The 139,330-nt window shown below is 48.5% G+C and overlaps 5 protein-coding genes, 1 long non-coding RNA gene, 1 other non-coding gene and 2 pseudogenes across 12 annotated transcripts; 2 read left to right on the forward strand and 7 right to left on the reverse strand.

Annotated features, from left to right (window-relative positions):
- Positions 1-754: 754 nt before the first annotated feature.
- PCK2 (phosphoenolpyruvate carboxykinase 2, mitochondrial) lies at positions 755-9,016 on the reverse strand. The gene is made up of 10 exons (XM_015096868.3): positions 8,892-9,016; positions 6,622-6,867; positions 5,803-5,987; positions 5,513-5,716; positions 4,979-5,166; positions 4,504-4,666; positions 4,019-4,237; positions 2,027-2,164; positions 1,639-1,734; positions 755-1,401 (listed from the first exon to the last, which is right to left on the reverse strand). Exons 1-10 carry the CDS (start codon positions 8,918-8,920, stop codon positions 947-949), a joined length of 1,923 nt encoding a protein of 640 aa, XP_014952354.1. The 5' UTR covers positions 8,921-9,016; the 3' UTR covers positions 755-946.
- A 285-nt stretch (positions 9,017-9,301) lies between these two features.
- NRL (neural retina leucine zipper) lies at positions 9,302-23,483 on the forward strand. Its single transcript, XM_042252945.1, has 6 exons — positions 9,302-9,720; positions 9,911-10,664; positions 15,508-15,705; positions 20,741-21,148; positions 22,073-22,203; positions 23,277-23,483. Exons 4-6 carry the CDS (start codon positions 20,768-20,770, stop codon positions 23,293-23,295), a joined length of 531 nt encoding a protein of 176 aa, XP_042108879.1. The 5' UTR covers positions 9,302-9,720; positions 9,911-10,664; positions 15,508-15,705; positions 20,741-20,767; the 3' UTR covers positions 23,296-23,483.
- A 1,943-nt stretch (positions 23,484-25,426) lies between these two features.
- Positions 25,427-31,803, reverse strand: CPNE6 (copine 6). 3 transcript variants are annotated; one of them, XM_027971613.2, is made up of 17 exons: positions 31,725-31,803; positions 30,280-30,451; positions 29,671-29,850; positions 29,252-29,326; positions 29,018-29,092; positions 28,816-28,899; positions 28,636-28,725; positions 28,179-28,283; positions 27,866-27,952; positions 27,563-27,622; positions 27,168-27,301; positions 27,038-27,092; positions 26,896-26,947; positions 26,432-26,565; positions 26,108-26,344; positions 25,730-25,904; positions 25,427-25,629 (listed from the first exon to the last, which is right to left on the reverse strand). In XM_027971613.2, the coding sequence occupies exons 2-16, from the start codon at positions 30,445-30,447 to the stop codon at positions 25,767-25,769; spliced, it is 1,674 nt and encodes a 557-aa protein (XP_027827414.1). In that variant the 5' UTR covers positions 30,448-30,451; positions 31,725-31,803; the 3' UTR covers positions 25,427-25,629; positions 25,730-25,766. The 3 variants fall into 3 exon arrangements, with proteins under 3 accessions (XP_027827414.1, XP_027827413.1, XP_042108880.1); XM_027971612.2 differs by having other exon boundaries at positions 27,563-27,952; XM_042252946.2 differs by having other exon boundaries at positions 27,563-27,952; positions 30,763-31,803.
- A 1,815-nt stretch (positions 31,804-33,618) lies between these two features.
- On the reverse strand, positions 33,619-50,712 carry CARMIL3 (capping protein regulator and myosin 1 linker 3). 3 transcript variants are annotated; one of them, XM_027971614.3, is made up of 40 exons: positions 50,487-50,712; positions 48,929-49,023; positions 48,568-48,618; positions 48,404-48,463; positions 48,203-48,318; positions 47,893-47,990; positions 47,592-47,662; positions 47,412-47,485; positions 47,124-47,199; positions 46,957-47,045; positions 46,401-46,495; positions 46,085-46,171; positions 45,758-45,867; positions 45,547-45,624; positions 44,880-44,956; positions 44,696-44,800; positions 44,534-44,603; positions 44,032-44,113; positions 43,808-43,904; positions 43,603-43,657; positions 43,350-43,522; positions 43,040-43,108; positions 42,729-42,822; positions 42,545-42,643; positions 41,988-42,116; positions 41,699-41,812; positions 41,111-41,286; positions 40,112-40,199; positions 39,817-39,954; positions 39,474-39,537; positions 39,148-39,356; positions 38,660-38,763; positions 37,777-38,092; positions 37,356-37,484; positions 36,366-36,432; positions 36,172-36,261; positions 34,588-34,706; positions 34,322-34,502; positions 34,036-34,146; positions 33,619-33,916 (listed from the first exon to the last, which is right to left on the reverse strand). In XM_027971614.3, exons 1-40 carry the CDS (start codon positions 50,524-50,526, stop codon positions 33,888-33,890), a joined length of 4,125 nt encoding a protein of 1,374 aa, XP_027827415.1. In that variant the 5' UTR covers positions 50,527-50,712; the 3' UTR covers positions 33,619-33,887. The 3 variants fall into 3 exon arrangements, with proteins under 3 accessions (XP_027827415.1, XP_027827417.1, XP_027827416.1); XM_027971616.3 differs by having other exon boundaries at positions 33,776-33,913; positions 38,660-38,760; XM_027971615.3 differs by having other exon boundaries at positions 33,776-33,913.
- A 686-nt stretch (positions 50,713-51,398) lies between these two features.
- On the reverse strand, positions 51,399-63,069 carry LOC101119050 (dehydrogenase/reductase SDR family member 4). 2 transcript variants are annotated; one of them, XM_004010321.6, is made up of 8 exons: positions 62,924-63,069; positions 61,109-61,286; positions 56,604-56,705; positions 54,483-54,553; positions 54,340-54,391; positions 53,908-54,042; positions 53,408-53,463; positions 51,399-51,946 (listed from the first exon to the last, which is right to left on the reverse strand). In XM_004010321.6, the coding sequence occupies exons 1-8, from the start codon at positions 63,052-63,054 to the stop codon at positions 51,832-51,834; spliced, it is 840 nt and encodes a 279-aa protein (XP_004010370.1). In that variant the 5' UTR covers positions 63,055-63,069; the 3' UTR covers positions 51,399-51,831. The 2 variants fall into 2 exon arrangements, with proteins under 2 accessions (XP_004010370.1, XP_060274926.1); XM_060418943.1 differs by having other exon boundaries at positions 51,399-54,042.
- Positions 63,070-65,095: 2,026 nt separating this feature from the next.
- Positions 65,096-81,143, forward strand: LOC132660161 (uncharacterized). Its single transcript, XR_009601431.1, has 2 exons — positions 65,096-75,585; positions 76,196-81,143. It is a non-coding gene; the product is annotated as an uncharacterized LOC132660161 (long non-coding RNA).
- A 12,344-nt stretch (positions 81,144-93,487) lies between these two features.
- Positions 93,488-112,439, reverse strand: LOC101121175 (WASH complex subunit 3-like; annotated as a pseudogene).
- Positions 112,440-123,591: 11,152 nt separating this feature from the next.
- Positions 123,592-123,717, reverse strand: LOC114115929 (small nucleolar RNA SNORD22). Its single transcript, XR_003590034.1, has one exon. It is a non-coding gene; the product is annotated as a small nucleolar RNA SNORD22 (small nucleolar RNA).
- A 3,489-nt stretch (positions 123,718-127,206) lies between these two features.
- On the reverse strand, positions 127,207-128,276 carry LOC101121426 (voltage-dependent anion-selective channel protein 3-like; annotated as a pseudogene).
- Between the last annotated feature and the right edge of the window lie 11,054 nt (positions 128,277-139,330).

A 139,330-nucleotide genomic window follows, 5' to 3' on the forward strand; every position in this document is an offset into this window, starting at 1 on the left:
ATCTGTTAGTGCAGTTTAAAATCTATTTTAGTGCCATGGACTCCACTGCTGTGTTTTAGCATGTAATCCACTCTGACTTTAGATTCCTTTTTGCTCTTTATACATTATAACTGGTTATTGGCTGTTTTCTATAAAAAACATTTGTTGTTTCCTCCTCCTGAAGGTTTTCTTCTGAGGAATTTTCAGTTATTTTGTGAATATTTATCCTCATTTTGTGGGTACAAACTTCCATCGTACCCATCTCAGTTTATACATTCACTCAGGCAGATCCAGATCACGGGTGAAGTTACTCTCAGCCGTCACTCCTGAACAGTGCCTGTCACACAGAAGGTACTATGGAAGCGTTAGCTGCCTCAGTATTGAATCAGCTCTCATGAATACTTTGTGAGTCAAACTTCAGGGTAATGCAGGAGGAAAAACAGGCCTGAGAACTGACAGTGGAGCCGCGTCACTGGAGTGGGGTCATAGAGGCTTCTGCTTCTCTGATGGGAGATTAGGAATTTTAGGCCTGGAGGCTATTCTGAGCTGCTCACAGAGGTCCCTCCTTTTTAATTCCTCAGGACACCAGTAGATACTGTCTTCTCCCAGCAGTTTCTACTTATCTGGCTCGGTGGTTGAGCTGCCTGTGAGAGAGATCCTTATACCACTGGGCCATGCCAGGGCAGGCTGCACTGGGACACCAGCTGCTTGGAAGAAGATTGTGAAATTAGTGTTAAAGGGAAGCCTGAGGCAGGAAATGAAAACAGCACAAATGTTATATAAATGAGCATCTCATTGTTAGGCAGCATGTGGGGAAAGCTCTGGGGCTTGATCTCACAGCACCCAGAGGATGCGAGTGTTGTTAAGTTGCTCATAGTTTCTGCAAGCCTGGTGGCTTGCTTATTCCAGGGGAGTTGAAGGTGGGGGTAGGGGGGTGCTGTGCCCCCTTGCTAGCTGAAGGCTCAGATCACATTCTGCGCACACGTCCCTCCAGGGCCTCCAGCTCAGCCAGCACTTCCTTGGGCAGATCCTGGTTGACCTGCTCTGTCAGATAGCTCCGAATGTCATGAACCTCCTGTTGCCAAAAGTCCTTGGGAAGGGAGAACAGCTGGGTGGTGTCTATGGCTCCCAGGCTGCTGAGATCCAAGGCGCCTTCCTTAGGCACCAGCCCGATGGGTGTCTCCCGGGCACTGTCCTCCCCGTCGAGCCGTCGGCAGATCCAGTCTAGCACCCGGGCATTCTCTCCAAAGCCTGGCCACAGGAAGCGGCCTGCCTCGTCGCGCCGGAACCAGTTGACATGGAAGATGCGGGGCAGCCGGACCCCCTTGCGCCCCTCCATGCTCAGCCAGTGTTCAAGGTAGCGCCCAAAGTTGTAGCCGAAAAATGGCCGCATGGCAAATGGGTCATGCATGATGACCTTCCCTGGGGAGGGGAGCAGGATGGGTAAGGAATCTCCTTTCTTACTGGAGAAGAGTATTCTGCCTCCAGCTGGAGGAAGCTTTGAAATATTGGTGGTACTGGAATATCCTTAAGGCAGGGCTAGGGGAAGGGAGTAGGGAAAAGATACACCTGGGAAGGGGTGGGCAGGAGGAAGGCCTGGCTCATGGAGGGAGAGAAGAGGCAAGGTGGGCACAGGAGTGAAGCAGGGAGGGCACTCACCTTTGTGTTCAGCCGCTGCAGTGGCCTCGGAGCGCATGGCACTGCCCACAAACACCCCATGGCGCCAGTTGAAGGCCTCATATACAAGGGGGACTCCTGGGACACCAGGGCACATGGTCAAAGGCAGCCCTTATCTTTGCACCATCACTCTATCCCTTCTGGTGATCTCGACTCCTACTCTCTCCTAGGACCTCCACTGTGGATTTTCAAACCCTATGCCGCCCCCCCTCCACCTTGATTCTCCAGGTAGGGGGGCGCTCTACAGGCAGACAGCTGTAGTTAGCAATCCAGGTTGAGGCCCTCTGAGCTTTAAGTACAAGAGGGAGGTGTGTCCTGATAGAGAGCCTGACTCTTAACCCAGAAGGCACGGAGCCTGCATGATGTTTACCTTTGGGTCTACGGCCTCCAAAGATGATGGCGTCAATGGGGACTCCCTCTGGGGCCTCCCAGGCGGGGTCTATGATGGGGCACTGGCCAGCCGGGGCACAAAAGCGAGAGTTGGGATGCGCACAGGGCTCCTTGTCACCTGGCAGAGCAAATACAAATACTATCACTTCCAAGGGCATGTCCACTCCCAACACACATACCTTTGCAGGCACTCTTGCACAATTTCTTTTTGCCTCATCAGCTCCCTGCAACCTTGAGTTGGAGGTTAGTAGGGAGAAGGGAGCCAGAACATCTCCCCTGAAGATCCAGTTATTTATCCATGATGGTGCTGCCAACTGAGTTACGGGAGAAAAGAATGGGAGAGGAACTGGGGTTTAGCAGGATATTAATGTTTATACTAAGTTACAGAACTTGGCCCAGTGCCCAAGGGAATGGGGTTAAATACTGTCATAGAGTTATAATAGAAATTTTGCCCCAGAAACTCTTATTTTATGAGATTATTATTTAAATAAACACTTAAACCTAAAGCAAAAACTGAGACTGTCAGGTCAGTATTTCAGATAACTGACTTTCCATCAGCAAATGGTGGAAGACAGAATTTCCTGAGTTATCAAAATGCAAACAGGAACTAATTTTAAAGTAGGCAGTATTTTGGTAATTTCCCTGAGTCTGCTTAGACCCTGCTGGAGTGACAGGGCTTGAAGAACTCAGTTGAGGACGTAACCTGGACAGTTGTAACCTGAGGTCATTTTAGGCCCCTTCAGATGCCTGGAGAGGAGATGGGACCGAGTCAGTGGCATATGTATAAAGCCCCATCATGGGGGCCCTGAATGGGCACAGTACTTTCTCTGCTAGAAGTTGCTGCTCAGACCTGGGGGGCAAGGGAGTCACAGAGCCAGTGTACCCTGCCCTGCTCCAGCCCCGGCTCCTGCCTCCACTCTCATATAAGAACCATCCCTTACGCTTCTCTCTGGCACTTTCATCCTCAGTTCAGGACCTAGCTCAGGGTATTATTCTGAGAACTGAAGCTGGTACAACACGCCCTAGTAATACCCCTGAATCCAGAGATGATGAAAGGGTTGGGCAACTAGCCTGTGGGGAAACATGAAAGTTTCTTGGATTTCGAAGTTGGGTGGGGAGGCTGAGGAGGGCTTAATGATGGTGTTAGAGAAAATGAAGGATGATTAGATGAAGAGGGTGACTGCTAAGCCAGCCTGGAAAACTTGAATGTAGGCTTCAGTGACCACAGGCCACCCTCCCCTGCTAAGCTCTTCTTTGCTCCCAACCCTAGATCTCGGCTGTCTAAATGCCAAAGGCCACTAAAAGCTGAAGGTCCAGAGTGCAGGACTGGGGGAAGGGGAGGGCGGCAGGGCACTGGAGAGTAATGACATGGTTGAGAAACTAGCTTCCAGGAGAGGCTAAAGAGCTGGTCTAACTTCGTTTGAAAGGACCGGGGTGAATATGTTGGAAGAGCAGGGGAAAGTTAACAATACTGACCTTTAGCCAATGGTTATTTTAGCGGGGTGGCGGTGGGGACCCAGGGGAGGGGAGGGGCAGGCTTCCTCCTTCCTAATGGGTCCAACTTTATGGATTGTGCTTTGAGTCCCATTCTTTCTGTAAAAATTTCCAAGACAGCCCATCCCCTTTAAAAACATTCAGCTTATATTAATTGAGAATTTACTATGTATTTGGCACTATGTTGAACCTTTTACATGCATTCTTAAATTTAATCCTCCAACACCTTATGAGCTAGGTACTGTAATAACTACCCCCATTCAAGTGCTGGGGACCCTGAAGCTCAGGAGGTTTTAGCAACTCAGTCAGGCCACAGAGCCAATACTTGGTGGAGCTGGGATGTGACTTGAGATCTTGCTTAGGGTTAGGAAACAGAACATTCATAAATCCCTGGGCCTCCCAGAGGTCCTGGGAGGTGGCTGCAGGTTCCTTTACATCAACAAGGTACTGAGCCCCGGGTCTGACTAACTCCTCATACCAGGTTTCCAGGGTTTGCCTAGCCAGGAGGTCACGGTGACGCCAGGTGGAAGAGGCTGATCGATGCCCTCCCAGTACACGCCGCCATCGCTGGTCTCAGCCACATTGGTGAAAATGGTGTTACTCTGGATTGTGGCCATAGCATTGGGATTGGTGGTGGCAGAGGTGCCAGGGGCCACCCCAAAGAAGCCATTCTCAGGGTTGATGGCCCGGAGTCGACCTGTTGGGAGGAGAAGTGAAAAAAAGGAAGGACTAACCAGGAAAAGTTGAGAGGCTCAGTCTTGGAAGGTCTTGCTCAGCTCCTCCCTGCCCTGAGCTAGACCCTAGATCTGAGGGGAAAGGCTCTGCATCTCCAGGGTAGGGGGCTGCCAGGAGGCAGGGGGGTGGGGCGGTTGTTCAGGAAGAGGTTCTCACTGACAAAGTTCATCCTGAGCAGTGAGGGGAACGTCGAACCAGAACCCAGAGTATGATCTGAGGGCCTCTCACCATCACTGTCAAACCTCATCCAGGCAATGTCATCCCCCACACACTCCACTTTCCAGCCTGGCAGTGCCGGCCGCATCATGGCCAGGTTTGTCTTGCCACAAGCACTGGGGAAGGCGGCTGCCACATAGCGCTTCTTCCCCGCAGGATTGGTGATACCCAGGATCTGCGAGTTGGGGAGAGAGAGGACAAGGAAGAGAGCACCAGACAGAGGTCAGGAATTGTCTGCTTGGGAAGGACAGCTAGGGGTCGACAGGGAGGAACAAGGTTTATTCACTAATTGGGTACACCGCCTGGCCATGGGGCCTGGGGTGGCAGCAAGGGGAAGCCCCCCAACAGTCAGCAGCCTCAGGCCAAAGCTTCGGGCATTTGGGCTGAGTCCTTGGCCTTCAGTCTGGCAGTGGAGAGGCGAGGCTGAGGCTGACTGGTCAGGCCCCAACCCTGGCCTGCCCCCCTCAGACCCTCACCAGGCCCTCACCAGCATGTGCTCCGCCAGCCAGCCCTCATCCCGGGCCAGCCGAGAGGCGATGCGAAGGGCAAAGCACTTCTTGCCCAGCAGGGAGTTGCCACCATAGCCGCTGCCGAAGGAGATGATCTCCCGCTGGTCGGGCACGTGGCCAATCAGGGTTTTCTCTGGATTGCATGGCCACTGGCACACCGGCTCCCCTGGGGACAATGGATTCATGGGGGTGCTGGCAGGGGCATCAGGCATCAGGGTGTCAGGGGCTGGAGGGATTGGGGTTGGCAGGAAAGACACTGGGAGCAGTGGTGGTGTCAATGGGTGGCTAAAACCTCCTACCTCATGACACCTGTCAGCTCCCGTGCCCCTATTCTTGGATAATTCTTCTCAATCTTGTGCAAACGACTTTGTCAACACAGACTCACTCCCAGCCCACTCCTGCTCTAGAACATGGGACTTCACTATCTCACTAATCAGGATGGCTAGGCTGTGGGGTTCCCTCTGAGTACAAGCGGGCCTCTGTGTCCTCCCCTGGGCAGAGCAGGTGCTCACCTTGCCCAGTAAAGGGTTGGCCCACAGAGTGAAGACACTTGACAAAGTCGCCATCTCCCAGGGCCTGAAGCACAGGCGTCCCCAGCCGGGTCATAATCCGCATGCTTGCCACCACGTAGGCAGAGTCTGTGAGCTGCACTCCGATGCGGGACAGTGGGGAGCCTACGGGACCCATGCTGAACGGAAGCACGTACATGGTTCGGCCTACGGAGGAAAATGCCACCTGGATGAAGGGTTCCAACCTGTTGATACCTTCAGTGCCCCTGCCTCTGTGTCCCTGCCCTGATTACCCTGCATGCAGCCTGGAAACCTCTCATCCACAGCTTGCTGGAACTCAGCTGGGGACATCCAGTTGCCCAGCTGCCCACGGGCCCCACCAGCCGGGAGGGGCACCGTGTCCCGTTGAGAAGCAGTTACAATCACCGTCTTGCTCTCTACTCGTGCCACATCCTTGGGGTCTGTGCGGGCCAGCCAGCTGGGGGAGAGCGGATATCAAGAAGATAGTGGCCAGCAGACCGCCCTCACCCCAGACCCATTCTTTCATGTCCAGCTTTGTCTCCAGGTCTTCTGTTGGCCTTATTTTTTCCCATCCGTTTGCATCTCAGTTCTTCCCCCAGATTTTTTTTTTTTAATTTTTGGGTCTTAGTTTGCGGCATGCCAAGCACATGGGCTCAGTAATTGCAGTGTGTGGGCTTAGTTGCTCTGCACCATGTGGGATCTTAGTTCCTGGACCAGGGATCAAACTCACGTCCTCTGCTTTGCAAGGCAGATTCTTAACCACTGGACCACCAGGGAAGTTCTCTCCCCCAGATTTTGTCCCAATCTAAGGGGTAGTTCCCTTGGCCCCCAGCCATCTAATGGCCTCTGCCCTGGCAGAAACTCCCTGAATTTGTAAGTAAAAAAAAAAAAAGTAAAGGCTTTTATTTGTATCAACTTAACATAAAAGTATAGACCAACCACAATAATTTCTGATGGTTTCCCTCAAAGCTCCATTCTGCTTATTCCATTGGCATGGTCTATTTAAAATTGGATTTTGTCTCGGTAAACCCAAAGTGGCCTCGGTCCACGCAGCTGCCCCCATGTTGCAGGTTGCTGGGCTCAGGACTTACCAATTGTTGTACTTCGGGAGTTTTCGGATGAGTCCCTGCTGTTCCAGAAGGGCCAGCATGGCAGTGTTCTCTGCCTCGGTCCCATCACAGATGTGGATGCTCTCTGGTTGGCACAGACGGGCACTGTGCTCCACAAAGTCTTGAACCTTAGCAGGCAGTTGGCCCAGATCTCCGCTGAGGACTCGTAGCGTCTGGATGCTACACCGTGACGACCAACCCCAGGGGCTCAGCCTGTGCCAGCTAAGCCTGCAAGAGAAGAAACAAGAGAGGTAATGGGCCAGGTGTTCTCATGGAAGATGGGCAAGTCAAGGGTACAGAGGGCTGGGCTTCTAAAGACAAGCTAAAGTCCATCTGGGTACAGGCACCACGAAGAGGTCAGACTAGGTGAAGGAGATGGGTTCAGGCCATGTGTATTTTGTGGCCTTTATGAGGCTTAGTGAAGGTGTCTCCTGATTAGCAAGGGACAGGTATCACCAAATGAGCATAAGGGCACATGTCTGGCAATATGGAAGTATATGTTTAGACATGCTGATGTTATTGTAGGCTTGGCTCATGCCCATGGTTTACTACATCTGGTCAATGTCTGGAAATGAGCAGGTGTCCTGTGGCCCAAATGTCAATAAATTGTGCCCAGGTGACAGCTTCATGTTTCTGGTGTTCTTTTCATTCTCAAGTATAGTTTTGCATGCTGTAAGACTGTGAAAGCTTCAAGCAGAGAACCAGGTCTGTGACATGGTTAAGTCCCAATTTTCTCGATTTGGGCCCTTGCACAAAGAGTGGGTGATTGGATGTCAGGGTTTCAGGCATTGGATCTGTGGCTGCCCAGCGGCCCAACAAGGATTGCATAAAGTTTTGCCAGTAGGTAGGTATTTTCAAACTGTGTGGAAGGCTGACTGTCAGGGAATATCACTGGCTGGGCTGCATGCCCCAATTCTTAGAACAGAGCCCCTGGAATCTGTCCCTTCACACCCTTAGGAGAGGGAAAAGTAGGGTCTGCTCTGATTGGCCTGGACCCAAGGTGAAGTGATGCAGAGAGAGCAAAGGCCAAGAGAGGGAAGTTACCCTCCCCCTATGCCAGGGCCTTGCCCACCAGAAACTGTACCCTACACGCCCAGCACTGCATGACCCTGTCCCTCTCTTGGCTCTCTTTCCTAAAGAACAAATGCCTAGAGCTTTGGCAGTGGGGTGGAGCATTAGACTGCAGGGTGCTCAGACTCACAGTGAAGAAGCCTGGGGAAGAGAGGACACTCAGGCCTGGGAGCTGGGTGGCTTCACTGGGCGGGGCAGGGTGGAGACCTAGCGTGGCCTGGGCAGAGGAGGAAGCCTCCTGGGACCTGTTCTGTTCGGCCTCTGAGAGTTTTCCCCAAGCATTAATTTTAAAGGCATTCAGCCTTGGGGAGAACCTCTCTCTGTGGGGAGGCTGCCTCCGGGAGTCTCCTGTGAAGCTCCCCCTGCTCTTCTCCAGTCTCTGGAGTGGGACCTTCTTTTTCTCTGCTCCAGAGACCACTCACAATGGCTAGCCTAGTGGAACCAGCTGTGGGAGAGACAAGGGGTCGGCTCAGACTCTGAGACAAAGCTGAGAAGGGAGACTACAGAGGGAAGACAGAAAGCTGTGAAAAGGTGGTGACGATAGACAGGCAGGGCCTGGGGGTTCTTCCTGGACAGGGGATGAAGTCAGCCAGGTAAGAATGAAGGCAACTTGGTCTCTACCTCTACCATGCCTCCCTCCCTCTTGGGACCCCAGAGGCCTCTAGCTGTGCAGGGCTCCCGGCCAGGTTCCCATCCGGGGGAGGCCGGGGAATGGCTGTTTACCTTCTACCTTCTTTAGGGAGCTCTGAGCTCAGTCCCCAGGGGTTCGTGCATCCTTGACCCCAGGGCCCTACTTCTCCTCACTGCAACCTGTGGAACCACTTACATCTGTACCAAGCAAAGGAGGGGATATGGAGAATGGGCCCCGCGAGGGAGAGCGAGGAGGGGGAAAGGAAGTTCTGAGAGTGGCAGATACAGATGGTGTGGTCAGGGACCAGCAAAGCAGGGAGAGGGAGGAGGGGACGGAAACAGAGACACCCGGAGCGGCTGAGGCCGCCCCGATCTCCGGCGTGACGCACGAGCCGAGAGGACGAGATCCAGACACACTCGCCACCTGCCCGTCTCCTCCTCTCGGATGCAAAACCAGGCCGAGGGGGGCGAGCAGGATAACGCGTATGGCAGCCCTGAGGGGGCGAGCGCGGCGGAAAGTGAGGGTCGGCCCCGGTCTGGGGGTCACTCACCGCAGGCCGGGGCGATACATAGCGGCCATGGCACCTGCGCTGGGGCTGCGGGGTGGCCGCGAGAACCGAGCGGAGCCGGGGAGATAAGGAAGGCGGGGAACGAGGGAGCGGCGCCGAGAGCGGGAGCTCAGGCTAGGCGGGAGGCGCTTAAAAAGGAGGCGGGCCGGCGCAGGGGCGGGACCCAGCAGGGCCGGCGGGACCCTCTCTCCGCCCCCGGCTGCGCGCGGGTCCGCCCAGCCGCGGCCCCACCAGCGGCATCCTAGCCCCCAAACCCTTGTCTCCCATTGGAGGACTGGTTCCTCTCCTCGGCCCCGAAGCCCCGCCCCACCGGTCCGCCTCGCCCCCTGCACATGATGAAATTTTGAGGACTCTTGCTCCTGGGAAAAAGCGACTGGCAGGCACTGGGTGGCAAACAAACCAAGAACTAGGGCCGAGGCCAGAGGTGGAACCCACGGAAAGCTGGAGGTTTAGAAGCCGGGGGCTGGGCTTTGCCTTTCCCTTTCCTCCCGGGGCTTGGGCACTCTGAGTCCAGGCTCTTCTGTTGTCCAGGACTCTAATATCAGGAGCTCCCAAAGCCCTGTTTCTTCTCCCGGAGATGAGGATTCTTCTCTGCCCTACCATGGTGGTAATGTCTCTCCACCCCAGAATCTCTTCTTTGGGGCCCTGGACTGATCATTCCCTCCACATTCCCCTGAAGAACGCATCTGCCCCAACCATAAAGTCCTCTGGTAATTTCTCAAGTTATGTCTCCATCCAGACATCTGTCTTCAGCTTGAGGCCCTGGGTATTATCTCAAATGCCATATCACCTCAAACTCAACATGGCTATGGTAAGCCAGTATCCATTCCTTATTTCTGTTAATAGCACGCTGATGTTTCTTTGGGGAACCACCTCCTCAAACTGTGTGGTCCTGTAGGCCTCTTGGGGGTGGGCTCTGAGCTTGGCCAAATTGTGTGTTCTTTACTCTGGCCATAGCCAGTGGAAATATTCAGGAATGGGGTGATGTCTCTCTCTCTCAGGCTTTTTTGGTCAGCTTTCAAAATGGGCTCCCTACCTGCCGGGGTTGCTGGGCTGGGAGAACCTAAGCCTGATGCTGCTGGGTGTCGGCTTGGCCCTGCAAAGGAGGAAACTGCCTGAGATGGAAGCCAGCCCAGAGGAAGCAGGCCGAGGGATAGAGAGCAACAGATTCCTGATTCGAGGGTTAGGAATCAATAAATGTTTTCTCTTGCTCAAGCTAATTGTAAGAGGATTTCTGCTATTTGTAACAGAAACAATCCTGATTCTCTGATTTCTCAGAGTTCTGTGCTGAGAAAGGGGAGCTGGTCTCCAGCCTTGGGCTTGCTACTGACCCTCATCTCTTCCACCCAGGCTGCATCCTGGACTTAACCTCATGTGTATGTTTTTGGGACAATTTCTTCCAGTCCCTACATCCAAACTCTGTCTTAGCCACTCCACTGCAATCAACTGCCTCTTTGTGTCTGCTCTCTGGCCTAAAGATGTGCACACTGGTGGCATCACAACCAACCTTTCAAAGTGATGCTGAAAGCCCAGCTTGTCTGTACACTGGTGCCAGATCTAATCTTGGCGACAGAGTTTTGGGTGAAGAAGAAAATAATTAACTTTATTACTTTGCCAGGCAAAGGAGGCTACAGTGGGTTAATGCCCTTAAAACTGTGTGTCCCAACTTGGAGAACATAGTGAGAAATTTTATAATAATTGTTCGAAGAGAGCATAATCAATTTGTGGACGTTCTTCTGATGGCTTGGTGGTGAGGTAAGTAGGAATCAGCATCATCAACCTTCAGATCCAACTTGTACATGCTTGTGGATAGCATACCATCATTTGATAACTTCTCCCACCTGGAAAAGTTTTCAGAATTTGCAAAATAACTCAAGGATATTATTATGTATATCAGTTGCTAGGGAAACAGGACCTTGCCCCATAGTTGCCCTTAACTGTGTCTCCCTGGTCTTGTGTCTCTTCCCTTCCCTAGTTAACAACTGCTTGAATCTATCTATTGGAACACAGGGAAGGTCATGGAAGCTGAATGAGGGCTGTTTCCTATAATCAAAGAAATGGGGGACACAGAAAGTCTTAGCACCTAGGAGCCCCACGGAGCCTAGCTTGATATCAATAGGTCATCATCTCTTCTGCTCTCATGGTTCCCTATCAGCAAATGGAACCACTATCTAGCCAGCTGCCCCAGAGGAACCTGAATCAGTCTGGACTCTTCCTTCCTTATCTTCCACAGCCAATTAGACACCAGGACCTTTGGATTTGTACTTCACAATTAGCTCTCAAATCAGTGTCTGCCCACTTGACCTTTGCCGTAGTTCAAGGTTTATGTCTCACTTGGCTTCAGACAATAGCTTCCAAGCACCTGCTTGGCCTCCCACATCTCCAAATGCCACTCCCTCTCCCTCCCACTTAATTTCTTCTCCTAACTTTGCCCGTAAGTTCACTTTGGAAAATTAAGAGAGAAGGATAATGTTTATTGTATGGCTCCCAGGTGCCAGGCTCTGAACCAGCAGTTTTACACGCGTGTGTGTGCGTGCTCAGTCGTGTCTGACTCTCTGCGACCCCAGGGACTGTAGCCCGCCAGGCTCCTCTGTCCATGGGATTTCCCAGGCGAGAATACTGGAGTGGGTTGCCATCTCCTCCTCCAGGGGACCTTCCCGGCCCAGAGATGGAACCTGCATCTCCCGGGTCTCCCGCTCTGGCAGGCAGATTCTTCACTGCTGAACCATTTGGAAAGTTTTTTACATACACAGCCTCATTCCATTTCACAGCAACTCTGTTTTATCGATGTGGCCACTGAGGCTTAGAGTTTAAGCCATTTTTTTCAAAGTCACACAGCTGATCAGCAGGAGAAATAGAATCTGAATCCAAGTTTTTCTTTTTGTTTTTTTAATCCAAGTTTTTCTGACTCTAATTACCAAGTTTTTTTTTTTCCCCTGCAATTCTATATTGTCTCTGATTTATCATTAAGGAAAAAAAAATTAGATCATAGCATTCTTAGGCTTAAAATTTCCTGAAGGCTTCCTACCACATGACAACTGATGTCTTTCATAATCTGGCTTCTGTTTATCCAGTGGTATCACCTCCTGCTCCTTACTTGCTGTCTTCTCTCCTATATGCTGTGTTAGCTCTATACTGTGTGCATACCTATATCTTTGAATTAATTGTATTTTATTATAGTTGTTTTTGTATCTCTATAATCCCAGGCCCTTCTTTTAGCCTGACCCACCAGATGGGCCAGTGTCAGAGGAACACCACCAGGGGGCAGGGCAAGCCTTGGCTTGGTCTGCATTTTCTGCTCCCCAGGGCCCTCTGGTTCACCCCATGGATGTCTCACAGAACCTCTGCAGTAGATACTAGGAGTGTGGCCCAGAACCCCACTTTAGAATCATGGCACTTATTGAAACTGAATGGGACCCTGTGGGACCCTCCCAGGTACAAATCCTTTTTGTGTCCCCCATTTCTTATTTGGAGGAAAAAGGCTTCAGCTTCCTAGACCTTCCCTGAGTACTGAAGGGCAGATTCAAACAGTTACTAATCAGGGAGGAGAGATAATGCAGAAACAGAGGAGGAGCAGTTCAGAAAGGATAGTGTGGCTATAAAGCAGGGTCCTGATTCCTCCTCAAGGGATATCAGTTTAGTTCAGTTCAGTTGTTCAGTTGTGTCTGACTCTTAGCGACCCCATGGACTGTGGCACTCCAGGCCTCCCTGTCCATCACCAACTCCTGGAGTTTACTCAAACTCATGTCCACTGAGTCAGTGATGCCATCATCCTCTGTCATCCCCTTCTCTTGCCTTCAATCTTTCCCAGCATCAGGGTCTTTTCAAATGAGTCAGTTCTTTGCATCAGGTGGCCAAAGCATTGGAGTTTCAGCTCCAGCATCAGTCCTTCCAATGAATATTCAGGACTGATTTCCTTTAGGATGGACTGACTAGATCTCCTTGAAGTCCAAAAGACTCTCCAACACCACAGTTCAAAAGCATCAATTCTTTAGTCCAACTTTCACATCCATACATGACTACTGGAAAAACCATAGCTTTGACTAGCCAGACCTTTGTTGGCAAAGTAATGTCTCTGCTTTCCAATATGCTGTCTAGGTTGGTTATAACTTTTCTTCCAAGGAGTAAACATCTTTTAATTTCATGGCTGCAGTCACCATCTGCAGTGACTTGGGAGCCCCCCAAAATAAAGTCTGTCACTGTTTCCACTGTTTCCCCATCTATTTGCCATGAAGTGATGGAACCAGATGCAATGATCTTAGTTTTCTGAATGTTGAGTTTTAAGCCAACTTTTTCACTCTCCTCTTTCACTTTCATCAAGAGGCTTTTTGGTTCCTCTTCACTTTCTGCCATAAGAGTGGTATCATCTGCATATCTGGGGTTATTGATATTTCTCCCTGCAATCTTGATTCCAGCTTGTGCTTCATCCAGCCCAGCGTTTCTCATGATGTACTCTGCATATAAGTTAAATAAGCAGGGTGACAATATACAGCCTTGATGTACTTCTTTCCCAATTTGGAACCAGTCTGTTGTTCCATGTACAGTTCTAACTGTTGCTTCCTGAGCTGCATACAGATTTCTCAAGAGGCAGGTCAGGTGGTCTGGTATTCCCATCTCTTTAAGAATTTTCCACAGTTTGTTGTGATCCACACAGTCAAAGGCTTTGGCATAGTCAACTCAACAACACAAGCAAACAACCTCAAGGGATATACATAAAAATATCTTTGAGTTCTTCTGCAGCAACTGAGGCCCCCACCCAGGTTGTTATTCAGTTGCTAAGACATGTCAACTCTTTGTGATCCCATAAACTGCAGCAGGCAGGCTTCCCTGTCCTTCATTATCTCCTTTTTGTCCATCCAGGTGGAGAATGGTAACTTTCAGGTTGAGCACAAGTTCCCTGGAACATAGCCCTGTTACCTCACCAGCAAGCAGTCAGAAGAAAAAATTCACACACCCTAAAGCCCCTACCCCAGATTTTGTCTATAAAATCTTCTTCCAGAAACCCACTGGGGCTTCTGAGCACGAGCCACACTTTCTCCTTGCTTGGCCCTGCAGCAAACCTTTCTCTGCTCCAAACTCCCACATTTTGGTTGGGCCTCACTGTGCTTCATGGGGTATGCAAACTTGCATTTAGTAACAGGTGCAGGGTGTGACCAGCCTTATCTTACTCTGCATTTTCTGCTCCCCAGGGCCCTCTGGGTCTCCTCTTGGATGTCTCACAGATCCCCCGTGGTGGGTGCTGTGGCATGCTGCCCAGATCCTTCAGGATCCTGTCCCAGATGCTGAGTGTTGGGTGCTGATAGTGAAGAGCTGAGCACTTCCCTGGGTACCACCTATGGCTGAAGGGAGCTGTCTTGCCAAATGTGCATGCTTCTTTCCTGGGGCAGCCTGTGTCCAATGACTGATTGGTTCAGGGGTCCAGAGTCCCAGCCCCTTTCTCTCAATTGAGGGCACTCTGAAGTTTCATCCTAGCTCCAGAGCTCCTATAGGGTCAGCTGAAGCCTCTGTTTCAGCCATAATGCTCTTCAACTCTTCTCTCTATCCAATGCTGCTTCCCTCACAGACTCTGAAAATCTTCCCATCAAACCACATGTACACAAGTTGTTTTTTTTTTTTTTCCAGCTTAAGATATCCCCCCAACTCAACTTGGATACTGCATTAACTCCCTAATCTGACTCTTGATTCCATTTTGGCCATCCTTCACAGTAGATCTGAAGTGATCTTTTCAAACACTACCTGGTCATTCCACATCCTTGCTGGAAATCCTTTAGTAGCTTCTCATTGTTTTTAAGGGCGTCCCCAGTGGCTCAGAGGTAAAGAATCCACCTGCAATGCAGGAGCCGCAGGAGACGTGAGTTTGATCCCTGGGTTGGGAAGATCCCTAGGAGGAGGAAATGGCAACCCACTACAGTATTCTCGCCTGGAGAATCCCATGAACAGAGGAGCCTGGTGAGCTACAGTTCATAGGGTTGCAAAGAGTTGGACACAACTGAAGCGACTCAGCACGTTCTTTTTAAAGTCCATGACCTAAACTTGGCCTACAAGTCTCTGCATGATCCAGCCCCACCCTCACCTATCTCCATTCTTCCCACTTCACTTTTTGGCTACAGTGGTTTTGTTTTTCAGTTTCATGCATTTTTTTTTTTTTTCAATTTCATGAATGTATCTACCTCTTCCCTGCCCAGAGCCCTTGCATAGATTATTCCTGTGACTTGGAATCCCCATCTTCTCCACCCCTCCAGACACAGTCCCTTTTTACTCCCCTGACTAGTCTCAGTTTAATGTGACTTCCTTAAGCTAGTTGTTGCTGTAATGCCACTGCCTCCCCTGCCCCCACATTAGATTAGGTTCCCATGAAATAAAGTTTCATAGGCCCCTGCCCTTCTCTTGCACAGTACCCATCTTCATATAATGAATTATTTTTACGTAGGCCCATCCCTAACTAAAGGCTCTAAGCATTTGAAATGTATGACTTAAACAAGCTAACAACTATTAAACAAAATATATTCTATTCTTCTACCTTGACAAATGCACACACAATGGTCTGGAATTTGGTTCGAATTTGAATTCAAATTTGGATTTTGTTTGGAATTCTCAGGATTCCACAGCAGAATGTGGTGTCGTGGGGGAAGGCATCTCTTTGGATCCACTTCTTTTCCCACCTCTGACACCATCTTCTACCACAAGGGGACTCCTTTGCATCATGTGGACCTTCCTGTCTACACAGCCCAATTCTGTCCACAGTCTCCTGCCAACAGCCACTCCTTGGCCACCCCCTGGGTCTAGGAATGTGTATGTGAGTAGTGTGATCTACCCTTGGGAGGGCAAACCCAGGAAAGAGGTCCATGTGGGCCCTAGAAATGGGCTTGGGGCCCTTTGCACAGAGAATTCCTAAGTATGTGGAGTATAGTCTGGAAGGTGCTTGGGGTATGGGCAGGGGAGGCCTGGACTCCTCACTGCAAGGTACATAGCCAGAAGAGGGCCAGAGAGAAGCCTTCCAAAACACAGGGCCCAGGGCAGGGGCTATTCCTACCTGGGCCCAAGGGCAATAAATTCACATTTCCCTGATTCATCAGGCTGTAAGCTCCACAAAGATGGGGCTGGAGATGGTCTGATTTACTGAGTGTCCCTAGTGCTCAGCACATTGTTTGGTGCAGAGTAGGTGTTTAATCAATATTTGTCAAATGAATGAATGTACGAGAGGTAAACCAAGAAGAGGTCTGAGGATTTGGATCCATTACTGATGATCTAGATTGTACAGGTTGTACAGGACTGCAAAAATGGGGGCGCAGGACAGAGGAGATGGGAAGGGAACCCCAGATCACAGCTCTGTCTCCCTTCCTCTCCTTCCTCTTTGCTCCCTACCGCTCTTCTCCAGGACCTTTGCCTGCCTGGCCTCCCTCCGCATGGTCTGGCATCCCTCTGTCTGTATCCTTTTACCTGTAGTTCCTATGTCCACTGCTCTTTTTCTGTGGCCTGGTCATCTATTTGCCTGTTATGTATTTATGTATTTGTTTCTAGTTCTTGGTTGCCAGTCTTACCTTCCTCTCTCCCTTCTTTTGCCACTTTTACTCTTCTAGCCCCTTGTTCCCATCACCTCTTACTCCCTCTTGATCCCCTCTTGAAAACTTTCTTCTCTCTTTTAATTCCTCATGGCCCTTCGAAGGCCCATCTCTGCTTTGTGCCCATGTTCCTCTGTCTCCTTCAATCCAGATTGCTGGGGAGCCCCCGACTTGTTCTGTTCTCTCGCCCAAGTCTATACTTACTGCCTCCTTAGCTAAGTCTTCCTGCCTCCCTTCCTCTGTTTTGTCCTTCTCAGAGTCCACCTGGTTTCATCTTTCTCATCTCCATTTCCCTGTCCCTGCTTGTCCTTGAGCCAGACAGTCTCAGCATGGGTCCCCCTCCTGCCAAGAAAGCCCATGAAGCACCTTGTGGGTCCTCACTGGCTACTGCAGGTTCTTCTTTCTGTGCCCTTAGTCCTTTCCCCTGGCCCAGCCCTCACCCCCCAGACTCCTTTCCCTGGTCAGTGGCGCCTGGTCTGAGCCCTGAGCGGCTCAACTTGCCTGAGCTTGTTTAGTCTGACTCCTTTAGCCCGTTAGAGGCTTAGCCCTCCCACCTCTCCTCTGAGCGCTCCAGTAAACAAGAGGATCAGTGCAGACCTGACAGCTGCTGGGGGGCAAGTGTCTGGCTAGACCAGACCAGGCCTGTGAAAGGGGCTGCAGTCAACACTTGCTATTTCTTCTTCACCAGGGAAATTCTGAGGCCTCTTTCCTGTGGATTTACCTTAGAACCACATTCCATGGGCACATGTATGGAGTATCTAGTCTCCATGGTTCCTGTTCCCATTTTGTGGCCTTGTTCCCAGGCCTTGGGTTTTGTTTGTTTGTTTTTTGTAAAAATAACACTAGATCCAGGCCATCACACCACTTGAATGATGGCAACGGCTTCTGCTCCATAAAATGGAGGCCGAGTGTGGAAAGACAGGTGTCCTTTGATGGAGGTGTTTTTATATATGCGTAGCGACTTAGCAGCAGCAGCAGCAGAGAGACAGGAGAGACCACCCCCACCCACCCACCCACCCACCCACACACATACACACAGGCCCCAAAGAAAGCTGAGTTGACTACAGGTATTCTGTAGACCAGGGGTTCTACTTTAGTGTTCATCAAAATGACCTGGAGGACTTATAAAAACACAGAGTTTTGGGGTCCCATCCCCAAAGTGTCTGATTTAGTAAGTTTGAGGTGATTCCAGAGAACTTGCATTTTTTAACAAGTTCCCAGATGGTGCTGCTGATCTGGGGGCCCCAGTCTGAGAACCGCTGTCTTAGATCATCTGAATCCATCAGCTCTTCACCTAACTCCAAAGGCTGGGCCCAGTTAATTTTTATAATTGATGATCCTTGGGGCTGATGGACACCCAGGTGTCTCTTTGGGTGGGGAGAGAAGACCTGTTAACCCCACGGGAGTGTTTGGATGTCCTTAGAAAGTAGAGAATAGCCTTTAACTCCTGGAGTTCTATTCTAGTACAGACTCTATTTAAACAGCTTCAGACAGGTTTAAACATCTCCTTGGCTAATACCTAGTATCCCTGTTCCAACTTCTACTCGGGGATGATAGCTCTAAGAGGTGTTAGGGGATTAGGCTGAAAATGTAGGTCACCCCCCAGCCATCTGGGAACCAGGAGGAGTGAGAGAGGAAGAGAGAGGTTCAGAGACACACACAAGGAAAAGGTGAGGGGAAGCAGAGGGCAAATGAGGGCAGTTTCAAAAGTGCCTTGGATGGATTGGTGGTGATTGGATTTCAGTGTCCCGAGGTGGCCTGGAAGGAAAGAAGGAGCAGGGTTCCTCATTTCCCCTCTGCTCCTGCTCCCAAGCTGCCCATCCTGGGGCGGGGTCCACAGCAAAGAGAGAGGCTGAGAATAGATTAGGCAGGTCCTGGAGGGTTGTTTATCTTTCTGATGCCATAACTGTGAGGGGCATGAGGTGGGAATGAGATAGGCAGCAGAAATGTAAGGATTCCTGAAAACAGGAAACATATTCAACAGGCCAGGTGAGAATGGGCTTGGGAGAATTCGCACTCCCCTAAAACACTCACAAGGCATGGCGGAGCCTTGGAGGCTAAGGGTGCTGGAAGCTTGTCTGGCCCTCTTTTCCAGTCCCAGGCTTTCAGTCACCAAGGGCTGAGGGTTATGTCAACATGAGGGTGCCGATGGGGGCCAACCTGGCACTCTGTACTGGGGAATGGGGAACGGTGAATAGGACCATCTGTGATATGCTTTGCTGGGGAAGATGCCCCCTTCCCTTCTTTGAGACCAGGCAGACTTGTCCTCTCATTTCCTGCAACCTCCCAGGTCAATGAGATATGCAAATGATCCCCTCACCTCATTGGCTGGAGGCCTGAGAACCATGGATGACCTAAGAGAGCTGGCCCTTTAAGAGTGCCCAGTGGGCACAGAGGTGCCAGGCCCTGCTCAATGGGGCCTCCATTCTCTGGGGAAGCTGTGCCTGCCTGGCTCTGACATTTGACCAATCATCTCTGCCACTCCTAAAGTGAGTATGTCTGAGGCCTCCCTGGGTGCCAGGCCTCTCACTTAGAGCCCCCTCCTCCAACACCTGCTATCGGCTTTTCGTAGGGCTTTTTGTTTTCTGTTTTCAGGAATCTTCACATTTCTGCCCCCTGCTCTACTCCCACCTCAACTGGCTTTAGGTCCCTCACTGCTATCACGTCAGAAAGAAAAACAGCCCTCCTCACTTATCTTTTCATCCAACTCTGTCTGGACCCCTCTCTCTGTCTCACCTTCTCTCTGTCAAAGATCAGTTCCTTCAAGTGTGTTTTTGTTCCCATCCCCTCTACCCTTCAAGGGTGAGGAGCTCACTAGATATGGCAACACCTGGGACAGGAAAAGAGAGAGGCCTTGTCCTTCCTCCTGCCTCTCTGGGCAGAACCTGGGGGCCTGAGATGTGGTTGGAAAGCAGCTACCTAGGTTTGAGGCATGGAGATGGAGCCAAACTCTAAACCCTGGGGCTAAGTGTGTGTGTCAGTTGCTCAGTCGTGTCCGACACTGCAACCCCATGGCTATTCTGTCCATAGAATTCTCCAGGCAAGAATACTGGAGTGGATTGCCATTCTCTTCTCCAGAGGATCTTCCTGACCCAGGGATTGAATCCTGGTCGCCTGCATTGCAGGCAGATTCTTTATTGTTTGAGCTACAGGGAAGTCCCTGCCTTGTCCCTCCTGGGGCTGTTAGAACTGGGAGTTGGGCTCAAGTTTGGGACTTCCAGGCTGGGAAGTCTCTCCAAGGTCACCTAGCCAGAGATGCCTCAAGCGGGCACATGCTCTGTGGTTGACAACAGAGAGGAGGGTTCCTGGGTGACACAAGTTTGGGGTTCAACTCTGTTGAAGTTGAGCAGATGGCTTACTGAAGGACTTCTCAGATGACTATGTTGCTTGTGCTCTGTGAACCTGCAAGAGGTGAGGATTGGAGGTAGCATTTCTCAAAATGATCTGAGCATAGACCCCCTCCTTGGCTATTTCTCAGACTTCATGTTTTGCAGAACACTCTTTGAGAATTGTTAAAGTCTAACTACCTTCCTTGAACAGAAGGGGAAACTGGGGTCAGAAGGGGAAGGTGACCTGTTCAAGTTCACATGTCTTAGGTCCTGGATGGAAGGAGGAAAACTAATCTCGGTTGGTTTTCCTTGGAGAGATTGGCCTTGAGGAAAGATGGTTACCACTCTGTCCTGATCTTTTTAGAATTGATTCTGGGACCTTTTTTCCTTGAAGAGTCTCTTGCTCGTTGATTAATCCATAGAATGAATGTGCACTGAGGGTCTTCTACGTGCAAGGTGTTGGCCTGGGTGTTCTGAGAGAGGTATTACAGCATGTGATCCAGCTATATTAAAATCCACAGCATATGTGCCTTGCCATTGCCCTAAAATATACACATTCTCTGTCACAGTTAATTAAGCAACATTTTTTTAATTGCTTGGAAATGAAATGATGCCTCTTGAGATGACAGAGACGTTCAGCATGTCCCAGCACTAGAGTTGGGAGTGCTGCCATATTCTTCTTGTTTTTCATAGATCCCAGAGGCACCAGCAGGCTGGAGGCCGTGCTATCCCCTTTCTCATTCAGGCTTTAAGCAGCTTGGCCCCTGGTCAGGAGCCCCTGCCACCTAAGAAGTTGTATCTCAGCCTGGAGGCGACTATGCAGGGAACAGACTGCCATCACCCCAGCTTTCCAGAATTCTGTCTCCATGGCACTTGGGCTTTGGGGGAGGAGACTGGCAGGAAGTCTCCAGGTGCTCCGAACCTGTCCTCTTCTTTGCAGGTGCACCCCTCCTAATCCAGCCCCAGAATGGCACTGCCTCCCAGTCCCCTGGCCATGGAATATGTCAATGACTTTGACTTGATGAAGTTTGAGGTAAAGCGGGAACCCTCAGAGGGGCGATCTGGCCCCTCGACAGCCTCGCTGGGCTCCACACCCTACAGCTCAGTGCCTCCTTCACCCACCTTCAGTGAGCCAGGCATGGTGGGGGCCACCGAGGGCACCCGGCCAGGCCTGGAGGAGCTGTACTGGCTGGCCACCCTGCAGCAGCAGCTGGGGGCTGGGGAGGCACTGGGGCTAAGTCCTGAGGAGGCTGTGGAGCTGCTGCAGGGTCAGAGCCCAGTCCCTGTTGAAGGGCCCCATGCCTACTACCCAGGGAGTCCAGAGGAGACAGGAGCCCAGCATGCCCAGGTGAGTGGTCAGTGAGAGGGCTGGGGGTGGGGGGGGGCAGGGTGAGAAGGGAGGCCAGCCCAGAGAGGAAGGAGAGTCCCTGGAGAGGCTTACCAGTTTGGGAAAGGAACAAAGGACAGGAGAAGGGAAGTACCTTTAGAAGATATCAGATAAAGAAAACCATTGTTCTGTGCCCCCCACCCCCACCCCCCAATAGGGAGAAATGAGTGGGCTTAACCAGGAGGAAGAGGGAGAAGACAAGGTTAGAAGAGGACCAACTGAAAGGGGAGAGTTGAGAGTTAAAGGGCATCAGGAATGATTGATTACGGGCAGGTATATAGATACTGAGTTTGTGGAAACCGGGAAACGGTTGTGCGTGGAATGGAGTGGTGTTGAAACGGTAGGAACCAGAATAAAGTTGGCCTTTTTAAGACTTCGTGCTTCCCCAGCCCCCAGTCTTCTCAGGAAGGATTGCGACTCATCCTATTAATCATAGACAGATGGGGGCGTTGAGGGCATTAAGACATAATCCAAATCCTTTGAGGGTCACAGGGTTGAGGAGCGAGGTGTGTTGGAGGACAGGGGAGCGAGGCGTGTTGGAGGGACAGGGTTTGTCTGCCCTGGGACACACATAGGCCAGGAGCCCCGCTCAAGACCGCGCAAAGGCAAAGGCGGTGTGGGGTTCGGGCGCGCGATTGGCTTGCCCGAAGGTGGGTGGGAAACGCGAGGACCACCCAAAGGGGTCGAAGACCCTTGCTGATGGTGGAGGGCAGTGGAGAGCGTGTTGGGACCTGGAACAGGATCTAGGCTGCAGGATAGATTCAGGGAAGGCGCATGTTCAGGTAAAGTTGGGAGCCGGGGGCGGGGCCAGGTGGGTGGGGCCACTGGAGCTTGGAGCCAGGCGGGAGCCTGTGCTCACCCGCGACCCGCCGGTTCTCTCTGCAGCTGGCGGAGCGGTTTTCCGACGCGGCGCTGGTGTCAATGTCTGTGCGGGAGCTAAACCGACAGCTGCGGGGCTGCGGACGCGACGAGGCGCTGCGGCTGAAGCAGAGGCGCCGCACGCTGAAGAACCGCGGGTACGCGCAGGCCTGTCGCTCCAAGCGACTGCAACAGCGGCGGGGGCTGGAGGCGGAGCGCGCCCGCCTGGCCACCCAGCTGGACGCGCTGCGGGCCGAAGTGGCCCGCCTGGCTAGGGAACGCGACCTCTACAAGGCTCGCTGTGAACTGCTGGCCCCAAGCGGCCTGGGGCCAGAGGCCACGCCCACCTCTTCCTCTGAGCCGCTGGCCACCGAGTGGTGGAGTAGGTGGACAGGCGGTGTGCACCACCCCGGAGGCGCCTGTGCCATTCACTAGATGGCTACTGAACGCCTTCTGGTGCCAGACGCTCCTTTGGATGACCACACAAGTATCCCCAAACTTCCTGGACCCTCAAGGCATGCTCTGAGGTTAGATACTGGTCATTTCCTGGGAGAGGGGTCCCCTTCCCTCACGCAGGACGTGCGCAGAAACCCTTCACTTTCTGCCCCACTCTATAGGACCGGGTCACTGAAATCTGCGGAGGTCAGTGCCAGGCATTGTGTAGGGGGCGGGCCGCAAGGAGGTGTGGATGACGTACAGTGAATGGGAGGTGAGGGAGTCCTGCTGCTCCCAGATCAGTTTAGATTTTAATTCAAGGCTTTCAACCTGTAGTGCAGTAAGGTGGTAATTAGCCATGAGGCTATGTTTTCATTCCAGGGCTTGTAACCTCCCCATTTTAGGACAAGTGCATTTTCAAGATTTCAATTCCCATTATCAAGACAGACCAGAAACTTGATTCAAGAGGCTTTTGTCCTAGCTAACCCCATGGCCTCCAAGGTCTAGAGCAGCAAAGATCAGAGGAGCTCCAGGGGTGGTAGGTGTGGGCTGGGAGAGGACCCTGAGCAGGAGTCTGAAAACCTGGGTGCTAGTCTCAGCTCTGCCACAGGATACCTCTGGCACCTTGAGCAAATCACTGGCTCCCTGGGTTTTGATGACCTCATCTAATGCTCACTTGATTGGATGACTTCTGACACCTTTCCAGTTCTGGCCTTTCCGTAGCATGGAAGCCCCAGGGGTCTCCCCGAGAATCCCTCAACTCAGCCTCATAAAGGGACTTCCTGCCCTGTTCCAGCTTCCTGACTGCAGCCTAGGCCCTGGATGAGACCGTGCACTGGTTCTGGGTTGCTCCCTCCATGCTGCCTTGGCCTCCAGACCTGCATAGGTTGCCCCTGCTCCCTTTCGCCTCTCCGAGGGCTGAGGTGAGACTGTCCCCAGCCTGTCAAGGAGCTGAAAGAATGCAGCTTTTGTGAATTAAACTTGAAGTCTAGGCACAACCGTATGCTATTGGCTAGATGTTCTTGCAATTTAAGAAGTGTTTATTCTATGTCCTTGCTCCAGGCCTATGTAAGTGTGTGTGTGCATATGTGTGTGTGAGAGAGAGAGAGAGAATGAGAGAGAGAGATACAAAGTGTGGTGTGGGGAAAGAGATTGGATAGCCCCCACCAGGCCTGAGTGGAGCATCACAGTTCTAAGGCCCAATTGAAATGGGGGTGGGGGGGGATTGGGCCAGATGGAACCTCCCGCTCCCACCTCCACTGCATAGAAGCCCAAGAACAGTAGTGACCCAGCCAGGCCTGCCTGGGGCTATCCTGATGGCTCATAGTTGCCATGGTAACCCAGCCCTTGAGTTCAGCAGCCTACAGAGAGTGGGCGGGGCTCTGGGTAGAGGAGAGGCATTGGACTGGGAGCAGTTACCTTAGCAGCAGTGGTAGGTCCTCTAAGGGACATATAATAAATGGAGAGAAGCAGCTGGGTATGGGGGAAGAAGCTCCCATATGTCTCTCTTCCTTTCTGCCCCCTCTATTCGCCCCCTCCCCAGCTGTCTCTTCCCATCCCTGTTCTTGTTCCCTCCTCCCGTCCTCTAGTTCTAGCCCAGCTCATCCCTCCTCCACTCAGGAGCCTGTGATGAGAGTCCTCTCCTCCATCTCCACCAGAATTTTCTTTCTCTTCTTATTTCCCACCACTGACCACTGGTCACCCCCTTGGGCGCTGTCTCCTCTATGAGTGGCTTATGGCATCCTGAGCACCTCCTCCTCCATCCCCTTCCACTGGCATCCTTGAAGGGAGAGGCTGGCGCAGGGAAGGTCCTTCTAGGAGCCCAGCTCTTCTCCTGTCACTCTGGCTATCCCCTGGATCCTCATGTGTTCTCTACAGCTGTGATCTAGACCCACCACCATTCTTGCCCGCCTTCTTTAACTGGCTGAGGCCCTCCATGACACACGTAAGGGCAGAGACGGCCATCCATAGACATCTACTCCCATGCACATAATTGGGCCATGTTTACACACCCTGGGGTCACAAGTGGGTCACGTGGGTATACTGCAAATGGAAGTTGCACATTTTTGATTAAGTGTGGGCCCTTTATTCTTATGGGCCTAGACTCAAGTTCTAGGCCTATTAGTTCTTCTTTGACCATAGGTAAGCTTCAGTCAAGCCTCATTTGCTTTGTCAGGAAAATGAGGAAGATAATGGTAACTACCTAGTGAGAGTGAACACATTTAAAGCACTAAACACAAAGCTTCACATGTACTAAATGGCAATGTTTGTTGTCCATATTATAAAGAGCACACAGGGAATTCCCTGGCGGTTCAGTGGTTATGACTCAGAGCTTTCACTGTGGGGGTCTGGGTTCAATCTCTGGAACTAAGATCCCACAAACCTCGAGCCACAACAACAACAAAAAACATATTCAGCTGGACTTCTGAACCACTGAAGGCCTGTGCAGCTCATGAACACACACACACACACTCCTGCACCAGGAAAGTCAGGCTGCACAGACCTTAGATGCCCTCTGTATTCACAACTCACTAGCAGACCCGCTTCCCTCCTTCAGTCCTCTCCCCCCTTCACAGCCCGCCCCACAGCTGTGCGGGGCTGGAGTTCAGCCCCTGGGGGCTCAGCTAGGATCCTCTGGAGACAGCTTAAGAGGGCATCGACTTACCCCTTTGACAGCCCCTTATTACCCTTCCATGTCTGGTAATTAACCACCAGGGAGCCTGGGCTACCACCCCACCCCACCCCCACAACCCACCCCAAGGTTGGGAGGTGAGGGTAGGGACTCCTCAGATCTCACTGACACATAGTTGGGGTGAAACTGCAGATACCAGACTGCCTGGGGATCTCTGGCTCAGAGTTCAAAAGGTGCTGGTCCCCATTTCTTAATGGTGTGTGTAGGGTGCTATGGATGGCCCAATGGGCATCTGACACATGATGGGTACAGGCTGAGGTGCTAGGAGTGCTTCCCTTTATTAATGGCCAGAAAGTCAGGATCGCTGAAGAGAATCACTGAGGGGACATGAGGCTGAGGGTTCTGGGGCCTGAAGAGATGGGGTGGGGCTCACCACTCACTTCTGGCACCCAGAGGGCACACCTGGTCCAAGAGGGAGAGGCACGGTCTCTTGAGTCACAAAGGTCAGAACAGGCACCTGGGGGAGAGTGGGATAGTCATAAGCACCCTCTTCTACACCACACACCCAGCCCAGATGGACTCCACCAAGCCCTACCCTCTAGTGTCCCAGGACTCACTGAAAGACTGAGGGCGTGTCCGTCAGGTAGTCGGCAGTCATGGGCTAGGGCTGGGGGTCGTGGCTGGCGTGGAGGGCCTGGGAGCCCCGGGGCTGATGCCCTGGCTGGCGTAGTACTCTACCACCTGCCGGGGCACCTCGGCCAGGACACACTTCGCTAGCGCAGAGGGTGAGGCCTGGGTCGGGGTTGGGGTGGGGAAGTGGTTAGGGGAGGTAGAGTGAGGGAAGGCGGGGCTCAGGTGAGGGGCGGAGCTTCAGGTGGCCATCTGGATTCCCGCGTCTTTCATGGGACATCAATCAGGTGGGAGGGATGGGTTTGATCTGGAGGGAAGGAGGAACTGAGGAGCCCTTCAGCTGGGAGGGGGCTCCGGGCACTCACATCCTTGAAGTCCCGGAACGGCACGAACTGGACAATGTCGCGAGCCGCGGGCACCCCTCGGGGGCAACGCAAGGTACCGTCGTCTCCATCCAGGAGCCTCATGTCAGAGAAGTCGGCATTGCCCACGCCCACGATGATGATGGACATGGGCAGGCGGGAGGCGCGCACAATGGCGGTGCGGGTCTCAGCCATGTCGCTCACCACACCGTCCGTGAGCACCAGCAGCACCGAGTACTTCTGAGGCCAGACAGAGTGGGGGAAGGGTCAGCTCTGCGGCCTTGGCGCCCACCCGCCACCCCCGGCTCCACCCGCAGGACACCTAACCGTGGCTTGGCCAGTGCTCTGCTCCCGCTGAGCTGGCCCCGCCACGCGGTTGATGATGGGGGCCACATTGGTGGGGCCATAGAGCTGGATCTGGGGCAGGCAACGGCGGTAGGAGGCAATGACCCCTGAGATCTCTGTGGGCAAAGAGGTGAGAGGGCAGAGATTAGCAGGGAGCTCTTCCAGACTCCCTACGGTAAGGAGGCATTTCCTTGTCTCAGGACTGCCCTGCCACCATGATCCGCACTAAGCAGGAGAGTCGGATGGTTCAGGTGCTGGTAGAGTTGGGTGGGCAGATATCTGGTCAGGGGCTGAAAGTCTTACCAAATGCAGGCAGACACTGGAAGCATGAAGGGGCAGGGAGCGGGGCCCATGGGAATGGACTCTGTGCTCCTGCATGGGGTGCACAGGAGTGGGCAGCAAGCTGTATGAAGGGAGGCGAGGCTGGTGGGAGTCTCCTCTCTTACCTTCACATTCAGGATTTTCTGGGTCAAAGTTGATAGCAAAGTCATGGGACACCTGTGAGGGGAAGGTGAGGCCAGCCAGGGGATGTTTTTCCTTCTTGTCTGAGTCTCCCAGCATCTCCTCTCCTACCCTTGCCCAGCCTACCTCGAAGTTGGGTGGGATGCGAGCTCCAAAGCCAAACGCTGGGAACCGCTTGTCACTGGGGAGAAGAAAAGGCTATGGGGGCCCATCGGGCAAGGCATCCCTGCCCATCCCCCACCCCATCTCCTGCTACCTGTCATAGTCCTGGCAGATGCCTCCCACTGCACGCAGAGCCTGCAGGTAGTGGTTGGGCTGGCGGGGGCTCAGGCAGTGCAGGGACTGGCTGCTCCTTGGGTCCCCGTTGGAGGCCGTGAAGTCGATTGCCACCTGGTGGAGATGGGGAGAGGATATGCTGCATCCATGAGAGCCACCAAGGAGGCTAAGCCAGAGCTGGCGTCTGCAGGGAGGACTAAGGTGAATCAGAGCAAGCCCCCAGGTAGCCTCGGCTTGGAGTCGGGGGAGGGGAACAAGCTGACCACGCCAAGGCTCATGAGAGGTCCAAGTAAGGGCAGTGTGGATTCTGGGCTCCTCTGCTTACTAGGGCCTGGCCCTTCCCCCTCGGCTGCGTCCCCGCCCCCAGGCGTTTACCGTGAAGCTGATCTGGCAGCCCCCCATGATGTAATCCAGGAAGGTGTGCACCTTCTCCACCTGGTGGGGAGAGGGCAGATAAGGTGGAATGCTGGGCCCTTGAGGAGGGAGCTGGGTGGGGCTTCTGCAGGGGAAATGGAGGGGCCAGAGTTTTTGAGGCTGAAGTTGGTGGTAGATAGGACGAGGGTTCTCAGTTCCCAGAAGCAGGGAAATGCTCTTTGTAATGAGGGCAAGGCTGAATCTGAGGTTGCCATGGGGGTTGTAGGGGGTGGGAAAGGGCTTGGGATGGGCACTGGGACTTACCGTGCACTGGGCCAGCACTACGGTCCCTGAGCTCTTGTAATTCTTCTTCTTGTCCCGGTACTTGGGGTTGATACAGTCCCACTGCATCTAGACCCCACATACCCCACAAGCCCAGGGTCTCATCATGGTACCTTTCTTCCCCCTTGCAGTGGAGCCTCCCAGAGCAGAACCCTTATGGCTCAGTCCTTAGGCTGAGCCCTGAGTTTCCCACCCTCTCCACCTCCTATCGCATGTGAGGGGCTCTTCGGCATCTCCTTTAGGATTTTCCCAGGGATCTTGGTGAGATTCTTGGTGGGGGCAGTCTTTGCAGTACCTCCTGCCCAGGGCTTGCTGTTCCTTCCTGCATCTCCTGGAAGGTGCTGGTGAACTCGCCGATGAAGTCATGCTTCCCACTGGAGTCATAGTCATACACCAGGAACTGAAAATGCAAGGGGAAAGGAGGAGGGGCTGGTCAGGATCAGAGAGGCTTTGCAGTGGTTCAGTGGGGGCAGGAGGAGAGACTCAGGGAAGTAGGGCCCTGACAGTCACTAGGCCCAAACAGATGTCCTCAACCTGTCCAGAGAAGCCCCTTGTGAACTTCATCCTTTGGCTCAGTCTGGTTGGGACTTGGCCTCTGATAGAAGGAACATTGATATAGGAACATTGAGCTGTGACTGGTTCTTTATACCACAGCGGGTAAGGGGGAGAGAGAGGGGCCTGCACCCTCAGGTGGATGGTCTCGGGCAGGGGCTGGATGCTCTGCCAGGCTGCCCTAACTCGTGGGGCCTCACCTTGAGAGGCCGGTGGACGTCACAGCTGCACAGGGAGTGCAGGGACAGACGGAACGGCTCCCAGCTGGGGTTCAGATTGTTCTTCACCACCTTGGAGAGGCACAGAGAGCTGGTCATCCCTGGTCTAGGCTCACCTACTCTGCCCTTCCTCCTGCCTTCCCCACAGCCTCGGGCACCCACCTCCGTTCTCCAGACCAGCTGGTCGCTCTGGTCCCCGTTAGTCTTATAGATCTCCATGAAAGGGTCAGACTTGCTGAACAGGTCCTGGAGACATGGGGGGAAAGGGCCCCTGAACTTGGTGAGGTCTGAAGGGGGGGTGCCTAACCCCGAGGGCTAGGCTACCTAACAGTGGAGATGGGGGCCTAAACTCTGTGGTCCCAACCTTGTTGTCCAGCTTGTGGGCTCTGAAGGTGAGCTGCACGTAGTCGTTGGTGCCAGACACCTCTTCGGCCACAATCTGCAAGAGAGATACAAGTGGCAGGATTCCCCCACGCCACCCCCACAAAGCCCTTTCCCTTAGGTGGGGGCCAGCCCTGGGGGCAGGATGTCACCATGGTTGTCTTTGCAGGGGTGTTGAATGCCCTGCCCAAGGGTGAGTACCGGTGACCTTGCCTACCGTGATGGTGGACTTGCCCGCGTTCTTCCCATTCTTCAGTAGCAGAGGCTTAGTGACCTTGGTTTGTGACACGATCTGGGCATGGAGGTAGAGGGAGACCCAGCTGTGATACCCCCACCTGCTTTGGCCAGGGCACAAGGGACAGGGTAATAAGCGCCCTTTGGTCACTCACAGGGGCTGCACTTGGGCTAGAATTGGACTTAATTTCCATAGCAACCCTAAGAGACTGCACTGTGACCGCTCACCGTTTAGATGGGGAAACTAAGACTCAGAGAGGTTAGATGTCTAGCCCAAGGCTGCACAGCGGGCGAATGGCGGAGATGGGATCCAACCCCCCGACTGAACAAACTCCACTGCTTACTCTGTCTTCTTCTGGCTACTGGAGGCAGAACCATGGGGGTGGGGGTGGGAATGCAAACCTGCCCCAAGGTGCACTCAGTGGAGCCGAGGAAGGTGTCATTGCGGGGACTGGTGGATCCGTCCTCGGCGTCAAACACGTGGAACTGCAGGGGCTGCTTCTCCTCGAAGAAGTACTCCAGGGCCAGCACCCGGGAGAAGACGGGGCTGGAGCAGGAGCGCAGCACCTCTGTGCGCTCCACCTGCGGCAGGAGGGGAGCCCACCTCTGGGAACCCGGGCTGCTTTGCTCTGTCCTGGACCCCCGCCCCCCGCCCCGGTCTTGCCAGCTTTCCTCAGGTTCCTGAGCCCCAGAGACTGGCTCCTCCCTCCCTGGGCTGAACCCGGAGCTTAGGGTGCTGCCTGCCCCTAGGACCATCAGCCCTCAGGGGCTCTCATATTTGGAAGCAGTGCCACTGCCTTTGCGGGCCATCTCAGGACCCCATAGGACCCTATGAGCTTTGGCCCATGTGAAATGCTTTGCATGTGTAACGATGGCACCCGCATCTCTAGGGTTACCCACACAGACTGGAAGAGGCCCCTGAGGGTCCTGACCATCCCCTGGGGCTGCCCCCACCCAGCCTCCTTCCTTTCAGTCCCGGAGGTCCGTGAAGGAGAGGCCAGCCACTCTTACCTCCACCCACTGCTCGTCGGAGTGGAGCTTGAGCAGCACACAGGGGTGGGGCTTGGTGAGTGTGTCTCGGTCGAGGAGGCCGTGGCAGGACACCCGCAGCTCCACTCTCGAGGCCCCCAGTGTCATGGCTGGGGGCTCGGGCACCCAGGCCATCTCTGGGTCGGACATGTCTCTGTGGGGACAGAGCAGACACTGGCCGCTGGAAGGGGGACGCCTGCCGGAGGAGGGGTCTGCCTCTGGAAGCCTGGGCCCCACCCCCTTACCCTGCTTCCTGAGGCCCTGGCATCTCATGGACCTTCTTCCCCCTGACCTCACTCGGCTACCCCTGAGCTCTGAGCCTCTCACTCCTGCACAGCCCAGTGAGTGCTCTTGTCACCCCTGCTGGCCTTGTAGGCATGGATGGGGCTGGAGAGGGCTTGGGGGTTCCCGGCAGCCTTGGTTCCTAGGCAATCGATTGATCCACATTTTCTGCTACATCAGCACCTTCTGCTATTTCCTGACTGATGTTTGAGCCAGCGCTGCACTCAGTCTTGGCTTGAGGAAGCCGAACTGGGGCAAGGGGGTGGGGAGGAGAGTGGAGGGGCCCCGGCAAGTCTGAAGCGGATGGCCAGGAACGGAGGCTGCTGTGGGCAGGAGGAGACAGGTTGGAAGGTGCCCTGCAGGGCTGTCCCCATCCACCTCCCCCGACTCACCTTCTGGTTGGCTGATGGAAAGGGAGGGGTGGTGGGCTTGCAGAGTGAGCAGCAGAGCTCGGCCCTGCTGAGAGCTTCTCTAGGTTCCTGGCAGTGCCTCCCACGATGACAACACTGGCTTTCCTCCCCACTCCCCTGTTCTCACACTTCTTGGCAGCACTGGTGCTGTCTCTTAGCGACAGGATTTTTGGGGAGCCTCGGCCCCCTCCATGCTGCCCGTGGGATGCACGCACGCCACCCTCCCCCAACAGTGGTACCGAGCTTCGGGCAGCAGCATGCAGGGGTACGCTGGCCCGAGTTCACGGCCGGTCCATCCGTCTCTCTGTGTCTGTCCACTTCTCAGGGTGAGGCTGTCTGATCTCATGTTGTGCTTCCCCGGCGAGTGTGCGTTGGTGTGTCTGGATGCCCCCACCCCGTGTCTATCCCCTAGTTGGGTGTCTGTCTTCAGGAGGCTGTGCCAGTTCCTGTACGTCCCTCAGAACTGGGATCCTTCCCTGGCTGGGTACCCCCTCCCCACAGTGTGTGCCCTTTTGGATACGTGAGGGAGGGTCTGGGTTGGCGGGGGTGGGCTCTGCCTTCTAGCCACAAGTCTCCCAGTTCTCACAGATCCCCTGAGTCGGGCAGGAGCATGTGATGGTGAGGGTATTGGGCAGGACTGGAGACCTCTTTGGAGGCTGGGGGCGATGTTGTTATGGAGACTGGGCCAGGCTTGGGCTGGGCTGGGGCTGGGCGAGGGATGAAGGGTGGGCTCACCTGGGCTCTAGTCGGGGGCTCCTCTCTCCGGCTGTCTGGCCCTGGCCCTGACTCCCTTGCTGCTCCAGCCGCTGGCGCCGGCTCCGGCTCCGGCTCTGCTGCTATTTATGGGGCCTGGATGGGGAGGGGTGGGGGGGCCGAAGCACCAGCTCCCCCCCCCTTGCACAGACAGGTTGGGAGGGAGAAGGGGGGCAGGGCCACTGCTTGGGAGGGAGCCATGGAGCCAGGGGAGGAGGGCGGGCTGAGGGTGGCTCAGAGGCAGGACCCCCGCAGACACAGTGACATACATCTTCCTCTCCTGCCACACCCACACCCAGCATCACAGAGAGGCGCACATTGCGGTGGTGCATGCACACACACACACATTCACGCCGGGAAGCGATGGAGACATACGCACCCACGACTAACAGGCTCACACACAGTCTTGACACAAACAGGTGCCAGCACATAAACTCACCACGACATCATGACAGTTTCAGCCTTGGGGATGCACACAGGGAGACACACCCGGTCTCACGTCGCTCTCCATATCACATTTGTTAAGGACATTTGCAGTCACATACAGAAGAACACGGGGCTATACTCGTCACACACACACATACCCTCATCCACGCCCACCAACCGGAATACAACAGAATGGAGATCTTCACGTGTGCCTTAAAGACCATTGCATATCATGCTGATCCTCATAGCTTTTAGAATTCAAAGTTCCACCTTTTAACAGGGAGACAAGGAAACGGACACAATTGCTAAATAGCACACAGTGTCACATCTCGGTCAGGGGCTTCCCAGTGTGGAGATATGCTGGACTGATTCCGGAGGCATCTTCCTAGTGCCCGTAACTCACCCCCAACCCGGAGATTCAGCCCATATGGCCACATCCTGTGGGAGGGGCCCTGCCACGCACAGATCTTGAGCAAACAAGACATTAGTCATTCCCGAGTGAGGCCAGGGGAAAGGAGCAATTGTCTGGATGCCACACGTGAAGACATTTGGGAACATGGTGGTCTGGATGAGTATGACAGAAGGGTCACCAGGGCACTTCACTTTTCATCCCCAAAGCTGCTCGTGTATTAAGGTAGCAATAATTTATTGAGCATCTCCTGGGTGCCAGGCACTGTGCCAGGGTTTGGGGCTACACTGGGGACTAAGACACAGCTCCTGCCCCTCTGGACAGTATGTGCATATAGAACAAAAATCCCACAGAGATGATCAGAACAAATGCATTGAGATATGACAGGCAAAAAGTATGGATCTATTGAGGAGGCAATAGGCCACAAGAGGAAGGGCTCAATTTGGATGAGTCAGGGGAAGGCATCAAGAAGGGCTTCCCAGAGGAAGAGGCTCTTGAGCAGCATCTTGGATGCCAAGCCAGCATTTGTTAGTACACTGATGGGAAACAATTAATTTTAATCATTGATCTTCTCTCGCTACAGCAGGCCACTCTACTATTTAGATTTCTGACTACTGATGGTGCCCCCAGGATGACACACCATCATTTAATACCACCATTAGTGAGCCTGCCTGTACATAAGCACACACGTACACACACACATAGCATACTGCTCCCAATCTCCTCCTGGGACACCAGGACCTCCCCAGTCCCACTGTACCTCCGCAAAGCCCAACACACAATGATGCTGCTTCCTGCCACCTTGGCCCCTTCTGCAGCCAGCTTTCAGCCCAGACCCTGCAAATGACATGCCCCTGCCTGGGGGTTTCCGAGTCCCCTCCCATCCAGCAGCTCTCGTCTTTCCTGCCTCTTCCCTTAGAGCTCTAGCCCCATCTCTGGGGGGATGGTCCCTACTTTTCCCCACTGTGGGGGACTGAGGGAAGGGGAGCATCTGGTGGGGAATGGGAGCAGAGAATGAGGAAGACAGCAGAGACGCAGGCAGGCAGTGATTTTGTTTTTTTATTCTATACAAGTGGAGAAAGAGCCCCTGGGGATGGAGGGACAGATCCGCCCTCCCAGGAGAGATCTGCAGAGCCAGCAGAGCCTCCCTCTCTCCAGGCTGCTCCCCCACTTCTGGTTCCCCGTGCCTCATCCTGCACCCCGGGGACAGGGGCTGGCAGAGGGGCTTGGGGGTGTGGGGGTGGGTGGGGGTCGGAGTCCTTGTGAGGCACATGTCGAGAGGAGGGCTGGGGAGGGTGCCGTAGCGGCTGTCAGTCTGTTCCCGGCTCGCTGGTTCCTGCTGGGAAAATCCAGGGAACCCTGTCTCCCCAGCAAGGAGAGCCAGCTGCCCCGTGCAGGGGCGCTGCGTCAGATGGATGGGTGGGCAGGGGGACCACCCTCTCACCGCCCCTCTGGCACCTGTGGGGTCAGGGGGCTGCCTTCTGTCAGGTTCCAGCTTGTCGCAGGACTGCGCCCGCCGTGTCCGCTTAGGCTTCAGGGGTGCAGTCCGGCGGCCTGGATCTGGGGCCCCTGCAGTGACAGTCAAGGCAGGCCTGGCATGTGAGTGGGGCTCCTGGGCTGGGCGCTCACCCAGGCAGTGGCTTCTGGCTGTCTGCTACTCGTCCTGTGCCCAGGAAGGGACCTGACGGGGGAGTGGGCAGGGAGGCCCCAGAGGTACCCACAGCCCCTCTAGCAGGTGGCACACCTTGGATCTCAGGCTCCTCTTGGTCTTGTTGTGAGCCCAGCCGCAGCCGGGGTTTGTTCATTCCTGGGGCTGCACCCCCAGTCTCGACCTCCTCCCGGCCCCCTGGCTCCTGTGGGGGTCGGCGGCCCCTTGGCACAGCCACGGGCTTGGGGGGCTTCAGAGCTAACGGAGGGTCCTGCAGCTGGCAAAGAAGGAGGAGGCTGGGTCAATTAGTTTGTCCTTTTGCTTCATCAAAGGTCCCTCCCCACTGCCTTGCTGGCTCTCACCTTAGCATTCCTGGTGGGAACCGTCCTCTCTGGGAAGACAGCCCCCTCCCTTTCCTCCTCCCCATCTTGGGAGGCTGGGCTGGGGCTCTGGCAGCCGTGGTTGGGGGCGCTCTCCTCAGCTGGGGGATAGGGAGAGAGGAGAAACTGCAGGAAAAGACATCCTTGCATAGCCCTCCCAGTCCCCTGCCCCGGTAAAGCCCTGGAGGCCAGGACTTTCCCCTCCAAGCCCCTCTGCTCCTACGTCTCTGCCTTGGATGTCGCCTTCTGCTCTCCAGTTTCCTTTGCCCTTGGTCCCCAGGATCCTCCTGAGCCTGTCACCTCTGGAGAGCTCGGGCTGACCCTCTTGAAGAGCAGGGACAGAGCCAGGGTCTGGGGCCTGCTGGGTTCACAGGCATGGTTGCCCATCCAGGGCTGCAGTGCCCCGGGGCCCTGCCAAGGCTGCAGCCTGGCCTTCCTAGGACTCTCTGCCAGTCTGATTTAGGTGGTGAATCTTGAGGAGAGGTGCCTGGCATTCTGGCCGCACCCTAGCCCCGCCTTGTGGCTTTATGCACTCCAGGCCCAAGGATATGTGACGTGGATGGGATTGTCTGTGTCTGTATTTGTGAGGTGCAGATAAGGAAGACCTGGAAGGTGCTGGCAGTAGGTGTGTGTTGGGGGGGGGACAGGGGGGAGCACCCCATCCCCCACAACCATGGTCTCTTAAATGAAAGCTGGAACCCCTCTTCGGGTGTCTTAACTAGTCTGCTTATGGGACAGGATCATCAGGGAAGATGTCCAGGTGATGTGTTGGCCTTGGAGGATGGGGCAGGTGCCCAGGCATTGCCAAGCCTCAGGCCAGCTCTCCAGGGCACCCTCATGCCCTAGCCCTGGGGTGGGAGTGGAGGAGGGAAGAGAGTGTCAACCTCTCCAGGGAGATTTGTCCCTGTCAATATTATTGGAGGGTCACATTCCAGGCCTGTGGGAACTGAGAATGATGCCAAGCTGACTGGTTTTCCGTTAGCGGCTCCCTAAATGAAAGGTGCTCTGAACCCAGCAGAAGGAAGGTGTCATACTATGATCCCCCACCCTTTATTCTGGAAGGTAAATTACTTGTTAGAGGTCAACACTACGGGTGGTGGCTGAGCCCAACTGAACACCCAGGGTGTCCGACCCCCAAGGCGGGGGGCTCTTGCCCCTTCTGGTTGGCACCTTTCTGTGTGGGCAGAGGATGGTCTGGTGAGCTATTTGTGGAGGAGACTGGAATGTTTGAGGTGGACCTGGTTGGTACTGCCCACCATTTCCCTAGCTGAGGTACAGAGAGAGGCCTTCTTTATGGAAGGTACCGTTCTGCTGATGGCCCCTGCTCTAGAGAATTCCCTGCGACCATCCATAAAGTTTTGTTCCCGTTGGCTCAGCCTGGCAAAGCACTTTTGTTCCGGGGGGCCTTTCTTTGGACCGGGTGGTTTGTTTTTTTTGGATGTAGTTTTATAGATACCCTGAAGCATCTTCACAGTGTTGACATTGTACTGCCCCACCTTGATTGGCTTGTCTGTTTGGACACACTCGGGCCTTCAGAGCTGCTGCCAGGAAAGAGGCTTTCCATACCTATGTGCCACGTGGCCTCTGCTCGGCGCATGGCACTGAAGCTCGGCTTGGTGCTTTGGGGGGGCGGCGGGGGCTTCCAGGCTCCAGGCCCTAGAGTGGAAGGAGAGGGTGGGAAAGAGAGAGGGGGGAAATGCATGTTAGGTGGGGCTCTGAGAGCGGGGTCAAAGGAAGGAAGTGAGGGCGCCCATTCTCACCTGCATCATCTGAAGAACGTCGTTTCTGCCAAGCCTGGACGCTGCCCTCCAGGTCTGGGCCTGTGCCCTGAAAGGACAGCTGAGTCAGGTCATAAAAAGTCTCTTCCGTGTGGGGACTGCGGTTAGCAAGGGGCTTCTGCTCTAGCATCTCATGTCATTGGTCTCTGACACTCAGACTCTTTTCCTCAAAGAATGATACCCATACCACCCCTAGGGGACATAAGAAATGGTTTACATGAATGAATATACTGTTATTTTAATATGTGTTTATTTTATGTGTTGTAGAAAAAACATGACTAGTACAAGCCTGTGATTTTAAAAGATGATAATGCTTAGGTCCAGACTGAGTTTTAAAAGGTGAGTTGATTTCAATAAAAATGTTATATAATAATGCCATGGTATGTGGATAAGGTTAAAGCAGTCATAAAGCTGGTGATCAAGTCACTAAAATTTGGGAAGCCCCTCTAGAAGTTAAGTATTTTGGGGGCCACACACTTTACAAGGAAACAGAGGCTCCGGAAGGTTAAGTGACTTGTCCAGGGTTCTGCACCAAGTGTAGGGGCAGAGCCACAGCACACACCTTCCTCCCCAAAGCACTGCTCTCTCCAGGGACCTATCAACCACAGGCCCATGGGGAGGGGAGGGGGCAGGCCCATGGGGAGGGGAAGGGGACAGGCCCATGGGGAGGGGAGGGGGCAGGCCCATAGGGAGGGGAGGGGGCAGGCCCATGGGGAGGGGAGGGGGCAGGCCCATAGGGAGGGGAGGGGGACAGGCCCATGGGGAGGGGAGGGGGCAGGCCCATAGGGAGGGGAGGGGGCAGGCCCATGGGGAGGGGAGGGGGCAGGCCCATAGGGAGGGGAGGGGGTTAGGCCCATGGGGAGGGGAGGGGGTTAGGCCCATGGGGAGGGGAGGGGGTTAGGCCCATGGGGAGGGGAGGGGGTAAGCAGGGACCTGCAGGACGCCCAGTTTGCCACCCTGGGCTCCTCTCACCTCTCGTTTCCCATCGAAGCTCCAACCCTTGGCTCTCCCCAACCCAGGAAGGGCAACACCGTGGACCCTCGGCTGCTGTGCTGTCCCGGGGGCCTGGCCTCCCTCCCCAGGCTCTGCCCCCTCAGTGTCCTGGAACAAGGTTACAGGTTTAGAAGCAGTTTCTTATGGAGAAGGGGCTCCTTACCTCTCCAAGTCCCCTGTCTGGAAGCCCTACCCAGACCCTCTGAGGAGTCCTTCCACTGCCCTCCTTTGCGTGCTGGGAGTCTGGGTCACCAGGCTTAGCCCAAGGAGCCAAGAAGTGGAGACCTGGGATGACAAAGTTCTCCTGATCCCTAGTTCTAGCATCCTGCCACTAATTGCCTGGGGTGGATGGACTGTGTGGGGGCAGCAAACCAGGACTCAGAGCCCCTGCCTCACTTACCGTCTTCCTGCGGAAGGAAGGCCCCCGGCTCCCGCCAAATGTGGGGAGGAGGCTGCTTTCCTCCTCAGGGCTCCAGCAGGGGGAGGAGTTATTGCCAAGGCTGGGGGGATCTGGGCTGGGGGGGCTCTCCTGAGTTGGGGGGGGGGGGGGGGGAGGAGGGAGGAGGAGCCCGGTGGTGGGGGAGCCTGGCCCCCTGTCCCCCTTGAAGCTCCGGGGCCGGCGAAAGTGAAACAGGCCTCGGCGCCTTTTCTTCTGGAGCGGAGGCAGTGGCGGTTCGGACAGGCCTGGACGCAGGGTCCTCAGAGTCCGGGGGTAGCTGGGCAGGGTTGGGGTGAGTTAGTGACAAAGTCGTGGGGAGAGCCCAGTGCCAGATGCTGAGGTCGTTGGCAGTTCTCAGAATCCCCCACTCTCTCTCATCTAGTGTTCCCTGCTGCTCATAACTCTGTCTACATATTCCCAGGGGATGGTGTCCTCACCTTTCCTGTCGTAACCCTCCAGCAGTCTCTTCCCTCCCAGGGACCCCTTCCCCCACCTCCTCTCAGCCTCTCCAAGTGACCCAGTTCCTTCAGGAGAGAGGCTGGGGCATCTGTGCAGGACAGTGACAGCATGTCCCCTCCAGGCCTGGTACCACTCTCATCCCATCCCAGGTCCTGCTACCCAACCCCCAGCTCCTACAGTCCCACTCGGGTGGTTCCTTCCAGCTGTCCTGAGGAGATTCAGAGAGCAGGGGAACTAAGGGATGGGTGGGGAAGAAAGAGAATGTGGGGGGAAATGTCCCAGGGAGACTGCCACTGGAGAAACCTCCCTGGGTGGTGGGTGGACACAGGAGCTTTTCTAGGGCCTCGGGGCCTGCTGAAACTGGGGGTGTGCCTGGATGCCGCACCTGGAGCTTTCATCCATGACTCTTCTGCTGAAGAAGTCCTCCAGCCCCTCATCCAGGCGGGTGGCCATTCCGTTCTCCTGACGGGTCCCAGGTACTGGTGCCTGCTGGGAGGAAAGTCCTGTAGGATATATTATCTGAGTGAGGAAGCCCTCCTCCCCTCTATTCAAGGCCAGCCCCCTGGGACTTGACCTTGCCTCCTCCTGACCCCACGCAAACACAGACTTCAGGCTACATGAGTATCTCAAGCTTGGCGGCTCTTGACTCTCACCAAAATGAGAACTGCCACTGTCCAGCAGACAGATTTCCTATCTGTGACCAGGTCTAGCTCCTTCCAATCTGGATACTCCCTCCTCTGTTCCATGGCCTGCCTGGGCCCCCACCCGATCCCACAAGGCGAGGACCTCTGGCATTGGTGTCCTAGAGCTAGAGTCCCTGGCTCTGGCATTGCTAAGTGAAGTCGGTCCTCTGGTGAGGCCTTAGGGACTCACACTGGGCCGACCAGGTCCTGGAGGGGTGGTCCTGGGGGGCCGGGGCCGCCCTTGTGTTTGATGCCTTAGTTTATAGCCATGAGTGGGCAGCTCAGATAGACCTTCCCAGGAACCACTAGCTGCAGGCTGGCTGCTCCCGAGTCCTGAGAACCAGCCAGGGGGGATTCCCAGGCTCCCCAGCTGACTTTCCATGTCCTGAGGGCTCCCACCTGTGGGGACAGCAGCGTTAGAGGGACTAGCAGGAGGGCTGGGGAGAGAGTAGGCTGGAGAGGCAGAGATAAAAGAAACAGAATCAGTGCCATTAGCACGGAGGCTGGAAGACTCACTAATGAAGGCAGACACTGGCCGGATCTTGCGGCAGCGTTTCTGCTTTTTGATGGCCATGGTGTCCTGCAGAGAGGGAGGAACGTGATGGGGCCAGGTGGCAAGTCCCAGGAGACTCACCTGGAGCCTCCCATCCCGCATGAAGTCTTCTCTTTAGAGTCCATCCTGGCTCCCCGTCCTCAGGCAGCCGAGGCAATGGGACGAGGGAAGAGGCTGGGCGGGATCAGGGTGAGGGCATGAGACCCAGTGTGGGACACAGGGTGGAGTCCAGGGACGTAGAAAGGGACAGTGGTTTGCAGGTTCGGGGGCAGGACCAAGGTTAAGGAGGGGAGTAGGGGTGCTCACGATGTTGGTTCCAAGCTCATCATCTGTGGTCTCCTCGTGGTCGTGGTTCCGGCCTCGGCCTCGGGAGGACGGATCTTGCCCTTGGCCTGGCCCCCCTGGTGGATCTGACAATGTTCTTAGCTGGGCCAGGTGTCGGGCCTAGGGAAGGACAGGTGTGAACAAGGAAGATCAAGATCCCAAGGAGGTTGCCCGCCTCCCAGGATCTTGATGGGGAGGGTTGGTGGGGGGGCAGGTGGGCTGATGTGGGATGGCGTAGAGGGCCTCCCTGGGCCTGGTGGAGGCTCAGAAGTCTTACCAGGCTCTTGTGGGAGTGGTATAGCTCCTGCAGGATCTCGTCTACTATGGAGTTGGTCAAGTAGGTGACGACTGAGAGCTTCACTTCACTGTGGGCACAGGGGGAGCTACTCAGCTCCCCCTCCCCACCTCGGAGTCTCTGCCCCAGCCTTTCCCAGATGCCTGAGGGAGTGGGCCAGCTGCCCTGGCTGCCCACAGAGAACACAGCTGCTGTACAAGGTACCCTGGGTCTACCACTCAGCTCCTTCCAGCCTGGGGGTATGTGGATGAGAAGGGTGGACAAAAAGGAACCGAGGAGAAAGAGGAGCACGGGGGCTCTGGGTCAGGCCCCTGGAGCTCCAGGGCAACAGAGAGAGGTAAGCTAAGTTGCTGAGTGAATTCTGCTGGCCTCAGCTGGCATCATTGACTCAATGGATACGAGTGTGAGCAAACTCCAGGAGATAGTGAAGGACAGGGATGCTTGGAGTGCTGTAGTCCAAAGGGTTGCAAAGAGTTGGACACAACTGAGTGACTGAACAGCAACAACTGCTGGAAGAGCAGGAACCAGTACTTCTTGAGCTTGCCTATTTCACGGGTTTGCGTTATAATTTTCCTTTGTTTCCTTGTCTTGAGAGGTGGTACCCAGACTGGAATGAAAGAGTGCTCTAGGGGCCACGAAACCTCGGGGGGATAGGCAGTGCAGTCCATGTTCCCGTATTCTTTGCCCCTGCCTCTGAGGAGGCTGTGCTTTGTTTCTAGAGGTCAACTCCTGGGGTCTGTGTGCGGCTGTGTGTACGTGTGCACCTGTGTGCACTGTCTGGACTCCTAAACCCCAGCTCAGCATTTACACTTCTAGGGCAAAGACCAGTCAGACCCTAAATAGCAAGGTTGCAGTTGGTTAAAGATTCATCTCTTATAATGGAGATTGTCATTCATTATTCATTGCTGATAGCTGGGCCCCGGAGTCCCTAAGTGCTCAAGGCCAAGTCCAGCCCGTCCCAGCCCCGCCCCTGCCTCTCACTCCAGCTTGTTCTGAATATCCTGTCCCGCCTGCTCCAGTAGCGCCCCGCGGATGAAGTTCCGGGGCACGGTGACACGCTCGGCCACGTTGCTCAGCATCTTGTTGTGCCCTTCGGCCACCCGCATGGCCACGGGGCATAATTCCTGTGTCAGGCTGACCATGGACTCCAGGATCACCTAGCGTGGGAGGAAAGGAGGCCAGAGCCCCAAGGAGGTCAGGACTTGCCCCACAATGGAAGAGACTGCAGCGTGTCTAGCTCATCAAGGTCACAGGGCAGGTTAGCAGCAGAGCCCTGGACTCTCAGGCCTCCCCACATCCTGCTCAGCGTTCCTGCCAACCCACCACATGGACACATGGACAGGGGAGAGTCAGTCTAAGGATCAGAGTCCAGAGGGAGAGGTCAGAGCTCAGGGGCTAAGGCTGAAAGGAGTAGCAAACATCCGAGCCCAGTTTTCTGGTGATGCCTGGGGCAGTGGGCGTGTAGGTGGTCTTCTGCGCTTTCTTCTTGCCCACAGTAATCCCCCTGTGCTGACCTCTGCCCTCAGCTAAGGGCCTTGGTCAGCACTGGGCTCCTCCCCTGGGACTTGCCTGCAGCTCCTTGTCCACAGCCTTGGACACCTCGCTGGCCACTGACTCCAGCCTCTGCCGCACAGGCCCGTCATTGGCCAGCATGTGGCCCAGCTCGTAGAGGCTGGGAAACAGCTGGAAAAGGAACAGGGTCTGATCAGAAAGCCAGAATCGGGCCTCGCTGGGTCCCTGGGGACCCTGGGCTAGGAGGGTAGATGCACGGGGCAGGGGCTGGATGCTCCTGGGTTGGCACGTGGCCTTCCTGTCCTCTCCAGACTGTCAAGGGAGGGCAGGGATGCAGAACGCTCACCGCCCGGGAGTTCTTGGCATCCTTGATGAGATCCCGGGCGTAGAGCAGCTCGTCTTGCACAGGCTCCAGGGGGCATAGCCTCAGGGCCCGGACCTCCTCCTGCACCCGTCCGCACAGTCGCTGCAGCATCTGCAGCACAGTGGCAGGAGTGTCAGGGGGCACCCCTGCCTCTTCACCTTCCCAGATAGGCCCTGGGTGCCCCATTTCTGGGCTCCCTTGGACCACGTTGCTGGTGCCGCCACTGACGGGGCAAGGGTGACGTCTGCCGATGGCCTGTCCCCTCCTCTTCTTGGGAGGCTGTTCTTGAACACTCAGCAGAGCTCCCACAGTCCTGGGACCCCTTGTCCGAGACCCCTGCTGTTTGCCCACATGTTCTCTCACGTTGGGGCCCACGTTCTGCACGTCTGTTTTGTTTGCTCTCTCACACGCTCAGTCCAGCTGTAGGCACCTCAGGATGCCTCTCTCCTGACCCCTCCCCACCCCCACACTCCAACGCATCACCCCTGTGCTCCCCGCATGCCCACGTGCGCCCTCATGTCCCCGAGGGAAACGTTTACTTGCTCGGCGCTGCTGGTCACCAGGCCCTGCTGCAGCCTGAAGGCCTGCTCCTGGGGGCATGTCTGGGAGTGATTGTTCCTCACCAGGCACCACTGGATCTAGAGATGATGGGTGGGTGGGGTCAGGACCAGGGCAGGCAGGCTGGCCCCTGCCCCCAGGGATCCACCCTGCTCAGGCTACCACCTTCTGCCAGACATCCTCGGTGCGCTCGGGGGCGCTGCGGTAGGCTTGGGAGATGTCGCTCACCGGGAAGGACATGAAGCGCAGCGTGTGGTTGCTGTGGAACAGAGTGGCACAGCTGGGTGGGGAGGAGGTGGCAGGGCAGGCTTCTGCTACCCACACCCCGCTCTTTCTGACCATGTCCCTCCATGGTCCTCCTTAACATTTCTATGCAATTAGGTCAGATGTGCTGGATTGGGGCTTGTGAAGTTCAGGCTGGATCCAGATACAGGGAGGCTAGGGGCTTGGTTAGGGCAGGGCCCTAGCCTACTCACCTCTCCAGGGCCCTCGCAATGTCCAGAAAGCCCAGGGCGGATGTATTGTTCCGATCCCAGAGGATAGTTCTGGGGAAAGGGTGGGCATCAGCTTGTTACCCCTCCTACTGGGCCTCTCTTAGGGAGCAGGGACAGGCCTGTCAGGAGCCCTCCCACCTTTCCTGGTTAATGAGGCTGATTCAGAGATAGTCCTGGGACTACAGGTCTCCTGGAAACTGGGGTATTAGCAGTGAGGTAGTAGGGAGGGCAGGTATGTGTGTTTGGGGGAGGGCTGGGGCTCCAGGTGAGAAGGTCAAGGCGTGGGCCCCACCTGAGGGAGGAGTTTATCTGCAGGGCCTTAGACAGCATCTTGGCCCCGATGTCCTCCATGCCATTGCCACTCAAATCCACCTTCGCCAGGCAGGTGTTGCTGCCCAGGGCATTGATGAGGATGCTGGTGCGAAGCTTCAGCCGGGAGTCTGCCACCGACAGTGACTGCAGGGACTGTGTGGGCAAGTGGGGGGTTGGACCCAGTCCCTGCAGCCCCCGTCACTGCAGGTCCCCTCCCAGGCCCTGGCACTCACACAGTCCTCTTCCTGGATCAGCTGTACCAGCTTGTGGAGGATCTCCTCCAGGGTCCTGCGGGGAGTCGGGGCTCAGAGTAGGAGGGGAGGGGGCTGGGGTCATGCTACTGGAGCAGCAGAAAGGTGCTCAGGGGTGATATAGTGAGCCAAAAGGATAGGCCAATGATGGAGCGGGGGTCTGTGGGTATAGGGAGGGGGGCCTCACTTGGCCTTGACGTTGAAGTTCTTGCCCAGAAACAGGTGCTTGAGAGACTTGTTCTTCCCAAGTGCAGGCACCAGTGTCAGGAGGTCCGAGTCGAACCCTGGCAGGCAGATGGAGAGGCCTGGACTTGAGGCCCGAAGCTCACTGGAGTCATCTGAGGGTTTCTCCCCCAGGCTCCAGGCCCCTGCCCCCACCTGGCCCCCAGGAAGGGAGGGGCCCCCACTCACCATTGTCTGACAGATCCAGGCTGCCCACACAGGTGACAGCCCCCAGCTGCTCCTGCAAAGCCTGGGCTCCAGCTGAGCGAAGCTGTAGGGACACAGTGAGGGTGAGGCAGGAGGCAGGGACTGGGGTGGAAGATAGGGCCCCTCTAATGCTCAGAGATAAGAGGAGTCATTCCAGGATTCAAGGTCAAATCGGGTCTCGGGAGTGAAATCAGGAGGCCCCTTCTCCACACTAGATCCTTCCCCGGGGCTTTTCCCTTCCTTCAGCCAGAAAAATCTCTGGGCTGGTGCTCTGGAGACAGCCTGCTCCTGCCATCTGCTGGGAAAGCCTGGTATTTCTCATCCCCAAGCGGTCAGGGAGGGGATACCGGAGACTGGAAATGACCTCTAGAAAGAGTGGAGGTGTGGTCAGGTTGTGGGGCTGCAGAGGGGTAGTGCAGAGGCAACAGGGAGTCAGAGCTTGACTTAGGTCAGAGAGATGAATGGCAGGGGAAGGAGGGCCCACCTCACAGCTGCTGAGGTCCAGGTGCAGATCGCTGAGGTGACTGTTGAGGGACAGGCCCTGGAGCAGCGCCCTGTGGGAGGAAGGTTAGCGGGCTCACCTTTACCCTTCGCCCCTTCTCCCAGGGCTCCCCGTCGGACGCCCCCAACCCTGCACCCACCCGACCTGAGGGCCTCCAGGGGCAGCCTCGTGGCCGACAGGTTGACGTGGCTCAGAGTGTAGGCGCTGCTGAAGAACTGCTTGAAGGCCGGGGGGGCCTCCCGGCCCTTCCTGCGGAGATGTCTGCGGTCAGCAAGGGAGGGGGTGTCCATGGCTTGTCCCTCCCCTCCCCACACCCCTGCGCTCCCACCTGTGGGAGCAGCTGTTTCGCGCCAGGTTGAGGTAGGTGAGGTGGGAGCAGCAGCCGTGGAGCAGGGCGCCCAGAAGCTGTGGGGGAGACAGGGCGCATCTCACAGGGCTGGGAGGGCTGCCGGGAGGGGTAGAGAGGACTCCCTCCTTCAACCCCACCGAGGTCCTGGCGCTTCACCCTCTGTGGTCAGTCTGTGAAAGTCCCGCTGTGCCTGCCCCACTTAGCCTCTTCAAGCCTCAGTTTCCCCTCTGTGGAAAGTGGATCTCCTCCCACCCACCTGCCTGGCCCCAAGGATGTGAGAGGCTCATAGGCAGTGGATGTGTTAAAGCTAGGGCCACCACAGGCTTATAAGGTGGCTGGTTCAAGTTAGGGAAGGAGTCCTTTCCTCCGGGGAGACTCAGCCCTGCGCTGGGGTGCACAGCCAGGGGATGGATCCAGGCTGGCTTTCAGGCACAGCCAGCACAACCTTGGGCAGCGTAAAGACAAAGTGCCACACAGGGGTGAGCTTTGGGGTCGCTTTGGAATTTTGCTGAACCTGAAGCCATCCTGCCAGCTCGGCCCACCTCTGTACTCAGAGTACAGAGACCAGAGAGTACAAGGTGAGGCAGAGACCACCCTGGCCTCCCCAAGTCCCTGCAGGCTGGCGCCCCCATCACCAACCCCTCACCGAGTCGATGGTGCAGTCGGTCCCTGCCAGGTCCAGGTGTACCAGGGCATTGGGCTGGGCCAGGAAACTGTAGAGGACCTGGGAAGGAAGGACAGAGGGGGCTGCAGGGGGAGGGGTGACAGAGCCCCTCCCCTCCCCAGGGCTAAAGGGCAGAGACTCCAGGCCCTGAGTGTATTTCTGCAGGGACTTGAGGCGCCGTTCATAGACTCACATTGGCCTCGTCGGTGGCGAGCAGCCCAGGGTTCTTGCTCAGGTCCAGGTACCGGAGGGAGCTGGCAAAGGCCGGGTTGGCCCCAAAGGTCTGGCCCAGTGCTTGGAGCCCTGAGCACAGCGGGCACTGGGCTGAGTTGGCCCCCATCCCCACCTCTCCCCCTTGCACACAACTCTTCCCCACTCCCCAGCTGTGCTCCCGTCCCTTCTGTGATCTTTGGGATCACAGAGCCATGTGCATGGGTGGGGCCTCTGGGACTTGATACTCAGGTAGTACAGGGCAGGGGAGGGGTAAGGGGCCAGAGGTCAGGGGTCCCGGGGCAAGTACCTCGAGGGGAGATGGCAGTCTTGGCCAGGCACAGTTTGGTGAGGCCAGTGGGGAAGCAGAGGAGCTGCTGGCTCAGACTGAGGAAACCTGGGGAGTGGAGAGAGAAAGGGGGCTCCCTGAGAGATAGGCAGTGGGGGCAGGCGGTGTAGTCAGACAGGGGGCTTGTGTGGAATGTGGGCCTGGGGTCTAGGATGGAGGTACTGGGATAGGGGCTGGCATCAGGTTGGAGAGCCCCTGTTCAGCCCTGGGTTGGGCTCTGGGCTGGGCTGGGGGGGTCTGCATTGCGGTGGGGGCAGGATTCAGGGCCGGGGCTCACCCTTGTCCTCGATGGGGTTGTGGGACAGAGTGAGGGCATGCAGCACACAGCTCCCGTTCTCCCCAAACACCCCGGCCAGCTTCTGGACAAAGTCCCTTCAGGGAAGGGGAGGAAGGACGTGTTTGTCCCAGGCTCTGGGCTTCCCCTCCTCCTCCATCTGCCTGCCTGGCTGGGGCTGCGATGGTCAGCGGTCCCCGCAGGTGGGGAGCAGCTTGGGGCCTGCAGGGAGCCTGCTGTCACTCAGGAGTACCTGGGAAGCGGTGCTGAGACAAAGCCTGGCTGTGGGTCCTCGAGACCAGAGCAGAGTAGTCTGCTCTGCAGCTGACGGCAGGAGGGGATGGGGCTCGGAGATACTGGGGAAGGCCGTGGAGCTGGGGGTCGGGAGGCTTAGGTGGGACTTGCTGCGTGCCCTCTTTGGGCCTCAGTCTCCTCTTCTGTAAAGTGAGGAGCTGGATGAGATGGTTCTACATCACGAGGCCTATATCATGCCCTGAGGTTCTGGGACCCTAAGACTATATCAAGGGGCACCACTGCCCAAGGAGGAGGCTGGCCTCACGTCTTAAGTCCGGCGTTGTCCAGCACCAGCTCTTCAAGGCTCCCCGACTTGCTCAGGGTGTGTAGCACCTGTTCTAGCACTTCAGAGCCCTGGGGGCAGAGGGGGTCGTGTGGTCAGGAGCCAGAGGGGGCACCACTCTCCCGTCCCCCATTCCTCCTAGACCCTACCAGCCGCAGGTCTTTGCAGTAGAGTTTGGTGAACCATTGGTTGTAGGCCAGGGCTGCCACCATTAGGGCCAAGTCTCTGTGGGAAGATTGATGGGGGCAGGAAAGTGGTGAGCAGGTGACCGGGGCAGGAAAGAAGAGACGAAGGATGGGGTGGTTGGAAGCCTAGATGGGTGGAGGGCAGTGGGTGTGGGGGCTGGGAGACAGAGCCCAGGCTGGGTGGGGCCAGAAGGGAGAGGCTAGAGGGCTGAGGCTAGAATGCGGGGTTAAGTCTCTATCCCATCTACTTACCGGCTCTCCAAGTGGCTGAAATCCAAAAGATTGAACTCTCGGTTATCCTCGGCATGATAGATGGTGTCCACATCCTTGGAGAGGTGGAACTGGCTCGCATATGCTCCCCTCCTCCTTGGCCCCTCCCTCCAGGTCCCGCCTGCCCGCCTGCCCGCCTGCCAGGTCCCTGCCCAAACGCACCCATTGCACCTCTTCGCGGCAGTGCAGCCCATTGTAGTCGCACAGGGCAGCATAGGTCTCAGAGAAGCCACCTGTGGGGCAGGAGATGGGCTGGCTCCTTAAAGGCTAAGGGAGTGGGGAAGAGACTTGGAGCGTTCAAGGAAAGGTCAAGGTCATTTTATGTGCCAGTGTCTTGGGCTCCTGCAGCATCATGAACCTCCGAGGTCTGGGAGCTGTGGAGCCTCAAGCCCTATCCACAGAGACTCTGAGCAAGGGGCAGGGTGATGTAGGCCCCCTTTCCCTCGAGCCTGCCCCTGCTCACCGCAGACACTGTGGGTGGTGGATGTGGAAGTCTCAGAGTTGGGGGACGTGTCTCGGGGCCCGTCCGGGGTGTCTGCATTTCCACGCCGGATTAGACTCCTGGAAAAACAACAAATCCATCGCAAGACGGGTGGAAAGAGGCTCTCAACTCTTCCTCTGTTACAGCTTCTGGATCCCTAGGAAAAGCAGGACTGGGGACATGCGAGCTCTTCTCCTTGGTGTCACAGGGTCCCAGGACCAGGGGAAGGAGGGAGGGGGGAGGGGGCTTCTTTACTGTCTGACCCCTGAGAGACTCCTCCTTTGCCACTCACCCAGGGCCAGGGCAGACCTTGGAGAGGGCAGAGCTCACATGCCGTGTCACCTGGTCCACGCTCTCAGCTGACGGCAGCCGCATGCTCACGATGCCACGCTCCGTCTCCACTAGGATCTGGGAGAGAGAGAGCGGCAGGGACTCAGACACAGGCTCCCTCCTCCTGCTGGCCCAGGAGTGGGGCCCACGCTCCAGTGCTCACCTGGTTCTGACTGAGCGTGTTGAAGGCGCGGATCTCTAGGACATTGAAGGAGCTCTCCACCTGAGGGGTGGGGGCATGGGAATGTGCAGCTCCTGGTCAGGGCCTGGCTGCTGGGCTCAGAGGAGGGCACCCTGGGTGTTCTCCCACTCATCAGCCCAACTCACCTTGGCTGGGACTTTAAGGGGGAAGAGGTGGAGACGCCAGGAGGTCAGGGCCTTCAGAGAGGGAAAAATAGAGTGTCAGCAGCAAATGATAGTTTCCTGGGCTTTAGTCCCCTTGCCCTCTGTCAGCCTCCTCAGCCCATGTGCACCCCCTGCCAGCTGGCCTTCTGCTTTGAAAGTCCCTGCTTCTCTCTTATGCCCTACCCCAGGTTCCTGGACATCCAGCTAGTCCAGCCTCCCCCTCCCACAGGCTATGTCTTCTCAGCACTCCTCCACCTCTGTCTCCTTTGCCCCCCCAGGTTCCTTGCCCTTACCAGCCCAGGTGCCCTTGATTCCCCCTCCCCTCCCCCAGTCCAGCCCTCACCAGTACTCGGTCCTCGAATTTCTTGGGCTTTGTCTCCAGCTTCACGCGATGTTGTTGGAGCACAGCCCCTTGGCTCAGGCACCTCCGGATGCTGTCTGCAGGTGGGTAGTAGGCTGCTCAGGGCCCCTCTTACCCTAGCCGCCCCCATATACCCAAGGCCCTCCAGGGGTAGGGTCAGAGAGGAGGAGACAGAATCAGAGAGAGATGAAGAAGAACAGGAATTGAGACCTTTCCTTCTTGGGTAACTTTTTCTATTAGAAAGGCAGGGGTGCTACGGAAAAAACTCTGGCTTCTGATGTCCCTGAGTTGAGGGACAGCAGTTGGGTGGCACTCTGGGAGAGTGTGAAGGATTTTCCCAACCCGTGCACTCCAGCAGCTGTCAACCCATACAGAGTGAGTCAGTGTGTAGGGGCGCGGGGGTGTCCCACTACATGCTTGATGGTCTGGTGTGGTGTCTGCCTTTTACTATGTGTGTAAAGAAGATGCCAGGGAGCTTGTGTTGAGGATGGGTAAGTGTGAATGAGTATGCTGTACTTGCAGTTGTGAAAGGGGCACAGAGCCAGCCAGTTCTCCTGTGGGTGGGGGGTAGGGAGGTAGGAAGGAGTTAGTGTTTAAATGAGTCCCATATCCATCTGCTGGAGAATCATCCAGATATCCCAGTGTGCGTGTGTGTGTGTGTGTGTGTGCAGTTTCTGTAAAGTGTGTGTGTGTGTGCAGTTTCTGTAAAGATGTGTGTACACACATCTCACAACTGTGGCTGTGTGCCTCTGGAGGTGTGGGAGATCAGCATGGTGTAGCGCGCCTTTGAGTATCCTTGAGAGTCCTGGTCTCTGCGTGGGCTAGCCTGTGCTCCCACCTCTGAGGGTCAGGGTTGCGGCTGTGCTGGGGGGTCGGTCTTGGTTTGGAACAGTCTGAAAACCAGGCAAACAGGAGAGGCCTTGAGGTGTGGGTGTGGGGTAGAGAGCAGGGGGCAGGCTGGTATGGGGGTTGTTGTAGGTGAGCTGCAGAGACCCTGCTCCCGGTTTCAGCTCCAGTCCAAGCCCTCTTCCCTGACTCCCGTCTTTGCCCCCACTGGCCTGGGCACAGCCCGGCTTCTTGAGGGGCTCTTTGGAGCCAGTTCCGGGGCGGGGCCGGGAGGAGGGAGGGTGTTGAGCCCGGAGGCGGTCAGGACCTGGGGCAGCTCCCATCACCCGGCGGGGCGGGCCTGGCCCCGCCCGGCGGGGGAAAGGGGACTCTCCGCCGGGGAGACTGGATGCTTCGCCTAGGGATGGGCCAGGATAGCTGAGAGTCAGCCCCAGGGAGCGTGAAGGGACTGCACCTGTCACTGAAGATCGGGACGGGCGGCTCTGGGACAGGTAGGTCCTGACGGGTGAGGCGAGGGGGCAGCGGAGGATGCTCTGGGGACAGCGATGCCCCGAGCTGGGATGCAGGGGCAGGGGGCTGCCCTGGAACCGGGATGCATGAGGGGCGGAGGGACCGGGGTGTACCGCGAGGAGGAACGCACTAGGGCTGGGAGGCTCCCGGACGGAGCGTCCCAGAGACCACCGCAGCCTCGTACCTTGCAGCTCGCGGGTGAGCTCCGCGCTGGACTTGGCCATGGCGGCCGCTGCTGCCGCTGTTGCTGTAGAGGAGCCGCCGTCACCGCCGCCAGGGAGCCGTGGCACATGCTAGACCCGGCTCCGGCAGGGCCCGGGCGCTGAGCGCTGCAGCAGCCGCGGAGCCCGCTCCTGTCAGGGGCGGCTGCGCGAGCGCTCCTCCCCCCGCCTCGGAGCGCCGGGTCTCCCGCCCCGCCCGGAGAGGTGCCGGATTGAGCATGCGCGCCGCGCCTCCGGGCCGCGTGAGACCCTGCGCGCGCTCGCGCCCACCCCTCCCGCCGGCTCCCGCGTGCGACGCCCTGTGCGTGTCGCCTTGGAGCCCGGGCTATCTCCCGGGCGGGGGTACAGCGCCCTCACTTTCCGTGTCATCCACTCCTCCGGCACCGTCAGCAGAACCCATTTCTTTTGTTTGTGGGCCTGGGTACCCCTCGCAGAGTCATCCTTGCCAGGCTCCTCCCTTTTCACTGCTTGCTCGGGACGCGTCTGGCTCGTCCTCGCTGACCCTCGAAGGAAGGAACTTGCGGCCAAGGGCGATGCTAGGAGAGGACCTGGCCACATCTGCGGAAGTTCGACCTTCCTTTCCCGCTTGCTCAGCCTCGGTGATCCCTCCGATGTTCTTGGCACCATCCCCGCGGGTGTGAGCCGAGAGTAGCACCTGGGAATTCCCGTGCCACCTCCTCCCAGCTGGCAGCTCTGCCAACACCTCCACCCTCAGCATTACGCTCAGGTCCTGGAGACTAGGAGGAGGGCTAGGAGGATCCAGACTTAGCATCTGGGAGCGTACTAGGGGAATCCAGTCCACTCAGACTTATGCTCTGCTTGGCTATCACACCTATGCACCCTGCACTGAAAAATGAGCACATTGACTCAAAGCATGGTGATCATCTGCGTTTTATTTGCACCTCATTTGCGAGCTGTTAATTTCCAACTCAGTTCCTTCCACTCCAAGTTTCTTCTGTCCCATTTCCCTCAAATTTCCCTGATGCCCAGAAAAAAATACTAGTTGGTCTTTACCATGGTAGACTAAGCCCTCTCAGCAGGCCCGCTCTGTTCTCTCAAGGGACGTCTTTGTCCAAGGCTACAGCAACAGCAGGAATCCTCCCAAGACCACACCTTGATAGCAGAGAATGCTGGAGCTTTTCACAGGGCAGAATTGATTTGTGTGTGTGTGTGTGTATGGCAGGGGGGTGTTATGGTGTAAGGGTAGCAGTATGCTAGGCAGAGGTGGGAAAGGCCAGTTGATTGATTTGAGGACAGGACTCTAGAGCTGGAGCCCAATCTCTGCCCTGGTGGATGCTCTCCACATCCTTAGAGGTGGGATTGAGTCCCTCCAGCTACCACCACTGTCTCCCCAGTGATGTAGCTGGCGTCTTCAGAGCACAGGAAAGACACGATGCCGGCACAATCCTCTGGCTTGCCTATCCTGGGAAGCAGGGAAAAAGGAAGGGAGTAAAAATCAAACAGGGAATGGAATTTGCTAAAGTATCAGGCGATTTTTCAGGATCAGTGAATTGTCCATAAAATAGGGCTACCATTATTATAAGCTGTTATAATTCAATAGAAGCATTAATACTGTACTCTGCAAAAACCACGACACATTATATTCATATAATATAGGGATACTTTGTTTTTTAGAGAACTCAGGACACCAAAATCCAAAGTTATATAGATAACCTGGCTATTTCATTCTTCAGAGAATTTGTTTCACATGTGTGCATACTATTTGAATATCAGAGAGTCTGTGAGACAGTAAATGATTTGTTTAAAATGATTCCATTTGTACAGCTTCAATTCACAGACAACTTTTTTAGGAATCTATTTTTGTCTCAAAGTCATTTTGTGAGATTGTGCTAATTCTCAGTGTTTGTATCACTGATTGCATAGTTAGGGAACACTTTAAGTGCCATAGAATGCTCTAGAGGTGGGTGGAGTGGATACTTCAAACCTAGAAGGACTGGATTAGTGGTTCTCCATCCTAGCTACACACTGTTATCATCTGAGAGGCTCAACTTCTCCCTCCCTCCCCTTCCCCCACTAAAGATGTCTAGGTCCTGCCTTGGACCAATTAACAAAGAATCTCTGGGAGTGAGGCTTGAGCATCTGTGATTTCACAACTACTCAGCTGATTCTAATGTGGATCCAAGACTGAAAAGCACGGGGCCAGATCATTCACTGTGGCTCAAGGATGACAATGGCCTGACCGATTAATGGACTAGGCCTGCAGCTCATGCCTGACATGAGAATGGCTTTGGGAGCACTTGAGAGCGTCTCCCTCCTCAAGCAGGTGTTGCTGGTACGTGTCCTTGAGGGGACAAGGTGGAGGAGCTAAAGACAAGAGAGCTCTGGGAAGCCAGAGACTGGAAAGAGGCAGAGAACGTAGAGGACAGGGAGCCAGATGAAGGTGCCTGACCTTTTGGGGGAAGAGGCTAGTTTTCTTAGGCAAGGGAAGTTTGGAGACTTTTATTTGAATTGTAGGATCCTTTTATTTGAACTGTAGGATCATCAACCTGAGCTTTGGAAACATGACTCTTTTTATTCAAGGGAAACTAAAACAGCATGCTTTGATTTTGGTTTTGGTCCCTGATCCTTAGGGACACCCAGAGGTGGAGGCAAACACCCAGGTGGAGAGAAGAGTCAGGGCCTCCCCCAGGGCTCTGCTCTGCTAAACCTGGATGCCTCTGTGTTTGGTTTTTGCAAGGAGGCAGACTCCCTGCACACACCACTGTAGTGACGCTCTGTTCACAAACTTGTGAAGTCTGTGTGTTTGAAGCAAGGAAAGGATGGCTGTGTTGTCTGCGGGCCCGAGAGATGGCAAGCTATAGGCTTCGAGGGACCAGACCTTTCCATCTTTATCCCTCCTCACCCTCCCCTGTGACAGCCTTACCTTTTGATCTGCATGGCTGCTTTTATGCTCTCCTGTCTTGCCTGATCCTCCCATAACTGCAGGAAAAAGGAAAATCTCTTCCTGTGAGGGACAGTGAAAGGACAAACTGCCTGCCCTCACATCTATTGAGAGGAAGGATGGAGAGGTGCCCCCTTCATTTCCTAGTCCTTCCCAGCTCCCAGTCACCACCCACGGCCCTCTTCTGCTCTGTTCTCTTCAGGTCCTAAGGAGGCATTTTGGTGGGTTGCTCCAGGTCTCATCCACTTAAGGAAATACGAAATGGCCTGAGTGGCATCTGAATTCCTCAGTCTCACTGTGCACCTTAGGAAAGGAGAGTGTGGGGATCTGGTCTGGACACATGGCTGGTATGGAGGGGGAGGGTGGAAAAGCCCAGGGCAGGGGGTGGAAGTGGTTGGGAGCTCAGGATCCAGGAGCTGGGCTCCTCCATTGAGAAGATGCCCTTTAGAGTCCCAGTGGGATTCAGGACTCCCCTTCCTCACCATACGGCTGAAGCTAGTCTTGATGAGTCCAGGCGCCAGGCAGTTCACCCGAACATTCCACTCTGCCAGTTCGATGGCCAGGTTCTTAGTGAGGCCCAGCAAGGCTGTTTTAGAAACGTTGTAAGGACCCAGGCTCTGGGGAAAGGAGAGAATTGGGTTAGTCTCTTCAACTCCAGCTCATTCTTGGTGGAGAATATCTTAACATAAGATAGAACGGGCAACTAGTAATAGGGCATCTCTTGTTAAAGAGGGTCCCAGTTAGAAAACTGTCTTATGGCAAAACCGCTCCTAGGTTAGCATTTGTGGAGGCAAGGCCTCTATTTCACTGGAAGGTGGTGTGCAAAAGGGGATACACATTTCCTAGGGTGACTGGAGGAATGGGAAGTGCAGGGTGGAGGAAAGGATAAAAGCAGCAGAGAAGGGGGTTCTTACAGGAAACGGGCTGTAGGCTCCTATGGAGGACACGATCACTATTGAGCCGCCTCTGAAAAAAGAGCAGAACGGCCCTGCTGCCACGGACCCCTGCCTCGGCCTGCGAGGGGCCCAGCGTGCCCCGGCCCCCTCCTTCCCTGTACCCTCGTTTCGCCATCTCTGGCACCACTGCCTTTGTCAGCAGGGCTGCGGCCTTCACGTTAATGTCCAGAATCTGCAACAGAAAGAAGAGGGGGAACAGCATGAGGGTCTTCAGAAGGCTGCAGAAGGCAGGGTGATGGAGAGTTAGAGTGGGGTCCCCAGGATCTGTTTGTTAGGGTTGGCAGAGGTCCTGGAGATGATTTACCCAGAGCTTAGAAGTGAAGACACCATGGCCCAGGGTGAGGGAGCTTTGAGAATGACAGCCAGAGAATGACACATTTTGGGGTTTCGGTGAGAAGAATGGAGCCTGCTTCATCTCGTTTCCTATGTCTGAGCTGACCCAGTATGGATCTGAACTCTCAAGGCTCTCTTGGACTTGAGCTGGACTGTCTTCCAACTAGCGAGAGCCTGGGATTTGGGCTGGCTTCCTGGACCTGCCCCAGAGTGAGCCGTGATTCTCAGGGAAAATGTGGCCTGACCTCAGGCACTTGGGTTTGTTCCAGCACTTTTCTGGCTTCTGAGTTAGGGAGGGAGATGCTCTTGGCCCTCCAGGATCAACTGGCTGGCTGGATACTTATTGGCACATGGGATCATGAGGAGGCACTATTGGGGGAGCTGGGACATAGTCTAAAGTCAAAACTGTACATCTGTAATTTAAAACAAATGCATGAGCCTTGTTTTCATTGTTCCAGGCACTGCTGGGATAGTGCCCTCCCATTCCCCCCATGTAACTGTTTATTTTGAAAAGTTTCACTCTTGCAGATAAGTTGAAATAGAGGGACAATGAATATCTGGATATCCTTTAACTACATTCACCAGTTGTTGACATTTTGCGCCATTTGCCCTAACTATGTGCTTATGCAGCTTTTCCCTTACCCTTGGAAGGCACGTTGCAGACATTATAATACTGTAGCCCTAAATGCTGTAGCATTATTTCCAAATAATAAGGATGTTCTTACATACCACCATTCATTATCACACCCGAGAAATTTAACATTGAGAATCATGATTTTACTTAATATACTGTCCATAAAAAATCTTTCCCAATTGTCCCCCAAATGTCCTTATTTTAAAAGTCCAGGATTCAATCAAGGATCAACCACAGCATTTAGATTTGATGTATTATGATGTTAAAAAAAAAAAGCCAACTAGAAAGAAAAACTACTCAGTTGATAACTGATTTTCATGTGGTCCCTATTCAGACTGCTCATGAAAGATGTTTCTCTGCTTTAAAGAATATCAATCAAGAACTGACTCACTGAAGACCATTTTGGCACTTTGGTCTCTATGTCTGTGGGACACTGATAAACAAACTAGAATATTTTAGTATCCTTAAACTTCAGTGTTGAGAGATTATTAACGACATCAGGGTAAAAGGCAAAACCATGGGAGATCATAAAAAATTTAGCATTTCCAAATCATGTGGGAGTATTAACCTTAGTAAACAAAGACAAATCTTTCAATTAAGGCTTTATAATTAAAGAATGTAGGTGTGTGATATACCTTATAAATATAATGTTTAATTATACACCCTCACATGAAAACCAATATCCTGTTCTTGAATTTAGACATCTGGATCTCAGATGTTCTTGACACTGGAGTTAAAAAAGAAAGAGTGCAAGTCTTTTTCAAAGACTGTATGTCATAAAGCGGCAACTTAGTTCATTTCACTAGAATTGATATTTCACTTAACTAGCAGCTATTAAAGTTTTCCAACTAATGGAAAATCATTCATTTTTGGCAGCTGAGAGGGGGAAGGGTGGTGTGTAAGTCTGAGTATATTAGTTATTGGCATATTAGCTGCCATGCCTGCTGGAAATAAACCAGGAAGAAGAGCTTGGATAAGCCCACGGTGGTAGAGGGGAGAGAGCTGGGGGAGGGAAGCAGAAGACAGTTAGCAAGGAGTCAATGAAAACAAGATTGCGAAGCAGAAATGAAAAAGAAAGACAGGGACAAAGGCAGCCCCCCCACCTCCATTCGCCCTTTACCAGGTGCGCTGCAGGTGTGTGGCAAATTGCGAGGACTCCTCACATTCACAATGCACTCAACAAATGCATTCTAAAAGCAGATTGAGTGTGTGCCATCCTCTGAGGCCCACCCCTGCTGCTCTCATCCCTCCTTACCTTGTCCCACACCTCCTCGGTGACGTCCATCAAGCTTCCAAAGAAAGGGTTGACGGCAGCATTGGAGACCAGGATGTCCACGCCGCCATGAAGCTTCACAGCCTGGAGAGGAGGAAGGTCTGAATTAGGGCTACAGGACAGTAAGTTCAGTTCAGTCGCTCAGCCGTGTCTGACTCTTCGCGACCCCATGAACCTCAGCACGCCAGGCCTCCCTGTCCATCACCAACTCCCGGAGTTCACCCAAACTCATGTTCTTTGAGTCGGTGATGCCATCCAACCATCTCATCCTCTGTTGTTCCCTTCTCCTCCTGCCCTCAATCCTTCCCATCTCCAGGTTCCTATGCAATATTGCTCTTTACAGCATCGGACCTTGCTTCTATCACCAGTCACATCCACAACTGGGTATTGTTTTTGCTTTGGCTCCATCCCTTCATTCTTTCTAGAGTTATTTCTCCACTGATCTCCAGTAGCATATTGGGCACCTACTGACCTGGGGAGTTCCTCTTTCAGTGTCCTATCTTTTTGCCTTTTCATACAGGACAGTAAGGGAGGTGCATTTATCAATATTGGTAAGGGTTCCTTCTTAGGGACAGTTGTCAAAATGAACTCTTTTCCTTAAAACATTTTCTCTTCAAAAGCACCCCAAGCTCTGCTATTGTTCATTCACTAAACAGTGTCCAGGTCTTACAGTCCTGATGACTGTAACCTGCCAGGCTCCTCCGTCCGGGGGATTTCCCACGTAAGAATACTGGAATGGGTTGCCATTTCCTTCTCCAGGGGATCGAACCTGCATCTCTTGCACTGGCAGACAGATTCTCTACCCCTGAGTCACCAGGGAAGCCCCAGGCTCTACTGCTAAAACATTTAAGGTTGTCTCGTTTCTTCTGCAATCTCTTCTTCCTGCTCCCACTTCTTCTAAGGCTGTCACTGATCCTTTCTCTTTTGACTTTCCCTTTCGGAACTCCTTTATTCTCATGGCCTCAGCTTTCACCTCAAAATCCATTTCTAGACCCTTCCTATTTTATCCTAGCCCCATTTCTCCAAGTGCTTACTGTCCAGTTTCCCTTGAATGAGTTACCATTACTCAAACTGAGCCTGTCCATATGTACCTGAATGGAAAAATGAGTTTAAATAGACCCACAGAAAGTTGCCACTGGGAGGGGCCTTTGAGATCATCTTGCCCAATGTCCTCATGGTAAAGGTGATAAAACTGAGGTTCAGGGAAGTTCATTTCTCAAGGTCATATGGCTCAGTAATGACATATCAGGACCAGCTAAGAAGAGGAATTCTGCTCATTGAGTCTTTGGAGAGGTGATATGCTCAGGGCACAAGGCTAATTAGGGGTGGCAGAATTGAGTCTCTAACCCAGAGCTAATTCATAAGAGTCCTCCAAAAGTGAGTTGGGGGCCACTATGAAACTGGCTATCCAGGAGGGCCACGATGGAGGAGACGCCGGTCTGGGCTTAAAGCAGTTCCACGCTCAGTTATGATGCCTTTTCCTCCCCTCCCCCACCTTCTGCTTTTATTTTTTGGCCTGGAGGCATGGAAGATTCAAGGCAGAAACTGAGATTTAAACTGGGAAAACCAAGAGAGCCAACAGTTAACCTCCTTAATAAACTGTACGTAGGTGGTGAAGGCACGTGCTGGAGTAACGAATAGCCAGTCTTTCTGCCAGCATTCTGCCACTGGGCAAACAGACTTCACATTTGCCCAGACTTGGCAATTTTGATGCCTTGGGCAAACGGCGCTAAATGGGCCCTCAATCAACTTTGTGCTTCCCGATTTGGCACACAGAGGGGTGTTATTAACAATGTGTACCATCTGCTAACTCCCGTTTTTAACTAATTATTCTTGCTAACTAGGTGCTAAGCTCAGTTGCTTCCACACTGCTGAGGGGGATGCCTGGGCTGTCAACACGTAAATTTAACACATTTTAAGATCACATAATCTTTGCAAAACCTCTATCAGTACTCTCCTGCACCGTCTATATTTTGGTGTCCAGGTCACCTGCCTCGGCTCTGTGTAAGTCTCAAGGAAAACGTAGGATGAGTTAGAAAGTGATGTGTGCTGGGCCGAGTGCAGATGTGTTAGGGGTGGGGAGCCAGCGGACTGCCGCAGAATTGCCTGGAGCGCTCTTCCGGTTGGTCTGTGCATCCCGTCCCCTTCTCCTTCTAGGCCTATCAGCGTGGACAGGAGAGCAGGCTGGCTTTTGACTGAACAGAGACAGAGAACCGTGGAAGATTAATGGCAAATTTGCTATGACCACCCAGGTGTCTTCTAAGGCTTGCTCTAAATTGTGTGATTGCTACCCTAAAGTGGTTAAGAGTTGCTTGCTCTGTGTTCTGACAGGTCTTTTTTTTTTTTTTTTCTTTTTTTAAGTAGAATCAAGTGGAGAAGTGGCTGATCTGGTTTCAGCTCATGTTGCCTTTGAGAAGCTTCAAGGTGCAGCTTAGGAGGCCACTGGGGAATAACCATGCTCAGGGCAGCAGCTTCCCTCATCACAGGCTAGTGGCTGGCTATAGGCAGGACACATCTCAAACTGCCAACAAGTATCCTATCATTCTCCACTCGACACTGGTCTTTTCAACTACTTGAGAGTCAATTTTGATTCATCCCGCCTGGTCCCATTTCTTGACACCAGCCAGGGGGAAAAATTTTGGTTGGTTCCCACTAAACATCGCTTAGGCACATCTGTTCTTCCTGCCACTGCTCTAGACCCAAGTGACAGCATCAGCTTCCTCACCAATGTCCTTGCCCAGAGTCTTCATTTCTCCAATATATCCTTCCTACCAGTGCCAGATTATTGTTCTTTAGTAATTATTTCCACCTCACTCAAAATCTCGCGTGGATTCTTATCTCCTCCAAGAATGACTAAACTCCTTTGGGAGGCCATGGAGGTCCATGTCCCCCATCCTTCCCACCCAACCCATTTCCTACCAGGGCTCCTGAGCCTGTGCTCTCACACTGTGGGTTCACAGAGCACCCCACCCTCCCTTCCTTGACTATCTGCTCACTTTGCAGAATCATTTGGGATCCTGGCCCTAGGCCATCTGCCTAGTCCCACCCACTCCTCAAAGTCTAGCTCAAACCTCACTTCTGGGTCAGAGCTGCAGGATGGGCAAAGGGGACCTAGCGAGGGCCCAGAAGTCACCTTCCCAGCAGGATTTTGACAATAAGTGGCCACATACATTTCACATGACCACTAGTTGGTCCAGGATCCCAGGTGGCTCCCACCCTGAGGATCAAGGTCTTGGGCTCTGTCCAGCAGAGATGGCAGAGGTGGCCAGGCATGGTGGCCTTCTTGGACCCACAACTGACTGTCTCCAATGCACATTTGAGCATCTGCCAAATGACTCCTGACAAATGGAATAACCTGTGGTGTTTACTACGCCACTGTCTACAATCGTTTCATGCCCTCCTTGTCTAAGAGTACCCAAATTACTTCCACCGCTTTTCATTCTGTCAGCAGAGTATCTTTTGCTTCCCATCCCTGGGTAGATTCTTCCTGCCACTCCAAGAAATAAAGAGTGTGCCCTGAGCCTAGGAAAGAGTGGCCTCCTTTGTAAGATGTTTACCTGCAAGACTGGTGCCAACCAACTCTCGACACTGGTTTAGCCACGTTCTTTGAGACTAAAGTCCAAGAGGGCACCTAAGGCCTGACCTGGTAGGGAAATGCTTGGTAGATTGTAGGTAGCTTGGCTTCCCTGGTGGCTGCGACGGTAAAGAATCTGCCTGCAATGCAGGAGACCCGGGTTAGATCTCTGTGTCGGGAAAATCCCCTGGAGAAGGGAATGGCTAGGCACTCCAGTATTCTTGCCTGGAGAATTCCATGGATGGAGGAGTCTGGTGGGCTACAGTCCATGGGATCACATGACTCAGTGACCAACACAAACACACAGGTAGCTGGTAAGTCTGGGTTGGCTCATACCTCTTCCCTTACTGGTTGTGGGACCTTGGGGTGTTGCTCCAGCTTTCTGAACCATTCTTTAAACAGGGAGCATAGTCCCACCCTTGCTTGGGTTGTTGTTTGCAGATAACCCGTGAAAGGCTCGAGACAAAGTGAATGGCACACGGTGGCTGAAACAAAATGGGCTGCCTCCTATAGGTTCCTGGGCACTCAACTTTATAAACTGAAAAACCGGGGATTGATTGTTTCTTAGCCTATAGTGGGAATGCCTATTTACCCTTCTTATCTGCCCAATTAGACTGGAAGCTACTGGAGAACCAGGACCAACTGGAGTTTTTTGGGTGCCCCAAGGCACAATGCAGGGTAGAACAGTAGAGTGTTTTTTGGTTCTCTCACTGAAATGGGATGATTCTCGGAGACAGAACCGAAAGGCATACATAAAAATGTGCTGGTGGACTGGTGTGGGTATGTGGAATGCACTATTTTATTTTAGTGAACAGTGCTGGTTTGGATTACACCCATGTTGTCTAGGAAGGCCAGTGCAGGCTGCCTCCTTTCTGCTGTCTCGTGGCTCTGGACCTGTATGTCTGCTGCTTACCGTGGCCACCAGCCGCTCCCGGTCCTCAGCCTTCCCTACGTGGCACACGGTGCCCGAGACGCTCAGCCCTTCCCCTTGCAGTGCTGCCACTGCCCGGTCCACATTCTGCTGCTTCCGGCTGCTGACCACCACGTGGGCCCCGTCCTGCGCCAGACGCCGGGCGATGGCAAAACCGATCCTGTGGGCAGAGAGAGAGAAGGACTTTTAAGCCTGGTACAGGAAGAGGGGGAGAGCATGGGCTCTTAAGTCAGGCTGCTTTCTGTAGGACCTCCACCTGTTAGGATTAATGGCACAGCCATTACCATACAGATGGACATGCTTAGCATCTTTTTGGCACTGGTTTACTATTTTTATTATGGTTTTGGCCCTCAGTCTAGGTTCCCAGGAAGTGATAACACCTTCCATAGGTGTTATCATAGGCTCCATACCCTATAGGGACTGAGGGGAGAGAGAAATGACTTAGGGGTATAGCAAGCAGCAGTGATTTCCATGATTGGAGAGTCTCAGAAAAGCCTTTACCCCTAAATAATTTCCTTAGGACAGTAGTCTACATCATCTCAATATTCTATTGTTAGTTATGTTTTGGGGTACATATGAAACGGGGTCTCTGGTTCAGTCAGTTCAGTTCAGTCGCTCAGTCGTGTCCGACTCTTTGCGACCCCGTGGGCTGCAGCACCCAGGCCTCCCTGTCCATCACCAACTCCTGGAGTTTACTCAAACTCATGTCCATTGAGTCAGTGATGCCATCCAACCACCTCATCCTCTGTCATCCCCTTCTCCTGCCTTCGATCTTTCCCAGCATCAGAACTGAACTGACTAGTTATATTTTGGAGTACATATGAAACTGGGGGTCTCTGGTTATGAACATAAATTTTTTACATTCATAGGAGAAAGGGTTATACATTAAAAAAAAATTATCTACCTGGCTATATGGGTCTTGGTTGGTCCATGTGGGATCTAGTTCCCTGACCAGGGATTAAACCTGGGGCTCCTGCATTGAGAGCATGGAGTCTTAGCCACTGGACCTCCAGGGAAACCCCCAGGGCCACACATTTTGCGCTTGTTAGCCATTTGCTGCCAAGTCGCCTCAGTCGTGCCCCACTCTGTGCGACCCCATGGACTGCAGCCTACCAGGCTCCTGCGTCCATGGGATTTTCCAGGCAAGAGTTCTGGAGTGGGGTGCCATTGCCTTCTCCAGGTTTCCCCATTTATATGTATTCTAACTTTGTGAAGAGCTGGCATCTAGCAGGGGTCTGTGGGAATGAGAAACAGGGTAGGTCACAGTGGCTGGTAAGAAACAGGCTGGGCAAGAGAGGCCACAGTATACTGAACTAAACAAGAACCTGGACACATGACTTGTGTCCCCTCTAGGGAAGGGGCAAAGTTCTGTGAGGCTCCTGGGGGTGCCACAGTGGGGGTGTCTGGAACATTTCCACAGTCGGTGTAGGCAGTGCATAGGGTGTTTGAAATCTGGACTGTCTTGGACTTCCGGCCTCTGGTCTTCCCAGACTCTAGGTGGAGCCAGTTGATTGGGGCGGCCCAGAACCCCAGGAGACAGGATAGACGGGGTAGGGTGAGGGGCAACGCCAAGGCGGCGGACTCGAGCCAGGGGCGGCAGTGACAAGAGCGCTGTTAACTGCAAAGGTGGGGGGAGCGGAATCTGAAGGGGGCTGCAGGCCAACCACGTGCTGCCTTTCTTCCAGGGCCAGCTCTGGCCGCACGGGAGGGCTGAAGAGAGGGCGCGGGAGGCCAAGGACAAGGGGTATCACCTGTTTGCAGACAACGGGGGACTCAGAGACTCACTCGGGCACTCACCCGTCAGTGGAGGCCGTTACTAGGGCCACCTTATTCTCCAGCGGGTTCCGGCGCGCCATCCCGCAGCTGGCCATCCGGACCGACTTCCACGACCGCGCACAGGCACCCAAAGGCAGTCGCACCTTCAGCATGGCGCCGGCCGGTTCAGGGTTCTGCACCGCCCAGGGGAGGTGACAGTGGGGCAGGGCGAGGGGCAAGGCGAAGAGTGAATCGCCTCCTGGCTCGGCGGCCCGCTCCCCTCCCAGCTTCTGGCTCCCGGATCCCGTCTCCCCGCCCCTCTTAAGCCCTAGATCGGGACAGCTCCTCCCGCTCCGCGCGGGCCCTAGGCCAGGGGAGCCGGCCGTGGCCAAGAGCGCCCCCTGCCGTTTGTGGCCCCCGCGCCCCTAGATCCCCTGCTCGCCCTGGCCGGCCCGGCTTGGGACGGTGCTGTCGGTTCCGGTTCCCTGTGGGGCCCTCCCCACCTCGGGGAGCTCGTAGACTTCCTTGTCCTCCCTCTCCTCCTCCCACCTCTGCTTGCCCACGTCAGTTCTTGGGGCAGAGGGGACTTTAACTGTTTGCTTTTGCTTCCTAGAACTTCAAGGTGGGTTTTGTTTTCCAAGAAAGTCTGGGTCCACGTTTGTGACAGCTCAAAGGAGGCCAGATGTTTTGAGATTGCTCATGGGGGTGAGGCTCCTCCTGAGGGTCTCAGGGGAGCCTGGAGGAGCCTACGGGAGACGCCTGATGGAGAGGAGCAGGGCTAGGCCTGCACTGCCCTTCACTCTGGCTCAAGTTCTCCTCCATCCCCATAGGCCTGGAGGGTAGACTCTGATCACCAGGGGTAACCAGCGTGCAGAATTAAAGATCCTGACCTGACAGGATCTCTTATATCCTCCGCTCTAGAGAACTTCTCTAGGCCTAAGTGGTAGCAAGGAGGCTAGAGTGTCCCCTAACCAGTGGTGGAAATTCAGAGCACTCAGGAGCACTCAAGTGCTTCATAATCACTGTGTCCCCAGGTCTTAGCCTCCATCCTAGTTCAATAAATATTTGTTGAATGTAAAAGCATTTTATAAACTTTGAACTACTAAACACATAGTAATTATTGCTACCATAGAGTAATTATTATTGCTGCCACAAGCCAGGCTCTCCATCTGTAAGCTGAGGGTGCTGGGGTAGATGATAGATAAGGTCCTCTCCAGCTATAAATTCTGTGTCCAAGACTTCAGCCCCTACTTCTCCCAAGTGGGCTGAAATGATCTCCCTCCTGGGTTTCTGGGAGAATTAATAAATCTGGATGGCTTATGATACACTGAAGAAAGGCCCGGCAGACCCAGTGTCAGCATCTGAATTGGTTTAACCCTGTGGCCTCCAAATGCCAGACTGAGAAGCTGTGTAGATCCAAGGCAAAGTTTTCACTAGTTCAAGGCAAAAAATAAAAAGAAAATACAGTGTTTCATAAAGCTAAGCTTATTTAATTTAAGAGATAGTCCTTTATTCTGGGATATGCTTTTGCTCTTTTTAATTATTTTTTGGTGTTAGTCTTTCTGTTAAGAGAATATGATGAAAGCAGATGGGTAGGTTAAGAAAAGGGTTGTTAGTTGGTGAAATCACCAGTCTGGCAACCTGATGTCAATCCCTACAATTAGAGGAGAGAGAATCCCGGTCTGTGAAATTCAGTTCCGGGATTGCTGTTTAACAGAATTCATACTTGCTAAAGGTTCAGGTAGTACATGTGTAGGTCAGCTGAGCAGCCAAAAAGATTTCAGCATCTAAAAGTGTATGAGTAGTGAATGATATAACAAACATGCACTGGATTTATAGTTTATTCCTCAATCGAGATGTTATATAGCTGTGATATTCAGCACATCTCGATGAGATAAGAGAGCTTGAGTCTAATTTTCCCCATGTGTGGGGAAAACTGACTCTGACTGGTGCCCCTCAGTCTGAACCTCATGAATTATTGACAACAGAGGCTGGATAGCATGACACTCCTCTTCCTCCTGACCTGTTCAGAGCTAATGCACTGTGGGAACCCTTCCCAGGGCTTGCTACCTGCCTGTGGGGCTGGGGGAGGGGATTTAGGACTGAAGCAGAGCCTCTCAGGGCTTTGGCTCAAAGGGACAGGCCTGTAAGGCATATTTGACCTCTCTCCACTTCCTGTCCAGAGATGAGCCGCCAAATCCAGGGGCTGAGGTTAGCAGGGGGTTGCGGGGGGTGTGTGGAGGCTGAGGGAGGTCACACCCCAAAGAGCAAAAGGTTTGAAGGCCTTCTCTGGTGGTCCAGCGGTTAAGAATCTGCCTTAAGACACCACAAGCCTCGGGGCAACTAAGCCCTTGTGCCACAACCACCGAGCCTACATGCTCTAGAGCCCGCGCTCCGCCACAAGAGAAGCCCTCTCAAAGAGCAGAGGGTTTGGGGAAAGGAGAATTCTGGCCTGGGAGCTCGTGAACAGCACATAGCCTCCTTGTCTGGGCGGGGGGGGTGTATTTGGCCTCCAGAGAATGCCGCAGGTATTGGGGGAGTGGAATCTGTGAACAGAAAAATGTAGAAGGAAAGCAAAAAGGGTGGAAGTCTTCAGCTTCTACTACTCATCAAGCTGGTTTGTTGGAGAAGAGGGTAGGAAATTTGGGGGGAAAATACATAAATGTGTAGGAGTCTCTTTTAAGTGGGGATTTTAATAGGTAATGGGGTTGTTCTTATATGGAGGTGGGACCATCTGCAGATCTTGAGGAGATGCCTCTGCGATTGAGGACTGCACTGTCATCTTCCTCAAAGGCTGACTGTAGTCCAGAAGGAAGTTCACCTGGGGTAGAATTCAAGTCCTGCATCTTGCTATAGCTATTCCATTTTGGTCATTGACTCATCATCCCTGACACAAGTCAGGCTTGTGAGGTGTGGGAGGACTGTGTGATAACAGTGACTTTTATTGAACACTTACTAAGTGCTGGCAACTGTTGGGTGCTTTTTATAATTTTTATTGAATATGTCTAATCCAGTGAAGTGGGCAGTTTTATTTCCATATGTGAAATCAGAATGAGTCATGACAACCTGACCTGCTGTCAGTGTTGAATAGCTATCCTTAATTTTTTTGACGTTGTTAGAGAATGACAGTTTTCTTGGAAATTAATTTTCTCTAAAGTGGAATTTTATTTTCTGCATCAATGCATTTTTTTTCTAATCATTGAAATATCTATTTTTTAAGTTACAAAAATAACACATGTTCACAATTTTTAAAAGAGACCCAAGGTTATAGAGTGAAAAGTAAAAAAGAAATTCTTCCCTATGCTTCTTTTACCTGCTCCCCCTATAGCTCTTAGTCTTGTGTATCCTTCTAGAAGTTTCCTAGGCATTTACATGCATATTTTCCCTTAAATGTTTCCCATGAATGGAATGGCACTACACATAATGTCCTTCAAATTGCTTGTTTCTCTTCTTTCTTCTTTTCCCCTACTTCTGTCTTTCATTTCTTAAAATACATTCTTGGCGATTGTTCTGAGTAGTTCACAATAGTCCCCTTTATTCTGTCTCTCCCTTTTAAAAATAGCTATAAGATATTCCATTGTGTGGATATTCCATAATTTATTTAGCCAGTCTCCCACCAATGAACATTTAAATAGCTTCCAGTGTTTTGCCATTTGAAACACTGCTGCAATGAACAACCTTGGATGTATATATATATATTGTATTTGGTACAAATATGTATATTTTATCCTGGGTCAAATGTTTTCACTTGATGACTATAGTCAAATGACCTTAAAAGAGATTTAATCAGTTCTGATGAAACTTTCTTCCAAACTGAATTTACCTGCTGCTCTGTCCTTTTATACATTCTGTGTAGAATGGTTTTAACTGTGGTTGATGGTGTAAGCTTAGGGCGATAAGAGGCAGCATACCTTGGTCTCAGTGCCTGGGAACTTATGGGATAGGTGGCTCCCCCTAACCTGCTGCTTGCAGACCTGGGGTGCACCTAGTTTCCCTCATGTTTGTAATTGACAAGGCCAACCCAGGATTGCCAGATTTTAGGAACTGGAAACAGAAGGTAGGAATCTGGGTTTTAATATGAAATATTTGATTAAAAAATATGTATTTATTTATTTGGCAGCACCAGGTCTTAGCTGTAGCACAGGGGATCTTCGATCTTTAGTTGTGGCCTGTGAAATCAGTTTCCTGACCAGGAACTGAACCCGGGACCCTTGTACTGGGAGCACAGAGTTTTAGCCACTGGATCACCAGGGAAATCCTGAAATGTTTGATTTTTAAATGTTGGCAATAAATTTACTAAAAAAACAACAACCCCAAACCAATCAATTAATCAACCAACCAAGATAACAGAACAAAACAAAAACAGTGAATATATCTGTAGGTGCCAGAGACTGACACAGCCTTTGCCTAGTCACAGGTAATGGATTACTAATTTTGTGAGATATCGCTCCATCTAGAATCTCATGACTCTAATGCATAGTTCATTCAACTTCTTGTTTTTCAAAATTTTCCACCTATTGCCCTGTATTTAGGCAGTTATTTGTAAACACCGTATAGAAATCACCCACCCAGTGTTTGTTCAGGTTCTTTTCAGGAACTCTGTACAGCAGCATGCAGAGGTTTTTACAGACAGACATTGGGGACTTTCCTTGGTGGTCCAGTGACTAAGACTCTGTGCTCCCAATGCAGGGTGCCTGGGTTTGATCCTGGTCAGGGGAACTAGATACCTCAGGCTGAGAAGAGTTTGAATGCCACAGCTAAAGATCCTGCAGGCTGCAACTAAGACCTGGAGCAGCCAGATAAATAAATAAATATATGCAAAATAAATAAATATATGCAAGTATGCTTGTATGCTAAGTCTTCTCAGTCATGTCCAACGCTTTTCGACCCCGTGGACTATGTAGCCTGCCAGGCTCCTCTGTCCATGGGGATTCTCCACGCAAGAATACTTGAATGGGTTGCTATGCCCTCCTCCAGAGGATCTTATATATATATTTTTTATATATATGAAAGACAAGCCTCGGCTTCTCTTTTCCCTCATGCCCAGGATTGCTTTCTTCTGCTGTGTTTGGAAAGGGGTGGGGGTATCCTTGCTTATGTTTCCTGCATTGGCAGGCTGGTTCTTTATCACTAGCGCCACCTGGGATACAATATAGGGGGACAACCCCTCAAATAGGATGCCTCATATGACCTTCACATTGGGTGCTTTATGAGCACAACCAAATTCTTAGGCCTGTTCTCAAAATTGTGATTTCCCCTTTTCCTCTTTCAGAGACAGTCCCTGTGGCAGGCGTGGAGATGCAGATACTGTTTAGATCCTTCTTCTAGAAAGGACTCACTTTTGCTATGGGGAGTATGATTAGCAGTCACCAGCTGGCAGTCACAAGCATGGCCTCAGCCAGTGCCTGGACAGGACGGTGGTGCAACAACCTTGCCACTTCTGTGCCTAACACGGGGCTCCTGTAAGGGGCTCTTTTTGCTTTGAAGCTTCCTGTAGGTCTGGCGTTTGTCAGATCTGCATCTCAGGGTCTCACAGCTCCTCCTTGATCCTGCTTCCTCCTCTTTCCTTCCACAGATGTTACGCTGACTAAATCCTCTGGACTCCTAATTCCATCAAGGTATCTGCTTTGTTGGGGACTCACAGTTTCTTTCCTTCATAATCTTTGCAATGCAAGACCCCATTCCCAATACACAGGGGTTGTTCTCCCAGAGAATCTGTCCTTCCCCCACCATATGAGCATCAGGGCACTCTGAAGCAAGAATCCTCTGTAACTGTGCTTCCTGCCAGTCTGAATTTTTCTATGAGGGACTGAGGAGAAAACAGCAGGGCAGGCTTTGGCTATATCAGGCCAGCACAATAGTGCAAGGCCAGCCCTGGAGCTCCATGTGTTTCCCTGAGATCTCTCTGAGGGTGTGAGATGAAGAAATGTTCCCTGGCCTCTTCTGAAATATTTCATGTTCCTGTAAATTTCTGGATCAACCAAAAACACACGCACACACACACACACACACTCACACATCTTCCAAGAACTGACAGCAGTTCCTAGGGACAAAGCAGCTGAAACTACAAAAGAAAGGGAAACATTTCCCTAGAGGTTCCAGCCTGCCCTCTCTGGAGATAACATTTGCCATTATTATGCAAAGCAGTTTCAATTACCCTGTCCTGCTTTTAGAGCATTGAAAGAGGCCTCTCGTATGAAATGAATAAGGCCCATCACAAACCTTGCCAAAATGACAGAGCAGTCTACTGAGGGCTTTCTCTTTGTTGGGCCAGATCAAATTCTTGAGCAGCATGTACTCTTTAATCTCTGCGGAGGAAGTAGGGGAACTTTAAGATTAATTTATTATTCTGTTGAGAGCAAACCCTCAGGAGTGAAGGGGGTGGGTGGGATTGTCCTCTGTTTACATAAGCTTTTCTCACTCATCTTGAATTTAATGACAAAGGGATTGTTCTTACATTTTGAAACTTTGTATAATCATATGCTACACACTTTCTCCACCTTTTTTTTTTTTAACTTTTGATTTTGAAGTAATTACAGTTCCATGGTAATTATAAACTCAAAAGTAATACATAGAGTTCCCATGTACCCTTCGCCCAACTTCCCCCAGGGTGACTTCTTGACATCAGTCATACAGTGTCAAGACCAGGACACGGGCATTGGTTCAACACTGTTAACTAGACGATAGACCTTATTTTGTGTCCATCTTTTTTAATGTGTCCTTATTTGTGTGTGTCAATGCATGCATGCTTGGTAGCTTCTTTGACTGGAGATCTTTGACCAGTAGGTCATACTTCATCCTTATTCCTTGTTTCATTATCTGGAGGATTTATCAGTTACCTATTGAAGTCTACTTCAGTTGATTATGGCTTTAATATACACGATGTTGCAATAGTATGTTTGTTCACTTGGCTAGAGCTTCTTTATACTGGGCCCAAATAAATAGCTGAAGCCGCAGTGCAAAGATTATGTTTCTTTGACTTTTTGAGAGAAATTGCCAATTGCCCTCCAGAAAAGCTGTGCCCTTTTCCAGCCTCAGGGTCCCTTCCTGAGAAGGCAATTCTGTGATAGTGTCCATTTCATCACATCCTCATAGCACTCAGTTTCACCAAACATTTTAATTTTTGCCAATCGAGGTGAAAAAAACTTTTTGATTTGTATTTCTTTATTAAAGTTTATTTTTTCATATGTTTATAGATATTGGTGTTTCTTGTTTCATAAAACGCTTGTTCATGTCCTTTGTCCACTTTTATTGGCTTGTTTATTTGTTTTTTCTTAAAAGGTCAATGTTCACTCTTGCCATCTCCTGTTCACATGCCACAGGTCTTTCCTGTCTGCACAGGAACAGGAGGTGGCAAGAGTGAACATTGACCTTTTAGGAATCAGTGAGCTAAAATGACCTAGAATGGGCTAATTTAATTCAGATGACCATTATATCTACTACTGTGGGCAAGAATCCCTTAGAAGTAATGGAGTAGCCCTCATAGTCAACAAGGATCTATTCAGATCCTTCTTCTAGAAAGGATTCACTTTTGCTGTGGGGAATATGATTAGCAGTCAAAGAATCCAAAACACAGTACTTGGGTGCAGTCTCAAAATGACAGAATGATCTTTGTTCATTTCCAAGACAAACCATTCATTATCACAGTAATCCAAGTCTATGCCCCAAGCAGTAACGCTGAAGAAGCTGAAACTGAATGGTTCTATGAAGACCTATAAGACCTAGAACTAACACCCAAAAAAAGATGTCCTTTTCATCATAGGGGACTGGAATGTAAAAGTAGGAAGTCAAAATATACCTGGAGTAACAGGCAAATTTGGCCTTGGAGTACAAAATGAAGCAGGGCAAAGGCTAACAGAGTTTTGCCAAGAGAATGCACAGGTCATAGCAAATACCCTTTTCCAACAATACAAAAGAAGACTCTATACATGGACATCGTCTGATGGTTGATACTGAAATCAGATTGATTATATTCTTTGCAGCCAAAGATGGAGAAGCTCTATACAGTCAACAAAAACAAGACCAGGAGCTGACTGTGGCTCAGATCATGAAGTCCTTATTGCCAAATTCAGACTTCAATTGAAGAAAGTAGGGAAAACCACTAGACCATTCAGGTATGACCTAAATCAAATCCCTTATGATTATACAGTGGAAATGAGAAGTAGATTCAAGAGATTAGATCTATCTGATAGAGTGCCTGATGAACTATGGACGGAGGTTCATGACATTGTACAGGAGGCAGTGATCAAGACCATCCTCAAGAAAAAGAAATGCAAAAAGGCAAAATGGTTGTCTGAAGAGGCCTTACAAATAGCTGAGAAAAGAAGAGAAATGAAAGGCAAAGGAGAATAGGAAAGATACCCATCTGAATGCGGATTCCAAAGAATATCAATGAAAAATAAGAAAAACTTCCTAACTGATCAATGCAAAGAAATAGAGAAAAACAATAGAACAAGAAAGATTAGAGATCTCTTCAAGAAAATTAGAGATACCAAGGGAACATTTCATGCAAAGATGGGCTCAATAAAGGACAGAAATGGTATGGACCTAACAGAAGCAGAAGATATTAAGAAGAACTGGCAAGAATACACAGAAGAACTATACAAAAAAGATCTTCATGACCCAGATAACCACGATGACCTAGAGCCCGACAACCTGAAATGCAGAGTCACATGGGCCTTAGTGAAGCAGGAAACAGACAGAACAGGCTCCATCTTGGGCTGGACTGTGGACTTTGAGCTATATGCCCAGTGTCTATGGAAATGACATGCCAACTGGAAAACCAGACCCCCCCCACCCCGATGGAAGAGCCCCAGGGCGCGTATCTAGACTCTCCATCGCCTGAAAGAATACCCTAATTATCTGTGCAACCAAATAGAATCATAAATTCTATTATGCTTATAGGGGTATGACCACAGGCCTATTGATAATTGTCCACTGTTAACTACCTAGGCTTAAGGCTTATGAATCACGGGTTAACTTTGATTGTATCTTTCTTTTCCTTTGTTCAGACTAGTTTCAGGGAATTTGGGGAGGTGGGTTTGGGCACGTACACTTAGGGTATATAAGGTTTTCAGAAACACTGGTCAGGGTCCTTGGCTAAGAGGAGACTCTGCCTTGGGCCCACTGGTGTAATAAGCTGCACCCCACTATCTGCACTGTCCTTCTGAGTGAGTTTGTTCCCCAGAACAAGTGGCTAAAACACTTGGTGCATTGGCTGGGAAAGTCCTCACTTTGAGGAGACAAGTCCCATTTGGGACTACTCCAAGGCCTTGAGGTTCGACTCTTCTGCGGGGAAAGGCGCCTCGCCCTTCTGGAAGGATTCTGCTTCTCAGCGCCCGCACCTTTCCCGTTAGCAGGTAGTGGATGGCAGCAGGAGAACTGAGTGCTCAGGTGAGGAGGACCCCACCGGCAGGGTGGAAGAGGGGGCCTGATCACCCGCCTGGGAGGGACTAGAAGGGGCGCAGACCCACAGGAGCCTGGAATAGGCAGGTGGAGGAGATTGCTTGGTACACAGGTTGACAAGCGTGTTAGGGCTTAGGAAGGAAATTTGTGAAGGTCATTTAGGAGGTGGTGTCCACGCCGTCTTGGGGATAATTATTACCAAGCAGTCGCCAGGGGGTTGTTAGGAGAAGAAACTTGGTTTTTGTGTGCTTGTTTTCTGCCCTCCCCAAGGAGGTGTCCCATCTGCTGTGAAATTCTTGACCCCCTCGGAATTGGCAGGCTAGAAGGAGGGGGATACAAAGTGAGTACGCACTGGCTTTTCCAGAGATGGCCTGGGACGTGGGATATTTAACCCATCTGTGTTTTCATCCGCACTTGATCAGGCCCACCAAGGCAGAATGGACTTTAAAAGTTAAGGGAGAAACAGTCTTGGACCACGTGGTGTTCTGGTTTGGCTGTGCTGACCGGCAGGTGAAGACATGCCGATCCCCCTTCTCCCTCTGGGATCTGACAGGTAAGGCCCATCTCACCCCAATTCGGAAGAAGGCAAAATGGCAACATAAGTGTTTCACTGAATGGAAATATCAGAAGTACATAGGGTACCAAGAACTTCGCAGACAGAATGAAAAGGAAAAATAGAAGAAGGTAAGCAAGATGGGGAGAAGTGAATCTAAGGCAACTGTATTGGAGTGCGTGATTAAAAATTTAAAGAAGGGATTAGGAGGAGACTATGGGGTGAAGATGACGCCTAACCGCCTCCGTATATTCTGTGAGGTCGGATGGCCCCCTGCGGGAGTAGGATGGCCACCAGAGAACACTATGAACTTAGAAATAGCGGAAGCAGTCTATACAGTAGTCACAGGAGAGCCAGGACACCTGGATCAATATCCATATACTGACTCACGGCTAGGGTTAGCTCAAGACCCTCCTACTTGGACGAGGTTCTGTATCCAGAAGGGAAAGGGAAAAGTATTAATGGCACAAAAATTGACTGACGATAAAAAAGGAAATTCTGCAGGATTTGGATGGGGATGACCTACACCTTCCCCCATACTGGATAACACACCCTCCTCGCAGTGCTCCACCAGGACCGGAGGCTACTTTAATGCCCGATCCAGGGCCAGGTGAAGTTCCTGCAGCAGCCACTGCTCTTCTGCCAGCTCTCCAAGAGTTCACAGACCCGCCGTTTTGGCAGGCTCCTATCCTAGCAATGGAGACCTCTGGTCAATGGCCCCAGAATTCCACCTCAGCCGGATCTCCTAGATTGTATCCACCTCTCCCGGTGAGTGCTGATGGGAAAGAGGAAGAAAACACAGCAATTAGAGGCTGTGCTCTGCCAAGGAACAGGGGGAAAGAACCCTACTACAGATGCCCCTCAGAGAGCTACGACAGCCTCCAGTTCAGGACGTGTAGGGCACTACCATCAGCCCCCTGTAGCCTATTATTACCAGCCATTTTCCTCCATGGATATGTTAAACTGGCAGAGACACTGTACTCGGGGGAGCCGCAAGCCATGATTAGGCTGATGAAGACTATTTTTTGAACCCACCGCCCTACGTAGGATGACATAATCCAACTACTAGTCTCCCTTTTCAGCACCAAGGAAAGACGCAGGATCCTAACTGAGGCCAGAAAATGGTTAAGAGAAATGGCACCTGAGGGTACTGCAAACCCACAGCAGTGACAGAACTAGCCACCCCTGATGAGAGGCCCAGCTGGGACTGTAACACAGAGGAAGGGGGGGCCACCTAGAGAGATACCAGGTGGCTACTTTACAAGGTCTCAAGAGGGGGCCCGAAAAGCTATGAGTATGGCAAAACCCTCCCAAGTGATTCAAAGGGAAAGCGAATCACCCTCTGAGTTCTGCGAAAGACTGTGCGAGTCCTATAGACTTTATATGCCAATAGAGCCAGAGGCCGGAGAAGGCAATGGCACCCCACTCCAGTTCTCTTGCCTGGAAAATCTCATGGACGGAGGAGCCTGGTAGGCTGCAGTCCATGGGGTCGCTAAGAGTCGGGAACGACTGAGCGACTTCACTTTCGCTTTACACTTTCATGCAAATGGAAACCCACTCCAGTGTTCTTGCCTGGAGAATCCCAGAGACAGAGGAGCCTAGTAGGCTGCCGTCTGCGGGGTCGCACAGAGTCGGACATGACTGAAGCGACTTAGCAGCAGCAGCAGAGCCAGAGGCTGCTGGGTCTCAGATGGTGATAAACGCAGCCTCTGTGTCTCTAGCTTACCCTGAAAATGTCAGATGGGGGGGACACCAAGTGACTCATGAATTTTTATACATCCCTGAATGCCCAGTACCTTTGTTAGGAAGAGACTTGCTGTCTAAATTGGGGGCGCAAGTGACCTTTCCTCCCACGAAAGACCCACTGTTTGAGTGGGCTCAACCACCTATTTACTCTTCCTCTCGGTAACCCCTCAAGATGAATGGAGGTTGTCCGATCTCCCAGAAGGGAAACCGGATGGGCTAAACAGTCCAGAAAGAAAGTTAGCTCAACAATCCCCTGAGGTCTGGGCAGAAGACAACCCCCCAAGGCTTGCAAAACAAGTCCCACAGGTAATATAACTCAAACCCGGAACAGTTACGTCAGCACCCACCTTGGGCCTGCCAGACCTTGCTTAGCTATTTACTCTTTACGTGACTGGAAAGGACAAAGTGGCTATGGGAGTGTTGTCCCAGATTATGGGGACATGGGACAGACCCGTGGCTTATCTCTAATCAGCTGGACAATGTTGCCACTGGGTGGCTGGGATGCTTACGGGCAGTTGCTGCATTTACCTTACTGGTCTGGGAGGCAACCAAGCTGACTTTGGGCCAAGATTTGATCGTAAAAGACCTGCATGAGGTCAACACTCTCCTGTGAGGGGACCCCCATAAATGGCTGTCAACATCCTGGATTACTCAATACCAGGGACTGTTATGTGAGAACCCCATGTTACTATTGAGCCTTGTCAGGCCCTGAATCCGGCCACTCCCCTTCCTGTGGGAGAAGGTGGGCCCTCACATGATTGCAGGGAAATCCTAGAAGAATTTTATGCCAGCAGACCTGACTTGAGAGACCAGCCAATCCCGGGCCCAGATTTGGTCCTGTACATCAATGGCACCAGCCTGGTGAAACAAGGACAATGACTGTCGGGATATGCAGTGGTCATGGAAGAAACCATCGCTGAGGCTAGCTCTCTGCCACCACACTGGTCTGCTCAACAGGCTGAACTATATGCTCTAATCCAGGCCCTCCAGCTGTCAAAAGGTAAGAAGACAAACATTTACACAACCTCCAGGTATGCTTTTGCTACACTACAGGGCTTTGTATAAGGAGAGACGCCTTTGACAGCTAGTGAAAAAGATATTAAAAATAAGGAAGAAATTAAGACCCTATTAGATACTGGCTGGGAACCAGAAAGGGTTGCAGTCATATACTGCTGAGGACATCAAAAAGAGGATACTCCCTGGGCTCGGGGAAATAGACTGGCAGATGAGACTGCTAAACAAGCAGCCGAGGGCTTGGGAGTGACAAGTGAAGCCTCTATTAAAGCTCTCATATTGGCGGAGCTGCCAGAGCTAACACTGGAATCTCCAAAATACACTGAAGCCCCAAACCAACTAGTCAAAGTGGAAAGGGCCATCAAGACTGGAAAGGGATGGTGGGAAATTGCCAAGTGACAAATTATTGATACCAGAGGAGCTGGCACCCACTCTGGTAAGCCAAACACACCAAGTGACCCACCTAGGCCATGATAAACTTGGCTTCCCTGGTGGCTCAGATGGTAAAGCGTCTGCCTGCAATGCAGGAGACATGATAAACTGGAAGAGCTAATTTGAAACTATTTCTTGGTTCCTTGCCTCTCTTCCCTATGCAGGACAGAATCTCAGAACTGCACTGCCTGTTCACAGGTCAATGCTGCCTCTTGGCACAGACAGAAACCTCCGGGGATTCAGCTAAAAGGCACGCTGCCCTTTTAACACCTGGAAGTGGACCTCACTGAAATGAAGCCTCACTGACACTACCGTTACCTGCTGGTCATGGTATGTATGTTCTTGGGATGGGTAGAAGATTTTCCTACCCGGACTGAAAGAGCATCAGAAGTAGCTTGGTGCCTGCCTAGGGAGAAGTTCACAGATCTGGATTTCCTACCAGCATTGGATTGGACAATGGCCCAGCTATCGTAGCTGATTTAGTATAACAAGTAAGCAAAACTTTAAACATCAAGTGGAAATTACACACAGCATATAGGCCCCAGAGTTCTGGGATGGTGGCAGGAACCAAACCAGACACTTAGAGAGACACTCTCCACGTGGATCATGGAGACTGAGCGCTCTTGGGTGGACTTGTTTCTGACGGCTCTGCTCAGACTCAGGATGACCCCACGGTCCCATGGCTACTTTCTTCACGAAATTGTGTACGGGAGGCCCCTCCCACAATAAAACAGGTGTCAACAAATTTGCCTCAGGTAAGGGGAGATGAGATTTCACAGCAGATGAAACAACTGGGGAAGGTAATAAATCAGGTAACTAAGTTTGTACAAGAAAGGGTGCCGGTCCCCCTTGGGGAACAGACTCACGAATTTGTGCCTGGAGATCAGGTGTGTATCAAGGACTGGAAACACAACTCCTTGGCCCCACATTGGAAGAGTCCATATACTGTTGTTCTATCCAGCCCTACTGCAGTTAAAGTTGCAGGTTTCACTCCCTGAATCCACCACATGAGGATGAAGAGAACATACCACGCAGACCCAGAAAATGCTGAGTGGACTGTGCAGTGGGACCCCACTGGCTCTCAAGAGACTAAGATCATCCTTAAGAAGAAGGAAAAGAAGATCCCTGACGAGCCCCTTCAGGATGAAGCCGCATAATCAATTCCTGCCACTTGGCCTCATCAACGTGATTTTGAATTTAACTTCCATTTCAACTCAAGACAATGTTTTCATCTCATGGACACATTCCTATGCAGATTTCCACAACACCTCCAACTGCTGTGTATGTGGGGCTATGCCTCTTCTGTGATGGATGGACTTCCTTGGTGGAGATTTTAAACCATTCTGCTCTTTTCTGGGATGACAAAAAGACACTTTCCTTTCTCTTGTCAATCATAATCTCTCCCTGCTCTCTTGGTGTAAGCCAGATCTGCAGTCAATAGACTCGGGTCATGGTGTTACATTTGATGTAAACACCAGCTTCATAGAAGTAACAAAAGCCTATACCTCATATTTAAAGAACAAAAAGGGAAAAAGCTCCCTGTTCAGCAAGGGAGGACAGGCCTCTAGGTATGTTGAACAATTCTGCCAAGTCTGGGATGAATATTTCTGGATGACCCCAGAAAAGGGTCAATTAATTACTCCTGTTGCTATATGCTGAGAACAAAAAAGAACAAAGGGTAGGGTTTGGTGACCATCCATTAGACCCAGAAGAACTAAAATATATGGAGTATCTATCCCCCAAACAATGTAAACGAACATTCGAGGTACACACTACCCCAACCAGTCTATCCACTGGCCATGTTCTGATTGGAAATACAACCCTGGAATCTGCTGGGTGGTGCCCAGCGGAACGCAGTGGCTTTGTGGGCCTAACCTTTGGCCTTGGTTACCAAGCAGCTGGGTAGGCTGCTGCCCACTGGGATTCGCTTTTGCCCATGGCAGCATAAAGCCTAACCTACAACAAGCCCCGGCAAATCTACCTTATTTACAAGCTAGGTAGACAAGGTCTGTGTTTCAATGGTATGAGTGTATTGCTGCCTTATTCGTACCTTATAGGGACAACTAGATAGTGCTAAAGCCATCCAAACCTTAAATGAAGAACAAATCCAAATGAGAAAAGCAGTAATTCAAAATAGAATGGCTTTGGACTTACTCACAGCTGCTCAAGGAGGGACCTGTGCTATAATTAAGGTTGAATGCTGTGTACATATTCCTGATTTATCTGGCAATGTATCAGCTGCTTTAGATGACATGAAAAACCAGGTAAAAGCAATGTCAAATGAAAACATTCCTTTCTGGACTTTGGTCCTAACTTGGGAGAAGGGTGATTGGTGGAAAACTATTTTTACCATTGTTATAGTTGCCTTGAGAGTTCTGCTTTGTGGACCTTTCATTTTATAATGTGTTATGAACTTTGTAACCCAAAAGTTGGTGTTGTTCTCCCAAATTGGTGGTCAGAAATCCAGGGTGCAATATATCCCTATGAGTGATGCTCATACTATGAGATAAGAGCATCAAGAGGGGGAGTGAAGGAGGAAACAGACAGGACAGGCTCCATTGAAAGCAGGACTCCATCTTGGGCTGGACTGTGGACTTTGAGCTATATGCCCAGTATCTATGGAAATGACATATCGACTGGAAAACCAGGCCCCCTGGATGGAAGAGCCCCAGGGCTCATACCTAGACTCTCCATCACCTAAAAGAATGCCCTAATTATCTGTGTAACCAAATAGAATCATAGATTCTATTATGCTTATTGGGGTATGACCACAAGCCTATTGATAATTGTCCACTGTTAACTACCTAGGCTTAAGGCAAATGAATCATGGGTTATCTTTGATTGTATTTTTCTTTTCCTTTGTTCAAACTAGTTTCAGGGAATTTGGGGAGGCGGGTTTGGGCACATACACTTAGGGTATATAAGGTTTTCAGAAAAACTGATCAGGGTCCTTGGCTAAGAGGAGACTCTGCCTTGGGTCCGCTGGTGTAATAAACTGCGCTCCACTATCTGCATTGTCCTTCTGAGTGAGTTTGTTTCCCAGAATGTGTGGCTACAACATTAAGAAGCACCACTATGAACAAAGCTAGTGGAGGTGATGGAATTCCAGTGGAGCTATTTCAAATCCGGGAAGATGGTGCTGTGAAAGTGCTGCATTCAATACGCCAGCAAATTTGGAAACCTCAGCAGTGGCCACAGGACTGGAAAAGGTCAGTTTTCATTCCAATCCCAAAGAAGGGCAATGCCAAAGAATGTTCAAACTACCATACAATTGCACTCATCTCACATGCTAGCAAAATAACGCTCAAACTTCTCCAAGCCAGGCTTCAACAGTACATGAACCGTGAACTTCCAGATGTTCAAGCTGGATTTAGAAAAGGCAGAGGAACCAGAGACCAAATTGCCAACATCCATTGGATCATAGAAAAAGCAAGAGAATTCCAGAAAAACATCTACTTCTGCTTTATTGGTTACGCCAAAGCCTTTCACTGTGTGGATCACAACAAACTGTGGAAAATTCTTAAAGAGATGAGAATACCAGACCACCTTACCTGCCTACTGAGAAATCGGTATGCAGGTCAAGAAGCAACAGTTAGAACCAGACATGAAACAACAGACTGGTTCCAAATTGGGAAAGGAGTACATCAAGTTTGGATACTGTCACCCTGTTTATTTAACTTATATGCAGAGTACATCTGGAGAAGGCAATGGCAACCCACTCCAGTACTCTTGCCTGGAAAATCCCATGGACAGAGGAGCCTGGGAAGCTGCAGTGCATGGGGTTGCTAAGAGTCGGACATGACTGAGTGACTTCACTTTCACTTTTCACCTTCATGCATTGGAGAAGGAAATGGCAACCCACTCCAGTGTTCTTGCCTGGAGAATCCCAGGGATGGGGGAGCCTGGTGGGCTTCCATCTGTGGGGTTGCACAGAGTCGGACATGACTGAAGCAACTTAGCAGCAGTAGCAGCAGCAGCAGAGTACATCATTTGAAATGCTGGGCTGGATGAAGCACAAGCTGGAATCAAGATTGCCAGGAGAAATATCAATAACCTCAGATATGCAGACGACACCACCCTTAGGGCAGAAAGTGAAGACAAACTAAAGAACCTCTTGATGAAAGTGAAAGAGGAGAGTGAAAAAGTTGGCTTAAAACTCAACACTCAACAAACTAAGATCACGGCATCCGCCCATCACTTCATGGCAAATAGATGGGGAAACAATGGAAACGGTGATAGACTTTATTTTCTTCGGTTCCAAAATCACTGCAGATAGTGACTGCAGCCATGAAATTAAAAGACATTTTCTCCTTGGAAGAAAAACTATGATCAATCTAGACAGCATATTAAAAAGCAGAGACACTACTTTGCCAACAAAGGTCTGTCTAGTCAATGCTATGTTTTTTCCAGTAGTCATGTATGGATGTGAGAGTTGGACTATAAAGCAAGCTGAGCACTGAAGAATTGATGCTTTTGAACTGTGGTATTGGAGAAGGCTCTTGAGAGTCCTTGGACTGCAAGGGGATCCAACCAGTCCATCCTAAAGAAAATCAGTCCTGAATATTCATTGAAAGGACTGATGCTGAAGCTGAAACTCCAATACTTGGCCACCTGATGCGAAGAACCGACTCTTTGGAAAAGACCCTGATGCTTGGCAAGACTGAAGGTGGGAGGAGAAGGGGACGACAGAGGATGAGATGGTCGGATGGCATCACCAGCTCAATGGACATGAGTTTGAGCAAGCTCTGGGAGTTGGTGATGGACAGGGAAGCCTGGAGTGCTGCAGTCCATGGGATCACAAGGAATTGGACACAACTGAGCAACTGAACTGATTTGTTTCTTCATTTTTTCTCATAAATGCTTCATGGAAGGAAATTAACCATTTGACTGGCATGTGTGGCAAATATTTTTCCCAGTTTGACTTTTGGGTTTATGTTTTTTTAATTTTAGGTAGATGCTTTAAATTTTTATGGAATCAAATTTATTCACCTTTTATTTTATGGCTTATGAGTTTTAGATCATGTTTAGAAAAACCTTGCTTACTCCAAAAATGTAAAAAATTTACTCATGTTTCTGTGTAGCTATTGAATATAGTTTTTGTGTGTGTGTGTGTGTGTGTGTCTGTTAAACTTTTTGGGGCATCTGATACTTGCTCTTATATAGGAAGTGACATATAGATCCACTTTAATTTTTTTGCCAAATGGTTAATCAGTTATCTCAGCACTGCTTGCACTATCCCTCTCTGCCTTTATTATTTTTATTATTCTCATATGTATTGGAATCTATTTCTGGATTCTGTTTCATTCTATTGATTTCTCTATCTGTTCCCATACCAGGATTTTAATAGATGCTGCAAAGAGGTAAAAGGAAAGTGGAAAAAGTTTCATAAGTTAATTTTAACAGAATGATCATCATGCAAAAAAAAAAAAAAACTAGGAAGAATAAATACTGCAGAGGATGTGGGAAAAAGGGAACCTGCCTACACTGTTGGTGGCAATTTAATTGGTATAGCTACAGTGGAGAACAATGATAGAACTACCACATGACCCAGGAATCCTACTCCTGGGCATCAGTTCAGTTCAGTTCAGTCGCTCAGTCGTGTCTGACTCCTTGCGACCCCATGAATTGCAGCACGCCAGGCCTCCCTGTCCATCACCATCTCCCGGAGTTCACTCAGACTCACGTCCATCGAGTCCGTGATGCCATCCAGCCATCTCATCCTCTGTCGTCCCCTTCTCCTCCTGCCCCCAATCCCTCCCAGCATCAGAGTCTTTTCCAATGAGTCAACTCTTCGCATGAGGTGGCCAAAGTACTGGAGTTTCAGCTTTAGCATCATTCCTTCCAAAGAAATCCCAGGGCTGATCTCCTTCAGGATGGACTGGTTGGATCTCCTTGCAGTCCAAGGGACTCTCAAGAGTCTTCTCCAACACCACAGTTCAAAAGCATCAACTCTTCGGCGCTCAGCCTTCCTCACAGTCCAACTCTCACATCCATACATGACCACAGGAAAAACCGTAGCCTTGACTAGACGGACCTTAGTCAGCAAAGTAATGTCTCTATTTTTGAATATACTATCTAGGTTGGTCATAACTTTTCTTCCAAAGAGTAAGCATCTTTTAATTTCATGGCTGCAGTCACCATCTGCAGTGATTTTGGAGCCCCCCCAAAATAAAGTCTGACACTGTTTCCACTGTTTCCCCATCTATTTCCCATGAAGTGATGGGACCAGATGCCATGATCTTAGTTTTCTGAATGTTGAGCTTTAAGCCAACTTTTTCGCTTTCCTCTTTCACTTTCATCAAGAGGCTTTTTAGTTCCTCTTCACTTTCTGCCATAAGGGTGGTGTCATCTGCATATCTGAGGATATTGATATTTCTCCCGGCAATCTTGATTCCAGCTTGTGTTTCTTCCAGTCCAGCGTTTCTCATGATGTACTCTGCATAGAAGTTAAATAAGCAGGGTGACAATATACAGCCTTGACGTACTCCTTTTCCTATTTGGAACCAGTCTGTTGTTCCATGTCCAGTTCTAACTGTTGCTTCCTAACCTGTATACAGATTTCTCAAGAGGCAGGTCAGATGGTCTGGTATTCCCATCTCTTTCAGAATTTTCCGCAGTTTGTTGTGATCCACACAGTCAAAGGCTTTGGCATAGTCAATAAAGCAGAAATAGATGTTTTTCTGGAACTCTCTTGCTTTTTCCATGATCCAGTGGATGTTGGCAATTTGATCTCTGGTTCCTCTGCCTTTTCTAAAACCAGCTTGTACATCAGGGAGTTCACAGTTCACGTATTGCTGAAGCCTGGCTTGGAGAATTTTGAACATTACTTTACTAGCGTGTGAGATGAGTGCAACTGTGCGGTAGTTTGAGCATTCTTTGGCATTGCCTTTCTTTGGAATTGGAATGAAAAGTGACCTTTTCCAGTCCTGTGGCCACTGCTGAGTTTTCCAAATTTGCTGGCATATTGAGTGCAGCACTTTCCCAGCATCACCTTTCAGGATTTGAAATAGCTCAACTGGAATTCCATCACCTCCACTAGCTTTGTTCGTAGTGATGTTTTCTAAGGCCCACTTGACTTCACATTCCAAGATGTCTGGCTCTAGGTGAGTGATCACACCATCGTGATTATCTGGGTCGTGAAGATCTTTTTTGTACAGTTCTTCTGTGTATTCTTGCCACCTCTTCTTAATATCTTCTGCTTCTGTTAGGTCCAGACCATTTCTGTCCTTTATCAAGCCCATCTTTGCATGAAATGTTCCCTTGGTATACACCCCGAGAAAACCATAACTCAAGAAGGCACATGCACTCCAATGCTCATGACGATAGCCAGGACATGGAAGCAACCTAAATGTCCATCAACAGAGAAATTGATACAAAAGATTTATTGCATATATACAATGGAATATTTGTTGTTGTTGGTTAGTCACTAAGTTGTATCTGACTCTCTTGTGACCCCATGGACTATAGCCTGCCAGGCTCCTCTGTCCATGGGAGTTCCCAGGCAAGAACACTGATGTGGGTTGCCATTTGCTTCCCCAGAGGATCTTCCTGATCCAGGGGTGGAATCCGCATCTCCTACATTGACAGGAAGATTCTTTACCATTGAGCCAGCAGCGAAGCCCAATGATATATTGCTCAGCCATAAAAAAGAGCAGAATTGAGTCAGTTGAAGAGATGTGGATGAGCCTAGATTCTGTCATACAGAGTAGAGTAAGTCAGAAAGAGAAAACAATTATTGTATATTAATGTATATATATGGAATCTAGAAAAATGGTACTGATGAACCTGTTTGCAGAGCAGCAATAGGAGCATAGACATAGAGAATGGACTTGCAGACACAGGAGGGAAAGAGGAGAGGCATAAAATGAGAGAGTAGCATTGACATATATACACCACCATGTGTGAAATAGCCAGAGGGAAGCTCTGTATAGCACAGGGGGCTCAGCTTGGTGCTCTGTGTGACCTAGAGGGGTGGGATGGTGGCTGGAAGAGAGGCTCAAGAGGGAGGGGATACATGTATACATATGGCTGATACATGTTGTTGTACACCAGAAACCAATACAATATTGTCAACCAATTATACTCCAATAAAAAAATAATTTCAAATAGAACAGTATGGCAGTTCAGAGGAAGGAGAGTTTTCAGTTGCAGTGGTCTGGAAAAGCTTCATGAAAGAGGAACTTGTAAGATATAACTTGAACGATGAGCAGCAATAGTCAAAGGGAATAAAGCGCTAAGGCATGGAGGCAGGAGAGGGTGAAGATTTGTGTAGAGATCTGTTGTATCTCTGCCAAGGAACTCACTTGTGTTTTTATGCACGCCTGTCTTGCATATGGTCAAGAGCATACAGATGTTTTGGTATTACTTTCTCCAGGAATTTCGAGGATATATTTATTTATCTTTTCAAAATTTTCAGTCATGCCATGTGACTTTCAGGATCTTATTTCCCTGACCAGGGATTGAACTTGTGTCTCCTGAAGTGGAAGGTCAGAGTCCTAATCACTGTACCACCAGGGAAGAGGGAAGTCCCCTTCAGGATACATTTATGAATCATAATAGCTCTAAATGGAGCACCTATTATTTGCTAGGAATATCTATATTAATTCCAATTTTCATCACAGTGAGCAAAAGTTGATATTGTTATTCGCATTTTAGGAGTGAGGAAAAACCTCAGACAGGTTAAACAGTGGCTCATAAGTGGCTGCACTGAGATTCGAATCCATAGCTAAAAAGTTAGAGCTAGACAAAACAAAACCCGAATAGAGAACATCCCAGATGATCACTCATGGTTAGGGGTTAGGGTGTCTGGAGCAGGTCCTGTCCCTTCTCTGCCCATGCCACCTGGGATCATTTTTACCTATTTTTTTTTCTTTAAACTTTTTTAGAGTTTGATCTAAGGGAGAATCCCTTTTTTTTTTTTTCCCCTGGCCAAAGTGAGAGGCTTGCAGGATCTTAGTTCCCCCACCGGGGACTGAACCCAGGCCCCCTGCAGTGGAAGCACAGAGTCCTAACCACTGGACCACCAAGGAATTCCCAGAGAGAATCTTTAAAAAAATTTATGGACGTGTAGTTGACTTACAATATCATATTAGTGTCAGTCCCTTTACCCTCTCTGTGTGCGCCAACTGAATTCCAATGGAGTGGCCCTTGGCTAATGATAATGCTGGCACTGGGATGTACGCAGCTCTATTGCCCTATTCTTGGAATGATTTTGAGGTGTGACCCGCAGTGCTCCCTGAAGACCCCTGAGGGAATGAGTCAAAATTACCCTCTGTGTGGCTTGGCTTGATGCAGCACCTTTACTTGGCCCCTTCCTGGTCCAGCTTCCTCATTCCTCTAACTCTTTCCCCTGGAAACATTTCCTAGTCAATTACTTTTACATGCACCTTCCTTTAAGGCTGAATTGTTTCAAGAAACTTTAAAAAAAACCCATGTATTTATTTGGCTGTGCCGGGTCTTAGTTGTGGCATGAAGGAACTTTTTTTTTTAAGTTGTGGCATGAAGGAACTTTTTTTAGTTGTGGCATGCTAATTCTTGATCTTCTGGGTGGCTCAGATGGTAAAGAATCTGCCTGCCATGCAGGAGACCCAGGTTCAATCCCTGGGTGGGGAATATCCCCTGGAGAGGGGAATGGCAACCAACCCCAATATTCCTGCCTGGAGAACTTCTTGGATAGAGGAGCCTCCCAACCTACATCCATGGGGTCGCATAGAGCTGGACATGATTGAGTGACTAACACTTTTTCATGCTAATTCTTAGGTGTTAAGAGTTGAACTCTTCACTGAATTACCAAGGAAGTCCCTCAAGAAACTTAAGTGGAAGTGTGTGTGTGTGTGTGTGTCTGTCTGTCTATCTATCTGTGTTGCCATTTAACATGCATCAACTACTATGGAGCTAAAAAGTGCAAAAGTCCCTGTCCTTTACCACGTTATACTATCTCTCTATTTCTGTGTGGCTCACTGAGCTGGAAGTTGTCCTGGACACTCCAGGATCTGAACTGCAGATCAGATTCCAGATCTTAATGCCTGTTTGTGTACAGCAACTTAAAATATACTGAATAAAAAATGCTTTAGTCATGGGTCTAGAGAATACCATCAACTATGAAACAATTGGCTAGGCTGCTCTTTGAACTTCTCTGGGCACTCAAGCTTGCCAGACAGCTTGCAAAGTCCAGATTTCCCTTTGCTAAGGTTGATAAATGTGATATAAAGGTCATGCTGATTGATTATTAATTTTTTGCCAACTGGCAGAAGCAGGAAGAACAAGTCTGTCTTGTAGCAGAGCCAGATGGTGTGCCTGACCACGTACGTGGAAGGGTGGCCATCCCAGAGCTCTGGTTCTAGGCTTGGCTTGGATTGGGAAAGTGGGGTGTTCAGAAATGCTCTACATTTACCCCCCAAAGTCAGTGCAGCTAAAGGAAGGGCAGAGAACACATCACACGCTCATTAACAACGAATAAGACCTAGCCAAGTGGTCAGGCAAGGCTGTCGGTCAAATCTGCAGGAACCTGGGGCAAGCCTGGCTGCCAGAATTCACTGGAGGCCATGAGTGGAAGGCAGAGAGCCCCAGTCCCCAAAATACGGTGGTGATGAATTCTGGAAGGCAATGCAGAGGTGAGAGCGAAACACCCATCTTCCCAGGAAAATCTTGGGAGCACTGCCTCATGGTACCAGCTGAAGATTCTATTTGCCAGTACAAATGATTTAATATTGGTTCCATGTTTAGAAAATAATGAGGATATGTGGATAATTGAGTGGAATGATTAAGGAAAAAGGAAGGTGACCTCGGCTCATCAAGGATAGCTCATTAGAACAGAGACATCGTGAGTTAAGAACTCATAGGGTCTCTAGTGTTGTTCCAGGGAAGAGCCACGCTTTCTGGTAGATGTGACATTCTGGTCGCCCAAAGGTATGCTGCAAGATGGGGAGTGGGTGCTCACCAGCATGGTCAAGGTCTGGCTGGAGGAGCCTCCGACCTCTCCTGATTCCACAGTCACTCCACTGCCTTCTGACTGTTGCTCCAGGAAGGAAGGAAGGATCGCAGACAACCTTTTCTCATCACTGGCTTGCTTTCTCATCATTTGTCTGTTCCCCACCCAAACTGAGTCCACTGGCTTGAGACTAAATCAACTTCATGTGAATTTGGGGTCTGAGAGGCATTACCACATTCCCCCTCCCTCCGTGAAGTGTTGACTGTCCAAGCTCCTGGCTGACCAATTTGAGAGTCACATGGGGCTCAGGGCCCACTGGGACTCAGCCTGGAGTGGGCAGTCAGATCTCACAGACTTAGGAACGCCCCTCCCCTGCCTCATTCAGAGGCTGAGCTGAGTCCCAGGGTGTGTTTTGGGGGTTAGGGGGGCTGGGGGTGCAGGCAGTACACACTGATTCCTGAGAGTAGCAAGCTTGAACTGTTGGTGAGACTTTGACGTCCAGCAACAAAGGGGTGTCCACATAGGGGTGGGGGAGAGAAACCTTTGACTCTCGGTAGCAGAGCAGAAGTGGAAGGAAGATGGGATGGGATGGGGTCAGTTTTGTCCTCTGTTTCTGTGTGGCCTGCTAATCCTGGAAAGTTACATGAGAAAGAAGTCTTGGGGCTCTGACTGCAAGGGAAGGTCTGCTCAATTTCAGCTGTGATGAGCTTCTCCCCCATGCAGCCTTCTCTGTCTGATGTCCAGGGTGGGGTGGGTGGCTCCTATGAGACCCAGTGTGGGGTGATGTGGGGAGATTCCTTGGCTCATAGCGCGCAAGTATTCAATGTTTTAAACCTTATCATATTCATCCAATACTTTTGAATAAACCTTACACTGTAATTGTTTCAAGGATGCACCATTTTTTTTTTCCCCAAAGCGGATGCTAATTAATCAACAGTATGCTGATGAAGCATCTGCAGGAGAAGCACTGGGCTGAATGCTGTAGGAGATTAAAGATTTACAGCGTAAACTTAGTCCTTGCACTCAAGGAATTTACAGCCTAGCTGCAGAGATTGGACGTGTCAATGAAACAGTTAGAAAACAACAGTTTAAAAAAGTGCTCAGCTAAGTGTTATTTATCTGTACCTCCTTCCCACCCTTCCCACTGCATCTCCCCCAGAAGGAGGCTCTCCCCATTCTGGGTGGTGGAATCTTGGAGACACAAGGCAGGTGATATGTCTCTTCCCTCCGTGCCACACCCCCTTCTTATGTCATGGGACTTAGTCCCCATCTTCTCACTGGGCTCAGTGCTGAGGATAGGGGTTTGTGTGGAGATGATTCCAGAAAATGGACCAGGCAAAGGGGATCCTGCTTAGAGGTGAAAATAGGTTTAATTATTCTCTCATCTTCTATTAAAATTGGATGGGTTTGGCTGGTTGAATGGTCAGAGGGAGGATAAGAGGCCATTAGGAGACCCAGGTGTGGATTTCTTGGGCGCTCCTCTGGTTGTTTCGTCTGTTCTCTCACTGTGCTTTTTATCCTTTTTTTTTTTTTAAATTTAGGTATAGGCTTCATGATGTTTACATTTTAAAATATTTCTTTCTTTATTTGACTGCATTGGGTCTTCATTGTAGCATCTCTCATTGTGGCACGTGGGCTCCAGAGTGCAGGGGCTCAACTGACCTGCGGCATGTGGGATCTCAGTTCCCTGACCAGGGATCAAACCCGTGTCCCCTGCATTGCAAGGCAAATTCTTAACTACTGGAAGTCCCCTGTAACCATATTCTTAAACACATCCCTCCCCAACTCACATTAATATTTGTGGTAGAATCACTGTATTTTGGCTGCGCCCTGTGGCTTGTGGAATCTTTAGTTCTATACCAGGGATTGAACCCAGGAAGCCAGCAGTGAGTGCTGAGTCTTAACCACTGGATGGCCAGGGAATTCCCCTGGATGGGATCATTCACATACAACCCTGTTAACCAGACGAATCCAAGAGAGTGACGAAAGCATTACTGGGACCAGCTTTTGTTATTGGCTCAGCCTTTCTCAACAGGAGTTCCTAGAGAGAATGAAAGTCTATAGAACATTATTATTTTCTCTGGTCTCCCAAGGATGGCACATAGCTAGTACCATTCTGGAAGCATAAAAGATACAAGATAATTCATTGCATATAATAGATGCCTTAGGGCTTAGTTCTCTCATGGAATCCAGATTGAGAAGGGCTGCTCCAGGCCCATGTTCCAGTCACTCAAGCAACACCTGAGCTCCCTCCTTTCCTTGGCCTGCCTCAGATGCCGTAACTGACCCATAATGGCTCCCAGAGTCATGAGTTTTGATGGTGTGGACGAAGTATAATTGGAGTTTGAAGGAGAGACAGGCGGGTGGTAGTATGCTGAGTCATAACATTTTTAGATATGCTTTCTAGTGTGTGCTTCCCAGGTGGCTAAAATGGTAAAGAACCTGCCTGCCAGTGCAGGAGACGTAAGAGACATGGGTTCAGTCCCTGGGTTGAGAGGAACCCCTGGAGGAGGGCACAGCAAGCCACTCCAGTATTCTTGCCTGGAGAATCCCATGGAGAGAGGAGCCTGGCAGGCTACAGTCCATGGGGTCTCAGAGTTGGACACGACTGAAGCCTTAGCATGAGCGCAAGTTCCGTGTTGACCTAGGGGGTGGTAAGCTGGAGGAGGACACAGATCCTCCTACTTTGCTCTCTCCCTCCTTCCATATGAGGCGCTCCTGCAAAGCACAGTGGCTCTGAATGGCCCTGCATTTCAGTGATGGTTTCCCTCTACAGTGTGGAATTAGAAACCTCTATTTAAAAACACACTTTAAATCTGGTCGACAGTGATTTAAGTGGCACAAATGAAGAGTTTGCCTCCCACATCTGATGCATTAATCCAGACCTCTTATGATTTGGCAAGAGAAGTCAAGGTGTTGAGTAAATCTGGAATTCTTCGGGATGGAAGAGTATATAGAGAGGATAAGAATGCCCTCAGCCCATCAAGGCACAGGCAGAAACCTGTTGGGACAAAAGAGCACAGCAGTCGACTGGACTGCTGGGGGCAGTGATGGGGTGGGAGGAGGCTCAGGAAATGCTGAAATGTTAGAGTTTAAATCTTTGGGAAGTCATTTTCTCTGAGTCGGGCTTGGCCTGGAGATTGCCTGACTTCTGTGTTTTGGTGGTCGCCAGGGGGAGGACACATTCCTCCTCAATTCTAGTTTCTCCTTTGCCAGGACCAGGCAGAACCTAATTTTCTTGGACCCCTGCAGGGTGTCAGAATTACTCTGTCTCTGCTTCTTTGCCGCTACTATGCAATCCTCCTTGAAACCCTTGACGTCCCTCTTTGGTGAGGGACCCTTTTCTTCCCTGCTGGATCCAGGAAGGGTGAGAGGGAGCATTAAAACTTGCTGCACTGCGACCATCTCTTGTGGGACTGTGTCATTGTGTAAGGACCCATTGACTTAGGGTTTCTAGTGTCACCTATGGAACTACAAAATTTATTCTTATTCTAGGTTAGGTCTCTCTGATGTGTGTTCTTATATACTTCTCTTTTGAAATGTTCATCATGCTACTGATTGTTTCTTTCTTTTTTTTTTTGATTGTTTCATGTTTGTTTTCCCCAATAGACTGCGAGCTCCATGCTATCTGGAATGGAGCCTGTCTTGTCCGCTGCAATATCCTTATTACCAAGTACAGCAAAATCATCCTGGGCATTTCAAAGAGGGAATTTCAAAGAGGGAATTTGAAACAGGGAACTGATTACACAGGAAGTACACAGAGATGAGAAGCTGAATGCTACTACCATGAGGGCTTGAAGGACACAGGAGAGGGATGGTGTCACCAGAATCAGAGGCTGAGGCTGTCCCATGGTTGGGGCTGGCAAGGATCCTGGAGGGAAGGGCTGGCTGATGGGGAACTGGAACCACTGTGGGGAAATGATGCTCAAAACAGAGAGAGACGGTCAGCAAAAAGAATCTGGCTTCTCCTTACTTCTCACTCTCCACTCTCTTGCTAGTGCCTCCCATTGGCCATTCTTACTGGAAGATAGTTGGCAAAGATAAGCAGGAAACAGTTTTTAAGAGAAGGACGAGAAAGAAGCTTGAGAGCAAACAGGCAATGACTGATGCGGCATGAACTAATGAATATTTGTAGCTTACATGAACGAATATGCAAATAGATATGCATTAAGCACTGGCTGAACAATAATTTAAAGTTGTCACAACTCTCCCATTCAGAGCCTGCCAAAACAATTTCACCCGTCAGTTTTCTGCTACTAGTTGCCACAGATATCTTCTTGAGACGTGGGGTTGGACAATGCAAATCAAGAGTACTTGAAGTTCAGAGGAGAGATAAGAGCCCTGAGGCTGGCACTTTGCCTGAAACACTTGAATTAAAAATTTTTTCTTCTGCTGGGAGAACCCAAAATACTAGTAAAGATGTGGGTCATTTAACAGTACCCAGTTTGAAACCCACCTTTGAGTTTTCTTAAGTCTCATATCTAACAGCTGCGGGGATAATGTGCCTCAAAATGACATAAGGCACCATTTTCGAAGCAAAGACCTAGCCTGTCCCTTAGGTAGGCCCTTCCTTGGGTAGGGTTTCAGGTCACTGGAGGTTTTTTAAAATACAGAGAAGGCTGCAGTTCCACAGTCGGTCCACCAGAGGGCCGCAGGGCCTCCCCTTGCAGAGTCCAGACTGGGCTGAGACTTGGTAGCCCATCCACAGGCCTTGGCTGCCTGCGGAATCTACCCTAAGGTACCTCCTGTGTTGAGGTAGATCTGGGGGTGCAGAGGCTGCCCTGATTCCAGAGGGAGGAATTTCCTATTCAGTTCTCTTATTTGCCCTTTTCACTGGTTCATGTTACATTTATTAACAGTTGATTTAAAAAATTTACAAGTGGGGAAATCAAAATAGGCCTGTGTGTGTGTGTGTGTGTGTGTGTGTGTGTGTGTGTGTGAGCACGTGTGCACAGACACATGTTCATTTTGAAGGTAGGGTATCAGGAAGTGGGGATAATTCTGGTCACCAATTCATACGAATAGCTTAAGTATTATTTAATGTAGAAATTCAGAGCTGGAGAAAGACCTTGGAAATAATTTAGTACTCCTTCATTTATAGCTAAGGAAATCAATGCAGCCTTTGCTACTTGCAAGACGCCTGGAGGTTCGGAAACTTTAGGAATGGGTTAATTAGTAGAGTTATTAGGGGTTGTGGTAAGATTTTATTTCAACATTCCACCCTTGCACTCCTTTTCTTAGGCTCAGCCTGAGTCTTGATAGCAGAACCAAAGCACAAAAAAGTATTTTCCAGTTTTCTCTTGAAAATGCTTGGCTCTCTGACTTTAATACTATCCTTTGTTGTTGAAGTTTTCCAGACTGTTGAACCAGAAGGAAGAAAGATCTGACATGGTAGGAAAGTTATCCAGGAAGATGGTTGAGTAAGCAGAAACCCAATCAAACTCTTAATTACAGATTCTATCAAAATCAATCAGAAATTTTACTAAAGAATTTCCAGAAGTAGAGCAGAGATCAATCACTAAGATAACTTAAGGGAGAATGTATTAAACAGGAAAAATTAATGTGGGCTCCCTGAAAAAAATGTTATCACTCCAAAAAGACCAAAGAGTGTACGTAAAACTTTATTTTAATTAATCCTGAAAAAGAGCAACCATGGGGAACCACACAGAGAATTCAGAAACTGGTTGGAGCCTCTTTTCAAAGAAATGAAATTGAGTGTACTTCCTCTCAAGTGAGTGAAGGTCAGAATGAAAAAGAATGAAAGTAACAATCATTGTGAAAGACAGACTAAAAATATTGTTTCAGCTGCACACAGCAGAAATGGCACTTAAATAAGACAACCTGAGCAATATATCCAGAATTTTAAGAAACTGAGAAATGAAACATTTCAAGAAGGCAGATCTGGGGAACAGAGTTCAATATTGCAATTTCTGAATAGGTCTCCTGAATAAGCAATCAAAATCAAAGGCAAGAAATCAATAATTAAAGAAGCAATAATACATTTTCCCAGAACCAATAAGAGATTAGATCTGAAATAGAGAGGAGTCATATGGGCTAATAGAACATGTATGAACAATTGAAGGGTGACTTCTGTTTATAGCACAGTTCTGTGCAATGACCATATGGTTTTTATTCCTCATTTTGTTAATTACGTTCATACATCTTTCCTTTTGATCTTCCCAGTAGCTATATGAGGTGGACAGATATTATTAGTCTCTCATTTTACTGATAGAAAATAACCTCTGAGAGGCTAAATAACTTTCTAGGGATAAACTAGTTCCATCCCTAGTAAGTTAGAACTAGTGAGTGAAGAGTCCAAGGTTAAGTCCAGGTCTTGCTCTCCAAAGTGGGAGGGTCTTACACATTTTTAAAAAAATAAATGCTCTATTATTATTTTTTTTTAACATAGAGAAAGCTTGGTGGCAGATCTGTAGCCACTTGCTGTTTTTATAACTAAGAATTATAGTTCAGGCTCTCTTTGTAATAGGATGTAAAGGTTCGCTAACACACCGTATATTTAGTAATTGTTATGAAAATTAAGCTTCGTCACTAAAAGAAGATTTGCCATCTGAACTTTCTTCTGTGTTTTTTTCACCTTCACCATCAGGCACTGGAGCATCCCTCCTCTCAAGAAAATCTGGGTCTAGTCCTTCTGATATCATTTTGTCTCTTATTGCCATCACTGGATCACCCACTTGAAGCATTTTGAGATATCTGGCATATCTTGGACCCTTGGCTACAGTTAAGGTATTTTCTGGTGTTACTTCACTTTCCTGTGGTCCAGAGTCCTGTAAACTGTTCTGCTGTGATTGTTCTCAAGTGGCTTCAGAACGTGTTCCATTTGTGATCCTCGTGACATTCACAGGAGATGCTTTCAATGTGACATCATCTAGGCCTGGAATAGATGATAACTTTGCATCTAAAATATTGAGAGTTGTTTCAATCTGCTGGATATGAAGAGAAAGGGCTGCTAGTTTTTCCTCACAAACTGGAAAAGCAGTTGAGGAAATGTACAGTGTGCATCGCAAACTTGCTTAGAAATGCCACCGTTCTGTTCTGTTGAGTAGCTGGCACCTTAGTCAGGTCTATGCCTGAGCCCATGAGAGGAAGCCCATCCTCATCTGTCTCCTCAGTGAGCGGGGGACCCAGGGCTCACCCCCAAACCCCTCCCCAGCCCAGCCCGCCCAACCCGGTAATAGCTTCCCAATGCCCTTCCTAGTCCCCTCTTACACACATTTTAAACAATACGGAAAATACATGTTTGATAACAAGCAGAAAGAGAAGGTACTTTTATTTTATATATTTTTAAATTTAAATTTATTTATTTTAATTGGAGGCTAATTACTTTACAATATTGTATTGGTTTTGCCATATATCAGTATGAATCCGCCACAGGTGTACACGTGTTCCCCATCCTGAACCCCGCTCCCACCTCCCTCCCCGTACCATCCCTCTGAAAATTAGAAAGATTATTGTCTTTTCTAGTAACAAAAAAAAAGAGCTTGGTGGATATGGAACTCTAACATCAAGAATGAGAGAGAGACAGAGACAATTCATTCTTTTTGTGTGTGTGTGTGCTCTTTATATATATATTTTACTTTACAATACTGTATTGGTTTTGCCATACATTGACATGAATCCGCCATGGGTGTACATGAGTTCCCAATCCTGAACCCCCCTCCCATCACTCTCCCCATATCATCTCTCTGGGTTATCCCAGTGCTCCAGCCCCAAGCATCCTGTATCCTGCATCGAACCTAGGACTCTGTGGGAGAGGGAGAGGGTGGGATGATTTGGGAGAATGGCATTGAAACATGTATACTATCATGTGAGAAACGAATCGACAGTTCATTCTTGACCTTGCCAAATTGCCCTTCATGTGGGATGCAACAGACTCCCAAGCTCTATAAGTTCTTAGAAATCCAACCAGTCACCTTATTCCAACTAGCCTGGGGACCGCTTCTAACGTAAGTCTGCCTTAAACACAGAGACCTAATATAGTTGCCACTGATGCACCTATTGTATTGACACATCATCATTGCCTGAAACTAAAAACCTGCTTAAAAAAATGAAGTCTGTTAATTACTCCCATCTCTCCCCAGCAACAGTAGACTTGTGTATGTTGTGTAGGTGTGTTTGTGCAACTATGCACTTGCGTGTCGTGGAGACGAGCAGCACTGTCTGGAGTGTGACTCTGACAGGGGGATCCTGTCTCTCTACGTTGCCTGGCAGTGAGTCAGCTCTCAGACTCAATGTCCCCCCGGGGACTTGTTTCCAGGGTCTGGAAACGGAGGCATCAGAGAATCCCCCTAGACAGCGGGCGCCTACGATGAGAACTGCTTGGTGTGCATGTGAAAGTCGCTCAGTCATGTCCGACTCTTTCCAACCCCATGGACTGTGGCCCGCCAGGCTCCTCTGTCCATGGAATTCCCCAGGCAAGAATATTGGAGTGGGTAGCCATTCCCTTCTCCAGGGGATCCTCCCCACCCAGGGATGAAACCCCGGGTCTCCTGCATTATAGGCAGATTCTTTACCATCTGAGCCACCAGGGAGGGAAGGCCTTGGTGTGCATAAAGAAAATGTTTGGTGTGCATAAATAAAATGTTTAGTCCCTCATGTGAGGATGCTTTTATACACATCTCATAAAACAGAGGGCTAGAGGGGTGCGTCAAGCCCTCTGGGGCTCTTCTCAGCACATGTCTTTCACTGGGCTCCAGCACATCTCTCTATAGGACACGGGGTGGGGGGGCCGGGCCCCATTGACCCTGCTCCTGTGAGTTCCACTCACACCAAGGGACACCATTTGGTGTGTATCCTGAGCCCTTCACAGAACGGTTGTGCTGTCTTAATTCAGATCCTAAAGAAATAAATGATTTCTGTAGCTAAGAGGACAAACTCTGTCCTATGGCTTGAAGAGCAGAAGTCCATTTCAGCAGAAGAGACTTTTCCATTTCATCTCATTACACGTGTTACCCCATTATCAGAATGAACAGAGTTAAATCTAAAGCAGAACAAGGACATTCTGAAGACCCTGTATAACAAGTGAAATGAAATATTAAGTGAAGTTAGACAGAGACAAATATATGATATCACTTATATGTGGAATCTAAAAAATGATGTGAACGAACCTAACAAAACAGAAATAGACTCGCAGACATAGAAAACAAACATGGTTACCAAAGGGGATAGCAGGCAGGGAAGAGACAAATTAGGAGGTTGGGATTAACATATATACACTAGTATATATAAGCTAGATAAACAATAAGGACTTACCGTATAGCACAGGAAATATACCCCATGTGTTGTAATAACCGATAGTGGAAAAGAAGCTGCAAAAGTATCTATCTATCTATAGCTGAGTCATTTTCTGTATACCCCAAACTAACACATTGTAAATTAACTATAGCCAAATTTTAAAAAATGGTTAAAAACTAAAGCAGCACAAGGATCTTTTGAAGACCTGTATAATAAATTTCAGCCATATCACCCCATTCACAGAATCTAAAAGACGGCCATTTACTTTTCTTACTATTTTCAAGGGGAAAATTTTTTTTGGATCTCTTTCTCCTCAGGTCTCCCGAATAATGCGGGTGTATTTTCTCTCTAATGGTACGAAGCGTGCCCTGCTTCTGCTGACTTTATTGATCAGGTCTGAGCTAATGGCAGATGTTTGTTTGAAGTAGATTTTTGTATGTGTGCGTTTGAGGTAAAATTCATGCCAAGAGACAGGTGAAATAGTCCTCTGGGTTCTAGCTGTGACCAAGAAGGTTTTATCTTTTTTTTCATTCCCCTTCCTTTTCTTTGGGAATGAAAATAACACTTAAATATCTTAGTTGGCTTTGTAGTTGGTCCAATTATTGCAGATCAAAAACATCTCATCAATTACATTACTGGGTTTAATATGACTACATTTATATAATTACAAGGACCAGTTATATTTAAAAAGACACTTATTTTTGATGAAAACCATAAAAGCTTATTAAAGCACTCTGATTTTCTTTTTTTCTGGTAACTACTACCTGAAAATACCTCTGAATACTCTCTTAAGGGAAAATATTTTGGAAAAATTATGTGAGAAGGTATAGAAATCACATACAAACAAAAAGAGCCAAAATATGTATGTGTGTATATATTTGTGTATCTATATACAGATAATACATACACATGTAGGGGCTTCCCTGGTGGTTCAGATGGTAAAGAATCTGCCTGCAATGAGGGAGACCCCCGTTTGATCCCTGGGTTGGGAAGATCCCCTGGAGAAGGGAAATGGCAACCCGCTCCGGTACAGGACTTGATTGTGAAGGGTATGCTGGTATATTCAAGCCATTTCATAAGAGCTTGGTATTATTCTGTGCAATGGGCTTCCCAGGTGGCACCAGTGGTAAAGAATCTACCTGCCAGTGCAGGAGACACAGAGGTGTGGGTTCCATTCCTGGGTTGGGAAGATCCCCTAGAGTAGGAAATGGCAACCTACTCCAGTATTCTTGCCTGGAAAATTCCATGGACAGTGCAGCCTGGCAGGCTACAGCCCATGGGGCCACAAAAAGTCGGACATCACTGAGCACACGTGCACTGAGGCCTATGTGAGATATTTCACCTCTCTTACACACATATGTAACTACATATATGTGTATATATTTATATATATATATATATATATATATATATATATATATATATATATGGACACAGTTTGAGCAAGCTCTGGGAGTTGGTGATGGACAGGGAAGCCTGGCGTGCTGCAGTCCATGGGGTCGCAAAGAGGTGGACATGACTGAGTGACTGAACTGAACTGACATATATTATATGCCATATACTTTCTTCCTCTTCTTCTCCAAAATAGAGAATGCTATTCTTGTCTTATATACTCTGGAACAATTAGTGATGACATATTTCTAATGATCCCCTAGAAGTCTTGATAAAGCTGACTAAGGTTTGTTGTTCAGTTGCTAAATCATGTCCAACTCTGCAACACTATGTACTGCAGTAAGGCCAGGCTCCCCTATCCTTCACCACCTCCCAAAGTTTGCTCAGGTTCATGTCCAGGTGATGCTATCCAACCATCTCATTCTCTGCTGCCTCCTTCTCCATTTGCTTTCAGTCTTTCCCAGCTGAAAGCCTAGCTTGAAGGATTTTGAGCATAACCTTACTAGCATATGAAATGAACACAATTGCATGGTAGTTTGAACATTCTTTGGCATTTCCCTTCTTTGGGATTAGAATGAAAACTGACATTTTCCGGTATTGTGGCCACTGCTGAGTTTTCTAAATTTGCGGACATATTGAATGCAGCACTCTAACAGCATCATCTTTTAGGATTTTAAATAGCTCAGCTGGAAAAGGGTAAGAACCTGTAATTAAGCTTTGTCTTGGTGGCATGAAATAAAGAAGGTGACATACGAAGCTGAGGGCAAGATCCGCCAGCTCTTTCTCTACCCCGTGGTTCTATGTGATTCTTGCAAAGCCAGCCTTAGGCTGATGACGGTAGTGACAGTGATGTTGAACCTCGAGATGAATCAGAATTCAGCCCAGAGACTGAATTATCAAGAGCTCTGCGGCCAGTGGCACAACAAGGACAATGCCAGCCAACCCTTTCCTTTTAACAACTTCTAAACATCAAAACATTTATTTTTTCTGTGTTTTTCTGGGAGGAATGATTAGAATGTCCAGGATGGTAAGGCAAAGAGGAAAGTGGTAAAAGGGCATTTAATATAATGGGAGGCAGAAAAACAAACATAATTCCTCTGTGGCCAGGTGGAGTTCTTCCAGCTCGATCTATGATAAAGGTGATGGACAATTGGGGATTTTCCTTCTGGACAATTATTATTATGCTACTGGGATCAGAAGCATTGACACTGTGGATACCTTAGAAGAGAGCTGTTTTTGCGAATCATTTGTAATGGGTTTTTATCTCTAGTTATGAAAAACTTGATAACCAAATTTATAATACAAATAATTTAAAAGGCCTAAAAAACTTTAAAAAATTATTTATTTGGCTGCATTGGGTTTCATTTGTGGCCTGCAGGAACTTCAGTGAACACTTAGTTGTGGCATGTGGGATCTAGTCCCCTGACCAGGGATCCAACCTGGGCCCTCCACATTGGGAGCACAGAATCTTAGCCACTGGTCCACCAGGGAAGTCCAGAAAAGGTCTAAAGAACTTTAATGGCAGAATTTGTTAAATCATGTAATACCAGTGTCTTGGACTTCCCTGGCTCCGTACTTGCAATGCAAAGGGCATGGGTTTGATCCCTGGTCGGGGAACTGAGACCCCACATGCCATGCAACACAGCCAAAAAAAAAAGGACCTTTCCAATTCAGCCTAGCTTGGGCATATTGAATGTGTAACCTGTGATCTGTCTGGACTGAAATGGGCCATGTTAAGACAGTATTCTGGAAGACACTTTTTTTTTCCTGCCTACCATTAACCTGAAATTTTACTATAGTCATTTCTAGAAGATATTCAATAAAATTTTAGATTGCAAGCGTAGTTCAATATTTATTAGTTTGCAGGGAAATCAAGGAGTGTGCTGGTTCAGAAAGGATATGAAAATGGAGGGTTTTAGAGTTGGCAAACAATGCTTATGTAAGCAACTAGTTTAAACAACTATGAAAGGTTGAAGTTTCATTTCAAAGGTCACCGAAATATCCAGCCCACATTGTTTATTGGGAAGGAAGCCCACACAGCATGGCTGCAGATGACAGACATGCAGAGTCCCAGGCCCAGTGAAAGTAACACATCTCAGAAGCAAATATCAGGGGCTGCAGTATTGCCAGTAATGGAAAAGCAAGATTTCACTCCCAAGTTACATTAGGGCTAATAACCAGAGGCATGAATGGCACTGAGGCTTCAGGGGGGCCACCAGGTAACCAGATTTGAATTTTGAGCTGCTCAAAGCCAGTGGTTTTTCTCCAATGCAGACAAATATGTCCATTTCTTAGTCTGGGTACAATTTTTAAAAACTGCTTTTGACAAAAGATTTTTTGACTTGAAATTGATTGAGAATGACTAAAGAACCCATCTGCCAATGCAGGAGACAAAAGAGACACAGGTTCCATCCCTGGGTTGGGAAGATCTCCTAGAGGAGGCTATGGCAACCCACTCCAGTATTCTTGCCTGGAGAATCCCATGGACAGAGGAGCCTGGCGGGCTATAGTCCGTGGGGTCACAAAGAGTTGGACATGACTGAAGGGACTTAGCACACAAGCACACAAAACGAAATAGCCTGGGATTCTGTTTCAACCTACACTGGTCTGACACCACCTGGTGAACTGCAATCCAATTCTGACACTAACCCCCTGGAATTCATGCAGACCCCACCAGTGGGAACTCAGTCCTCCGGAAGACTGCCCTCACTTCAGTTGCAAGGCACACTTTGGGGGTTCCTAAGTCACCCACACTTTTGACCAGCTGGCTACGAATCCAGGAGGTTCCCACAATCCCCTCAGTTTTGGTAATTCTCTAGAATAACTCATGGAACTCAGGAAAGCACTATATGATTACAGTTTTATTATAAAGAATACAGATTGTGAGCAGCCAGATGACAAGATACATGGGGTGAGGTTCGGGAGGGTCCTGAACACGGAGTTTCTCTGCTGTATCTGGGGAGCCAAGATGCCTCACCCTTTTGGCACACTGATGTGTTCATCAACCAGGATGCTCTCCTGAGCTCCAGGGTTCAGTTTTTATTGGGGCTTCATTGCATAGATATGATTGATTAAATTGTTGACCCGGTGACTGAATGCAGTTGCCAGCCGTCTCCCCACAGTGGGAGTAAGATTGGACTGGTCACACATCATTTAAAGTTCCGATAGGGTGGCTGGTCTTCCCAGTGACCAGGCCATCCTGAAGCATGGCTCCGACGGTAAAGCGTCTGTCTGCAATGCAGGAGACCCGGGTTCGATCCCTGGGTTGGGAAGATCCCCTGGAGAAGGAAATGGCAGCCCACTCCAGTATTCTTGCCTGGAAAATCCCGTGGACGGTAGAGCCTGGTAGGCTACTGTCCATGGGGTCGCAAAGAGTCGGACACAACTGAGCGACTTCACTTCACTTCAAGTCATCTTATTATTACTTTTGACCTTATCACACAGCATATGGAATCTTAGTTTCCTGACCAGGGATCAAACCTGTGCCCCCTGCATTGAAAGCACAGGGTCCTAGCCACTGGACCACCAAGGAAGTCCCTGAGTCATCTTATTAATATAAACTTAAGTATGGCCCAGGGGCTCAGGAATAATAAATATACTTCTATCACCTGGGGAATTCCAAGAGTTTTAGAAGCTCTGTGCCATGAATCAGGGACAAAGACCAGACAAATTCTTTATTATACGGTAGCATAGGAACACATGTAATGTGAGCATGTTTTGACATAATGATCTTCAAATGTTATATAGGGGATTCTGATGCATTTCTCAAAATGGAACTAGGATGATCTTTTCAAGCCAGTATGTAGTTATGTCAGCCCCTACTTGAAACCCTTCATGGCCCTCTTGATGATCTTAGAATAAAGAGTAAAATGCTTAAGCAGGTCTCTGAGGTCCTGTGTGGTGTGACCCCTGTCCTTGTGACCACTCTCAGCTACCATACCCCACCTCCCTTGCTCCTAGGACCTGACATTTTAGCTTCCTGAATGTAGATTAATTACTATGTTCCAATCATTCTGCTGGAAAGCTGTAAGAAATAGAAAAGCAAAATTTCCCTGAGCACACACAGCTAGTTAGTAAAACAGTGGAATTAGAACACCAAACTCCTGACCTCAGAGTTAACGATCCTTTCTAGTCTACCTCCAAATTGGCTCACATTTGTGAGCAAACGAATAGAAAATTTGTGTTGACTGTCTTTCCACCTATCAAAGTATGTGGAAGCACAGCAAACGTTTTCCTATTAGTTTCACCTCATTAGATTCTTGGACTGCAGGAATGGGAAGAAGCAATTAATAGCAATACACTCAACTTTTCTTAACTTTCCCCTTCAGAGGTTCTGAGCAAAGAGACAAAAACCCAGCTCACCCGAAGGCTCCAATTAAAGGAAACTTGGTATACCCAGGTGTTAAAATTGCTGACAATCACCTGAAGTTTCTCCCTTCCATGTCCTCTTTGTGAAAAATGGCTGCTGAATTCATCTGTACTAGACACTGATGTGTTCATTCCTTCAGTTTTTATTAAAATCAATGAGAACAAGACCTTGGTTTACCCACCTAAAATAAGAAAGTGTTCTAACGCTATCTTATTATGAAGGACTTGTTTGTGGACACCCAAAAGATTCCACAAAAGATAAAGTACCGATAGAATTTAGGGAAGATGGAAGATCGAATTTAGGGTTGTATGAAATTTTTTAAAAAATGCATACAGAGAAAGTTTCCAGCTTTCCTAGATCAAAGAGATGAGTGAGTTCTCAATCATCTTGTTCTTTCACCAACAGTCCTCATGTTGAAAAGAATAAAATGGAGATGATTCACCCCAGAATAGGCAGGTCATCTGACCAAGAGGAAGCATCACCATCTGCTACGAAGACCTGTCCTAAATCTTTTGCATCTCCTCTAAGGTGTAAAGACGTTTGTCTTTTCCATCGGACTTCTCCGGTGTCCTCACTCAAGCCTTCCTGACACAGACCCTTGCTTCCTGATTCCACATTCACACAAATCGACTGGTACTGTGTTTCATGACTTGGAAGAATTTTTCTCTTTTTAATGAGGATGCACTCAGGATAAGATCTGCAACAGCAGCAGTTTTAGAATTAATCATTCTGCTTGTTCGTGTTTAAAGCTCAAGTTAATAACTCCTTCAAAATAAATGTCAAAACCAAGTGGACCAAGTGTAATCAAAATTCTGTTGTACAGCCCTGTGCACCACAAACCCCTGCCTTCCCTAGGTGTGCTTCTGAATCGCTATGGATTGTTTTCTCAATTTGGTCACATCATTAATAGAGACAGGTGCTAAAAGCAGCTCAGCTCTTTTCCTCTCTTGGCTCCTGCTCTGGGTGTCTTCTTTTTGCCCTTCCAGACTCACTTTCCACCCATCCACTTCCAGACAGAGAGGCTGGCCCATATGGACATCATGAACATACTTTGATGGGTTCTGGCTTCTGGTTGGGTTTGGCTGCTCTTGGCAGCAGCAGGACATGGAGATGGAGGGCGCAGAGGGAGGTGGAGATATTTATTACACCCACATGTTCCCTTCCAACTCAAGACGGATGCCTGCATCCCACTTCCCATGGGTGGCTCTTTCCTTGTAGCTACTCTCCGGGTGCTCCAAATCTCCCTATCTGGGACTCTTCAAACCAGAAGTATCCATTGTTGGATCCCACAAAATGCAAAAATTTCAAATTCAAATCCCCAAAGTCTTCCAAACCAGAAGTTATCCAATGATGATCTCCTCCAACAGTGAGTCACACACACAAAAGACAAATACGAGCTGTGAATCTAGGTTAGAGACGGCTGAACCTTGGGTGCCTCTCGCAATGCTTTTGGGGGTCCACAGAGTGGTTCTTAGTCTGTAAAATGGGTAGAATAAGTCACACTTACTTTCCTTTATAGGAAGAGAAGGAGAGAAGGTCCTATTTGTTCCTCCTTGATGCCCTGATGCGCAAGGTTTTATCCATGTGGGACAGAGCCTGGGGGCCTGAAGAGGCGGGAGTGTTGTGCTTGTGTGGACATAGCTGAAGTTCCTTCCCTTGCCTGAAGGGGTCAGCAAAGGCCCAGGAAGGGTGGCGACACCTTGCCTCCCAGGAGGGAGAAAATTCCAAGGAGGCCCTCAGCTCCCAGGGGATAGCCCCTAACGACCCTCTTTGTGCTTTCTCTGCTGGGGCAGGGACGGATTCTCCCACAGGGCTCCCCTAACTGCGCGGAGATGCTGGCGCTGGCCCTAGCTGTTGAAGAATGAGAGGTCTATGTGGAACACAGGAATGGGAGTGGACCTGCAGGTCCAGATTGAGGAGGCCCACCAGGGTGTAGAGTCCCCCAGCTCGGCCCTCTTGGACACTTTCCCTAGGTGGTCTGCACCCCATCCAAAGTCTGTAATCAAGCCATCAAAACTAATAGGATGATTTCCGAATTAAATGAAATTATGGATGAAGAATGGAGGAAGCAGACTAATGGTTCTAATGTTTTTTCCCAACCTTTCACTTCTCAATAAAGTGCAGTCATCTGATTCCTTGTTTGTGTGCTAGGAAAATGATGACTCCTCTGAGAAGCTCTTAGCGATACTCATTTTCTTCCTTGTTCCCTTATGTCTCCTGGGTGGGTTCAGGCAGGAGACACCATGATGGAGATGGGCGGTAAGTCACAGTCTGTCCCTTAGGTGAGCTTCTGGTTTCCTACCAGTTTCATTGCTTGCCACATGTGTAGTAGTCAAAAATATTTAATTTTTAATTACAAGAGTGTGACAAGAATACAATCTTATTACTAAAAAACAGAGAGAAGACAAAAACTTCATTTTACCTGACTCCTCCGCTCAACTCCCTTTCTCAGAAGTATCTATCATTGTTGATTTGGGAAATATCCTTCTCTATATATGTTGTGGTTTGAAAATATGTCCAGTTATTTGATACTACTTCTTCAAAAGGTGAAGCCTAATTCCCCTCACCTTAAGTGTAGGAGGTGCTTAGTGACTTGCTTTGTAAAGTATAGAATGTGGCAGAAGTAGTGACTTGTGGTGTCTGAGATTGGGAATGGAATGATGCTGAGTTTTCCCCCTCATTCTAGATCTCCGGGACCACCTGCTCCGGGGAAAGCCAGCTACCATGCTGTGAGGTAGACCTAAGGAGAGGCCCATATTGTGGGGAACTGAGGCCTCCTGCCAAGAGCCGTATGATTGAGCCATAAAGAAATTATTGTAATAGATTCTGAGGCTGGTGAGGGCACAGGCTCCATGATGTCAAGGTTCTGTGTTCCTGGAAATGAGCAGAGGACAGAGCACATAATCCCCAGGGACATTTTTCTGTTGACAAAGAGTACCCCAGAGTTTATATAATAGGTATGACTAGTCCCAGAGCTTGGGTTATGTGGTGGTTGCTTACATTTGCTGCCCAAATTACCCTTCAAGATAAGAACACTTATTATCTCAACTGCTGGGAGTGCAGCTGGCAGAAAGTCCTTAGCAATCAACACCCTTCAGGGATTTCTGAAGATAGCCAAAGAGAAGCCCCCTTCCAGCAGCCCATGTCCAGTGGTCGATGAATGGATGGTATGGAGCCCAGGCCTCTCACTCCAGCTCAGGGGAGTTCTGAAGGGTCATTGCATCCTCAGAGCTCCCTGCAGGACTGACTGAGACGTTCCATTGAGACTGCATTCAGCTAGACCTTATCCTCTGCCCAACCCTGCTCCCCTCTCTTTCTTTTCCCAGGTGTTGGTATCAAAAGAACTCCCCAGCAAACCTCCTACATGTTAATCTCTGTCTCAGAGTTGGCTTCCTGGGAAACTCAAGCAGGGATGGTGGGCACCAGTGTGTTCTAAAAAAGCAGATGATGGCATAGGGTTTTAGAACTGGATTACTGGCCACCCAGCTGGCATCACTGTTTGGAGTGATTCTCCTTTTGGGAATGAAATAGCAGGGTTTTTATTTTTTTTTTTAACTTTTTATTTTATATTAGGGTATATAGCAAATATACTTTTTATTTTACATTGGCATATAGCCATCGCCTTCCCTAGTGGCTCAGTTAAGAATCTGCCTGCAATGCAGGAACCCAGGTTCAATCCCTGAGTCAGGAAGATCCCCGAAAGGATCTTCCTGGGGAGGAGGAAAGGGCAACCCACTCCAGTATTCTTGCCTGAGAAATCCCATAGACAGAGGAGCCTGGCAGGCTACAGTCCATGGGGTCACAAGAGTCAGACACGACTCAGTGACTAAACCACCACCATAGCCAATTAACAAAGTTGTGATAGTTTTAGGTGAACAGTGAAAGGACTCAGCCATACATATATATGTGTCCATTCTCCTTCAAACTCCCCTTCCATCCAGGCCGTGAAATGGCAGATTTTTAAAAAGCAATTTATACCTTTCTGTAATATTTGACTTATATCCAAGTATCATATTGCTTTCATTTGTAAATGGTTAGTAGAAAATGTCTGAGATGTGGTATTATAAGCCACTTAAATTTTATTCTTTACATTTTTTGTTTTAAAAACAAAATGAATGAGGTTTAAGAATATCTAGAAATCAGGGGAAGAATTGGGGAGTGGTTTACTATTTTGTTCCTGTCTTTGGGCTGCAAATATTTGTCAGTTAGATTATAAAACTTCAGACAAAGCAGCCTGGTGGAAAATCCATTTGTGTGTCATCACCTGGCAGCTTCTCCAGCCCTCACCCACCACCCCCACCTTCCCAGTAAGAGGAGCCACCTCCTAGAGGGTTACGTGTGGGTATAAAATGTGTATGTGTGTGTGTTGAGACATAATGCCCTCTCCCCTGGGTTACACCTGCTCAAAACAGCCCTGAGCCCTTGGTGGGAGGGCGTAAACCTGACTTGGGGCTGACAGGGTCAGGGCAGTTTCTGGCATCAGCTGAGTCCTCTTTCCACCGCGTCTACCTCCTTCTCTCCCTACACAGTTCTCTCTCAGGGGCCACATCAGTGGACCTGCCAGCTGGTCTCAGCCAGGGCAACTCTAGCTCCTCAGAGATTCTGTAGGAACCTTGGTTGTCAAAGGGATTCAGCTTCCTTCTTCTTAGGAGTTCTGCTTCTGTGCAAACGTGTGGGAGCAGAGAGAGACCTGCCGGGATGCCTGCAAGCATCGAAGAACCATGTATTCTATCCTGGTGGATAATACATCAGGGGAGGGCTGGCGGGCCACCATTTGTCTACAGAGTCTGAATCCAGGCCCTCATTCAGTTTAGTATCCTCTATTGGTGTAACAATAATTCACAAATGGAGGACTCGCTCCATGGCTCCTGTTACGTTTCTGGTAGCCAGTTAGATTTGAGATAAAATTGTTAGGTTTGGTCAGTGCCCTCAGGTTCTATCTCTCTTTGTCTCCCAGGGAATGTCAAGCCTTCCCAGGGAGTATCAATTCCTCAGGGGCCCTGAGGGAGGGTTAGTGATTCTGTATCCCAGCATTTTGGTTCAGACACAGGAAACGTTAACTGGACAGTGTGTGGGGCTGGAGAAGGGAAGAGTTCTTCCTTCTAAGTTCTAAGCCAGAACTTCACAACTCTGCATTTGACTGTGGAACACTGGTCCTGCTGTGGGATTGGCTGTTTTCTGTTTGCAGATTAGTGTGGCTACTGGTTTCTCTTCACATCTGATTTGGAGATGCTAAGGGTGTGCCTCTGATCCAAGCTCCCTTAATTATCCTAACGATTCAACAGGAATTTATCAAGTAGCCACTATGTGATGGCCAAATGACTCCACACTGCCTTCAGCTTAGAAAGTTTATATGCCATTGCTAAACAACATCACTGTAGTGAAAAAAGTGAGGCAGGTATCCAAGGGTGGAGAAAGGCATCCAAGAACCTGTTTATAGCTTCAATGCCCTCAGGGCATGAAGCCGCGGAACAGCTAGGATGGACCTGGGAAGGACTGGGGTAAGTTCTAAATAGGAGGAATAAAGAAATCTACTCAACTCATATCCTGGGTGACTTCTGGAAATAGCCTCCCAGCTCCAGTGCTCCAGTGCCCTGGTGGGTAGCTGTCCATTGTCATATTCTGGCATCTCAATCTCTGCACGTGCTTATCCCCTAAAGCTGTTCTTCCTCCTGAAGTTGGTGGCAGGTGGTACGCCCTGGGAAGTCAACTGGGGAGGCCATAGCCTTTGTGAGTAGGAGGGAGTTAGCCAGAAGGAAAAGTCATGGCTATCTTAGAGACAGTCTCCAGGAAGGCGAGAGGCTATGAGGAGGCTCTTGCCCCTGACTCAGACTTGCGTAGGGAGTCCAATTCCTTCCTTTTTCTGGTCTTCAGGGAGTTTATGCTTGAGATTACTACTAGTGATGGGGAAAAGTGACTACCCGACCCTCTCCCTCCCTACTCACTTATGGTAATCGGGCGGGCTGCTAGGTTAGGTAATAAGCAACCCTCAAATCTCCGTGGGTTAACCCAGGAAGAGTTTATTGCTTGTGTCACAGTTGAGTGCAGGCTCTATGTCCCTCCTGGGCAGCTGTTCTTCAAGTAGAAACTTAAGGAATCTGGCTGCTTCTACCTGGCAATGCCATCATTTCAGAATTCTTTACTTCCAATCATACCAACAGGAGAGAGGGTGAGCCAAGGTTCTTAGGGGAATCTTAAGAAAGCCAGGCACAGGCAGAAATTATGACATAGCTTCAATTTAGCAGTCAGGGAGGCTGAAGCACTAGTCTTTCCATGGCTGCAGGAGAGGAAATGGGGTGGTCAGCACCATGCCTGTGTCTATTATATATATGCAGAGTCTTCAACCCGCACGGTTGTTGCAGCTACTTAGTTTTCAGATGTCCCTGCAGACCTGTGTCCCTCTCCAGTACAGAGGTTCATCTTTCTTGACTTTTTAAAACTTTAACGGTCACCTGTGTACTGATCATGCATAAATATTTGAGCCTTAAGGCACTGTGTGATGCCATGACCACCACGGAGTAAGTTGTTGGACGATGTTTGCTTAGCTGAATGAAGGGAGAAGGCTAAGCATGTCTGGAGACGCCGTCTCTGAATCAAATTTAAAGTGTCAACTACAAACTGGCACTTGCCTGTCAACTACAAATTGGCTCTTGCCAAGAGCATTTGCCAGCGACTGAACAGCAACAACCAGGGCATCTGTCTTCTGCCTCTGCAGAGATTGAACCCTTTGCTGCTGCATCTGCTGACCTTCAACAGCCGCTGAGGGGAGTTCAGGGTGGAGAGTGAGGCACTCTGTGCTCCATGGAAACTGGTGGAACAAGTCTTTAGGAAGTTAGATGCTTTTAGGAACCGATTTCACGATCCCAATCCTTTCATTTCTTAATATCTAGAAGAGCACTAAATCCCTTCATGGTGACACATCGCATTAGTTTGATCTCTGGTGAGTAGCTAAGATCAATCATGTGAGTGTTTTGTGACTGGCTCCCAATAAAACCTCTAGACACCAAGGGTTGAGTGAGCTTCCCTAGTCGACGACACTCTGTACATACTGCCAATATATTGATGCTAGAATTGAGCATGTACACCTTCTCTTGCACACCAGCATCTCCACTTCCTGCCTAGATCTGTGGGGCAGACTGTGGACCTCTTGAGCAGGGGCCAAATGAAACAGAATTGACTTGATGCGTGTCATGTCCTTCCCTAAGGCTGGCTATAAGCAGCAGTATCCCTGTGGCTCCATCTCTACTTCCTTGACTGCCTCTCACTGCGGCCACCAGCCTCTCCTAGTCCTCACCCTTCCCCGTGTGGCACACTTACCTGTCATACCCAGCCCCTCCCTCTGCAGTGCTGCTACTGCCCAGTTCATCTGCTGTTTCCTGATGCTGACCACCACGTGGGCCCCATCCTGGGCCAGACACTGGGCGATGGTGAAGTTGATCCTGCAGGAGAGATGGAGAAGACGTGACAGTCACCCCAGAGCTGAGCCCTTCCTTTCTTGCTGCATTTCTAGCCTTAAGGCCCCAAGTGAATTTCCTACTATCCTGGAGCAGCTAACCTCGTGCCCTGCTCACGGATGATCAGAGGACCAGAGAGAGTCAAGAGGGCAGGTCCCTTCATGGGTGTGTTGGACAGGCTGCCTGTGTATATCAGCTCTTAGCTTCACCTTCTTGGAGAAGGAAATGGCAACCCACTCCAATATTCTTGCCTGAAGAATCCCATGGATGAAGGAGCTTGGTGGGGTACAGTCCACGGGTCGCAAAGAGTCGGACATGACTGACCTTCACCTTCTATTCAAATGACTGCAACCTGAGAGTTTGTTGCCTCCAGTCTATGAAACCACTGGGCACCTACAAGCACACAACTTGGAAGCACGGGGTCTAACTCCATCCAGGGTGACTCTTGATCAGTGGAGGAAGGGCACGAATGGCTGAACTGTCCCCCTGACTTTCCCTGATGGATGCTCTGAGATGTAGTTCCTAAGTTGCCTGGAGGACCTGTAGAATCTAGCACCCGGTGGCCTGTAGTGGCAGCCAACTCCATGACCGGCCCAAGCTGGCTTTCTCTCCTTTCCTGCTTCCTTCCGTGTTTCTCCTTAGGGTCACATTCCCAAATAAACTATGTCATTTCCACCTGGTAGGCTCTGCTCTGTGGGGATGAATTAAGACAACGAGGTCGACAAAATCTAGAGATGCCCACAATTTCCAGGTCCCCCAGATGTTCTCTCACCCATTTGTAGAGCCTGTGACCATGGGGACTTTGTTGATGGGGTTGCTGTTACCCCTGGCTCCCCTGCTGGTGCTCCTCACGGACAGCGAGGACTTAGAGGGCAGGAGGCCCCTTCAAGCTCGGGTCAGAGGCCTAAACATACTGGTTTCTGTTGGGTCTTTCTCTTGGTGAGCTTGGTCTAGAGAGGTTTCTAGAAAGTTAGTCACAGTTGCAGAGAGCATTGTCTCTGCATAAGGAGCTGATGCAACACCTCCCTGGTTGGGCTGGATCCCAGGCGGTCTGGGGATCACCCTGGGAAGCTCAGCCTAGAGCCTTTTCTTCTAGTCCTTCTCATGGTTTCCTGAACACAGACTTTCCCACATGAAATCTTTTCTGTTTAAACTAACTGGAGTGGTTTCTGCTGTTTAGAAGCAAATCCTAACCTATTCTCACACAGATTCAAAAATTATTTATTCATCGAGACCCTTAGGATAAGGAACATGTACTCTACAGGTTTGCTGCCTGAAGACCAAGCAAATTGAGGTGTGAAAGGGCTTTGTAAAGTGCCTAAAATATAAGCAGCTCTGTAGCTTCTTATAAGGGTTGATGTGTGTTTCATCGTCCTATCCTTGAGAGACCCCTGGCCTCCAGCCTCTGGATGCAGCTCACCCTGCTTGCAGGGCTTTGGCCTGCCTGCTTTCCCTCCCCCAGCCTCTTCTTTGTTTTCAGTGCATCAGGGGGATCCCTTCTGATGTATTATCTCCTCCATGTGACCTAGTGTCCTGTGCTTACTCCCCTTCTAGCATTTATGGCACGAACTCTAACGGACTGTGTTGCATTTTAACAGGGTGCCCACCACCTGGAACTTGCTTAACAGATATTTACTAAAGGAATGGGGAAAAATGAATGAGTTGAGGTTTGGCTGCAGTGAGCTAGTGAGGTTGTAGGGGCCCCTTTAGACCCCTGGGTTGAATTTCTTAGTCACACTCTTCCCCTGCGCTGTCCTGTTGTGTCAGTTCAACTCTGGCCTGCAAACGTTTACTTTCAAGAAGCCATTCTCAGTTTCTAAGTGCTCAGGCTTAGGATGGCATCAGGCCTTGTGTGCACAGTGAACTTGTGTTTTCTTGATGTTTAGGATTCTGACCCTTTGCTCAAATCTCCACAAATCTATACTTCTGAACTGATTTACATAAAACCAATTCCCTTATTTAAGCACTTAAACTTTAGTAAATCTTCGGCAAATATCAAAGCAGGTGATGCTTTTGAAGCAAACTATATACACAAAAATTCATAATCTTTTATCTCAGAAACTTAGGTCCTATGGTTCCTACTCATTTATTATGGTTCCTTACCTCCCCTGTAGCCAGGGATTCAAAATAGAAGGGTTTCCTTGTCCTCCTACTTAACTTTTTGTCAGTGTCACTCCAGGCAGTTTATTCTTAAATTTCTGGGGCTTCATCTTGTCCAAGAACAGAATCCCTCGATCTCCGTTCCCCAAACCATTTCTCAGTCTTTTTGACAAGGAAGAATCTACCTGGGGAAATCAAAAAGCTATGCATTTCTCATCCCCACCCCCACCCCGCCCTGTTTCCTTCACATCTTTCTTTATTTTGGAAAAAAAGATACAGAATCTAGGAGTGTACTAGTTTCCTCATTTTTTTTCAACAAAAATGTAATGGGAACCTGATATGTACTGAGTGCATGGAATACAAAGATGCCTCTATCATAGTTTTACCTTTGGTACTCAAAGTGAAATTGTACACACAGATTGGGGCTTGAACCTGTGGTCTTTTAACTGAGATCACTCACCTGGTCTCAGGAGTTAGTGAAGCACAGATTCTCGATGTCATGACATAGAAAGAATTCAGTAGGAAACGAAATGATAAAGAAGTGAATTTATTTAGAGAGAAACATACTCCATCGACAGAATGTGGGCCATCTCAGAAGGCAAGAGCAGCACCGTGGTATGGGGATGTCAGATTTTATGTGCGTGCTTTGTCACGCAGTTGTGTCCAACTGTTTGCGACTTCACAGACTGGAGTGGATAATTTCACAGGCTAATGAGTGGGAGGAGTATTCTAGCTATTTTGGGAAAGGGATGGGCATTTCCAGGAATTGGGCCATGGCGGCCCACTTTCTGACCTTTATGATTGGCCTTGGAACTGCCATGGAGCCTGTGAGTGTGTCATTTAGCTGATGTGTTAAAATGAGTGTATTCTGAGGCTCACGATCTAGTAGAAGTAGACTCATCTGCCATCTTGGACCTATTTGGTTCTAATCAGTTTATGTCGTGTCCTCAGGCTATGTCACACTTTTAAAGGTTGTGAAAGAAAGAAAGATAGCACTAAGTCGTGTCTGACTCTTGCGATCCCGTGAACTGTAGCATGCCAGGCCCCTCTGTCCATAGGATTCTCTGTCCAGAGGATTCTTCAGGCAATAATACTGGAGTGGGTTGCCATTTCCTTCTCCAGGGGAACGTCCCAACTCAGGAACTGAATCCAGGTCTCCCATATTGCAGGCAGATGCTTTACCAACTGAGCTATGCAGGAAGCCCCTAAAAGGTTGTGCCCTGCCCTCTTCCCTCCTGCTTCAACAGTTCTCATACTCTGAACTGGGTCTGCAGACAAAAAAAAAACAAACGGTTATTATCCATAGTGTTAGGAGGTAAATATGATGAACACAGTTTCCAAACATTGAGGTTGCAGTGGTTAGATAAAACATATTGGGGAAAGTAATACCAGAGTGGACTCAGGAAAAGGAACTTTTCTTATTGTTATTTTTACTTTAAAAGATGTGTGCTTTTTTAAAAAGGGGTAAATGTTCACTGTAAAATTAAAAGATATATATTTGAGAAAATTCAGGGAAAAGCTGTGAAAGGCTTCATAGTGAATCTGACTTTGAGATGGATTGATGTCTTCCATGGTAAGCCAGGCTTTGTCTAGCATACTCTTCAGGTGATCAGATTCTGTGGGGTCACTGCACCTTTCATTGCCTTTGAGTTATTTACAACTGATAGCAATGCAAATGATGCCTATCCACAGATGCAAATAAATGTTGTCTGGAGGAGATTCAATTGGTTTCCTTCCCTCCACTGTGGAAGAAATCAGCTTTGCATCTATTAAGCAAATTTATTTTAGTTTTCCTTATGGTCTCCCTCTATGTGCGGTTCTTTGAATTCAGTTTTGAATCAGTTATAATATCTTAGTGGTTCCCTTCATGAATTATTGAGTTAAGTAAAAATTTTGGTACTTGTTCATTTTATATTTGTATGACAGTAAGACTTTGCCTTATAAAAAATTATCCTTCAACAAAAGAAAGTAAAAATTTGGTATCAAGTTAAATATTGGTTTTTTTTTTTTAACAATTCCCTTAGCTACCTCTCTGCATATCCATTCTCATATAAAATCCATGTATTCAATTTTGCAGAAAGGGATCACAGTACAGATGGATTTTCCCTTTCTCCATCCTTCCCACCTTTCCCCCTCTTCTTTTGTTTTTCCTTTCCTCCCTTCCTTCCTTTCTTCTTTTTCCTTCCTCCCTTCCTCTCTCTCTCTTTTTAATATTTATTTATTTGTGATGTGGACCTTTTTAAAAAAAATTATTTACTTATTTCTGGCTGGGCTTGGTCTTTTGTTGTTGCACCAGCTTTTCTCTAGCTGTGGCGAGCGAGGGCTACTCTCTAGTTTTGGTAAGAAGTGTATACTTCTCATTGCGGAGGCTTCTTGCTGTGGAGCACGGGCTCGGGCACTCAGGCTTTCAGTGGTTGCCGCATGTGGGCTCAGTAGTTGTGGCTCCCGGGCTCTAAAGCACAGGTTCAATAGTTGCGGTGCATGGGCTTAGTTGTTCCATGGCAGGGGGAATTTCCGCAGATCAGGGATCCAACCCATGTCTCCCGCATTGGCAGGTGGATTCTTGACCATGGAGCCACCAGGGAAGCCCTGATGTGGACTGTTCTTAAAGTCTATGAGAACTGCCTCGCAGTCTCGGGTTTTCTGGTGATGGGATTAGTTTCTGGGTGGTCTTTGGCCAATCATTCTAATTCAGAGTCTTTCCTGGTGGCCCACGCATCGCTCAGCCAAGATGGATGCTAGCGAGAGGGATTCTGGGCAGTGGACGGACACGCGGTGTCTCCTTTCAACCTTTCCCCAACTCTTCTGGTTGGTGGTGGCTTATTAGTTCCGTATTCCTTATCAGGATCTCCTGTCTTAAAACAACCCATGCAAATGGTTACTATGGTGCCTGGCCAGGGTGGGCGGTTTCAATCAGCGTGCTTCCCCTAACAATACTGCTTCTGCTTTACATCTTGGTTTTTTGGCCATGAGGCATGCGGGATCTTAGTTTCCTGGACAGGGATCGAACCTGTGTAGCCTGCGTTGGAAGGCAGATTCTTAACCACGGGACTACCAGGGGAGTCCCTCCTTAGCTGATTCTTAAAGGATGAATGAAATAAGGAGTTTAGGAATATGGGAGGGCACACCAAGTGCAAGGAAGGTGGCAAGGAGAGAAAAGCACAGTGGGAGAAACTACAGAGAGTTTGATATTCCTGGAACATCCAGTGTGAAGTGGGGATGGCCTGGAGATGAGGCTAGGGAATTAGTCAAGGGCCAGATGGTGGCACTTATTGAATGCTGAGATAGAGAGCCTGAGCTTTATCTAGAGGACAGAGGGGAGACATTGGATTTTAATAAGAAAGGTGAAAGGGTCGGATATTGACATGGTTAGATTTTTGCCTTCTAGAGACAATTTCTCTCTGTGTGAGTGTGTCTGTGCTCAGCACAGTTTGATCTGGCAGCTAAGAGATTACTGTAGCAGGAGATATGCAGGTCCTAAATCAATTGAATACTGTCAGGAAATAGATGACAGAATCAAACCAGATCAATTAAAGAGAGTTTTCATGAAGGGACTATTTTCAGAGATAAGGTATAGGAAAGGTGCAGGGATTGTGTGGTACCTGGAGTCAGCAACAGGGGAGTCAGCAACAGCTACCGTCCAGGCCTGAAGGGATAAGAGGAAGTTGCTGTTCAGTCAGTCAGTTGTGTCTAACACTTTGCGACCCCATGGACTGCAGCACACCAGGCTTCCTTTCCATCACCAACTCCCAGAGCTTGCTCAAACTCACATCCATTGCGTCAGTGATGCCATCCAACAATCTCATCCTCTATAATCCCCTTCTCTTCTTGCCTGCAATCTTTCCCACCATCAAGTTCTTTTCTAATGAGTCAGCTCTTTGGATCCAGGTGACCAAAGTATTGGAGCTTCAACTTCAATGAATATTCAGGACTGATTTCCTTTAGGATTGACTGGTTTGATCTTTTTTTTTTTTTGTTTATTTATTTATTTTTTTTCATGCATTCCCAAACATGAACCCCCCTCCCACCTCCCCTCCCCATAACATCTTTCTGGGTCATCCCCATGCACCAGCCCCAAGCATGCTGCATCCTGCGTCAGACATAGACTGGCGATTCAATTCACATGATAGTATACATGTTAGAATGTCATTCTCCCAAATCATCCCACCCTCTCCCTCTCCCTCTGAGTCCAAAAGTCCGTTATACACATCTGTGTCTCGACTGGTTTGATCTTGTTGCAGTCCAAGGGCCTCTCAAGAGTCTTCTCTAACATCACATTTTTATTTATTTTTTTTTAATTTTTAAAATATGAATTTATTATTTTAATTGGAGGCTAATTACTTTACAATATTGTAGTGGTTTTGCCATACAATGACATGAATCTGCCACGGGTGTACATGTGTTCCCCATCCAGAACCCCCCTCGCACCTCCCTCCCCATCCAGTCCCTCTGGGTCATCCCAGGGCACCAGCCCCGAGCACCCTGTCTCATGCATTGAATCTGGATTGGCGATTTGTTTCACATATGATAATATGCATGTTTCAGTGCCATTCTCCCAAATCGTCCCACCCTCTCCCTCTCTCACAGAGTCCAAAAGACTGTTCTATACATCTGTGTCTCTTTTGCTGTCTTGTGTATAGGGTTATCGTTACCCTCTTTCTAAATTCCATATATATATGTGTTAGTATACTGTATTGGTGTTTTTCTTTCTGGCTTACTTCACTCTGTATAATAGACTCCAGTTTCATCCACCTCATTAGAACGGATTAAAATGTATTCTTTTTAATGGCTGAGTAATACTCCATTGTGTATATGTACCACAGCTTTCTTATCCATTCATCTGCTGATGGACATCTAGGTTGCTTCCATGTCCTGGCTATTATAAACAGTGCTGTGATGAACATTGGGGTACACGTGTCTCTTTCAATTCTGGTTTCCTCGGCGTGTATTGCTGGGTCATATGGCAGTTCTATTTCCAGTTTTTAAGGAATCTCCACACTGTTCTCCATAGTGGCTGTACTAGTTTGCATTCCCACCAACAGTGTAAGAGGGTTCCCTTTTCTCCACACCCTCTCCAGCATTTATTGCCTGTAGACTTTTGGATAGCAGCCATTCTGACTGGTGTGAAATGGTACCTCCCTATGATTTTGATTTGCATTTCTCTGATAATGAGTGATAACATCACATTTTGAAAGCATCAGTTCTTCAGCAGTCAGCCTTCTTTATGGTCCAAATCTCACTTCCATACATGACTACTGGAAAAACCATAGCTTTGACTATACAGACCTTTGTTGGTAAAGTTGTGTCTCTGCTTCTTAATACACTGTGTAGCTTTGTCATAGCTTTTCTTCCAAGGAGCAAGCATCTTTAAGTGGGTTACCCCAACAAAGAGAGCTAGAGGGCTGCCCATCGCGAGCTGTGACTTCAGGTCAAGTGTTTTGGCAAGATTCAGGCACCCCTGCAGGAGGGAGCCAAAGGAGTTAATACTACAACTTAATTCCTTGCCCTTCTCTGACCTACTATTATCAATACTATTACCACCTATGGCGCCCTCCATTGTCAGAACTCTTTGGGAAGGCAGATGTAATCTATACAGGTCAGGTATAGACAGCCTCCAAGAGCACAAAACAGAGTAGAGACCAGGAAGGCATAATTCTGAAGGGGCAAGTACAAGATAGTGTTGCGGAGGAAAAAAATTTCTCTGACCTATTGGCTGGTGTATTCATTAAACTGACATAAGACAGATTTTTTTTTTAATTGTATGATGCCATTTATATAATGTCTTCAGCCACACAAAGCAACAGGTAACATTTATCAAATATTTACTATAAGGCTAATATTATTCTAATACATTATATGAGTCAAGTCAATCTGCAGAACAATCTGAAGATAGATGCTTTATTATCCCCATATTCAATTCAGTTCAGTTCAGTCGCTCAGTCGTGTCCAACTCTTTGCGACCCCATAAATCACAGCACGCCAGGCCTCCCTGTCCATCACCAACTCCTGGAGTTCACTCAGACTCACGTCCATCGAATCGGTGATGCCATCCAGCCATCTCATCTTCTGTCGTCCCCTTCTCCTCCTGCCCCCAATCCCTCCCAGCATCAGAGTCTTTTCCAATGAGTCAACACTTTGCATGAGGTGGCTAAAGTATTGGAGTTTCAGCTTTAGCATCATTCCTTCCAAAGAATACCCAGGACTGGTCTCTTTTAGAATGGACTGGTTGGATCTCCTTGCAGTCCAAGGGACTCTCAAGAGTCATCTCCAACAACACAGTTCGAAAGCATCAGTTCTTTGGTGCTCAGCTTTCTTTACAGTCCAACTCTCACATCCATACATGACCATTGGAAAAATCATAGCCTTGACTAGATGGACCTTTGTTGGCAAAGTAATGTCTCTGTTTTTGAATATGCTATCGAAGTTGGTCATAACTTTTCTTCCAAGGAGTAAGCGTCTTTTAATTTCATGGCTGCAATCACCATCTGCAGTGATTTTGGAGCCCAGAAAGTTAAAGTCTGACACTGTTTCCACTGTTTCCCCATCTGTTTCCCATGAAGTGATGGGACCAGATGCCATGATCTTCATTTTCTGAATGTTGAGCTTTAAGCCAACTTTTTCACTCTTCTCTTTCACTTTCATCAAGGGGCTTTTTAGTTCCTCTTCCCTTTCTGCCATAAGGGTGGTGTCATCTGCATATCTGAGGTTGTTGATATTTCTCCTGGCAATCTTGATTCCAGCTTGTGCTTCTTCCAGCCCAGCGTTTCTCATGATGTACTCTGCATAGAAGTTAAATAAGCAGGGTGACAATATACAGCCTTGACGTACTCCTTTTCCTATTTGGAACCAGTCTGTTGTTCCATGTCCAGTTCTAACTGTTGCTTCCTAACTTGCATATAGGTTTCTCAAGAGGCAGGTCAGGTGGTCTGGTATTCCCATCTCTCTCAGAATTTTCCACAGTTTATTGTGATCCACACAGTCAAAGGCTTTGGCATAGTCAATAAAGCAGAAATAGATGTTTTCTGGAACTCTCTTGCTTTTTCCATGATCCGGTGGATGTTGGCAATTTGACCTCTGGTTCCTCTGCCTTTTCTAAAACCAGCTTGAACATCTGGGAGTTCACAGTTCACATACTGCTGAAGCCTGGCTTGGAGAATTTTGAGCATTACTTTACTAGCATGTGAGATGAGAGCAATTGTGTAGTAGTTTGAGCATTCTTTGGCATTGCTTTTCTTTGGGATGGGAATGAAAACTGACCTTTTCCAGTCCTGTGGCCGCTGCTGTTTTCCAAATTTGCTGGCATATTGAGTGCAGCACTTTCACAGCATCACCTTCCCGGATTTGAAATAGCTCAACTGGAATTCCATCACCTCCACTAGCTTTGTTCGTAGTGATGCTTTCTGAGGCCCACTTGACTTCACATTCCAGGATGTCTGGCTCTAGGTGAGTGATCACACCATCGTGATTATCTGGGTCATGAAGCTCTTTTTTGTATAGTTCTTCTGTGTATTCTTGCCACCTCTTCTTAATATCTTCTGCTTCTGTTAGGTCCATACCATTTCTGTGCTTTATCGAGCCCATTTTTGCATGATATGTTCCCTTGGTATCTCTAATTTTCTTGAAGAGATCTCTAGTTTTTCCCATTCTGTTGTTTTCCTCTATTTCTTTACATTGATCGCTGAAGAAGGCTTTCTTATGTCTCCTTGCTATTCTTTGGAACTCTGCATTCAGATGCTTATATCTTTCCTTTTTTCCCTTGCTTTTCATTTCTCTTCTTTTCACAGCTATATGTAAGGCCTCCCCAAACACCCATTTTGCTTTTTTGCATTTCTTTTCCATGGGGATGGTCTTGATCCCTGTCTCCTGTACAATGTCACAAACCTCTGTCCATAGTTCATCAGGCACTCTGTCTATCAGATCTAGTCCCTTAAATCTATTTCTCACTTTCACTGTATAATCATAAGAGATTTGATTTAGGTCATACCTGAATGGTCTAGCGGTTTTCCCTACTTTCTTCAATTGAAGTCTGAATTTGGCAATAAAGAGTTCATGATCTGAGCCACAGTCAGCTCCCAGTCTTGTTTTTGCTGACTCTATGAAGCTTCTCCATCTTGACCGGAAAGAATATAATCAATCTGATTTCAGTGTTGACCATCTGGTGATGTCAATGTGTAGAGTCTTCTCTTGTGTTGTTCAAAGAGGGTGTTTGCTATGACCAGTGCGTTCTCTTAGCAAAACTCTACTAGTTTTTGCCCTACTTCATTTTGTACTCCAAGACCAAATTTGCCTGTTACTCCAGGTGTTTCTTGACTTCCTACTTTTTCATTCCAGTCCCCTATAATGAAAAGGACATCTTTTATGGGTGTTAGTTCTAAAAGGTCTTGTAGGTCTTCATAAAACCATTTAACTTCAGCTTCTTCAGTGTTACTGGTTGGGGCATAGGCTTGGGTCACTGTGATATTGAATGGTTTGCCTTGGAAATGAACAGAGATCATTCTGTCATTTTTGAGATTGCATCCAAGTACTGCATTTCAAACTCTCTTGTGGACCAGGATGGCTACTCCATTTCTTCTAAGGGATTCCTGCCTGCAGTAGTAGATATAATGGTCATCTGAGTTAAATTCACCCATTCCAGTCCATTTTAGTTTGCTGATTCCTAGAATGTCGATGTTCTCTCTTGCCATCTCCTGTTTGACCACTTCCAATTTGCCTCGATTCACAGACCTGACATTCCAGGTTCCTATGCAATATTGCTCTTTACAGCATCAGACCTTGCTTCTATCACCAGTCGCATCCACAGCTGGGTATTGTTTTTGTTTTGGCTCCATCCCTTCATTCTTTCTGGAGTTATTTCTCCACTGATCTCCAGTAGCATATTGGGCACCTACCGACCCGGGGAGTTCCCCTTTCAGTATCCTATCATTTTGCCTTTTCATACTGTTCGTGGGGTTCTCAAGGCAAGAATACTAAAGTGGTTTGCCATTCCCTTCTCCAGTGGACCACATTCTGTCAGACCTCTCCACCATGACCCATCCATCTTGGGTGGCCCCACACGACATGGCTTAGTATCCCCATATTACACATGGGCAAAATGAGGCAAAGAGAGGTTAAAGAACTTCCCCAAGGTGACCCAGCTAGTAAGAGTCAGATCTGGAATTTGAATCTAGGCCATCTGGCTCCAAAGACACACATATGCCCTCTCTATTGACATAAGACAGATTAACAGGAGAAAAACAAATGTAACTTCATACTTGTGGGAACCTCACATAGACATAAGAGGGTCAAAGACAGTCAGGCAATTGAAGCTTGCATGTCATTCTGAGCTAAGGAGAGAAGGTAGGGGTCTGGGCTTCAAAGTGAAGGAAGGTAATTCATAGGAAGATGGGAAGGGCAAATATTTGGTAAATAAATTATTGCCCTGCCATGCAGAGACAATGCGGACATAGAGAGGACACTGAAGTTCCCTGCCAGCTTCCCATATCTTTGGCCATATTCTTTGTGATTGTCTTTGGTGATAGTTCTCTTCCTAGACTAGGCCCTCTAAGTTGTTTTAGGCATCGAAGGTAGAGGTATTATAAAAAGGTCTTCCTGAGTCTTTTAGGCTTTGATTGACTTCAAGTCAAAATAATTCAAATGACAAAGTGGCATGTTTTGAGGAAGCTTGTTCTGAATCTCTTCAATATCTAGCCAATCCAATTCTTGAAAACGTTAGTTTCAACACTGACTTTTTTTTGTATCAATATTATCTTTGCTTTGTTCCTGTATAATTCCCCATCCCACTCCCCGTGCGTGTTCCTTGATGAGAGCTGAGGTGTGGAAAAGTCCTTAAATGAAAACTATCCACACACCCACTGCCCCCCCCACCCCACCCCATTCTATCTAAATTCACAACAGCCCAACACAAGCTGAAACACTTGATTTCTAATACCAGGCTATACTCTTAACAAAATTAAATATAAACGAGAGAAAGATAAGAAATCCTAAGGCGTTTAAATATTAAATGAAGCGTCCCAGAAACCAATATTTAGAATGTTTTTCTTGGCAACTGGGAAGTTTTTTCACTCTGAGTCACAGTAGAATAATGTGACTTTCTTCCTTTTTTAAGTTTGGCTAATGGGAAGGGGAGGTAGAAAAGGAGATTTTGCATAACTTTGAACACAGGTGCATTCTCAGGAAGATCATTTTTCAAAAAGACCACAGATAGAAGTTGAAGATCTGCAGACTGATTTCCCTTTTAAAAAGCAAATTTACTGAAGTATATTTTACCTATAAAATTAAGTATACAGTGACATTGCAACAATCTCATTAAGACAGTCTCAGAACATTTTCATCACTCCAATAAGATCCTTCCCGTCCTTTATAGTTAATCCCCATTCTCACCCCCAGCCCCAAGCAACCACTGACCCACTTTCTGCCTCTATTAATTTTATATATATTTCCCTTTTCTGAACTTTCATGAAAGTGAAAGTTGCTCAGTTGTGTCTGACTCTTTGCGACCCCATGGACTATACAATACATTGAATTCTCCAGACCAGAATACTGGAGTGTGTAGCCATTTCCTTCTCCAGAGGATCTTCCCAACCCAGGGGTTGAATCCAGGTCTCCTGCATTGCAGGCAGATTCTTTACCAGATGAGCCACCAGGGAAGCTCTAAACTTTCATATAAATGAGGAAATCAATTTCTTGAAAATACGTATGCCTACTTGGAAAGTCTTTGCTCATATATTGTTCTATAGCATTCTCTGGCCAAGTGGGTGGGACACTTGGTAACATGGGGAAGAATATATATCTGTATAAAATATTCTATTTATACATATTCTTCTTACCTTGGTGGTGAGCCCCAGGTGCTTTGCTTGATGCCTGGAGAGAATCTCAGTGACAGTACTAGCTCTCAGGTGTGCAGGTCCTCAGTGTTTGGGCAGCTGGCTACTCCTCTCTGTGCTTTAGCTCAAGCCATGCCTTTCTCTTCCTCCCAGAAGATACCCACCAGATCGCCATGCTCTCTTTCCAGCGTTAACTTTGTTGAGTCGTCAAAGCCCCAAACCAGGTATTTAAAGACACCAAATCATATTGTGTCCATCAGACAAGGCCTCTTAAACACTTTTCATTATCATCATAGTGCACAGTGACCTCTGTGACTTTCTACAGCACTGTACTCATTTGCTTCCAAGACCGCTGTTCCTTTTCTTGTATTTTGTGTTAACCACTGTTTATTCAGTCATCCAAGGCAGAAACCTCAGAATCAGCCATGATTCTTCTTCTCACTTCTTCCACATCCAACTATTACCAAGTCCTGCCAAAATTACATCTGCGCTGTGTAAGCTGATCTCCTCCTCACCCCACTGTTACTGTATCTTACTGAGGTGGTCATGTATTTTGCCTGGAGTAGAGTTGTAGCTTCTTTTCTGCTGTTGCTTCCAAACTAAGCTGAGGTGATCTTTCCAAGATGAAAATCTGATCAAGTCCATCTCATTGCTAAAATTCAACAATGGCTCTCCATCAACTTTTTTCTTTTTTTAAATTTTATTGAAATATAGTTGATTTATAACGTTGTGTTAATTTCTGCTGTACAGCAAAGTGATTCAGATACATACACACATATATATTATTCTTTTTCAATATTCTTTTCCATTACGGTTTATCACAGAAAACTGAATATACTTCCCTGTGCTATTCAGTTCTTGTGGTTGCTTAGTCTCTAAGTTGTGTCCAACTCTTGAGAGCCCATGGACTGTAACCTGCTCAGCTCATCCGTCCATGCGGTTCTCCTGGCAAGAATACTGGAGGGGGTTGCTATTTCCTTCTCCATCTCCACTGACTTTTCTGATAGTTTATTTTTTTTTTTTGAAGGTTTAAAAAAATTTTTATTTAGGCTGAAATGATTCAAATATGCTAAGTTGAACAGGCAATCTGTACAAAGATTTTTCAGTTTTGATATCTTCTACATTAGATTCCATTATGTGTGCTTTGTTCTTTCTTCAGATCTAGGGGGAAAAGAAGAAAATCTGCCTTTCAACCAGTCATTTATTCCCCTCTTTGCCTTGTTGAGTAATTCTCATGATCCCTCAGACAGTTCCCTCTGGAACAAGCTTTCCTCTTCTCCCCCAGCCAGCCCCAGTGGGTTCACCTTTACAGGCTCTGGGACTAGGACAGGAAGTAAGACTTGTGAGGATTTCTTCACTGGGATTTCTGATAGTTTAAATTCCTTGGCTTCCAAGGCTGGGATTTTGTTGATCTGTCCCTGGCCTATTTCTCTTTGCCATCACAAGCTCTTTTTACAAGAAATGTAACGCTATCCCTGTATTTCTACACTTATATTCTCCTCCTCTGGATTGCTCCTGCTCTTTGCTCCAGACTCAGAACAGGCATCATCTCCTCTGAAGGTGATTTTGCCTGCAGGGAAGGCTTCTTAGATACACCTGTTTGGTGTTTCCAACCAAACCCTCTGTCTCAGCCCTGTGCTTTCTCCCAGCCCCACTCAGGCTGATAGCACCTTAAGGGCAGAGTCGATATTTTATGCTTCTCCAAGGTCAGGTTTCCATATTTTGTTCGGAGTTCTCTTTAAAAAATGGCGTTTCTCTGTCGACGCCTTGAGCCTCTTGTGGCATCATGTGTCTTGTGTGTTGAGACCCAAAGAGTCAAAGCCTAAGATTCAGCTGGAGGAAGCAGATGTGTGGTCAAGCTGATGTTGTTTCCTATTACAGTCAGCCTCTTTCTTCCAAGGAGGGTCCAATTGCCTTTTTTTTTTTTTTAAGTGCTTATTGTGTATCAAACTCAGATTCATCAAGGATCCTCATCTTTATAAAAATCCATTGAGGTAGGTGATACTATCCCCATTTACACATAGGGAAACTGGATCATAGAGAAGTTAAATAACTTGCCAAACCGCATATCATCACTGTCCATTAGTAATGGGATTTGTCTCCAAACCCCATGCTCTTAACTTCTAAAGTATCTATTAATATATCTATATAACTCTGTGTGTTTGTGTGTGTGTTATTGGTTTAGTAATGGAATGGATCAAATGTTGTGAGCTTAAATAATTTTGAATTCTGACCCAACACATTTATGGACATAGGAGGGTATCTAAGTGTGGACGAAGATGAAAACTGTGGAGGCTCTTTCCCCATCCTGCTTTCATTTGGGCCTCCCTAAGCTCTTATGGCAACCCACTCCAGTATTCTTGCCTGGAGAATCCCAGAGACAGAGGAGCCTAGTGGGATGCTGTCTATGGGGTCGCACAGAGTCGGACACGATTGAAGCGACTTAGCAGCAGCAGCAGCAAGCTCTTATTGTGATTCACGGAGTCAAAGGCTTTGACATAGTCAATAAAGCAGAAATAGATGTTTTCTAGCTTCTTTTTCCCATGATCCAGTGGATGTTGGCAATTTGATCTCTGGTTGCTCTGCCTTTTCTAAAACCAGCTTGAACATCTGGAAGCTCACAGTTCACAATACTGCTGAAGCCTGGCTTGGAGAATTTTGAGCATTACTTTACTAGCATGTGAGATGAGTGAAATTGTGCGATAGTTTGAGCATTCTTTGGCATTGCCTTTCTTTGGAATTGGAATGAAAAGTGACCTTTTCCAGTCCTGTGGCCACTGCTGAGTTTTCCAAATTTGCTGGCATATTGAGTGCAGCACTTTCCCAGCATCATCTTTCAGGATTTGCAATAGCTCAACTGGAATTCCATCACCTCCACTAGCTTTGTTCATAGTGATGCTTTGTAAGGCCCACTTGACTTCACATTCCAGGATGTCTGGCTCTTGGTGAGTGATCACACCATCGTGATCACACCATCGTGATTATCTTGGTCTTGAAGATCTTTTTTGTACAGTTCTTCTGTGTATTCTTGCCACCTCTTCTTAATATCTTCTGCTTCTGTTAGGTCCATACCATTTCTGTCCTTTATCGAGCCCATCTTTGCATGAAATGTTCCCTTGGTATCTCTAATTTTCTTGAAGAGATCTCTAGTCTTTCTCCTTCTGTTGTTTTCTTCTATTTCTTTGCATTGATCGTTGACTAAGTCTTTCTTATGTCTCCTTGCTATTCTTTGGAACTCTGCATTCAGATGCTTATATCTTTCTTTTTGAAGCAACAGTTAGAACTGGACATGGAACAACAGACTGGTTCCAAGTAGGAAAAGGAGTACGTCAAGGCTGTATATTGTCACCCTGCTTGTTTAACTTATATGCAGAGTACATCATGAGAAACGCTGGGCTGGAGGAAGCACAAGCTGGAATCAAGATTGCCAGGAGAAATATCAATAACCTCAGATATGCAGATGACACCATCCTTATAGCAGAAAGTGAAGAGGAACTAAAAAGCCTCTTGATGAAAGTGAAAGAGGAGAGTGAAAAAGTTGGCTAAAAGCTCAACATTCAGAAAACAAAGATCATGGCATCTATTCCCATCACTTCATGGGAAATAGATGGGGAAATAGTGGAAACAGTGTCAGACTTTATTTTGGGGGGCTCCAAAATCACTGCAGATGGTGATTGCAGCCATGAAATTAAAAGACGCTTACTCCTTGGAAGAAAAGTTATGACCAACCTAGATAGCATATTCAAAAGCAGAGACATTACTTTGCCAACAAAGGTCCGTCTAGTCAAGGCTATGGTTTTTCCAATGGTCATGTATGGATGTGAGAGTTGGACTGTGAAGAAAGCTGAGTGCTGAAGAATTGATGCTTTTGAACTGTGGTGTTGGAGAAGACTCTTGAGAGTCCCTTGGACTGCAAGGAGATCCAACCAGTCCATTCTGAAAGAGATCAGTCCTGGGTATTCTTTGGAAGGAATGATGCTAAAGCTGAAACTCCAATACTTTGGCCACCTCATGTGAAGAGTTGACTCATTGGAAAAGACTCTGATGCTGGGAGGGATTGGGGGCAGGAGGAAAAGGTGATGACAGAGGATGAGATGGTTGGATGGCATCACTGACTCGATGGACGGAAGTTTGAGTGAAGTCCGGGAGTTGGTGATCGACAGGGAGGCCTGGCATGCTGCGATTCATGGGGTCGCAAAGAGTTGGACATGACTGAGTGACTGAATGAACTGAACTGAACTGAACTGAAGCTCTTATTCTTTTCCTGGTGTCCATTCCTAATTCCTTGGAATAGGAATTATACCTGGAATAAGTCTGTTCTTTTTCAAATATTGCATGTCTAAGTCTTATTAGCAAGGATTCTGCAACCAGTTTTAGAGTCAGTCTTAAATATACAGACAATCCTTCCGTATCGGGCAGTTTCTTGACAAAGTATGCCTAGTATAGTTTGCCTTTTCTGGCTATGAGTCCACGTATGGTCTTTGTTGTTGTCATTGTTTCTCGGGTTTCTTTGGCTGTCCAGAATGTGGGATCTTAATCCCCCGGCCAGGGATTGAACCCGTGCCCTTGCAGTGGAAGCGTGGAGCTCAGACCACTGGACCACTGGGGAATTCCCCACCTATGCTGTTTTTCTTTTCAATTTATGTTTCAAATGTGATGGGTTTCTTTTATTTTACTGTGATGCAAAACCAAAGATTCTACTACCATACAGAGACCAGTGTATTATAAGGTCATGAAAAAGTGCTGTGGGACATGCAGGACATGATGGACAACTGGAGGGTCAGGTCATCTCCTTTGTAACATGACACTACATTGTCGCTGAGCAACACATTGATAATAACACTGAGGAACTGAACTGAAATGTGGCATGAATGTGACAACTTCCGGGCATGCCTTCAAGCACCTCCGTTAGGATGGACTTGGTACCTAAGCTTCAGTGTGGGGAGGATTACAATTCTTTGGAAGAATAAGAAGTTCACACTTTTGAATTTCACAGAAGAATTTTAAGGCCAAAACATAGTGGGTTCATTTCTCTTCACCTCCAGGGACAAAGCTGATGCTTTATTCAAAGCCACATTAAACTTCAAGTTCAAATCCAAGCCCGAACTTGTGCCCTCCTGCATTGAATTTCTTTCCATCGATTAGAGTTGACAGGGTCAGTTTCACTCCTGGTCAAAGGGTCTGAGTGTAACCCAGTCCAATCAGGCTGGCATTGTTTACTTTAGCACAGAGAGACGTTCTACAGTTCAGCTTGTACTTAGCAGCAATGCCGAAGCGGGTGTTCTTACTAGTGGCTGTCCACGCGAGGTGTATTGACATTTCAGTCTTCTCATTCACCTTCTGGTAGATCGACCCTCCAAACTCAGCGCCATCATTCACATGAGTGTGCAGCTGGAAGTCTGCAGCCTTGTAACCCAGGGTGAAATTATTCTGTGACAGTTTGCATTTGTCTGTGTCAAAACTCATCTGATAGCCAGCAAGTCAACCTTCAAAGGCCAACACAGCCTAGCCATAGATGGTTGGTCCAGAAAAATCTATATCAGCATTACTGCCAAGACTGAAACTATCTGGTTTATATGAGGCCTTCAATTTCCCACCCTTCTTTCTGTGTTCGGTACAAACATGGTATCAAGAGTCAATTTCAACCCTTCAGCCAACTTATTCTCCCGAGAGATTTCTGTCCCAAGAGTATTGTTTGTGTTCCACTTCTGGGTGAAGGTCAGTCCATAGTTACAGATCTTGTATTTGGTCTCTAGGTTGCCTGATGCTTTCCCTGTATCAGTGTAAGCATGACCAGAAGTAAAAAATTCCACTCCATGATTTGGTTCTCAGGTCTATTTTGACCATGCCAAAGCCATATGCTTTGTTGAAGACATCTTTGGCAGCCTTTCCTAGGTCACAGTAAGTCGGTGTGTTACACATATCGCCAACTGGAAGGCCTGTTCACTCCTCCAGGACACCACTGAAGCCCCACCTATGCTTTTGAGGGGAAAAGTGATTTACATCAGTGACAGGTAATTGGCATTAGAACCTACTCTTGCAAGTATTTGATTATCTTTTTGATTATTTTATTCAGAACAAATAATAATATGATTCAGGTCATGAAGGTATAACTCCGTTTTCCTGCCCCAAGAAAGAACCAGTTTTCCCCATCTTCAGGCAGATATAGGAATACCATATTCAATGATATGATATTGACTCCTAGGAATATCATATAAAATTATGTATAAATATATAATTATGTCTATACTTACACAGATAATCATAATATATATGTGCATATACTATAATTTTTATTTAATAGTTCTCATCCCATTTGCTACATCTAACATTTTATTTTTCCTATAATTGCTTTATTTTCCATGGTTCTTGATGGGGCAATTTTTTTTCCCTTCGATTCTCTCTCTGCCACTAAATTTATCTTTAGCTTCACCTCTACGTCTCTGAACATATAATCAGCCAGGAACTCATGTAACTATATAACTTGGTATATTTACATAAATGTGCTTCACACCATATACCACTTTGTAACTTGGCTTTTTTCATGTTATAAGGTGTTCTGGAAATTTTTTGTGTCAGCATTTAGTATATTTACCTTATTTAATAGCACTTCTATAATTTTTGACTGAGGAACTCATGAGAATATACAGAGATGAGCAGCCATGTTTCAATCTTGCAGTAAAGCTGATGTCCAAGTGGGTATTGGTGCTCAAGTTGAACAAAAATTAGATTGTAATGGGCCCTGGGCTTGGCTGTCAGGGGAATTTTGCTCCTCAGAGCACTTAGCACTTAGACAGTGAGCCAGTCAGAGGGCATGGAAACCTGTCATACTGACACACTGGTAGCAGGAGCTTAGGGAGGCCATTCCCAATCTTCCTATCTTCAAGGAATGCTTGAAATATCTTTTAAGGGAAGGTCTCGAGTAATTCCAGCATAAACACTGTTACAGCACAAGTGATGGTTCCCTGCTATGATAGTAAGTTACAGATGTAATAATCCAATATTAATAGTCATGTTCTTTTGAGTAGAGAATGATGCTTTTTGTGGATCTGTTTACTATAGCCAATTTATTACCCTACTCTTTTTGTGTGATTTCCCCTCCCCACAAAGGATACTTACTCTATTACAAGTCAGTAGTGCACACATTTTCATTGGAAAAGACCCTGCTGCTGGGAAAGATTGAGGGCAAGAGAAGAAGGGGGTGACAGAGGATGAGATGGTTGGATGGCATCGTTGACACAATGGACATGAGTTTAAGCAAGCTGCAGGAGATGGTGAAGGATAGGGAAGCCTGGCATGCTGCAGCCCATGGGGTTGCAAAGAGACAGACACAACTTAGCAACTGAACAACAAGTACACACAAGGAGACTTTGGTTTTCCCCTTAAAAAAAAAAATCCTACTTGATTAAAAAAAAAAATCTTAGCCTGTCACGGTCTTCATAGACTGGGACCTGGGGACTGGAGTCAACGAGAAGAAGGACGCACGGGACACAAGTCTTGAGTGAAACAAGGGTACTTTATTTGCAGAAATGCATGCTTATATATCTTCAATAAAATGATCACTCAGCCATTGAAAAGAATGAAATTCCACCAGTTGCAACAAAATGGATAGTCCCTTAAGTAAAAGGTCACTGAAAGGAAGCACTGAAGGGAATCCAAGCAGGTGCTCCTTCCCATGATGCTCTTTCCCAGTTCTCTTTCCTGAGAACTGGTGCAGCTCTGCTCATTCCTGTTTTCCAGAAACTGATAAGGAACAGAGAGTCCTTGAAAAATGGTGCACAAAGGAAGAAAACATATTGGATCCCTTAAAGCTGAATGCCCCCTGACACTGGTCAAGTAGGTCTAAAAGCTTTATCATCCAGTCATACTGTAAGAAATACTAATGAGATATGGTGAAAGTGAAAGTGAAGTCGCTCAGTCGTGCCCGACTCTTTGCGACCCCGTGGACTGTAGCCTCCCAGGCTCCTCTGTCCATGGGATTTTCCAGGCAATAGTACTGGAGTGGGTTGCCATTTCCTTCCCCAGGGGATCTTCCCGACCCAGGGATCGAACCCGGGTCTCCCGCATTGTAGACAGATGCTTTACCATCTGAATATGGTACATGGTATTTAATATATGCAAGCATAATTATCTATATTTAAAGCCAGAAAGGTTTTTGTTTTTTTTTTTGGCAAGTTTGCCTTGAATAGAATCAGGTAGCTAAAGATTAAGTAACCTTACTTGAAATTAATCTCTTTCTTTCCTTCTCATAAATTTAAAAAACTCTTAAGGCAAGCACAATACATTTCTGTTAATACCTGACTTAAACCAAAGTAGGGATTCAAATTTTGAAAGGTCAATTAGATAGATTTAATTTAAACAAGGGAAGTAAAATTATTTTAATTAATATTATTTATAATATAAAAACATTTTACAATTTTAAATAGTAAAACAATTAATCACAAGCCAAAACAATATGAATAAAAATACCCTAAGACACTATTTTATTAAGACTGAAAAATGTTCTCACTAACTGACATGATCAGGCTCAAATAAAAGTTTAGCAATTACAAAGTTATTATGCACACACGCAAATTTCTTGATATCTTTTGTACACGTATATGTGCATATAATGGAGAAGGAAATGGCAACCCACTCCAGTATTCTTGCCTGGAGAATCTGGTGGACAGAGGAGCCTGGTGAGCTGCTGTCCATAGGATTGCACAGAATCGGGCACAACTGAAGTGACTTAACATGCATCCATTGGAGAAGGAAATGGCAACCCACTCCAGTATTCTTGCCTGGAGAATCCCAGGGACGGCCGAGCCTGATGGGCTGCCATCCATGGGGTCGCACAGAGTCAGACACGACTGTAGCGACTTAGCAGCAGCAGCATGTGCATAGAAAATATTATTTTTGAAGCTAAAAGAAAGAATAAAGTCTACATTTTTCATTTAAAACCTGTGCTTGCTTTTTCACTGCACAGATACTCAATTCTGGGTCAAACTTGTGATAAGTGTACAGGGATTTCATTTTCACCTGAAATGAGTTGTTATCTGTCCTTGTTCTTGATGCTCATTAAACAGGAGAAAGCTTGCTTGCACATTAAGAAGTTGAAAATTCAGCAGAATGTTTGTTGCTTTTCAGTGAGTGGTAGGATACTCTTCTCTCACATAAGTCCAGAACTTTCTAGGGCAGACTAGTGAATCTCATGTGATTTACTTCATTCAGTTCACAAAGTTCTTCCTCTTTCCTCAAAGTCAAGTTCTCAAGATATGTAGAAAATCCAAATTTAGACACATGATCCTTCACCCAGCTATATGCTTATTTGGAAAGGAAAGAAATACTGCAAAATTTGTACTTGTCAAGATTGTTCTTCCTGGACATTTTCAGTAAGATTTAGACTTGTTTGGGCTTCCCTGATGGCTCAGATAGTAAAGAATCTGCCTGGAATGCAGGAGACCCAGATTCGATCCCTGGGTTGGGAAGATCCCCTGGAGAAGAGAATGGCTAACCACTCCTATATTCTTGCCTGGATAATTCCATGGACAGAAGAGCCTGGAGGGCTATAGTCCATGGGGTTGCAAAGAGTCGGACACAACTGAGTGACTAACACACCTGAGACTTGTTAGATGGTGAGCAATTTAACCACGAGTTTAAATTTAACCATTGTCCAAAAATGATGTCTGGTCTTTGCACCTAGCTTCTGGGAGGTAATTTCTAATCTCTGGAATGTTATGCCTGATGGAGTGTCTTTGTTTGCATGAGAGCCTTGGGCCAGTGGAATGGTAACATTGTGACCTTCTAAGGGGCTGGAAACTGAGATCAGACATGTCTCACTCAACCATGCCTACACGATGGGGTCCCAGTGAGGACTCTCCATACCAAGGCTTATTTGAGATTCTCTGGTTGGCAGTACTCTGCATGTACCGTCATCGGTCTGTGCCAGGGAAGTGATGCTGTCTTCCTTCTGTGGGGAGAAGAAACCACATGGGGCACTTTTCCTGGCCTCTGCCCTGTGTGTCTCTCCCCTCGGCTGATTTTAATCTGTGTCCCCTTCCTGTAATAAAACTGTGAGTATAACAGCTTCTAGCGAGTCCTTTGAATTCTTCTAGTGAAATATTGAAATTTGAGGCTCTCCAAAATTGCAATCGGTGTCAGGAGTGAGGGTGGTTTTATGAGTTATTCCCCCAACTTCACAGTTGGTTAATTTTGCAGTTGAAATCTGGATTGGGATTTGCTAGATCAACCCTGATTTACTGAAACACATGGTTTGGGAAGAGAAAGGCTGAGAGGGCAGGGATTGACAAACCTTCAATTCCTGGATGGCTACCAAGTTATTCATGGTGTGGAACTATGTCAGCACTGTGATCAGTCAGTAGAGGTAAAAGTTATTATTGGAATTTGGAAATGGTAGACTCAGATGCCGAGGAGTTGGCTCATTGAATACGTAAGGAAATGGAAAATAACAAGAAGCAAGCTACATATACAATTTGTGGTTATTATTATCTGTAATGGAGAAGACTCTTGAGAGTCCCTTGGACTGCAAGGAGATCCAACCAGTCCATCCTAAAGGAGATCAGTCCTGGGTGTTCATTGGAAGGACTGATATTGAAGCTGAAACGCCAATACTTTGGCTACCTGATATGAAGAACTGACTCATTGGAAAAGACCCTGATGCTGGGAAAGATTGAGGGCAGGAGGAGAAGGGGAAGACAGAGGATGAGATGGTTGGATGGCATCACCGACTCAATGGAAATGGGTTTGGGTGGACTCCGGGAGTTGGTGATGGAGAGGGAGGCCTGGCGTGCTGCGGTTCATGGAGTCGCAAAGAGTCAGACATGGCTGAGCGACTGAACTGACTGATTATCTGTAATAGCTAAACTGGAAGTAGAAGAGTGATGGAGTAGAATCTGATGATGAACCAAGTTCAGATTTCAGCCAGTCTGAGATGTGGTCGCTAGTCTTAGGGCCACCTCTGAAGGGGAAATTTTTGCTGGGACAGCAGACAGCATGTCTACAACCTCTGGTCGCTAAGAAGTTTGTCCGGGTTGGAAGACAGCAAGACCAAGAAACTACTGAAGCCAGAGCACAGAGTGTGAAGTAGTTATCTCCCACACACTGCAGCTAGAGAAAGCTTGAGCACAGCAATGAAAACTCAGTGCAGTCAAAAATGAAACAAGTAAATAAGTAACTAAAATTTTAAAATAAAAGATTGTGAGAGTCACTAATTTAGGGACAACATCCTTGGCTTAGAATATTGCAAAATGGAAGAATACATTTTTGTTGATCTAGTACCCACAGCTCACTACTAAACAAATACAGATACCTATGTATGAACCAGACACACGGGAGATTATTCCTAAACCAATGGACTGGATAAAAGCTGTGATAGCACTTGTTTACTCTGAAGAAGGGGGATTATTCCTATAAATGCCTAGTGGGTCTCCTCCTGTGAAGGGGCTGATATACTTTGTATGCAAACCCTGGTGGATTAGTTTTCTGAGGATCATGGTATTTACCTCAGTTAACAAGATACTGTACAAGTTTGGAGTCACATTTCTTCCGCTCAAGGAACACACTCATCCTCAGAGTAATAGTTTGATAGAGAATGTACTCAGTCACTCAGTTGTGTCTGACTCTTTGTGACCCCATGGATCATAGCCCACCAGGTTTCTCTGTCCATAGGATTTTTCAGGCAACAGTACTGGAGTGGGTTGCCATTTCCTCCTCCAGGGGATCTTCCCAACCCGGGAATCAAACCATTATCTCCTGAGTCTCCTGCATTGGCAGTCAGATTCTTTACCACTGAACCACCTGGGAAGCCCTTGATAGAGAATTGGAACAGGCACTTGAACACTGATTGCCTAAAATAAGCAGTAGATAGAGGCAAGAAAGGCTGGTTAATGTCATCATAAGTGTGTACTCAGACTAAACGGGGTGGATTCAGAGGACACCCACTAGATGGTTTCCTATACAATGCTTCCTATCAGGGGAGAATAGTGTGATCCAACGATTTTCTTCCGTATCACCTCAACTTTTTTCTTTTCTACACGTCGATTTTCTTTTTTCCTGCCCCATGTAATGATCCCAGTAAGCTGAGACTTTCATACTTACCTACTCTCTTCCTCACTCTCAAGTCCAAACAGGAGCAGAAACACTTGAAGATCTCCTTTCACAACATGATTTTTCCAAATATTTCATTTCCTTTTAAATCTTGTCAACTGAAGCAAAAATATCTTTCCCCAGCCATTCACTGGCTTGTTCAACTGGCTCGTGTGATAAAAAGGGTCTTCTAGGTAGACGTGTTTCTGCAGTCATTATTATCTTTAAAGCACTCAGCAAAATCTGGCCCAGCACTTTCTGGAATATACTCCAGGCACTCACCTTTGAGCTTAAACACCCTGGCCATTCACTCCAGTATTCTTGCCTGGAAAATTCCATGGACAAAGGAGCCAGGCAGGCTATAGTTCTTGGGGTCACAAAGGGTCCGACACGACTGAGTGACTGAGCACCCTGTTAGAAGTGCTCGGCTGAGCTCAGAGGCTTCAGTGTGTAACAGAGATTTTGATACCTTCTTTGTTCAGGTTTAACTCCAGCTTCAAAAACACTCTTGAGTGACCTGGTCTTTGTTTATAAAGTTGTGAAAGTGTTAGTTTCTCAGTTGTGTCCAACTCTGTGATCTAATGGACTATAACCTGCCAGGCTTCTCTGTCCATAGAATTCTCCAGGCAAGAATACAGGAGTGGGTAGCCATTCTCTTCTCCAGGGGATCTTCCCGACCCAGGGATTGAACCTGGGTCTCCTGCATTGCAGGCAGATTCTTTACCATTAAAAAAAAAAGTAATTTATGTTATTTTTGGCCGCATCAGGTCTTAGTAATGGCATGCAGGCTCAGTAGTTGCAGTGTGCCAGCTTGGTTGTTCTACAACTTGTGGGATCTTAGTACCCTGACCAAGGATTGAACTTGTGTCCCCCGAGTTGGAAGGCGGATCCCTAATCACTGGACTGCCAGGGAAGTCCCAAGTTGACTGTTTTTGTACCACCATCCAGAACTTTTTCATTTGATCTCCTAGACTTTTTGACACCATCACCTTTCTGGGAAGAAATCAGTGTGTTGTGATTATGTCAGGACTCTCTCATCTCACACAAGGGGCAAAGCATTTTACAAAAGCCAACCGCCCACAGGGCACCATCAGTACCAGTGCCAATATCCTCCGAGATACAACTTTCATTTCCAGATACTGAACAAAATATGAAATTTTATCTTGGCTTTTGATCGTCTCAGGTACCACTTTGCAGTAGAAAATTTTTCTTGAATTTTACCATTATTTACCCATTAATGAATGTTGTAGCATGACATTCATTGGTGAAAGCTGTCAACTTACCAACCTGGATACAGAAGAGGTTGTTTTCAGTTTATGACATAAAAACCTTTTTAGGATCATATGAGAAGTCATAAATACATCAATGTATCCTGCTACGGACAGTTTTCAGGGTCTTGTGTCGAGTCTGTCCACGTATTTTACTCACTATAATTTTACATGCTGTAATTAGGGGTTTTCATATCTCTGGAATTTGTCCTTTTCGGGCAGTAAGTTTCCTATCCCATCACTTGCTTCCTGAGATTTTTCACTGACTTTTTTTTTTTTTGTAAATGAAAGATTTTCTCTGTTTGCTTTGAGATTCCAGTGGCCATTAGAAATATTCAGCATTTTTCTAGGTCAAATGGCTGTAATTTATTGTTAAGTGGCTTTTCCATTTTGCTGGAGCTGTTGCTGCATTTGTAGGTTGTTCGCCTCAAAGGAAGCCCAGCACACTAGGATAACTTGGATTATCAACATGTGTAAAATCCACTGTGGGGCAGTTTTCATTGTAAAGAGTTTTTGTCCGCCCCCCCCCCCCCCCACCCGCCGCCCCATAGACCGTTTTTTCGCAATGGTGAAGTGCAATGACTCAGAAGATTGTAATTCTTCATCATTTATCAGAATTGTCCATGGGGCTCAGCCTAGAACTCTCCTCTTCCTTCTCACACCTTATCTTCAAAAATTGCCAGTAACGTACAAATGCTAGTAAAGTATAAAACAGAATGGCCCAGTAACTTAATGAGAGAATTGCAAGAGACAGAAATATCCACAGTACAATTCAGTTCTTTTTTTTTTTTCTTTTAAATGTTTATTTGGCTGCACTGAGTTTTAGATGTGGAATGTGAGATCTAGTTTCCTCACCAGCGATTGAACCCAGGCCCCCTGCATTGCGAGTGTGAAGTTTTAGCCAATGGACCACCAAAGGAGTCCCTTTAACCCCAATTTTCTTTAATATATATAGGTACAATTCACTTCCAGGCTACATAATCCAAGTTTTGTGACATTTGCAACAGCAAACCTCTTGCAGGGCAGCTGGGGGACATGAAAATTTCCTTCTGATTTTTTGTTAACCCTGTAGAGCTCCTTCCCCCCTGCCAGATGTTCAGCGCTATGTCAGGGAAGGTTGGAGAGGTAAATCCAGAGGGCGAGGCTGACATCATCGGTTTGCGAGATACACAGTGCTAACCAATTGTCAATGTCCTCTATCGCAAATCAAAAACTGAGATGCGTTCAACCAAATGACCACAGTTCTACCCTCGCTGCCATAGCAGGCTTCAAAAGCACTCTAATTAAATTGCTAATGGAGCTGCTTTGTCTCACTGGCCAGTTTCAACATCACCTAATTTGCAAAGTTTAAGACGTGTTTATGATTATTTTTCAGTCTTCATCTCTCTTGGACACTTGATGGAGAAACTCAGACTGAGAGGTTTATAAGTATGCTCAATTTTGCCAGCTTAATAAACAATGACACCCTATTTTTGTCTCCAAAGACCCAGATAATGATCAATTTTAAGGGAAATTATGGATTTCAGTTACCTGGGAAGTCCCTTCCCTGATGTGACCAGGAAGAACTAGGTGTGTTTTGTCAGGTTTCATGGCCAGTCTGGGCTGCTCACTGGTGTAGCTCAGAGCTCCCACTAAGCGGAAGGACCCAGCAGGCTCTGCTGGGGTGTCGTTCCCTTGGGATGGACCTCAGCTGGGCTACTATTTCTATGGCCACCAACACCCCTGCCACCTCTTTGTTTAACTTCCTTGTTCTGCCTTAAAGTGGCAACTGTCTCAATTATTCCCCTTCTCCCTTTTTACCTCAGACACTTCAATCAGCCCTCTCAGAAAAGCACTTAAACTTTCAAGTGACAAAATAAAATTTAAAATATCTGTTCCCAGAAGCCATAAAGGAACAGATTGAAAAATTTGTGTAAAAATTTGAACTTCTGTTTGGCAAAAGACAAGACAGACTGTGAAAGTGTAATTGCAGAACATATGATAAAATGGCTAATTGCCTTAATTTGCAAAATAACCCTCATGCAAATGAGTGAGAGAAAGTAAAACAACTCAGAAGAATATAGGCAAGTTATAAGAACAGACAGTTCACAGGAAAAGTATAAATGGTTTATAAAATTATGGAAACATATTCATCTCATTCATATTTAAAAACATGGAGATCAAAACATCAATAATCTTTCAACTTTTAGATTGGAGGAAAAGAAAAGCTTTATAATATTCAGAGCTGGCAAAATTATGGGGAAGTAAGTACTTTTAGATGTTTTTTGATGGGGTTTTATTTTGTTGCAACTTATGGGAAAGCAGTTTGCCAATATCTATCAAGTATTTAATTGTATGTATATTTTGACAGTGTTGATTGAGAAATTTCACTACTTGGGGTTTACATTGTGAATATGGTGGCTAAAATTTCCCCGAAATGTATGTGCAAAATGTTTGCAAGATATTGCTTAATAACAATTTGAAAAGTAAACTAGTTTAATAGCAAACAACTTAAAAAGCAAACTTAAATATCTATTAGTAGGACTCTTAAGTTGAAGTATATCAATATAGTATCGTTGTTAATAAAGGAGATAGTTTTGCAGGTGCTTAAAAGGATAAGCGTCCAAAATAGATTCTGAAGCAAAGAGAAAAAGGTAGAAAATAAAATAAAATAAAAAGAAAATGTGCTAGTAAGCACACCCAGCATTCTTCTACAAAATGCGCAATACATACACATTCGCATTAGCAGCAGATGCCATGAATAGGAAAACTATGCAGGAAGAAAGATTTTATTTTTCATTTCAAACCTCCCTGTTCTCTTTGAGGTTTTCCCTTTGTTTTGAGGGAACTTTGCTGTTTTTTTAAAAACGCTTTTGATTTCATGTTGGAGTATAGTTGATTGACAAGGTTGTGATGGTTTGAGGTGTCAAGCAAAGTGATTCAGTTATGCATATACATGTATCTATTATTTTTCAAAATTTTTTTCCCATTTAGCTTGTTACATAATACTGTGCTATCCAATAGGTCCTTGTTGGTTATCCACTTTATTTATTTTTATTATTAATTATATTTTATTTTAAAAATATATATAATTTGTTTCTGCATCAGGGCTTTCTTCACTTGAGGTGCTCAGACTTCTCGTTGTGGTGGCTTCTCTTGTTGCAGAGCATAGACTCTAGGGTGCTTGGGCTTCAGTAGTTGCAACTCATGGGCTCAGTAGTTGTGGCGCATGGGCCATTTGTGATCCTCCTGGACCAGGGATTGAACACGTGTTTCCTGCATTGGAAGGTGGATTCTTAACTGCTAGACCACCAGGGAAGTCCCTTTGCTTTGATTTTGTAGGTTTTTTTTCTTCTCTTTCTCTTTTGTTCTCTTCTTTGGTGGTTTGATGACCATCTTTAATGTTGTGTTTAGGTTGCTTTCTTTTGTGTGTGTGTGTGTGTCTATTGTAGTTTTGGGGTTTGCTGTTCCCATGAGGTTTTGATATAGCAGTCTATATGTGTGTGAGGTTATTTTAAGTTGCTGGTTTCATCCTTGCCTAGTGGCAATCCTTTAGCATTTGTTGAAAAGCTGGCCTGGTGGTGCTGAATTCTATTAGCTTTTGCTTGTCTGTAACGCTTTCAATTTCTCCAAAAAATCTGAATG

This window comes from Ovis aries, chromosome 7 (genome assembly GCF_016772045.2).
Source record: "Ovis aries strain OAR_USU_Benz2616 breed Rambouillet chromosome 7, ARS-UI_Ramb_v3.0, whole genome shotgun sequence".
Lineage (NCBI taxonomy): Eukaryota > Metazoa > Chordata > Mammalia > Artiodactyla > Bovidae > Ovis > Ovis aries.

Excerpts from the sequence above, each read along its gene's own strand:
- NRL (XM_042252945.1), top strand. The coding sequence starts at position 20,768 with ATGGCACTGCCTCCCAGTCCCCTGGCCATGGAATATGTCAATGACTTT. Across the intron at positions 21,149-22,072 it reads CAGGAGCCCAGCATGCCCAG|CTGGCGGAGCGGTTTTCCGA; the intron begins GTGAGTGGTCAG and ends TTCTCTCTGCAG.
- CARMIL3 (XM_027971614.3), bottom strand. The coding sequence starts at position 50,526 with ATGGCCAAGTCCAGCGCGGAGCTCACCCGCGAGCTGCAAG. Across the intron at positions 47,200-47,411 it reads TTCAGCCACTTGGAGAGCCG|AGACTTGGCCCTAATGGTGG; the intron begins GTAAGTAGATGG and ends ATCTTCCCACAG. Across the intron at positions 36,262-36,365 it reads ACGTTCTTCAGATGATGCAG|GGCCTGGAGCCTGGAAGCCC; the intron begins GTGAGAATGGGC and ends CTTCCACTCTAG.
- LOC101119050 (XM_060418943.1), bottom strand. The coding sequence starts at position 63,054 with ATGCTGAAGGTGCGACTGCCTTTGGGTGCCTGTGCGCGGTCGTGGAAG. Across the intron at positions 61,287-62,923 it reads GTAACGGCCTCCACTGACGG|GATCGGTTTTGCCATCGCCC; the intron begins GTGAGTGCCCGA and ends CTCTGCCCACAG. Across the intron at positions 54,392-54,482 it reads CCAGAGATGGCGAAACGAGG|AGGCGGCTCAATAGTGATCG; the intron begins GTACAGGGAAGG and ends CTCTTTTTTCAG.
- CPNE6 (XM_027971612.2), bottom strand. The coding sequence starts at position 30,447 with ATGTCCGACCCAGAGATGGCCTGGGTGCCCGAGCCCCCAGCCATGACA. Across the intron at positions 28,900-29,017 it reads CCCACAAGCTGGACAACAAG|GACCTGTTCAGCAAGTCTGA; the intron begins GTTGGGACCACA and ends CCATGTCTCCAG. Across the intron at positions 26,345-26,431 it reads AGAGCACTGGCCAAGCCACG|AAGTACTCGGTGCTGCTGGT; the intron begins GTTAGGTGTCCT and ends GTCTGGCCTCAG.
- PCK2 (XM_015096868.3), bottom strand. The coding sequence starts at position 8,920 with ATGGCCGCTATGTATCGCCCCGGCCTGCG. Across the intron at positions 4,238-4,503 it reads GATGAGGTTTGACAGTGATG|GTCGACTCCGGGCCATCAAC; the intron begins GTGAGAGGCCCT and ends TCCTCCCAACAG. Across the intron at positions 2,165-4,018 it reads AGGCAAACCCTGGAAACCTG|GTGACAAGGAGCCCTGTGCG; the intron begins GTATGAGGAGTT and ends TTGCTCTGCCAG.